This window comes from Armigeres subalbatus, chromosome 2 (assembly GCF_024139115.2).
Source record: "Armigeres subalbatus isolate Guangzhou_Male chromosome 2, GZ_Asu_2, whole genome shotgun sequence".
Classification (NCBI taxonomy): Eukaryota; Metazoa; Arthropoda; class Insecta; order Diptera; family Culicidae; genus Armigeres; species Armigeres subalbatus.
This window is the reverse complement of record NC_085140.1, coordinates 81216288-81360466: the sequence shown is the minus strand read 5'-3', so window position 1 is coordinate 81360466 and position 144179 is coordinate 81216288. Positions and strand designations below refer to the sequence as shown.

Here is a 144179-nt window from a genome sequence, read left to right as displayed (position 1 = left end):
GGATTCTCTTAGTACTCGTCAAGAGCTTTCTTTTCGTGTATTAAGATCCAAAATCGGACCATTTTCCATGAAGTTACACTAGGTACAAAAATATGGTGTCGCGTTACGCGAATCGAATGTGTTTCTGTAATAAGGGATAAAATGCTTTCGGTTTATTAATACAGTATCACAATGGTTTCTTTCAAGTAATTTAGGGCTTGTACATGAATACCGTAACAAAATTGGGGGTGTAACGGGGTGTGTCATTTGGTAACTCCCCATACTACAAAAAATAGGTTACGATACAAAAATGTTTCGGAGTGGTGGGAAATTACAAATGTTTGGTGTTTGGTGACCCCTTTGGGGTCGTCTGTTAATAAGTCACGCGTGAAACTGAGTTTTTTTTTTCGAATAAATTGTGAGGCTTGTTTAATCCTCTCTCTTTTCCACGCATGCCACTCATATGAGTAAACGTAACTAACAGTTTGCTGACGAACACGGTTTCCTTGTACCATGTCACGATCCGTCAAACTTGTTTGTGGATGCCAAGTATGATTATATTTTTTCAATGGTTCGTTTATTTGAAAGGCTCATCTGACGTGAAGCATTACGAAGCCGCAGTTATGTTTTTTAATACAAGTTTTATCTTGATTTTTAAACATATTTTTAGCTTTGAGGAACCGAAAGACTCGTGTTTTCTTTTCTCCATTTAATTTGATGATTTTTAATATTTGAGTTAATTTTCCTTTCGTTCGCTCTCACTAGCTCGGCATTTTTTATTATTTGACCAAGATCGCCGAGTACGTCAGCGCTCAAAGAAGATGCCGTGAACATACGTCAATTTAGTTGATATTTCATCTTAAGAACTTTAGCAGAGATTTTCACAGTCAATATCGGTGAAATAATTTAAGAGTGTTGGTCACCGGTAGTCGAAAATATAATGAATAGCGTCAAGCAAAAAACTTCACCAAACCAATGCAAGAATAAGGGCCTATCGAAAAAGGTTAACAGAGAGTTAACAGAGAGCCGAGTGATAAATTGAAAAAAAATATTTCCATTTTATACGAGCTTAATATATTTTTCCTTCCATTTTATGTTAATCGAGATGAACCAGCATTGGGCTGGTTCGTTAATAAAGACATATTATATCAGGCATCCTAATGAACTTCGCTTTGACCTGAATGAATATACAATAATAAGACAATTATTTTACACCAGGATATAAACACTATTTTCAAAATTGAGTATTTATTTTCTGAGTAGTGTTGATGATAGCGTAAAGATTGAAAATGAAGTTAAAAGTAGTGCACTCAGGGCACGACGCATACGTTCTTGTGATAAACATTGGTTGAGACATGAGACGTATTCCAATCTTTCCGGAAATAAATAAAAAGTTGAAAACAGACAACGTTCCAGTAGAAACGTAGAATAAAAAACGACAGAAATATTCCTCTTCAACATAGCTGAGCTTCTTGAGCCATCATCACCTTTCAAAATGATCAACGTAGAAAAAAGGCAATATAGAACTTTTCAGTGTAAAAAAACTCACTTCTAGGGGGATCGATCGTCTGACCACGTACTCAAAAACCGATCCGGGTCATACTTATTATTATTATTTATTCAGACTAAGGCCGAAGTGGCCTGTGCGGTATATAAGAGTCTTCTCCATTCGGCTCGGTCCATGGCTACACGTCGCCAACCACGCAGTCTATACGGAGGGTCCGCAAGTCATCTTCCACCTGATCGATCCACCTTGCCCGCTGCGCACCTCGCCTTCTTGTGCCCGTCGGATCGTTGTCGAGAACCATTTTCACCGGGTTACTGTCCGACATTCTGGCTACGTGCCCGGCCCATCGCAGTCGTCCGATTTTCGCGGTGTGAACGATGGATGGTTCTCCCAACAGCTGATGCAATTCGTGGTTCATTCGCCTCCTCCACGTACCGTCCGCCATCTGCACCCCACCATAGATGGTACGCAGCACTTTCCTTTCGAAAACTCCAAGTGCGCGTTGGTCCTCCACGAGCATCGTCCAGGTCTCGTGTCCGTAGAGGACTACCGGTCTAATTAGCGTTTTGTAGATTGTCAGTTTAGTACTGCGGCGAACTCTATTCGATCGGAGCGTCTTGCGGAGTCCAAAGTACGTACGATTTCCAGCCACTATGCGTCTCCGAATTTCTCTGCTGGTGTCATTTTCGGCAGTCACCAGTGAGCCCAAGTACACAAATTCTTCTACCACCTCGATTTCGTCACCACCGATGCAAACTCGCGGTGGGTGGCTCACATTGTCTTCTCTTGAACCTCTTCCTATCATGTACTTCGTCTTCGACGTGTTGATGACTAGTCCGATCCGCTTAGCTTCCCTCTTCAGTCTGATGTAGGCTTCCTCCATCTTCTCAAAGTTACGTGCCATAATATCTATGTCGTCGGCGAAGCCAAATAGCTGGACGGACTTATTGAAAATTGTACCATTCGTGTTAATCCCTGTTCTTCGTATTACACCTTCCAAAGCGATGTTGAATAGCAAACACGAAAGACCATCACCTTGCCGTAACCCTCTGCGGGTTTCGAAGGGACTCGAGAATGCCCCTGAAACTCGAACTACGCACATCACCCGATCCATCGTCGCTTTGATCAACCGTGTCAGTTTATCCGGAAAACCGTGTTCGTGCATTAGCTGCCATAGCTGGTCCCGGTCGATTGTATCATATGCGGCTTTGAAGTCGATGAATAGATGATGTGTGGGCACGTTGTATTCGCGGCATTTCTGCAGTACTTGGCGAATGGCAAACACCTGGTCCGTGGTGGAGCGTTCGCCCATAAAACCCGCCTGGTACTGCCCCACGAACTCCCTTGCAGTTGGTGCTAGTCGACGGCATAAAATTTGGGAGAGTACCTTGTAGGCGGCGTTCAGCAATGTGATTGCGCGGTAGTTGCTACAATCCAGCTTATCGCCCTTTTGTAGATGGGACACACGACACCTTCCATCCACTCCTGCGGCAAAACTTCCTCCTCCCAAATCTTGGTAATGACCCAGTTCAGCGCTCTAGCCAGTGCCTCACCACCGTGTTTAAATAGCTCTCCTGGTAGTTGGTCAACCCCAGGGGCTTTGTTGATCTTGAGCCGGCCAATCTCCTCCTGGATTTCCTGGAGATCCGGAGCCGGTAGAATTAAGTCCTGCGCGCGTTCTCCCAGGTCCATCACCATACCGCCATCTTCGTCTGCCACATCGCCATTCAGGTGTTCTTCGTAGTGCTGCCGCCACCTTTGGATCACCTCACGCACGTTCGTAAGAAGGTTTCCGTTTATGTCCTTACACATATCGGGCTGTGGCACGTGGCCCTTACGTGAACGGTTTAACTTCTCATAGAACTTTCGTGTGTTATTAGCGCGGTACAGTTGCTCCGTTTCTTCACGGTCTCGATCTTCCTGCTGGCGCTTTTTCCTCCGGAAAATCGAGTTTTGTCTGTTCCGCGCCTGTTTATATCGTGCCTCGTTCGCCCTCGTGTGGTGTTGCAGCAATCTCGCCCATGCTGCATTCTTCTCTTCCACTAACTGCTCACATTCGCCGTCATACCAGTCGTTTCTCTGATCCGGGGCACCGTGCCAAGTGCAGCGGTTGCGGTGCTACCAATGGCGGATCGAATATCTCTCCAGCCATCTTCAAGAGATGCTGCGCCTAGCTGCTCTTCCGTTGGAAGTGCCACTTCCAGCTGCTGCGCGTATTCTTGGGCTAGTCTACCGTCTTGTAGCCGCCCAATGTTAAGCCGCGGCGTCCGACTTCGACGCGTGTTGTACACCGTCGAGAGTTTTGAGCGCAGGCATACTGCAGCGAGGTAGTGGTCGGATTCAATATTCGCACTGCGGTAAGTGCGGACGTTCGTGATGTCGGAGAAGAATTTACCGTCGATTAGAACGTGGTCGATTTGGTTTTCCGTTTCTTGATTAGGTGGTCTCCATGTGGCCTTGTGGATTATTTTGCGGGGGAAGAAGGTGCTTCGGACTACCATTCCGCGGGAGGCTGCGAAGTTTATGCATCGTTGGCCGTTGTCATTCGATACGGTGTGCAGACTATCCGGTCCGATGACCGGTCTATACATTTCCTCCCTTCCTACCTGTGCGTTCATGTCACCGATGACGATTTTAACGTCCCGCAGTGGGCATCCATCGTATATCTGCTCCAGCTGTGCGTAGAACGCTTCTTTCTCGTCGTCGGGTCTCCCTTCGTGTGGGCAGTGCACGTTGATGATGCTATAGTTGAAGAAACGGCCTTTAATCCTCAGCTTGCACATCCTTGCGTTGATTGGCTGCCACCCAATCACGCGTTGGCGCATCTTACCCAGCACTATGAAGCCGGTTCCCAGCTCGTTGGTGGTGCCACAGCTTTGGTAGAAGGTAGCCGCTCGATGCCCGCTTTTCCACACTTTCTGTCCTGTCCAGCAAATCTCCTGCAGCGCCACGACGTCGAAGTTGCGGGGATGTAATTCATCGTAGATCATCCTGTCGCAACCTGCGAAACCTAGCGACTTGCAATTCCATGTTCCAAGCTTCCAATCGTGATCCTGTATTCGTCGCCTAGGTCTTTGCCGATTATATCGAGTCGCATTATCTCTTATATTGTTCGTAATGATTGGTTTTCTAGGCGGCTTATTGGGCCTGCGCAAACCTCCTGTCTCGTCGGAGGGCCGTCGTGTCAGGGCTGTTTAGCGTCCCACCTAACACCAGGACTTGGGCTTGTGCGCTTTGAGCGGCACACGGTCGCTTTGGTGGAGCCTACTTGCGGATACATGCAGCTTTTTATAGAGGTTTAACAGGGCCCACTGTCAAACCCCACCACATCCTAGGCAAGCCCCACAACTCGCAGATGGCCTGGGGAGGGATCGTCAAGCCCTTGGACATAGTCCATAGCCATAACATACTCAGTTATTAAATTGAATTTCAATACCAAATGCATAACCAATTATTATTTGATTGGTATTGAAATACCTAAGTGTGTTATGCCTAAAGTATTCTGCATATAAATTTTTGGTATTTTACCTCTTATGCAAGGCTAGTTCAAACCAATTTCTGTTAACGAGGTCGTCGCTCCTGCTCGGGTACTCTCATAAAAGTCATGTGGGCAGGCTTTATGAAACAGTTTGAGTCTTGAAAAGGCAAAATACGTGCACAGTACCCGTTATTGTTGAAAATGCTTACAGAATCATTCACAGGTACTCAGATGTCATTCATAATAAACCACAGGCGGTAAAATTTATTTCATGAAAATCGGTGTTGGTTACGGTACTATTAACGAAAATAAAAAGAACGACTAAAATTTTCATTTTTTTTGGGTGCCAAATCGGGTTGAAAACGTGATAAAATCGGGGGTAGACAAAATCAGTGAGTAAAAAAATCGGGTCAATACTACAAAATGTCAAAGTCGTGATTGGCCGAGAAACAACAAATAATGCACAGCTCATTAATTGAACAGTTTCCTCTGGACTTGAAAGTTATTCTCACTGTACATTAGGGTGGCTCAAAAAACACTTTTTCAATTTTTTTGATGGGCCGCCCTCTTATTTGGTTCTATTTGATGCCCTGATGCTCTGGACAAAATTTCAGCCAAATCGGTCAACGTTTGGGCGGTGCTAAACTCGTTGGAACTTTATATGGAAAAATGTATGCAGAAACATCCAAAAACAGTGATTTGCAGTTGGACGGCACAATTTACGATCAAGAACCATGCTACTCATTCAGTTCTTGTAGAATTAAATACAGAATGTTATGCTGAAAACCGCGAGAAGATTAAAGTTTATTAGGCAAAGATATTCTACTTGACTACTAACTGTTGGCATAGTGATGATTTCGAATTCAATTATGTAACTATAGTAATCACTAGCGTGCACAGCGATCATGTGAAGGGGGGGCACGGAATGACAAAGGTGCAGAATAGTTCAAAGTGGTGGCGTGGTGCGAGGTGCGAAAGGTGCATAATGCAATAAAAGGTATCTGGTAATAATAGCTTATCAGATGGTGTAAAATGATCTAACAGAAAAAGGTGCAAGGAGATATTGATGAAAGAAAGAGCTTTTCGAACAAATCACCCCACCGACAGAGTGTTCTGTTTAGTTTTACAATAATATTAAGGTGGTAAACTCAATCAACCTTGCTAAATATGTACAAAACACCTTTGCAAAATACCGCCTGAAACGTGAAGCAGCAAAAGTTGTACGACAGGGCTCGTCTGAGAAACAGCATTACGTTAGACGAGGATATTTTCGAGGTGGTCGATGAATTAGTCTTGAATCTTGGATCCTTCCCAGCCAACACAAAGTCGCATATGCTAGCAAATAAGTGTACAAGGTGGAGCGATATAGGCGCATTCCTCCATTTGACTGCATGCAAAGTGCACTTATATGGCCTCCACTTTGTACACTTCCCAGGTAACCATAAGCATTAAAATAAGCTATACGTGCGACTATAAGGCTTCCACAGAGCTAACAAACTTCATACTGGCTCTATAATAGCCATATATGCCCGAAAAGGCGAAATAAAGTGCTAATGGTTACCTGGGTTATTCGCCATGATATACGATCTTGTGTTTGCTGGGTTATTAACGGCTGATAATAATGTCATTCGTGAAATACGCATTATCTGTGAAAGTCGGGCCTACTATGGGCTTCAGAAGAAACGACGGTCAAAAAATATTCACGTCCATTCTATCGCAAATGTATCATGTATAGAACGCTCATAAGACCGTTCCTCTATGGACATAAGACTTGGTCCATGCTCGAGGAGCACTTGCAAGCACTCGCAGGATTTGAGAAAATGGTGCTTAGGAACATCTTTGGCGGTGTGAAGGACGGTGTGCGGCGGGAAAGTATGAACCACGAGCATGCTCAACTCTACGGCGAACCCAGGGAAGGGTATGATGGGCAGGACATGTTGCAAGAATGTCAGACAGCAACCCTGCAAAGGTGGTGTTTTCGACCAACCCGGCAGGTACTAGAAGGCGTGGAACGCAGCGAGCGAGGTGGGCTGACTAGGTGCAGAACCGTGGCCTCGAACCGTGTATCCAATTCTCCGTGAGCGGTAATGGCCGCAAGCTTGCCTGTGGGCTAGTCTCTGGAGAAACTTACATTTTTTGTATTAGACACTTTTTCTTGCAGTCTTTTGTACATGCTAAGGTTTTTTTTTATAATTGGTTTTGGGTATAGTAGTATCCCCAGTATCATTTCAGTTTTACGCAGGCTTCAAAGCAGTCTTGTAAAGTATTTAGCACTGTTATAAAACTCAAAATGTTACTTGGGTATGACACTGAAATATGACACAACCACTTGTCGAAAATTGTGGTTGTGTTATGGTTATTGGTGAAGGGCCAATTTTTCTTACTCCATAATATGTGTTATTTCTTGAATTGAACATAAAATGTGTTCATTGCTATATTATGGAACTACTGAATATATTATAAGTAAATATACTATGGAAAGATCCACAAGGTACGTCACGCAAAAATTGGCCCTCTACCCCCTCCGTTACACTTTTTTGTATTAAACCTTTCAAATTTTATATAGATCGTCACGCTGCTCGGAACACTAACCCCTTCCCTCCCCCTTAGAAGCGTGACGTACTTTGTGGATGATGCCTATTTCTTTTCTGCAGCTTTATAATCAGACTAGAGCATGCTACACAAATTTTCACGAGGTATGGTTTATAATTTTCACGGCTAATCTTTTTATTTTAATCAGGAAATGCTTTATTGGGATTCTTTTTTTTATTCACACAAGCAAATCCACAATAGTACTTCTTTGACTTTCCAAGGAAAATTATTTTTCATTTTAACGCGATTTTTTTCTGAATTTCCACGAAAATACTTCTGATTCTCTGCACGCAGCACTTTATTACTTGAATTTTCACTGAAAATGAGACTGAAGAAGAGATTCTACTAGAACTCCACAGGATTTTTCTCAAGTTGTCAAGGTAAATTATTACCATTTTCACAGAAAGTTCTAAATTTTAATTAACTTTAACATGAAGTGCATTTAAATTACACAAAATTCTTTAGCATTCCTACAGGAAATTAATCTTAACTACCACGGAAAATATTCTTAATTACCATGAGAAATTCTTATAAATATCGACGAAATATTCTACTAATTCGCCAAATGCCCCATTTGTAGATATTCAGAATGTTTTTCTTTATTTCCATAGGAAATTCTAATCAAATTCGTAAAAAACTTGTTCTGAACTTCTCCGGATGTTCTCCAGGCATTTTTTTAGATATTTTCATGAGCATTTTTTTCGATTTTTCACACGAAACTTCGATTTTTTAATTTGTATTTATTTTGTATTTATTTTCTAGTTTTTGTTTTTAACAATAATTTTACATTATAAGTTGTTGACCACATGGCCCTTGATCTTAAGAATTATTAATTTCTTATTATAATTAATGTTTTCGCACCGGGGAAGTTAATCCTACATAGTAGCCTGAGCAAGGATTTGTTTAATGATAAAAGACTTAAAACTAAATTTGATATTCTAACTACTCTATACGATAAAATTTGATAACCTTATTTGATACGAGCGCCCTAATTGCATCTTGGTCGGAGGAAAAGCAACAGACCCTAAACTTTTCTTTGTGCACACCAAAGCGATCTTGCAATGTTTTAATCTCGGTCAGACGGTGGACCTTAGATGTTCTTTTCCTGGTGAGGTGTTCATTAGAGTGATTCAAATTTTGACTTTTTTGCTCCCCTATGCTTAAACGATGGCATTTGCTATTTTAATAATCGTCCCAAATTTTCAACTAATTTCGATGTAATTTGACTGAGCACAAGCAGTTTGAAGCTTATATGAAAATTACTATGAAAACAGTAACTTTTGTGAAAAACCGTTCCCCATCATTGCCCATTAAGTTGTAAAAATGTATGAATACGTTAGCAACATGGGAAATTTAACAAGGGAAAATATCGTCGTTGTTGCTAAACGATTTGATGCTGGCAACAAAAGTTATTAAGGAAATACTGAAATTTGGAAATTCAATTTAACACGTAAAAGAATAACATCAATATCAATAATGAGCATTTCTGTTTTCTTTATAATTTTGCTAACAAAAGTCAGATTGCTTCGCAACAACAACTGACTTTCAGCTTAGGATCTATTCTATGATAGCGATGTGTTAAATATATTAAAATAGATTCTGGGCTACTTCACGAAACGATTCTTTACATAAGTGGCAATTCTCATAGTAATTTTCATATAACCTTCAAATGGCACGTGCACAATCAAATTACATCCAAATCAGCTAAAAATTTGGGAGGACTATTAAAATAGCAAAAACAATCGTTTAAGCACAGGGGAGCGAAAAAGTCAACATTTGAATCACTCTAGTGTTCATGCAGGGTTGTTAATAGATAAATTATCATCGTTAATTTAACGCCCACTACGACGACGATAACGGTTGTACGACGATGCTTCGTTGGCGATAAAGTGAGCGTTGATTCAACGTTATCGTTATCGAGTATTCGTTGATTTATCTATAATTATCGACATTGGCGTAACTACAGGGGGGCTAGGGGGGGCTATAGCCCCACCTAGGATTAAATTAGCCCCCCCTAGAATTGTGGTCACTTTCCATTACTATTGCTCATATCTAGCTCGCTGGTCACATGAAGGCGTAACTGTAAGGAATGGATTCTCTCCATCATCTATCTACGAGCTAGTTGAATCTATTTTATCAAGTTTTCAAACTTTGAACAATTAAATATTATGTTTTGCGATAAAAATGTTGAAAACGAAAGATAATAGGCTCCTTTGATTATCCAGCACCAGAAATTATGGCCAAAATAAGTGGCCTTAAGGCCACTCCTGACAGAATCCAAGTTTCAAAGTGCTCGCGTTTTCGGGGGCACACCACTCGATACGGAGGCGGCGGACAACTGTAATTTTTGTTGATTCAGCTTTGCTGCGTCGCAGCATGCGTGAAAAAATAAAAATTACAGTTGTGCGTTGCTTCCGTATCGAGTGGTGTGCCCCCGAAAACGCGAGCACTTTGAAACTTGGATTCTGTCAGGAGTGACCTTAAGGAGGTGTATGTAGGAACAGTGATGTTGAGCTGATTCAATGCTGAATGAATAAATAATAGAAGTAACATAGACTGAAAAAAACCTACACCATTTTTGAGATTTTGATTGAATGATAAAAATTCAAGGGAAATACTAAATCTTAATATTTATTTAGACTACTTAATTTTTTTGGCAAATTGTCTTAGATTCAAAGAGACATAGGATGCTTAGATTACCGATTTTATTTAGCAAACTCTGGTTTTCATTGAATTTTTGCAGCAAATGATTAATCCTTTAATATTTTTAAGTTATTTTCAGAATTAATGCTTGGCTGTGGATATACATAACGGAGCGTGTAGTTTTCGGCTGTTACAGTCTTGTAACGCAGCAAAAATAAGTTTATTTTTGCATCTGACGTTTTCGGTCATTTATTTTACCTTTTTCAAGGATGTACAAAAAAAATCTTTCAATCCTAGAAAAAGGTAAAACAAATTATAGAAACCGTCGGATGAAGAATTGAACTCATTTTTGCCACGTTACAAAACTGCAACAGAACTACCACTTTTTTTAGTGTTTTTTACTAACCCGAACGTGTGATCTTTAGCTTTCTGACATGGTCCCAAAAGATGCATGGCCTTTCTAAAAAGATTATCAAGGCATCCCCAGAGTTTTCAAGGAGAGGCCACTGTAGGGATCATGAAGAATTATAAAATGAAATTTAAAAAAAAAAAAAAATATATATATATATATATATATATAATGAAATTATTAAAAAAAATATATAAAATGAATTTGAAGTGCTAATTATTCTTATTAAAAATGTATATATATATATATATATATATATATATATATATATATATATATATATATATATATATATGTAACAAATAATAATAATAATAATAATAATAATAAATAGAGAGGTAGAGTAGAAATAGATAAGTAAGATGAATTCAAATTGCGCAATCAAGTACGTGCGTCGCTCAAAGGAAATTCAAAAAAGCGGATCGCAGTAGGCGCTTCATACAGAGCAACAATTTTGAAATCAGTTTGTTGGTTGAGCTTGGAGAAATAAAAACGTTTAAAAGTTACGGTGTGGAGTTTTGTGTACTACAAAGGAAATGGCTGATCACTACAGCCACTACAATTTAAATGTGGAAGAACTTGTAATTCTTTCAGATGCATTTATTGCTAAGTTCCTTCAAAACGTACCAAAGTTTCCGAGAGTGCTAAGACATCTCTAGATTTTTAAGTCAGCGCTGAACCTCGATGAACATTATTTGTAATGTTCAAATCGTCAATGGATCTGTCGAAATAGCTGAAGGCCAGTTTGCGAACAGTATACATGATTTGGGTCGACTTTTTTTTGTGTTTATAAAATTAGAAAAAAAAAGTTAGCCCCCCCCCTAGAATTTTTCGTTAGTTACGCCAATGATTATCGAGTTAACTGTAACATGTACTACAGTTAAACGTACAAATATTCACAAACTGGTATTGCAATATTTATTTTTAGAATTGCTTCGCCTCAAAATATTCAGTGACATCCTTTAAATCATGGGTTCAAATTGGTAAGAAGAACTTCAAGAGAAATACTTCCGGAAAGAATTTCGGAGCAATATCCACAGGAATTTTCCGAGGAACTACGGATGAATTTCTCGAAGAACTGCCGAAGGAAATTTTAGAGGAATTTCCAAGGAGATTCTCAGATGAACTTCTGGGGGAATTATTAGATGAACCTTTGAAAGAATTCCAAGCAAGGATGTTATCGATCATTTAGTAATGGGCGTTCGATCAGATAGTAGTTTTTCAATAACTCATTCAAGAAGCTGAGTAAGCTGAGTATAACGAACCATTAGGCAGGGTTGTAGAGAAACCTTCGCACTAGAAGTCCACCATACAACACATTTTAAAATTCAGCTTTTGGAATGAGTTATTGACAAACTACTAACTGATCGAACGCAAATTACTAAATGATCGATAACATCGTTGATTCCAAAAGAAAATACGGAGGGATTCCCAGAAGAACTTCCGGAGGAATTTCTAGGGGAACTTTCGTAGAGATTCCCGGGGGAACTTCCGCAGAACTTAAGAACTTCCGGATGAATTTCTGGACGAATTTCCGGAAGCGTTCCCGATTAAATTTGCTGAAGAACTTCTGGAGGCATCTGCTGAGAAACTTCCGGAGGAATTTCCAGAGGAGCATCTTCCGGAGGAAATCTGTTGAAACTTCTAGAAGAATTCCAAAGGAATTCCCGGAGGAGCTTCCGAAGAAATTCTCAAAAGAATTTCCGGAGAAATTTCCGGAAGAACTTCCGTGACATTCTATGACGAACTTCCGGAGGAATTCCCTGAAGAACTTCAAGAGAAATTATAGGGCGAACTTCTGGAGGGATTTCTGAAGAAATTTCCTTAGGCATTTCGAAGAATTTCCGAGAGAATAACCTGAGGAACTTCCGGATGATTTCCCAAAGAAATTTCCGGATGAATTTCGATCTTTCGGAGGGATTTTCGTTGTAATTTCATTAGAAAAATTCCCAGAGAAAGTTTTGTACGAATTTTCAGGGAGGAATTTCTGAAGGAATTCCCAAAGAAACTTCCGGATGAATTTCCAGAGGAACTTTCAAAGGAATTCTAAGAAGAACTTCCAAAGGAATTCCAAGAGAAGTCCGGAACAACTTCCATGGGAATTTCCTGAAGAGCTTCTAGAGAAATTATAGGGGAATTTTACAGATGAATTCACATAAGAATTTTTTGGAGGAATTCCTAAGTGAACTTTCGTAAAACTTCCCAGAGGAACTTCTGGATAATCTTCTGTAGGCATTTGCTTAAGAACTTCCAGAGGAATTTTTGGATGAATTTCCTAAAGTATGTCCGGAAGAATTACCGGAGGAACTTCCAGATGAATTTCTGGAGGAATTTCCTGAAGAGCACCCGATGAAATTTGCTGAAGAACTTCTGGAGTCATTTGTTGAGGAACTTTCGAAGAAATTCCCAGAGGAGCATTTTACGGAGGAATGCTGCTGAAATTTCTGGATGAATTCCCGAAGGAATTCTTGGAGGAACTTCCGAAGGAAGTCCCGGAGGAGCTACCTGAGAAATTTCCAGAATAACTTCCAGAAGAATTGCCGGAATAGCTTCCAAGAAGTTCTAAGACGAACTTCCAGAAGAAAACTTCCGGAGGATTGTCTAGAGGAACTTCCCGAGGAATTCTTGGAGGAACTTCCGAAGGAATTTCAAAAAAAAAACTTCCAGAGGAATTCTAGAGACATTCCCAGAGGAAATTCCGTTGGAATTCCGAGAGGAATTTTCGGAGCAATTCACAGAGGAACTTCAAGAGGAATGCCGGAATGTAAATTCCGGAAGCTTCCAAATGAATTATTATAGAAATTCCTTGAAAAACTTCAAGAAATTTTCGGAGGAATCTCAGGAGCAACTTCCAGAAGATTTTTTGGAAAAACTTCCTACGGATCTACCAAAGGAATTTCTTGAGGAATTTTTGGAGGATTTTTTTTTTAAACTTCCAGAGGAATTCCCGGAGGTATTCTTGAGATAATTCCAAATAAACTTCCGGTGGAATTACCGGAGTAACTTCCATAGGCATTCCCGAAGGAACTTTTGAAAGAGTTTCTGGAGGAATTTCCAGAGGAACTAGTAAAAGAATTTGCGCAGGAATTCCCAGAGAAATGTCCGGAAGAATTCCAAGAGGAATTTCCGGAGAAATTGCTAGCGCAACTTCCGTAGGAATTCCTGGGGGGTCTTCCAGAGGAGCTTGTACCACCAAGCCAATGAACTAAAAAATAACCGGACTTCCGCCAAAAGTGCTTCTAGGGATTTTTTCGGAAGTTCCTCCAGGGTCCAAATCCTACGGAAGTTTCACCCGGAATAGTTTGGAAGGATCCTACAGGAATTCCTCCGGAAGTTCCTCCTGGAATTCCTTCCAAAGTTCTTCAAGGAATTCTTAGGAAGGAAAGTTTCTCACGGAATGTTGGCGCATGTTACTACGGGAATTCCTCCGGATGTTTCTCCAAGCATTTCTTCGGAAGTTTCTCCAGGAATTCCTCCAAAAGATTCCTTCAAAGATTCTACCGAAAGTTCCCCAGAAATTCTTCGTAAGTACTTCCAGAAAATTTTCCGAAAGATCATAAAAAAAACTCTTCTAGAAAATACTTTACGAAATTCTCCGAAATTACTCCAGCAAGTCCTCCGGAAGTTCCACCAGCAATCCCTACAAAAGTTCTCCAAATGTATATCCAGGATTTCCTCAAGGAAATGTTACGCTAGTACTTCCAGGAATTGTTTTGAGGTACCTCCAGAAAATCTTCCGGAAGTTCTTTCAAGAATACCTGAATGTTCCTCCAGGAATTTCTCCGGATGATTCTCCAGGAACTCCTCCAGAAGTTCCTTCAGAATTCCTCTTGAAGTTTCTTCACCCATTCCTTCGAAAAATCCTCCATCAGGGATTCCTCCATGAGTTTCACCGGAAACTGCTCTAGGAGTTCGTCCAGACATTCCTCCGAGAGTTCCTCCCGACATTCCGCCGGAAGTTCCTCCAGGAATTTTTCCGGAATTTCCTCCAGGAATTCCTCTGGAAAATCTTCCAGGAATTCCTTCGGAAGTTCCTCCAGGAATTCCTCGGGAAGTTCATCCAGGAGTTCCTCCGGAAGTTCCACCCGGAATAGTTTGGAAGGATCCTACAGGAACTCCTCCAGAACACTTCCGGAAGTGATTTTTGTGATTTTTACAACGGAGTGAGTATCGAGAGGTCAATATTCTTTGGAATGAACTTTCAAAAGAATTGCTACAGAGACATGGAGATATTCTTGAAGGATATATCAGAGAATTTACCCCAGGTACTGTCGGAAGAATTCCTGGAGGAACTTCCAGAGACATTTCTGGAGGTACTTGCTCCGTCTAGTCTTTTCCGGAGGAATTATTCCAGATTTTTCGGATTAATTCTTGTAGAAATTTATGAGATTTTGATTAGATTAGAAGATTTTCTTAAGAATCTTTCAGAATGTACTTGTGGAGTTATTGCTAGAGGATCATCTAAGATTTCCGGAGAAATTCCTGAGGGAACTTTAACAGAAATTCCTAGAGGTTTTTCATGGAGGAATTCAAGGAGGAATTTCCAGAGGAATTCCTGGAGAATCTCCAAGAGGAATTCATGGGAGAACTTTTGGAAGAGATCCTGGAGAAATTTTTGAAGGAATTTCAGAAGGAACTACTGAATGAATTTCTGGAGGATCTTCCGTAGTAATTCCGGGATTAACATCCGAGGAATTTCCTGATCAATGTTCCGGAGGAATGATTGAGGGAACTTCTGGAGGATTTCCTGGCGCTTCCAAAAGAATTGCTGGAGGTACTTGCGAAACAATTCCTGGAGGAACTTCCGCAAGAATTTCTGGACTAACCTCTGGAGTAATTCCTGGAGTAACTTCCGGAGGAATTCGTGGCGTAATTTCCGGAGGAATTCCTGGAGGAACTTCCGTAGGAATTCTTTAAGTAACTTCCGGAGGCCATTCTAAAGGAACATTCGAAAGACCTTCTGAAGAAACTTCCGTAGGATTTCCGGGAGGATCTTCCAGTGGAATTCCTGGCAGAACTTCCGTGGAATTTTTGAAGGAACTTGCGGAAGAATTTCTGGAGGAACTTCCTGAAGAATTTCTGGAGGAACATCCGGAGGACTTCTTTAAGGAAAATATCGGAGAAATTCTATGGAGAATTCCAGTAGTAACTTTCGGAGGAATTCCTTGAGGAACTGTCCGGAAAAGTCCTGGTGCTATTTCCGAATGAATTCATGGATTTACTTCTGAAACAATACTTGGAGGAACTTTCAGAGGACTTCATGAAGAAGCTTCCGGAGGAACTCCTGGAGCAACTTCCTTTGAAATTCTTCAAAAGAATTTCTGGAGAAACTCATGAAAGAATTCCGGGAGGAAGTTCCGGCGGAATTCCTGGAAAAACTTCCTTGGAACTCCTGGAAATTTCCGGAATAATTTCTGGAGGAACTTCCTGAGCACTTCTTGGGATTCCTTCCGAAAATTCCTCCAGAAATTCCTTCGGAAGTTCCTCCAGAAGTTCGTTCAGGAATACCTCCGGAAATTCCTCCAGGAATTCGTCCGGAAGTTCCTCCAGGAATCGGAATTCCTGGAAATTTCCGGAATAATTCCTCCGGAAGTTCCTCCAGGAATTTCTCCGGAAGTTCCTCCAGGAATTCCTCCGAAAATTACTCCAGGAAGTTCATCCAGGAATTTCTCCGGAAGTTCCTCCAGGAATTCCTCCGAAAGTTACTCCAGGAAATTCCTCCAGGAATTTCTCCCGTAGTTCCTCCAGGAATTCCTCCGGAAGCTCCCCCAGGAATTCCTCCGAAAGTTCCTTCAGGAATTCCTCCGGAAGTTCCTCCAGGAATTCTCCCGGAAGTTCCTTCAGGAAGTTCCTCCAGGAACTCCGCCGGAAGTTCCTCCAGAAATTCCGCCGAAAGTTCCTCCAGGAATTGCTCCGGAAGTTCCTCAGAAATTTTCTTCAGGAATTCCTCCGGAAGTTCCTTCCGACATTCCTCCGGAAGTTCCTCTCGACATTCCTCCGACAGTTCCTTCAAGAATTGATAGAACTTGCGTGTTTCTTGAGAACGGCACAGCTGTTCCATCTTCTCCTCGCTTCTTCCAGGTGGCGTTTCCTCTCCTGAAAAAGGCGGGTCTGCTTTCTCCGCTTTCGTCTATAACGTTCCACGTTCTGCCGGGTACCTTGCTGCAGGGCGACTGCTAGCACTGCTTCCTTCTCCTTCAAATCTGTCTGCACTCTTCGTCGAACCAATCGTTCCGTCGAATTCATCCCATTTATATGACGTTGTTCTCCTCTGCGTCGTTAAATGGCTGCTTTGACTGTATTCCAGCAGTCCTTAAGAGGGGCCTCATCGAGCTCACCCTCTTCCGGCAACGCTGCCTCGAGATCAGCCGCTGGGCGCTGAACTTCCCAATAGGTGGTCTAAACTCCTCCTCTTGGCCAACCTGAGCGTTCAAATCTCCTATGATGATGTTGACATCGTGGCTTGGGCAGCTGTCGTACTCACGTTCCAGCTGCGCGTAGAATGCGTCCTTATCATCATCAGTGCTTCCGGAGTGTGGGCTATGGACGTTGATTATGCTGAAGTTGAAGAACCGGCCTTTGATCCTTAACCTGCACAGTATTTCATTGATCGGCAACCACATGATCAAGGGCCTTTGCATATAGCCCATCACTATGATCACTATGTACTTACGAAAGGCGGAGGCCAGTCTCGGGCTGGAAGTCTCCCTAATAAAGACACACAAAAAAATTCTTACGTATGAATTCGTGCATGAACTTTCGGAAGAATTCCTGGAAGAACTTTCGGGGAAATTCCTGGAAAAAGGAGGATCCTCCTGCACTATCCCGCGGGACTAGTTGACGGAACTTCCGAAAGAATCCTAAAAAAACTTTCGGAGAAATTTTCTTAAAACATCGGAGGAATTTCTGCAGGAACTTCCGGAGGAATTCCTGGAGGAACTTCCGGAGGAATTTTCTTAAAACATCGGAGGAATTTCTGCAGGAACTTCCGGAGGAATTCCTGGAGGAACTTCCGGAGGAATTCCTGGAGGAACTTCCGGAGGAATTCCTGGAGGAACTTCCGGAGGAATTCCTGGAGGAACTTCCGGAGGAATTCCTGGAGGAACTTCCGGAGGAATTACTGGAGGAACTTCGGGACGAATTCAAGGAGGAACTTCCGGAGGAATTCCTGGAGCAGCTTCCGGAGGAATTCCCGGAGGAACTTCCGGAGGAGTTCCTGGAGGAACTTCCGGAGGAATTGCTGGAGGAACTTCCGGAGGAATTCCTGGAAAATTCCTGGAGGAATTCCTGGAAAAATCCTGGAGGAATTCCTGGAGAAATTCCTGGAGGAATTCCTGGAGGAATTCCTGGAGCAATTCCTGGAGCAATTCCTGGAGGAACTTCCGGAGGAATTCCTGGAGGAACTTCCGGAGGAATTCCTGGAGGAACTTCCGGAGGAATTCCTGGAGGAACTTCCGGAGGAATTCCTGGAGGAACTTCCGGAGGAATTCCTGGAGGAACTTCCGGAGGAATTCCTGGAGGACCTTCCGGAGGAATTCCTGGAGGAACTTCCGGAGGAATTCCTGGAGGAACTTCCGGAGGAATTCCTGGAGGAACTTCCGGAGGAATTCCTGGAGGAACTTCCGGAGGAATTCCTGGAGGAACTTCCGGAGGAATTCCTGGAGGAACTTCCGGAGGAATTCCTGGAGGAACTTCCGGAGGAATTCCTGGAGGAACTTCCGGAGGAATTCCTGGAGGAACTTCCGGAGGAATTCCTGGAGGAACTTCCGGAGGAATTCCTGGAGGAACTTCGGAGGAATTCCTGGAGGAACTTCCGGAGGAATTCCTGGAGGAACTTCCGGAGGAATTCCTGGAGGAACTTCCGGAGGAATTCCTGGAGGAACTTCCGGAGGAATTCCTGGAGGAACTTCCGGAGGAATTCCTGGAGGAACTTCCGGAGGAATTCCTGGAGGAACTTCCGGAGGAATTCCTGGAGGAACTTCCGGAGGAATTCCTGGAGGAACTTCCGGAGGAATTCCTGGAGGAACTTCCGGAGGAATTCCTGGAGGAACTTCCGGAGGAATTCCTGGAGGAACTTCCGGAGGAATTCCTGGAGGAACTTCCGGAGGAATTCCTGGAGGAACTTCCGGAGGAATTCCTGGAGGAACTTCCGGAGGAATTCCTGGAGGAACTTCCGGAGGAATTCCTGGAGGAACTTCCGGAGGAACTTCCGGAGGAATTTCTGGAGGAACTTCCGGAGGAATTTCTGGAGGAACTTCCGGAGGAATTTCTGGAGGAACTTCCGGAGGAATTTCTGGAGGAACTTCCGGAGGAATTTCTGGAGGAATTCCTGGAGGAATTTCTGGAGGAACTTCCGGAGGAATTCCTGGAGGAACTTCCGGAGGAATTCCTGGAGGAACTTCCGGAGGAATTCCTGGAGGAACTTCCGGAGGAATTCCTGGAGGAACTTCCGGAGGAATTCCTGGAGGAACTTCCGGAGGAATTCCTGGAGGAACTTCCGGAGGAATTCCTGGAGGAACTTCCGGAGGAATTCCTGGAGGAACTTCCGGAGGAATTCCTGGTGGAACTTTCGGAGGAATTCCTGGTGGAACTTTCGGAGGAATTCCTGGAGGAACTTCCGGAGGAATTCCTGGAGGAACCTCCGGAGGAATTCCTGGAGGAACCTCCGGAGGAATTCCTGGAGGAACTTCTGCAGGAACTTTCGGAGGAATTTTTGGAGGAACTTCCGGAGGAATTTTTAGAGGAACTTCCAAAGGAATTCCTGGAGGAAGTTTCGGAGGAATTCCTGGAGGAAGTTCTGGAGGAATTCCCGGAGCAACTTCCGAAGGAATTCCTGGTGGAACTTCCGGAGGAATTCCTGGAGGAACTTCCGGAGGAATTCCTGGAGGAACTTCCGGAGGAATTCCTGGAGGAACTTCCGGAGGAATTCCTGGAGGAACTTCCGGAGGAATTCCTGGAGGAACTTCCGGAGGAATTCCTGGAGGAACTTCCTGAGGATTTCCTGGAGGAACTTCCTGAGGATTTCCTGGAAGAACTTCCGGAGGATTTCCTGGAAGAACTTCCGGAGGAATTCCTGGAGGAACTTCTTAATCCTAAACATCAGACAATTCTGATTCCTGCAGTGGAACAACAAATGCATTTTTGGAACTAATAAATGGAACTAATAAAAACATTGAAATTACCGCGAGCGGATTCCCCCTCCGACACGCAAATTAACCGAGTCTTTTGGATTGCTTTTTCTGTCTTTCCAAACATAAATCCGTCTAGCCCCTGCACCGGAACACCGAACGCTATCTGGAAACGGTGTCAGGCCATTTGGCCGAATGCTGTCTGGCCGAATGCCGTTTGGCCGAACGCCATTTGGCCGAAAGCCGTTTGGCCGAACGGGTCGTTTGGCCGAATGCCGTTTGGCCGAATAGTTAAAAAATTTACCTCAAATTAAGAGTAGCGAAAATTGAGAAATGAAACGTGGGCTTGTGGCCTATGTGGGCTCCGTGGCCGTGCGGTTAGCGACGTCAATCGTCTAGACGCATGTGCTGTGGAGTGTGGGTTCGATTCCCGCCCCGGTAAGGAAAAAACTTTTCGTAAAAGCGAAAAGTTATCCACTGGTCTACTGGGTGTTGTGTAAATGTCCTGTCCGTTGTCTAATGCTAGATGTTAAGTGTTCAGTCTGTGCGACCTCTGGTCGAAGACGGTGACCCTGTCTTTTTTTTTAGAAACGTGAGTAATGAGAAGTAAGAAGTGAGAAGTGAAATGTGAAAAGTGGGAAGAGAAAAGTGAACAGAGAACTTCTTCCTTCATCTTTCTTCTCTTTCTTCCTTCTTCTTCCTCCTTTTCCCTTCTCCCTTCTCCTTCTTCCTTCTTCTTTCTTCCGTCCTTCTTTTTTCTTTTTCCTTCCTTTTTCTTTCTTCCTTCTTCATTCCCCTTTCTTTCATCCTTATACCTCCTTCTTTCTAATTCCTTTTTCTCTCTTCCTTCTCCCTTTTTTCTTCTTCCTTCTTCATTATTTCTATTCCTTCTCTCTTCTTTCTTCCTTCTTCTTTGTTCCTTGTTCCTTGTTCCTTCTTCCATTTTCCTTTTTTCTTCTTCCTTCTTCCCTCTTTCTTCTTCCTTTTTCCTTCTTTCTTCTTCCTTCTTCCTTCTTCATTCTTCTTTCTTCTTTCTTCCTTCTTCCTTCTTTCTTCTTCCATTTTCCTTCTTCCTTCTTTTTTCTTCCTTCTTCCTTCTTCCTTTTTCCTTCTTCCTTCTTCCTTCTTCTGTCTTCCTTCTTCCTTCTTCCTTCTTCTTTCTTCCTTCTTCCTTCTTCATTCTTCCTTCTTTCTTCTTTCTTCTTTCTTCTTTCTTCTTTCTTCTTCCTTCTTCCTTCTTCCTTCATCCTTCTTCTTTCTTCCTTTTTCCCTCTTCCTTCTTTCTTCTTCCTTCTTCTTTTATCCTTCTTCCTTCTTCCTTCTTCCTCCTTCCTTCTTCCTTCTTCCTTTTTCCTTCTTCCTTCCTTCTTCCTTCTTTCTTCTTCCTTCTTCCGTCTTTCTTCTTCCTTCTTCCTACTTCATTCTTCCTACTTCCTTCTTTCTTATTTCTTCTTTCTTCTTCCTTCTTCCTTCTTCCTTCTTCCTTCTTCTTTCTTATTTCTTCCTTCTTCCTTTTTCCTTCTTCCTTCTTCCTTCTTCTTTTTTCCTTCTTCCTTCTTCCGTCTTCCTTCTTTCTTCTTCCTTCTTCCGTCTTCCTTCTTCCTTCTTCATTCTTCCTTCTTCCTTCTTCCTTCTTACTTTTTCCTTCTTCCGTCTCCCTTTTTTCTTTCTTCTTCTTTCTTCCTTCTTCCGTCTTCTCTTATACTTCTTCCTTAATCCTTCTTCCTTCTCCCTTCTTCCGTCTTCTTTTCTCCTCCTTCTTCCTCCGTCTTCCGGCTTCCTTCTTCCGTCTTACTTCTTCCTTCTTCATTCTTCCTTTTCCTTCTTCCTTCTTCCTTCTTCCTTCTTCCTTCTTCCTTCTTCCTTCTTCCTTCTTACTTCTTCCTTCTTTCTTCTTTTTTCATCCTTCTTCCTACTTCCTTCTTCCTTCTTCCTTCTTCCTTATTCCTTTTCCCTTCTTCCTTCTTCTTTCTTTCTTCTCCCTTCTTCCTCTTTCCTTCTTCCTTCTTCCGTCTTCTATCTTCCTTCTTCCTTTTTTTTTCTTTATTCTTCCTACTTCTTTTCTTTCTCTATTTTCTTCATGATTCTTTCTTCTTCCTTGATTCTTTCTTCTTCTATGGTTCTTTCTTCTTTCTCTTCCCTTCTTCTTCATTTATTCTTCATTCGGAGAATTTCAACTATTCGGCCAAACGGCATTCGGCAAAATGACCCTAAAGGTAGCCTCACACCTCGGGAATTTGGTCCGCGGAATTTTTCCCCATGTATTTTTACATATGCGATGTTTTCGGGATTTGGACACGGAAAATCAAAATCCCGGCCCCCTTAAAGGCTACCTTACACCTCGGGAAAATTTTCCGCCGGAATTTGGTCCCCGTGTATTTTAAAGGGGGCCGGGATTTTGATTTTCCGTGCTCAAATCCCGAAAACATCGCATATGCAAAAATGCATGGGGAAATATACGCGGACCAAATTCCCGAGGTGTGAGGCTACCTTAAAGGCTACCTTACCTCGGGAAAATTTTCCGTCGGATTTTGGTCCCGTGCATTTTAAATGGGCCGAAATTTTGATTTTCCGTGCCCAAATCCCGAAAACATCGCATATGTAAAAACACATGGGGAAAAATTCCGCGGACCAAATTCCCGATGTGTGAGGCTACCTTAAAATGCACAGGGACAAAAATCCGGCGGAAAATTTTCCCGAGGTGTAAGGTGGCCTTAAAGGCTGCCTCACACCTCGGGAAAATTTTCCAGCGGATTTTGAGCCCCGTGTATTTTAAATGGGGCCGGGATTTTGATTTTCCGTGTCCAAATTCCGAAAACATCGCATATGCAAAAATGCATGGGGAAAAAATCCGCGAACCAAATTCCCGAGGTGTGAGGCTACCTTAAACCCTGGAAACCAACATTTTTTTGTAGAAAATGAGGAAAAAATCCCCCCGCTATTTGTAAACAAACTGTTCCACTCGGTGTTCCGGACGGCGTTTCCCGTTATTTTTATAATCGCAAACATCCGGATTGCACCAGGAGAATGTGCGGGTGACCGTCACCCTGCTTCCCACAATCCTAAACATCCGGATTGTCTGGTTCCTGCAACGGAACAACAAATGCATTTTTGGAACTAACAAATTCCTTCTGGAAACATTGAAATTGATGCGAGCGGATTCACCCTCCGTCACGCAAATCAACCGAGTCTTTTGGAGTGTTTTTCCGGTCTTTCGATACACAAATCCATCCAGATCGATCTGCCCCTGCACCGGAACACCGATCGCCTTCTGGAAGTCACAAATTTCTGTCGGAAATGAGGAAAAAATCCCCCCGCGATTTGTAAACAAAGTGTTCCGCTCGGTGTTCCGGCCGGCGTTTCCCGTTGTTTTTATAATCGCAAACATCCGGATTGCACCCGGAGAATGTGCGGGTGACCCTCCCCGTGCTTCTCATAATCCTAAACATCCGGATTGTCTGGTTCCTGCAGCTGAACAACAAATGCATTTTTGGAATTGACAAATTCCTGCTGAAAACATTGAAATTGATGCGAGCGGATTCCCCCTCCGTCACGCAAATTAACCGAGTCTTTTGGAGTGCTTTTCCGGTCTTTCCATACACAAATCCATCCAGATCGATCTGCCCCTGCACCGGAACACCGATCACCTTCTGGAAGTCAGCAAATTTCTGTCGAAAATGAGGAAAAAAATCCCCCCGCGATTTGTAAACAAAGTGTTCCGCTCGGTGTTCCGGCCGGCGTTTCCCGTTGTTTTTATAATCGCAAACATCCGGATTGCACCAGGAGAATGTGCGGGTGACCCTCACCCTGCTTCCCACAATCTTAAACATCCGGATTGTCTGGTTCCTGCAGCGGAACAACAAATGCATTTTTGGAACTAACAAATTCCTGCTGAAAACATTGAAATTGATGCGAGCGGATTCCCCCTCCGTCACGCAAATTAACCGAGTCTTTTGGAGTGCTTTTCCTGTCTTTCCATACACAAATCCATCCAGATCGATCTGCCCCTGCACCGGAACACCGATCGCCTTCTGGAAGTCACAAATTTCTGTCCAAAAATTAGGAAAAAAATCCCCCCGCGATTTGTAAACAAAGTGTTCCGCTCGGTGTTCCGGCCGGCGTTTCCCGTTGTTTTTATAATCGCAAACATCCGGATTGCACCCGGAGAATGTGCGGGTGACCCTCCCCGTGCTTCTCATAATCCTAAACATCCGGATTGTCTGGTTCCTGCAGCTGAACAACAAATGCATTTTTGGAATTGACAAATTCCTGCTGAAAACATTGAAATTGATGCGAGCGGATTCCCCCTCCGTCACGCAAATTAACCGAGTCTTTTGGGGTGCTTTTCCGGTCTTTCCATACACAAATCCATCCAGATCGATCTGCCCCTGCACCGGAACACCGATCACCTTCTGGAAGTCAGCAAATTTCTGTCGAAAATGAGGAAAAAATCCCCCCGCGATTTGTAAACAAAGTGTTCTGCTCGGTGTTCCGGCCGGCGTTTCCCGTTGTTTTTATAATCGCAAACATCCGGATTGCACTTGGAGAATGTGCGGGTGACCCTCCCCGTGCTTCTCATAATCCTAAACATCCGGATTGTCTGGTTCCTGCAGCTGAACAACAAATGCATTTTTGGAATTGACAAATTCCTGCTGAAAACATTGAAATTGATGCGAGCGGATTCCCCCTCCGTCACGCAAATTAACCGAGTCTTTTGGAGTGCTTTTCCGGTCTTTCCATACACAAATCCATCCAGATCGATCTGCCCCTGCACCGGAACACCGATCACCTTCTGGAAGTCAGCAAATTTCTGTCGAAAATGAGAAAAAAAAATCCCCCCGCGATTTGTAAACAAAGTGTTCCGCTCGGTGTTCCGGCCGGCGTTTCCCGTTGTTTTTATAATCGCAAACATCCGGATTGCACTTGGAGAATGTGCGGGTGACCCTCCCCGTGCTTCTCATAATCCTAAACATCCGGATTGTCTGGTTCCTGCAGCGGAACAACAAATGCATTTTTGGAATTGACAAATTCCTGCTGAAAACATTGAAATTGATGCGAGCGGATTCCCCCTCCGTCACGCAAATTAACCGAGTCTTTTGGAGTGCTTTTCCGGTCTTTCCATACACAAATCCATCCAGATCGATCTGCCCCTGCACCGGAACACCGATCACCTTCTGGAAGTCAACAAATTTCTGTCGAAAATGAGGAAAAAATCCCCCCGCGATTTGTAAACAAAGTGTTCCGCTCGGTGTTCCGGACGGCGTTTCCCGTTATTTTTATAATCGCAAACATCCGGATTGTACCCGGAGAATGTGCGGGTAACCCTCCCCGTGCTTCTCATAATCCTAAACATCCGGATTGTCTGGTTCCTGCAGCGGAACAACAAATGCATTTTTGGAATTGACAAATTCCTGCTGAAAACATTGAAATTGATGCGAGCGGATTCCCCTCCGTCACGCAAACTAACCGAGTCTGTCGGATTGCTTCTCCGGTCTTTCCATACACAAACCCACTCATATCGGTATGGCCCTGCACCGGCATTGGATTTTGGAATGAACGAATTTCAGTTGAAAACAATAAAATAAATCACCGGCCAAGCCATGCACCACTTTTTCACCCCATGAACCATCTTGGTGCGATTTGACTATTTCTTGCGTCACCCGGTCAAGCCTTGTGCCACTTTGTCACCCGGGCCAACCGTGCACCATTTTGCAACCCCATTCACCCTGTTGATGAGGTATGCTCGATTTGACCATTTTATGCACCACCCGAGCAAACATGCGCTACTTTTCCACGTTATCAACCATCTTGATACGTTATGCTAGTTTTGGCTGTATCATGCACGCCCCGGTCAAGCCGTACGCCACTTTGCCACCCCTTCCTGCAACTTGGTGCGGTTGCTCCATTTGGCAATTTTATGCATCTCCTGGTCAAACCGTTGACCACTTTGCCCCCCATCTATCATCTTGGTGCAATTTGCCCGATATGGCCGTTTCATGCACCACTCGGCCAAACCGTGCGCCACTTTTCAGTCTCTTCCTCCATCTTGGTGCGGTTTGCTCCATTTGGCCAATTTTTGCACCATCAGGTCAAAATATGGATCATTTTGCCACCTAATCCACCATCATGGTGCGGTTTGCTTCATTTGGCCAATTTATGCACCACCCTGTCAAATCGTGCGCTACTTGCCACCTTATGCACCATATTTGTGTGGTATGTTTGATTTGACCATTTCATGCACCACCCGGCTAAACCATGGACCACTTTGCCACCCCATCCACCATCATGGAGCGGATTACTCGATGCGGCAACTTAATACACCCGCCACCCGAACAAATGGTGCGCTACTTTGCCTTCCTTCCACCGCCTTGGTGCGGTTTGCACCATTTGGCCACTTTACACACCACCCGGAAAAACCGCGGACCACTTTGCCACCCCATCCATCATCATGGTGCGACTTACCCGGTTCGGCCATTTCATGCACCACCTGGTCAAGCCGTGTGCCACTTTGCCACCCCTTCCTCCATCTTGGTGGGGTTTTCTCCATGTCACCACTTTATGCACCACCCGGTCAAGCCGTGCGTCACTTTGCCATCCTTTTCGCCATCTTTGTGCGGTTTACTCCACCACCAGGTCAAACCGCGGACCACTTTGCCACCCCATCCATCATCATGGTGCGATTTGCACGATTCGGCCATTTCATGCACCACCTGGTCAAGCCGTCTTGGTCTTGGTGCGCCTTGCTGTTTGGCCATATCATGCACCTCCTGGTTAGACCGTGCGCCACTTTGCCACTCCATTCACCATTTTCGTGCTGCAAGGTGGCGACCTTTCCATATCATGCACCACCTAGACCGTGCGCCAATTTGCCACACCAGTCACCATCATGGTGCGCCTTGCTCTATTTGGCCATATCATGTACCTCCTGGTTAAACCGCGCACCACTAAGCCACCCTATACACCTTCTTCGTGCTGCATGTGCCACCTTTCCATTTCATGCACCACCTGGTTAGACCGTGGGCCATTTCGCCACCCCATTCACCATCTTCATGTTGCATGCGCCACCTTGCCATTTCATGCACCAACTAGTAAGACTGTGCACCACTTTGCCATCCAATTCACCATCTTAGTGCGCCTTGCTCTGTTTGGCTATATCATGCACCACCTGATCAAACCGTGCACTACTTTGCCATCTCATCCACCATCTCGGTGCTGCATGCGCCACCGTGCAGAACCATGCACCACTTTGCCATCCCATCCACCATCTCGGTGCTGCATGCGCCACCCTGCAGAACCATGCACCATCTGGTCAAACCGTGCACCACTTTGCCATCCCATCCACCATCTTGGTGCAGCATGCGCCACCCTGCAGAACCATGCACCACTTTGCCATCCCATCCACCATCTTGGTGCTGCATGCGCCACCCTGCAGAACCATGCACCATCTGGTCAAACCGTGCACCACTTTGCCATCCCATCCACCATCTTGGTGCTGCATGCGCCACCCTGCAGAACCATGCACCATCTGGTCAAACCGTGCACCACTTTGCCATCCCATCCTCCATCTTGGTGCTGCATGCGCCACCCTGCAGAACCATGCACCATCTGGTCAAACCGTGCACCACTTTGCCATCCCATCCACCATCTTGGTGCAACATGCGCCACCCTGCAGAACCATGCACCATCTGGTCAAACCGTGCACCACTTTGCCATCCCATCCACCATCTTGGTGCTGCATGTGCCACCGTCATCTGGTCAAACCGTGCACCACTTTGCCATCCCATCCACCATCTTGGTTCAACATGCACCACCCTGCAGAACCATGCACCATCTGGTCAAACCGTGCACCACTTTGCCATCCCATCCACCATCTTGGTGCTACATGCGCCACCCTGCAGAACCATGCACCATCTGCACCACTTTGCCATCCCATCCACCATCTTGGTGCTGCATGCGCCACCCTGCAGAACCATGCACCATCTGGTCAAACCGTGCACCACTTTGCCATCCCATCCACCATCTTGGTGCAACATGCGCCACCCTGCAGAACCATGCACCATCTGGTCAAACCGTGCACCACTTTGCCATCCCATCCACCATCTTGGTGCAACATGCGCCACCCTGCAGAACCATGCACCATCTGGTCAAACCGTGCACCACTTTGCCATCCCATCCACCATCTTGGTGCTACATGCGCCACCCTGCAGAACCATGCACCATCTGCACCACTTTGCCATCCCATCCACCATCTTGGTGCTGCATGCGCCACCCTGCAGAACCATGCACCATCTGGTCAAACCGTGCACCACTTTGCCATCCCATCCACCATCTTGGTGCAACATGCGCCACCCTGCAGAACCATGCACCATCTGGTCAAACCGTGCACCACTTTGCCATCCCATCCACCATCTTGGTGCTACATGCGCCACCCTGCAGAACCATGCACCATCTGCACCACTTTGCCATCCCATCCACCATCTTGGTGCTGCATGCGCCACCCTGCAGAACCATGCACCATCTGGTCAAACCGTGCACCACTTTGCCATCCCATCCACCATCTTGGTGCTGCATGTGCCACCGTCATCTGGTCAAACCGTGCACCACTTTGCCATCCCATCCACCATCTCGGTGCTGCATGCGCCACCCTGCAGAACCATGCACCATCTGGTCAAACCGTGCACCACTTTGCCATCCCATCCACCATCTTGGTGCTGCATGCGCCACCCTGCAGAACCATGCACCATCTGGTCAAACCGTGCACCACTTTGCCATCCCATCCACCATCTTGGTGCTGCATGTGCCACCGTCATCTGGTCAAACCGTGCACCACTTTGCCATCCCATCCACCATCTTGGTGCTACATGCGCCACCCTGCAGAACCATGCACCATCTGGTCAAACCGTGCACCACTTTGCCATCCCATCCACCATCTTGGTGCTGCATGTGCCACCGTCATCTGGTCAAACCGTGCACCACTTTGCCATCCCATCCACCATCTCGGTGCTGCATGCGCCACCCTGCAGAACCATGCACCATCTGGTCAAACCGTGCACCACTTTGCCATCCCATCCACCATCTTGGTGCTGCATGCGCCACCCTGCAGAACCATGCACCATCTGGTCAAACCGTGCACCACTTTGCCATCCCATCCACCATCTTGGTGCTGCATGTGCCACCGTCATCTGGTCAAACCGTGCACCACTTTGCCATCCCATCCACCATCTTGGTGCTACATGCGCCACCCTGCAGAACCATGCACCATCTGGTCAAACCGTGCACCACTTTGCCATCCCATCCACCATCTCGGTGCTGCATGCGCCACCCTGCAGAACCATGCACCATCTGGTCAAACCGTGCACCACTTTGCCATCCCATCCACCATCTTGGTGCTACATGCGCCACCCTGCAGAACCATGCACCATCTGCACCACTTTGCCATCCCATCCACCATCTTGGTGCTGCATGTGCCACCGTCATCTGGTCAAACCGTGCACCACTTTGCCATCCCATCCACCATCTTGGTGCTGCATGTGCCACCGTCATCTGGTCAAACCGTGCACCACTTTGCCATCCCATCCACCATCTTGGTGCTGCATGCGCCACCCTGCAGAACCATGCACCATCTGGTCAAACCGTGCACCACTTTGCCATCCCATCCACCATCTTGGTGCTACATGCGCCACCCTGCAGAACCATGCACCATCTGCACCACTTTGCCATCCCATCCACCATCTTGGTGCTGCATGTGCCACCGTCATCTGGTCAAACCGTGCACCACTTTGCCATCCCATCCACCATCTCGGTGCTGCATGCGCCACCCTGCAGAACCATGCACCATCTGGTCAAACCGTGCACCACTTTGCCATCCCATCCACCATCTTGGTGCTGCATGCGCCACCCTGCAGAACCATGCACCATCTGGTCAAACCGTGCACCACTTTGCCATCCCATCCACCATCTTGGTGCTACATGCGCCACCCTGCAGAACCATGCACCATCTGCACCACTTTGCCATCCCATCCACCATCTTGGTGCTGCATGTGCCACCGTCATCTGGTCAAACCGTGCACCACTTTGCCATCCCATCCACCATCTTGGTGCTGCATGCGCCACCCTGCAGAACCATGCACCATCTGGTCAAACCGTGCACCACTTTGCCATCCCATCCACCATCTTGGTGCTACATGCGCCACCCTGCAGAACCATGCACCATCTGCACCACTTTGCCATCCCATCCACCATCTTGGTGCTGCATGTGCCACCGTCATCTGGTCAAACCGTGCACCACTTTGCCATCCCATCCACCATCTCGGTGCTGCATGCGCCACCCTGCAGAACCATGCACCATCTGGTCAAACCGTGCACCACTTTGCCATCCCATCCACCATCTTGGTGCTGCATGCGCCACCGTCATCTGGTCAAACCGTGCACCACTTTGCCATTCCATCCACCATCTCGGTGCTGCATGCGCCACCGTGTTTTTTTTACACATATCTTAAACTAATTTATTATTCCCAATACACTCTTCGGGTAATTTTTTTAAAATATTTTTTTATAGAAGGGGGGGCAAGTGCCCCCCCTTGCCCCCCCCTGTGCACGCCAGTGATAATAATCAGCGATTGTTATTTTTTCACTCAGTTCAGTATTATACCTTTTAATAATAAAGACGCTTGTACTAACTGCAGCTGCGTTCTTTACTTTCCTTCCTGATTGTACTGCTCAACAGGTTATGGGCTCAGGGAAGTAAAAACCAGTTACATTGTACATATACTGTGGTCGTGTAATATGACGGAAAGAACTGAAGAGGAACCGTGGTTCATTGTGATTCATCGGCGGTAGAAGAGAAATGGATATGGAACTGACGACGGGTGCTGTTCGTTTGAATTTTGGTAACTACGACTTGTGGAAAGAAAGGACCAAACAATTACTGGTTCGCGAAGGTTTGTGGCGTGTGATTGACCACCGAAAACAGAAAGGACAGAAGCATGGATCGACAAGGACGAGCGTACAGCCGCCACAATTGGTTACTTGATGGAGAGTAGCCAATTGCAACTCACCAAGAACGCCTCGTCAGCCAGAGAATCGTGGGACATCCTTCATGACTATCACGTGAAGCAAACATCGGCTGGTACAGTAGGATTATTGAAGCGCATGAGTCGGTTAGAGCTGGAAGAGCAAGGTAATGTGGAAGAACATTTGATCCCAATGAACGCGATGTTTGACAAGCTAGCGGAAGTAGGATGTGACATGGCAGATGAGTTGAAAGGTGCTTTCATACTGGCGAGTTTACCAGAGTCATATGATGGTTTTGTGACGGTAATGGAAGGGATAGATGGAGGATATACCATGAAATCATTGAAATCCAAGATTTTGAACGAGTACTATAAGCGTCAGCAGAAAGTTTCGATTAAGGAGGAGAAAGTGATGAAGGTTGTGCACAAAACGGAACGTCAATTCCCAGGACTGAGGAACGACCAGCGAGTGTGCTCTGAATGCGGGAAGACCGGACATATACGGAAGGGATGTTACAAGTATCTAGCAAGATTGGCAGAGGAACAGCAGGTGGAGTCTTGTATGAAAAATGAACGAACCGATGAACAAGCGCAGGCAAGAACATCAAGTGTGAAGATCGCAGTTCAGGAGGAGACTGGTCATAGTCGATCGATCTGTTTCTCTGCAGTCGAATATGAGCATGCAGATCAGAGATGAGTGATAGATTCTGGAGCATCACGTCATATGACATCGGACAGAAAGTTTTTTTTAAGCATTAAACAACGAAGGGACGTTGCGGATGGAAGAGAGTTGATGTCTATCGGAATCGGAGATGGCGTCCTATTCGGCATATGTGATGACGGCAAGGCAACTAAAGTGAAACTAAATAATGTTCTATTTGTTCCCAAATTAAATACTAGTCTCATTTCCGTTATATTGATTACAGAATCGGGAGCTAATGTTAAGTGTGGATCGAAACATTGTTTTATTGATAATAACGGCAAAAATATCTTCACTTGTCTAAGGTAATTTACCTTCCTTTTCCTACTCGTGGGTGAATTTGATGTCTTTATGCACGTTGTTTATCGCTGACACCGATCGAAGAACCACTGAAGAGGGTATCGGACCCCTATGATCAACTCATCACCCACCAGCTACGCCATCGACTGAGGAAATTCGGCATCGATTTAGTATTCTCCAGCAGAAGCAATCAACTTTAGAGTTTGTTGGGCTCCACAAAAGACAGAGTAGAAATGTTAAATAAGTCTCAGGTTTATGAAATTAATTGTTCACATTGTGATAAAGCATATGAAGGTTAATCAAAAAGATCGTTAGATGTAAGGTTCAAAGAACATATTGCAGAAGTAAGTAAGGCTAAGAGGGAAACTGATAAAGGATTAAATTATGAGTTTAGGTCTAAGGTAGCTGAACATGTATATCATACGACATCAAACGACATCAAACATTAAAATTTTAAGAAATGTCTCTTCTCCGTGGAAACTTGATGTTGCCGAGAGCTTGGAAATCTACCGACAGGTACAAACGCGGTTGTTGAGTAAAGATCAAGGAAATGGTAGCTCCTGGGTCTTCAAGTTTACATCTAAGCAATAAACGTAACAAGTGAGTAGAAGTAAGCACTGTAGTAAATGTACCTAGATAAGTAGCTATAATATAATAAAATATTATACCTACGCATAGTATAAATAGTGTAAGCTGCGATCGTTTCTTCAAGTCGAGTCAAGTACGAGACACTGAAGACGGCCTTACTGTTGAGGTCGAAATACGTATCTGTCAAGATACAATTAAGTGGTGGAATTTCAATGGTATTGTACAAACTCGTCTTATGACAAGTTAAGACATTCCACTAAAAAGCTCAAAATAATTTTCTTAAAAAAATATCTTGTGGTACCATGGTAGATGCAATCAATAAGCCTAATGAATTTATGCAATGAAATAGAAACATCAATGAGGAGTGTTGGCATAGTGATGATTTCAATTCAGTATTATACCTTTTAGTAATAAAGACCCTTGTACTAACTGAAGCTGCGTTCTTTACTTTCCTTCCTGATTGTACTGCTCAACACTAACTATTTAACTACTGCACTGCTCAACGCTTGCTCGTGGCTACTCCGAAAAAAAAACACGCACTGAACTGATTAACTTTATTACCGACCGCACTATGCAGAACACAATATTTTGGGTGATCGCGCGATCGTTCTGCTGTTCGTAACATGAAAAAACGCGCACTCCGTTGGTTTGGATATTGCAAAGGCAGTTTGGCACAATGGCAGGGATTGCTTCTAGTAGCTGCAATCTTCCGGGAATGGCAGTCAGAAGGTGGCGCTTAGGGGAGTAGTTTGTTGAAAAAAAACAGGGCATTCGGTCATTTCAGATCTATATTACAGCTTCCGTTTCAACTTACCCCGCATTTCGACTTGCCGCGGTGTAGGGGAACTGGGGGTAGGACGCCCACGTTAAGGAAAATGCCATTTTATCAATGAAAACCACCATTTCAGCCAGTTTTCATCAGCGCATACTGAAGAACAGCATATCTGCGACTGACTACCGATAACAGATATCTAATTGTCCATTTTATTGCACAGAAATTTGATTTTAAAAAGGACCCGAAAAAAATGATTTTGAAACCATGCGGGGTGAGATGCGCCAGTGGATGGGTTAAAACGCGCATGTGCTTATCGTACTGATTTTCATTTTAATTGCCTACATTAAGGCAATTAACCGAATGTTTCAGCTGTTTCGGTCATACGAAATGAGCATGGGCGTAATGCCCCACACCGACCTCAGAAGTTTGAAGGCCCATAAAATCGGTTTAAAACCATTTTGGACGACGATTTCGTGTGGAACATAAAGAACACGAGTAAGCAGCATGGCTCATGGCTCAATTATTAATTTATCAATGTATAACAGCGACAGAAAGACTAAATTCCACCGAGCTAGAATTGCATCAAAACACGCAAAAATCGTTTTTTCGAGTTTTTCATGTATAACTAGAGAAAAATCATGAAATATATGTATCCAATGGCAATATTTTTCATTGCTTTATCGTATAGACTATTGAAAATAATCAAAATGGGGATATTTAACCTTATTCAGGGGTGGCGCGTTTTAACCCCTATGGGCGTGCTACCCCCACTTCCCCTACCTTGTAGGCTGCCGAAAAAACATCTCTTTGCAACAAGCTACACAAACTACTATTTTATGATTCCAAAGTTACTCAAAATATATCTGCAAAGATTCAAAAGAAAAGGAGATTTCAAAAATTAAATCTGTAGGGGAAGAAACTTAGGGCGCACAAATAAATAATTTACCGAAAAACCCTACATATAACCACCCGAGTAATGTTCACTAGTTGGTATTGTCGGCGTAGCACGAACTTAGAATTCGGAAGTCGGGAATTCCGAACCGAACTTTCTTCCGAAGTTTTATCTGTCAAACTAGGGTAATTCGCCAAATGTTGAACGGCTAATTTCTTCGCCTATTGTTGAACGCACGTGCATTTCTTATGGGAGTTCAACAATAGGCGACAAAATTAGCCGTTCAAAATTTGGCGGTTTCCCCTAATTGATGCGTTGTTTAGTGCATTTTTAGGTGAATCCAGCGCACCACTTCCGAAGTTGAGTTATTTGCCTGTATATGGAGAAAAACCCAACTTCGGTATAAAACGCGTTCTAAGTTTAGTCCGGATAGACAATATACCAAATCTGATCAATCGTATCGAATGAATTGATCTTAGTAAATGAGGATAATGGCTGACACGTGTGGCGTTAGTAGATATGAATACATTTTCGTCTTCCATTATAAACAAATTATCTATCATAGTGCAGTCTCCAGTTAGCCTTGCGAGCAAGAGCGAAGGATTGCCAATCCGGAGACGGCGAATTCCATTCTCGGTCTGGCCTAGGATGTTTTCGTGTGGGAAACATACCCAAAAAAAACCCACATTCTCCAGGAATTGCAAAATCATGTAGTTTTTTTTGCGGGTGAATCAATTGACTCTCTGCCACGTTCAGCCATTGATCCCTTCTTACGCAACTCATTTTACACTTGCGAGACAAGTTCATGTCATTCATGCTTCTTTTCCACCATTCATCGAGTTCAAGTGGTGGTGGTGGTGAATAGTGGTGTAAAATGACTCAATTACATGTAAAATAATGGTGAACGCTTCTTCTTCTTCTTCTTCTTCTTATTGGCATTACATCCCCACACTGGGACAGAGCCGCCTCGCAACTTAGTGTTCAATCATCACTTCCACAGTAGTTAACTGTAAGGTTTCTAAGCCAGGTTACCATTTTTGCATTCGTATATCATGAGGCTAACACGATGATACTTTTATGCCCAGGGAAGTCGAGACAATTTCCAATCCGAAAATTGCCTAGACCGGTAACGGGAATCGAACCCAGCCACCCCCTCAGCATGGTCTTGCTTTGTAGCCACGCGTCTTACCTCACGGCTTAGGAGGGCCCCTAAGGAGGGTGAACGGTTGTTTATTTTATTTTAATGGATTGAACGACAATCTTACGGGTGTTACGCAAATCATTAAATTAGAGTGAAATGAAGGGATTTTGCTCATTATTTCCATTGCAGCTCAATAATGAATAACTAATATTGAGTTGTAATGGTAATTTTCGTTCATAAATGTTCAACAACAGGTTATATGAGTGTTTTTATGAGTGAGGTCATTTTGCCCGGTGGGTGCGTTATGCACTGATCTCCCTTAACACAATACCCACTTTCACCTGGAAGTCTGAGCATGTGCCATCAATTTTCCATCTTCCTAAAATATCACCATCAGCATCTTCTTTCCCGGTTAAAAAAAATCAGTCATTTCGACGCTACGTTCCTTCTCTTCCTTACGTGCGAAACGCAATCGTGATAACCGAAGCAAGTAGGGGAAATGACGGCTTTGGCAGGTTTTGTTCTATTATTGTCAGAGGGGTTTTTTTGATCGAAATTTTTCTTGATCGAAATTTTATCCCTTTCGACGTTTTGTCCTTTCGATGTTTTGTCCCTTTCGACCTTTTGTATTTTTCGACCTTTTGTCCTTTCGACCTTCTGTCCCTTTCGACGTTTTGTCTTATCGACCTTTTGTCATTTCAACCTTTTGTCTTTTCGACCTTTTGTCCTTTCGACCTTATGTCGCTCGACCTTTTGTCAATATTCAACGACTGGAATCATCAGAGAATACAAATTTTCATGAACGTTAACACCCAAAAAGCCATTATTTTTTTCATATGGAACTCTACTCAAACTTTCTTCAAAATCAAAGCTATACTAAATACGGTTAAATTGGGGTATTTTCAGATTTTTTAAAGTGCTTATACGCGTTTCCAGGATGTGCTCAAATGCCCCTGGGGAAGCCGTAGGAGAGGACATTTCAGTTTTTAGCACAAAACATGTCATGTGACAGCTCTTCCTTCATGATTTCTCACAAATAATCTTCTGGTACGTCTGAAAAGTCTACAAGACCTCATTGGCCACTTCCAGAACCTCATGGAGTGCCCCGGGGGAACCTGCAGGTATGGACATTTTCATCTGTTGACCCAAACATGTCATGCGACTGCTCTATCTTCATGATTTCTCATGAATAATTTTCTGGTGATTCCATAAAGGCCTATTGGCCACACTGACCACTTCCAGAATATTACGTGGTACCCCGGGAGAACCTGAAGAAGTGGACATTTTCTACTTTAGACCAAACGTATCATGCGACAGCTCTATCTTCATGAAAGTTTACAAATAAAGTTCTGGTAAGGCTGTAAAGTGTAAAACAACTCATTTGTCACTCCTGGAACATAACGGAGTGCCCGGCGGAACCTATAAAAATGGACATTTTCATTTTTGCACTGAAGCATGTCATGCGATAGCTCTTACTTTATGGTTTCTCACGAATAATCATCTGAAGATCTTATAAAGGACAACTAACCTCATCGGCCTCTTCCTGGAACCTGTAGAAGGGGACATTTCTGATTTAAGAGTAAAATGTGTCATGCGACAATTCAATCTTCATGGTTTTTCACAAATATACTTCCGGTAAAGTGTGTAAAATACAGAAAAAACTCATTGGCCACTCCCAGAGCCTCACAAGGTGCCCCGACAGAACCTGTAGAAATGGACATTTTGGTTTTGCGTCAAAACATGTCATGCGATAGCTTTATCTTCAAGATTTCTCACGAATCATTCTCTGATGAATCATCATATAATGGTCTTATAAAGGATCCTGTGAAAGAGGACATTGAGTTTAAATTAGATTGACCGCCCGTAGTCGCTACTCGATTATGAGCAGATCAGCTATTCTTGTTCAGAGAACCAGCAGATTATGTCTTGGGACTAGCTTGGGACTAACAAGTATCCAATGAGATAGGAGAATGGAATTCTAATTGAATGTAGGGAACAAGCTTTTTCGTTAATTTTCAATTCTAGCAGTTACTGCTAGGGAGTTAAGGAACGAGCTTACGTTCATTTCCAACTCTAGTAGTTACTGCTAGAGTCTTTTATAGAATCATCAGATAATAATTCGTAAGAAACATGAAGACTACGGAGTCTTCAAAATTCTGTTAGTGAAAAACTACGAAAAATAAGCTGCCGCACGTAGACACATTTTAGTCTATAGTATATGTTTTCTGGGGGCCCTCCTTAGCCGTGCGGTAAGACGCGCGACTACAAAGCAAGACCATGCTGAGGGTGGCTGGGTTCGATTCCCGGTGCCGGTCTAGGCAATTTTCGGTTTGAAAATTGTCTCGACTTCCCTGGGCATAAAAGTATCATCGTGCTAGCCTCATGATATACGAATGCAAAAATGGTAACCTGGCTAAGAAACCTCGCAGTTAAAAACTGTGGAAGTGCTTAATGAACACTAAGCTGCGAGGCGGCTCTGTCCCAGTGTGGGGATGTAATGCCAAGAAGAAGAAGAAGAAGGTATCATAATTTATCTAGGTACTTATCTAGTTACATTTACTACGGTGCTTACTTCTACTCGCTTGTTGCGCTTAATGCTTAGGTATAAACTTGAAGAGCCAGGAGCTATAATTTCCATGATCTTTATTCAACAACCGCGTTTGTATCTGTCGGTAGATTTTCAAGCTCTCAGCAACATCAAGTTTCCACGGAGAAGAGACATTTATTAAAATTTTAATGTTTGATGTCGTAATTGAATGATTTTCCTGATTTACATGTTCAGCTACCTTAGACCTAAACTCATAATCTAATCCCTTATCAGTTTCCCTCTTGGCCTTACTTACTTCTGCAATATGTTCTTTGAACCTTACATCTAACGATCTTTTTGTTTGACCTTCATATACTTTATCACACTGTGAACAATTAATTTGATAAGCCCCGGCCTTATTTAACATTTCTACTCTATCCTTTGTGGAGCCCAACAGTGTCTTCAGTTGATTGCTTCTGCTGGAGAATACTAAATCGATGCCGAATTTCCTCAGTCGATGGCGTAGCTGGTGGGTAATGTGTCGATCAAAGGGGACCGATACCCTCTTCAGCGGTTCATCGATCGGTGTCAGTGTTGTCAATTCGTTTTTCCGTAGGTTCCTCTGCTTCTTGTTGATGATTGCTTGTATTGTCCTTTCATTGTATCCGTTGATCCTCGCTGTTTCCAAGATGTGTTGTAGCTCCTTCGTTTTTCCTTCTTCGCTCAGGGGAATCGTCTGCATCCTGTGGATCATGTGATGAAAAGCTGCCATTTTATGCTGATACGAATGATTTGATGTGTATGGGATGACTCTCATGGTGTTGGTGGGCTTCCTGTAGATTTCGAAGTCTAATGTTGTATTTGTTCCCTTGATAACCAGTAGATCCAAGAAAGGTAATTTACCTTCCTTTTCCTCCTCGTGGGTGTTTTTTTGTTGTTGTTGAAAAGAAGCGTTGGATACTTGCAAACAAAAGGCGTGTTCACGCCTCAAGAAACGAACACTGAATGGCCTTCATTTATTTTGTTTGTCCCCTACTAACAATCTAGAATTCCCTGTCAGCCTACTGAGATTCAATTTCAAATTTCTTCTTATTAGCTTCTTAGTATGCTGGCATTTCAAATGCCTACTACGATAGAATTTCAAATTCGTTTTATTTTATCTAAATTTTATTTTATTTCTCGGGTACTTATTCAAAAGGACGTATGTGATTTTGTAAACAAAGATTCGAACGTCGATTACCCACCTCTGAAGGCACATCCACGCAAACTATCACCTCCGACATGTGGGGAGGGCTTCAGCTACTGGTTGATGGTGTTGGTTTGTGAGGGAGTACCATCAGATTGGACAAATCGACGTATGAAGCTTTGTTTTCAAAATCACATACGTCCTTTTGAATAAGTACCTGAGATTTATCAATGTAACCGCAAACTGCATATGCTTTTTTCGGGCTCGCTTTATTTCCCACAGATTAGATTTGGAGCACGCTTCTACTAACGAAAATTCTATTGGCAATTAAAAGTGAGGTTAGGTTTCGAAAAATTTCAAAACTGGAATCAAAATTTATGCTCTTTTATCACTTCAATTGTAAGAACCAAAGCAGGGTTTTCATTATCAAAAATTTTCTTCCATTTCAAACACAAGAAACCGTGCATAGAACGCCTCAATCATCAATTTATCGAAACTCACTTTCATCTGCCAATTATATTATCCGTTTTAGCATATTTTTTGCAAGTGAACAAGTTTAGAAAAATGGAAACTGTATTAAAAAGTGCAACTGCATAAAGGTTACATGTTCTAGCCCTCATTTTGTGCCTTCGAACGAATTGCATATGTTAATTATTGGCTGACGCATAATTTTGGATTTTCTGATAGTTGGAACTCCCAGGTGGCAAACATGGCTTCTCTTGCAGTGCGATACTCCCAGAGCCTTTTTTTTTAACATAAACAATGCATTTGGTGGGAATGTTGCATAACGCACTACTAAAGAAAGCCAATTATAAAACTTAATGTAGGCAATTATTAGCTTTTTATTTCGAATAAATAAATAGTAAGAACTCTGCCTGCCATGCAATGATTAGATGCTTGTTTTCGACGCTACATGTAGAGATGTCGTAAAATCCCGATTATTCGGTTAGTAACTAATCGATTACTCTCGACTCTTGTCGATTATTGAATCGATTAAGCGTTGAGTAGTAATTGATTCGAAATTAATTATTTATCACAGCTCTAGTTCTCACAAACTGGCACAATCACAATTTCAATGAAATTCTTTGTTATGTCCAATAGAAACTGTCATCGTATTTAACAACTCCGTATTCAGTGTACAAATCAATTATATTTATGCTTGAAGGAACTATTTCTTCACAACAGCCTACAGTTAAATCTGTTTAAAACTATCAATCGGAATCAGAAGCCTCGAACATGTTCATGGAGCGGCATTTGTTTTGTCTTTTCTTCCAAATTGTCTTATTTTTCGCTGTGGCAATATTCTCATTCCCTGGTTTCTTCAAAGGCTGACTGCCGAGTCCACTCGTTCCTACGTTGGTCAGCAGTTTAAGAGGTTCCTTCAACCCGTCACCGCCTTCCTTGCCCAACGTTTCTCCACTAACCCAACCAAGTTTGGACAGCATCTGGAAACCGCGGTTCTCGCTGCTGATATGTTGTTCCATAGAAGCAGCTGGAACTTTCATGCCATCCTCCTCGACTTCCGCACACGCCTTGTATCGCTCTTGTGCCATCTTCCAGATGTTCATCTTTGCTTCGTCTGGCATCGCAGTTGGATCCGCCAGCGCTTGACTGCCCAGCCCACTGGTGCCAATGTTTGTTTTCAACCGAATCGGTTCCATCGGTCCCTGATCCCGGATACCTAACGAGCGTCCTTCACTCCAACCTAACTTCGATAGCATCTTGAAGCCTTTGTTTTTGCTGTTAATTTGTTCATTCAATGAAGCCATTTCAGTCTTGGCATGTTCATTCGAGCTTCCCTTAACCTTCCTACGGTGAGCCGCCCGATCGTTGTACTCCTCTGGAGCTGGTCCTGATTTTTTCACATATTCTGCAAAATATGAATGGAACATTGATTGCAAAAATCCGCATTCCATGGAAACTTACTCTCATCCTCCAAACCGAAGCGACGCTGCAGCAACTTCTTTCCCTCCTTGTAACTAACCGGTTTGGTGATTCGTTCGTCATCCGACGCGGTTCCCTTTTTGGACGTCTTCATCAACAGACCGGGTTCACAGTTCCCACACGTGTAGTTACCATCATGGATGTGGCAGAGCAGCTTGGTTCGGGTCAGATCGATAACGTCACCGTGCACAATGTCGAAAAGGTCGCTCTCCTGCATGGTCGGTGCCATACGGGTTCCGTTCAGGAAGGTTCCATTACGTGAACCCAGATCCAAAAGCTGATACGCACTTGTACGAGTGTTGTAGCTGAATTTCAGATGGTACTGAAATCGAAATAGAACACAGATATCAGAAAATAACGGAAAAAAATTGCTACCTCGTAATTACCTTCGAAACATTGATATCCGGAATGATGACATCGTGATCACCCTCACGACCGAGCGAGCCTCCGTTGCAAGTGATTATAAATAGAGAACCTTCTTTCAGTGATGCCACGCTGCTCTCCTGGACGATTAGCCTCAATGAAGGGGGATATTTCCTTGAAATATCTGTAAGTGACAAAAATGAAAAGATCGTTGATACGAACGTCGCCAAAACAGCTTTTCATGAATTCGAAGCTAATGATCCACCTCCTTCCTTGAAGTCACCTGAATGTTTATCGGCATATTTATCTAAATCAATCTCAATGCCCGGGTTTTCCTTCTCGGACGCACTTGATTCTATCGTGATAACTTTTCTCTCTTTGTTATCACTTTCATCACTATCGCTGCTGCTATCCAGTTCCCCATCCTCTTTGTTGTCGTCTGAATGCTCTAACTTCGCTTTCCTACGCTTCTCTTTCTTTTTCCGCTTTTTCTCCTCCTTCTCTTTCTTCTTCCTCCGTCGCTTACTATTCTCCCCTTCCCCAGAGCTAGATGAGGAACGACTTGATACCGACTGATTGGATCGCGAGCGGCTGCGACGATTTTTATGCCGTCGACGATGCCGACGATGGCGCTTTGAATCCTTTTCGTGGCTAGGCGATCGACTGCACCGCCGATCTCGACCATGTTTCACCCGTTCGTCGGCTGACATCGAATCCCGCTCGGCTCTCTCGCGCTTCCGTTTCTGGAAAAGCAAGAAGAGAAGAACAGCGGAAGGACCGCTCTTAACATGCGCCTGTCCCAAACAGAAACCTACCTAGAGCGTTCGAACGCATTTGTCCGATCTCCAGGCCAGAAAAAGCTGATACTAGGGAATTTATTGAGTGAGTCTGAGTGGGAGGTGTATAAACCTACAAATCAATGCGAAAAAGATTATTAGCGCATTCATGACATGAAATTCTGAAGCGAATTCATTTTTCGCACCTTTTGATACGTTTTGGGCTTTTCCTTCTCAAGCGTTTCTTCTGGTATCACTTGAGAATAGAAGTCGTATTGGCCGGTTTGCTCATTGTACTTGAGGTAGCATCCTTTCTGCCCATCATAATGCAGTCCGTAAATCTGGAAGTTGAATAAATACCTATTATAGTGAGGTTTATATATTATATATTTATATATTAGTGTAGTTTCACTACACTTAATATTAATACTTATGACTAGCTACTAATTTTTGGCTGGAAGTGTTTGGCAGAAATTGATCTTACCGCATTGTAGTAGTATCCGGTTTCCGGATCGTAATAGAGTCCACTCGTTGGCTCGTAAATATACCGATTCTGATAGTTGAACTCTTGGGCAGTCTTCTTTATGTCGTCAACGAAAGCCTTCACATCCAAAGGTTCACTCGCCTTCAAATCATGAGCCTGTTGTTCCTCGGCTAGCTCAAGCGCCTTCAATACATCGTCCTCTTCGCTCTCCTCTACCACCACTGCTTTGCCATGGCTAGTGTGCTGCTTCCGAAACTTCCTCTGAAAAATAAAATGCATTCAATCTCACACATCCACCAAACACTATACAGTAAAAAAAAGCCTTACCAACTCCGCAATTTTACGCCGGAGACGACGGATCCTGCCATTCTGCTTCCGGATGTGGCTATGGAGACTTCGAACATAAACAAAGAACTGCTTCGCCGTAACATCGTACAGGTTGGTAAGGCGAATCAACCTGCCCTTCAGCAGACCGGACGACGGATGTTTCTTCATTTCTCAGAGACTTTTCATCACACTATTTATTGGACACGACAGCATTTAAAGTTCTTAAAACTGTTGAAAAAACTTTGGAAAAAACATGGAATGTAAAATTGCGTGCAATTTGTTTACGTTTCCTGGTGACAATTTTTTATCAATTTGACGTTTTTAGAGGAAGTGTTGCCAACAAGACAAGACTTTTCATACAAAAATCGATGAAAAACACGCAAATTCACGGTTCGCGCATTACTAAATGGTCCGTGAATGGCTGATGATGCAGTGGTACCTTCAACATAAAATATTATTCTCAGATTTTCTGGATATGATACACTGCGCGGCGTTTGTAATGTTCCCAAATGGGTACTTGCACAAAACATCACGCGGCGAATGACTGTCGAAAGGTATATTGCGAGAAGATAGAAAAATTCGAACGAGGGTCCGACGGTCGACCGTCGGGAAGTGGTTCCGCAAACGTCAAATCACTTGATGCACGGAAAATAATGTTGGTTGATTTTTTCGGTGTGAATGTTGATTAGGGATCGTTCAAAATTACGTCCATCGTTTTTCGGCATTTTCAACCCCTCCCCCTCCTGTCACAAACTGTCACAAATAATTGACCCCCCTCCCCTGTACGTACATGTCTCATTTATATTTTAGCGATTACTGTGGTTTATCTTTTTCGTACACTATTTTCACAATAACATAGTGAGTTATGTCCCTTACTAACAGTTTGAATGTTTTTAAAATGCAAGTTGTTTCTAAAATGCTTTCAGTATTTTTTTCTTGTGAACGGACGTCACATAAGACGAACCCCCTCCCTCCCCCTGTCACAAACTGTCACAAAACTCTGACCCCCTCCCCCTCAAACCTTGGACGTAATTTTTGAACGGCCCCTTATTAAAATCAACGAGAATATGCAACTTTGAACGAGTGTTTCATGCCACTATATTTTTTAAACATGTTTCATGATACTTTAAAGGCATTTTGTCATATATTTATGTGATTTTGAAACATTTTAGATTTCTCGAATCTTCTTGAGATCAAGAAATATCAACACTTTTCGTACAGTGCATGCCATTTTGAAGTTTCCGACACTCAGTCTGCTTCTTCTTCTTTGCTCCGCAAAATTAGAATTTTTCTCTTTTCTCGCAATACGGCCGCGCCAAACGATACACCGCAATGCTATTCACCCATAAGAATCAAGTAAACGGGGTGCAGAAAGCGCGGCGGTACCTTTCATGAAAGGTTCGCCGCGTGCAATTTTGAGAAAATCAGGCAATATTGCCTGATTTTCTCAAAACTGCACGCCCGAATAAAAAATACAAAAACAAAAACAATATAACGTAATGTAACATTACTATTGTAAATCATAAATTCACTATACATTTTAATGTTGACATAACAGTGGAATCACAATACAATGTATTGTAATCAACCATTCAATCAATAGTAATTGAAGTTTTCGAAATAGAATATACGGGTGGTTAAGCATCGTAACAATACAAAATTTGGCATTTTTCCATACATATTTATTCGCAAAACAATAGATTATAATGTTTTTATATTGTGTGAAAAATTTCAGCATGAAAATATATTTCATACATTTTTTCAGTGTAGTATGTGAGGTCGGTAAAGCAGAACTGAAGGAATATTTCGACAAAAATAGTAATTTGACATGTTTACATTTGGTTTTTTTGCATTGATTTCATTTTTCGCGCCTCGAACCGATGATGGTTCGAAGTTTTATTTACCTGTGCCTCAGCTGTCTGGACCAGTCAAGATTATTGAAAAACATTGAGTTCAGAGCAAAGATATGTTTCAGGTAGGTATGTATTAATAAGTTTAGATTGGGCAAATGCAACAACTCAGTTGAATTCGATTAAGTTTCTAGAAGTTGAATGTGTTTAACTTTATTTTTATTCTAGTGAATGGAATGAAGGCCTTCAAATGTGCAACTGAAGTAAATTACTCTACCTATTTGCCCTATCTGAACTTAGCATAAGTATGGGAATTAAAAACCATGTTTGGACCTTGGTTTGGACAATATAGATCATCAATTTCACTATATTCCCCGGCGGCCACTAAATCATAAACCGTCAGGTGATTCGGTGGTTTCAAAAAGTTTCAGTTTAAGGTAAGTTTTTACCTCGTTTTTTACTTTCTGCATTGTAGATAATATAGTATGCACATTTAAGCACTAAGGATTACGACGAAATTTTCCTTCAATTACCGCCATTCGAACATAAACACAATTTTAGTAACATGAAAAAGGATCAACTGTTGCGCTTATGCGAGTTTTCACGATGCAGTTAGTTATAGTTATACAGTATCACAGAGAACAGACGTTCATCTTCATTCGCGTGCTTGTGTAAAAGTTTGTACTGATCATTTTAAAGTATGTCGTTATGCCCCCGTTGCGCGGTGCTAGTGTGCTGATAAATATGGTTAAAATTTGCCGTGTTTTACTTTTTAGCGCTAGTGTTCATTCCGAATTGCTCATAGGCTCGCTCCTAGGTTGCAGCACTATATTGTTTATGAAGTGTATGCCAACGCCATCACTTAGTGGAATTGAGTTTTTATGTCGGGCAGCCAGCGTTGGCGGCGCTGAGGTGCGATTTAAATCTTTACACAAGTTTTTAACGATATTTTGTTCGAGCATCCATGTCTGTTCTCTGTGACAGTATTATAATATTACTTATTTAAAGGGTTGTACCGAAAGTATGATCCTACTGCGAATGCAAATCATTTCCATAATGTAAAGTATAAACTTAACATATGATTGCACGATTGCTACGGATCTGCCGAGTAAGATTTTTTTTTAATATATGAGTCAAAACGATCATGTGGTGTATCCTATACAAATATTTAACTGTACTTCCAGTTGATTCAAAAGTATAAGATTGTTAATGTCACTCACTTCGGTTTTCAACTGGAGCTACAATAAACGTCCGGCAGAACCGTTTTCCAAAGTGTGAGGCTAATTTAATCGTTGTGATGTTTCAGCACAATAATAATATTACTATATGTTTTCGACCGAGAACACAGTAGCCGGTACCGTATATCCAGTTTATTCAGTAACCATCAGTAACACATAATACAATAAATTATCCAGAATGTTGAAAAAATAATGATTATCCACTTTCCAGGGATGATTCGACAATCGACTCTGACGGGGGTCCAAACAAGCAGTGCACAGAAGTTATCCACAGTGCATCTGGATTCTTGAAGATGGAACAAAGGAACAGAACAGCTATGATTCCATCTTCTTTTTCTTCTATGGCTACATTTCAACTGAGACTTGGCCTGCTTTCCAATTTATCTGACGTCGATCGCAGGCCATCCGCTGGAAAAAAAACCTGCCGCTTAATTGTGGCAAAAAGATTCGTCTGAAGTATTTATGTACAAAGAAGGTTTATCCATTCCGCTTGATGTATAGCTGCATGTTTCCAACAAATCAAGCAGACTATGGAAGAGTCCTACGCAATCTGATGGATCCGCCATATTCGCTGCACACCGTACTTTCTTGTACCCGTCGGATCGCTATTTGTACGACGGATGCCACATTTAGTCACTCGACAGCATAGCCAATCTTCAGGTAGCACTGGCTGCTACCAGTATAGAAACATCTACTCCTGTAAATGTCGGCAGCGGCATGAATTATCTACCTGTATATCCATTCACGCCAATAACATGACCGCCGGAAGTGTGAGTGCAAGCGTAACAACTGGGGGCAATACCGCATGTGGAAGTTTTCTAACGGAGTCTAACCACCACACCATAGCGTACGCTGCAGAACCAACTTTCGGCAATAACGGACACGGCCTCGTTCCTCGTCTCAACTTCGACGTCTTTCAAAACCAAAACCATAGAAGCCTTCGGGAACTCCGTTACGCTGGACACTGTCATAGCCGGGACACCAACACGAGTCTAAAATCGAAGTCAAAAGTTGTATCACGGAGGTATGGTACCCACGAATATTCCACCTGCTGCGAATGGTCTCGGCTCTGGAACAGTGTATACGGTATCTGTCCGGAGGTGGAGTTTGAAACAAACACGGGCAATGCGTGTTTCGTTTTAGTACTATTAAAACAGCATTTCGTTGGTCTATGTCAAGCAGAACATCAATGATTTGGCTATAGCTTTGTACGGAAGCCAGATTGCCATTGCATTGTGGAGAACCAGGTGGGTTACAAATCGGTGCAAGAATCGGCGGTGAACATTTGCAGCGTTGGAGTACATGGAACAGGAATGGCAAGAAGATAAGGAAGGGCAATAATGCGGCGCAGTACACGTACAAAATTATCACCTATTTTCATGCACTTGTCCATACCCGATTTGTTCGCAACAAATTGCATTCAATGGCGAAACTTGTTATGAATATACATGAATATGTATTATGGAATATATTTACCTATCAGTGCTATTTTTATCTTTCTCATATTTTTTTTTTCATATGTAAAACATGTGAAAGGTATCAATAGCGATAAGTGTATTTATTAGGCGTTTTCTTATGTATATTAGTCCAATCAGTTGAATTATTTGCTTTCATAGTATTTATCAACCACTACAAATTGAATGTGATTTGTTTAATTGTATTATAATGGTCACCTGTGGTGCAAAATCACCGGAAAAAGGAACAATTTATGCATTTATGCGAAACCTAAAATAACAGCTCCAGCGTAATCTGTGTTAGTGTAAGTATAACACAAATTATAACATAGTAGTAGAGTGAACATTAAACTGTGTTTTTGCACAATGTTATAGTGTGGTAAAAACTGTAAAGTCTGTACAATTGAAATTTTTCGAGTCGATTTTTACACTTACTCCCTTTTTCCACTTCCCCCAGTGTACCTTAAGTCAAATAAGAGAATAAGGACAAATCAGCCAATAAAGACCAATAAGACCACCTAGACAATAAGCCAAATAAGGCAAACAAGACAATTGAGACAAATAAGACAAACGAGATTATAAGGACAATTCAGCCAATAAAGACAAATAAAACAAACAAGACAATTAAGCCAAAGAAGACAAATAAGACAAAAACGTGACAAGTAAGACAACCAAGACAATTAAGCCACTGCAACTCAATTGATTTGGCAAGACAAATAAGGCTACCAAGACAACTCAGCCAAAGCAGACAAACAAGACAATTGAGACAAATAAGACAAACAAGACAATCAAAACAAATAAGCCAAATAAGACAAACGAGACAATCAAGCCAAATAAGACAAACAAGACAATTAATACAAATAAGACAAACGAGACAATGAGGACAATGTAATCCGGCTCATTACTAAGCGGTAAACAGTTCCACAGATTCCACTAGAAGAAAATAAAAAAATAAATCGATGAATTGAAAAATGATTGAAAGTATAACAGATTGAAGAGAACTAAGGAAGAAAACTTTAATGTAATTGTATTTTATTGTTGTTTATTGTCAACAGGTGAAATGGTCACCCCAACGAATGTTAGCTTAAAACTAAATAGGGTATATGTCCCATGTCCATCTCAACTCCTATGTTCGTCTCATTTTGCGACCGTCCAACTTGTTTCCAACAAATCAAGCTGTCCACGGAGGAGTCCTACGCAATATGATGGATCCACCTTAATCGCTGCACACCGCGCTTTCTTGTACCCGTCGGATCGTTATATCGTTATTTGTGCTTATTCTGCGTCCTATAGGTACTATCATAGTACTATCATAATGGTGTCGTCATAAACGTCAGCAACCATTTGAATTTTCCGGTCGTACTAAAGCTGGCCTTCTGGAACAACGCCATTTAAACGAAAGTAGCATCATGAAGTCTTTTTTCATCGAAACAGGAATTACTCTACGACGATGTTCAAACAAATTCGGCTCCCTCAACATATTACTAGAACTACGCAACTACCGGACCCGGAAGAGGCACGAAAGCGATGCAGTACGGAGGAGAAATAGCTATATGTATGGTCGAGACGATGACATCGTTGATAATTTATATCATTAATGATCACATTATATTGCCGCGTAACTTTAAGGGTCATGAACATCCCTGGTGAGTGAAACGGACCCTCAGCTAACGCCAAATTGTTGTACAGTCTTTTATCTGAATGTAGACCGCCATGAACATATACTGCCCACCAGGGATGTTACCCAAGCAACCAGAAGTTCGGATAAGAAGGGCTATTTTGGCTTAATCAGCTCTCATTTTAAGTAATTTTTTGTATGTAACCGAACTTTAAGTGAACTTTAAAGTTCCGTTAAGGATGCTTGGAACTTGATGTGAACCATACACACTTAAACAGAGTTTAAGAGTTCGGTAAATGATTTTACCGAAGCTATCGGTGGTGCAAAAAATCACAGATATTTCGGTGATTTTATTTTTGTTGACATTGCATTATACCGAACTTCGGTGATTGTAGATGAACTGTCACCATATTTACCGAAAATACTGTAAATAATTCGTATCACCGATAGATCGGTAATATTTTACTGGATTTTCGGTACCGTTGAACGTCAAATCTACTTTGCTTCTTTTTTGTTTGTGCTGATGCAAGATCAAAACTGTCTATAATTCCAGTATGTTTCTGCATTTAATCCAAGCTCCAAAACATCGATAAAATTTAGTTATGCGCCTGGCGATACACACTTTAATGAAATTGTCTCAAGCTAACGGTAAGTAATCTGTATCCAAATCAAGCAAATCCTTTTCATGGCGTGTCTCATTGAAAGAAATATTGATGTTCTCCACAGACGAAAGTTCTCACAATGCATCAGCACCAGATTACATAGCAACATTTTTTCATATTATAGAGCATAAGCATGGAAGTAACCCTTCATGGCAGCAGAATATTTCGGAAATTTCGGAGTAAATTTCGATGGATCAAAATTTGTTTCGAAAGGGGGACTTTGGGTAGCAGCATTCGAATTTCAAGATCACAATTTCAAATCGTTTTACACTTGACTCTGCAGCCATTAGCAGAACAAAGCATATGATTAAATACCATTACCAAAATTGATGAAAGTAAAATTTCTTATTATTGTGAAAATCATCATTTCTTCTTTATTGAAAAAAAAAAAAACATTCCGGAATGAATCAGCAGAACATCCTTATTACCGAATATTTCAGTAAACCCAGAATTTTACCGAAATGGTCGGTAAAATTGACATTTCGTGGACAGAACTCAGATTACCGAACGTTCGGTAGTCTATTCGTTTACCGAACTCATTACCGAACGTTCAGCTGTTGAGAATTCGGTAAATAGATTACCGAAGTCGGTGATTTTTGCTAAGTGTGTAGTGAACCAATTAGTTCGGTTAAGAGTAAATTTAAGTAAAATCTTAACTTCTGGTTGCTTGGGTATCGATGCAACCAACAAAACTAATCAACTAACCGCCGACCAACCAATCAAGCAACCAAATAACCAACCACTCAAGCAAGCTACCAATCAACCAAGCAATCAATCAACCATTCAAGCATTGTTATCAAACAACCAACAGACCAACCAAATAACCAATCAGTTAAGCAACCAACCAACAATCAGCCAATCAATCAACAATGAAGCAACCAACGAACCAACTAACCCAGCAATCAATCATTCAAGCAAGCTACCAATCAATCAAATACTTAACCAATTAAGCAAGCCATCAACAATCAAGCAACCAATCATTCCAATCATCAACTAACAAATCAAGCAGCAATCAATCAACCAAATAACTAACCAATCAAACGACTAATCATTCAAGCAAGCTACCAATCAAGCAACCAACCAATCAGCCATACAAGCAATCAACAAAACAACTAATCAGCCAGTCAAGCAACTCATCAACTAAATAACCAATCAATCCAGCAACCAACCAATCAAGTAAGCTACCAATCAAACAACCAACTAATCAATCAATCAAGCAACCAACCAATCAGCCAGCAACCAATTAACAAAATAACCAACCTTTCAACAGTTCTACCAACTAACGAATCAAGCAGCAACCAACCAACCAATCAACCAAATAACCAACCAAATCACCAGCCGATCAACCAATCCAGAAACCCATCAATAAACCAGTCAAACAACCAATCAACTAAATAACCAACCAATCAAGCAACCAACCAACCAAACAACTAAATAACCAACCAAGCAATCAATTAAATAACCAACCAATCAACTAACCAACCAATCAAACAAGCTGCCTATCAACCAACCAACTAATCAACCAATCAATCAACAGTTCTGCCAACTAACAAATCAAGCAGCAACCAACCAAATAACCAACCAATCAATGAACCAACTAATTAACCATTCTATCAACTAACAAATCAAGCAACCAACCAATAATCATGCAAACAAAAAACTAATCAACCAATAAAGCAACCAACCAACTAATTAACCAATCAACAAAACAACTTATCAATTAACCAGCCGACCAACCAATCAACTGAATAACCACAACCAATCAATCAACCAGTAAAGCAACCAATCAACCAAATAAACAACCAATCAAGCAAGCTATAAATCAACCAACTAACTAATCAACCATTCAAGCAACCAACAAAACAACTAATCAAATAACCAATCAATCAATTAAGCAACTAATCTAACCAACTAACCAACTAACAAATCAAGCAACCAGTCAACCAATCAAGTAACCAACCATTCAAGCAACCTACCATACCAATCAATCAATCAAGCAACTTAGCAACCAATTAGGCAATAAACCAATCGATTAATTTGTCGAGCTGAGTCGATTGATGTGTAACAATATGGATCTTCGGGCCTCCCAACAAAAGTTCGTTTTGAAGTGATCTTAAAATATGTATTTGTAATTATTACGGTAATTTATTACATATTACGGTAGTGTAGGCAACAACGGAGTGCGATGAAAGTGAGGCAAGTAGCTTTCGAGAGCTCACTGGAACATCCACTTTGCATCGTTCCAACACTCTCAAATTACGGCCAGTGGTGATCGGACTCGGGGTTACCGGTGGCCTAAAATTGTCCTCTTAGCGAACCTTCTCAAGTTGGTCCAACTTGTGGAACCCATTCTGCAGCTTAAGGGATGTCTTGTACTTGGCTAGTCGTGCGCTCCTGCTCAGCTTGCTTTGGGTTTCGTCTAAAATTAGTTTGCTGACGACGATGCTTGCCTTGCTTCTTTGCTGGTGTGGAGGCTTGCATGATCGGGGTTCGCACGCCTCGCTCGCTGTTTCCCATCTTCAAAAAATCAAACTAACTTTGGTTGGTCTTTACATCAACTTTGACGACGCCGATCCATTTGATAGACCGGGAAACTCGGGTAATCTTCTTATCCGGAGTTCCAGCGGAACCCGATTCATCAGCGGTGGCATTCTTGTTCCGAGTAATCGCACTGAACTCATCCGCCGCAACACGCTTTCTTGTGTTGAAATACGCAGCAACTGTCTGCACATTCTTGCTATTTAAAATCCACTAAACAAACTGCCACACAGGCAAAAGAAATTAATGGAAGTCTTTATCGGAATGTTTTTAATAGACGGAAAACAGAGGAAAACGTAAATAAAACCTATTTCGGGTTGAGGTTAGAGTTCTGTCAAAACTCACAGCAAATAAGTCTACACTTACCAAAACACTTTCAAATAAAATTACCGAAATGTGAGTAAAATACACTAGCGCCTCTGGCGGTGCTGGTCTCGTGAGCTCATCTGGGTTGCACGATTTTTTAATCGGTTCTTCGGGACTCACACGTCCCGGTTATTAGTTCCTGGTGAGACTTTCGTGTCCCCTACTTCTGAGGTGCCGCAGAGGTATTTATCTGCCCCCCACACTCCTGCCAGGCCTCACCAGACTTCAGTCATTCTAACACTACCGACCATGCGTACCATGCGAGACTTACTTGTGTGCTCACCCATACACTCGGTCCCTCACTCTGTGGGGGTATTACGAGTAATACCCCCAACTCCCATTCGCTTGCACCACATGCACACTTACCTCATTTCACCGTATTCGGTAAATTTTACCGAAATCTCAACAGCAGAACTGTTCGGTAATTTGCTTTACAGATTTTTTTGTAATTTTTTCCATTGCTCAACTGTCAAAATCACCGAAAATCAGTTAAATTATTTACCGAACAGTTCTGCTGTTGAGATTTCGGTAAAATTTTACCGAATTCGGCGATTTATTTTAAGTGTGTGCACCACTTGGGGGTGTGTGGGTACCACCCACTGCCACCCGCTTGCCGCCGAAGCAGCCCTCACTCTGTGGAACCTCCACAGGCTCCGTTAACGACCTGGCTAATTGTTTCATCCCCTACACGGTTATATCGGAATACTCATTTTAGGAGTACTTTTTAATCACTTATGAGAATATTGCCTATACGTCAAATTATGCGTACTTTTAGGGAGTACTTTTTACGCTTTTCCTAGTATGTCGATGAAATTGGAAAATGCGTAAAAAGTAGCTTATTTCGAGAAAAGAAAATTTTCATTCTGCTGACATTGCTAAACTTAGCGAGTACGGAAGTTGTTCGTGATTAAATATAAACTTGATTTTTTAACGGAATGTTATTTAATTTTTAAAATGAAGTTCGCTGGTGAGGATATTTAGCTAAACTGGTAAGTATATACTCATCAAAACAAACATCTTATTGTATTCATTTTTTGCTAAATCATATTTTCCTTATAGGTATTTGATTGTTATAAACGGTAATATCAGCTTGCAAGCTCTCTTGTCGCCATGGCCTATTCCTGGCATCAGCGAAAACGAGCTGGTGTTGATCTTAGTTCGAGACTCCCTCGGGAGGATATTCTCCGGAAGATGAAACGGGGTCGAACGCCAAAGAACCATGAGTACGACTCAACTTGTCGAATCAAGCGGATCGAAAACAAGAGAACTGGAGACTGAAAAGACTGCAGAAGATAATGGTAAGCAAAATATTTGTAATTAACAGAATCACATATTCAATACTTTTTTTATGTTCTAGATCGTCAAATCGTAGGATGAATTCGGATTACAGCATGGATTCTACTTAAGGATTATTTGTAATGTAAACTATTATTTAATTATCGATTTTATAAGTGTACTATTTTAGTTTAAAAGAGACAGGACAAAAACAATCTGTGCGATGTAATTATGTAAAGTCGGCAAAAATAAAAAATACCTCGAAATCGAAAACTGTTCTTCTTCAGTGAATAAAATTCATACATTTAAATAATAAATTTAAGGGGTAAAAAGTATACATTTTATTGTTTTTGTCGGAGTAAAATATACGCACTTTTTACTTTACGAAAAAGAGTAAAAAGTATGCCTATTTTGACGTATGGGCAATATACTCATAAATGAGTAAACGAATTATACTCCTTTTAGGCGTAGTTCCACTTTTCTAGGATTATGCGTACTTTATAGTTCAAAAAGAGTATTTTCTGGTTACCGTGTAGGTCATTCATCCCTTCGGCACGGGTCGCCTGACACCTTGGGATTCGGGGTTAGGGGCTTGTATGCTTTAAGCGGCACACGGTCGCTTGATAGGGTTTGCTTGCGGATATGTGGTTTTTGGGAGGGAATTAACAGAGCCCCCTGTTAACCCCACCACCTCCTAGGCAGAACCCCCTGACTCGCAGACAGCTGGGGAGGGGTCGTCAAGCCCTTGGACATGGTCCCTGCTGCCCCCGTCTGGTTCCCTCTGTGCCCCACCATCTATTGCGTTACGTAATATTTGACAGACCCCAAACGGTGTTTGTTGCAACATATGTTTGGCCGATGCGGTTTCACTTATGATCGATTTTCAACCGTCACTTTTCGGCGGCCATTCGTGTTGTTTACATCGAGTGCTCGGTCTTTTGCACTCATCTGTCTCCAATGGGCCTTTTCACGAGACGTTTAAAAACAGCTGATTTCATCGTCAATTGACAATTCTTCTATGAAAGTGACAGCTTCGGACTTGCAGGCCTGTTCAGCGGTTGTAAACAAGTGCAGTCTCGGCAGTGTCACATGAAAAGGCCTATCCAATCCAACAAACGAACACCGGCAACGGGTGAAAAGGAAGCATTTTTTTCTTGATTGTACGTGAAGCTATTTTACAAATCACGCTGCTCAATCTGGTGATTAAAAATATCCTCAAAATAAGTTAGAAAACGACGCGGGAAATGCGAATTTTTTCGTTCCTGCTAGCGCTAGCTGCGCTGGTTGGCACCGGAACGGCCACGAAGTTGAATTACCCGCGCGTTCTGCTGCCAATCTTCGATCACATTTCGGTCAACTTTACGCTCGAAGTGGTGGAGAAAGGCTGCTTCAAATGGTAAGTGCCGGCGAATAAAATCTAACCTCTCTGTGGTCGGGGTGTTAAATTTTGTGTTTTGTTTTCCGGAGTTAGTTCCATCGTAGGAAAGGAATAACTTGCCCTGAGACTTAATTAGCAACGAACTCTGTGACATCATCAGCTAAGAATAGATGCGGTCAAGGTCGTTTACCTTTTAAATCTTGATAATAATTTTTATATGGATGATGTCACGCCAAACAATAATAAAAATCATTTTGGACCCCTGCAAGGAATCTCAATGTCCCAATATAGGATATTATGATATTAATAAAGAAAAAGAACCTATTTGAATCGCTGTTAGATAAGGAAATCACTGAATCATTGGATTTGCTATTTTTTTTACCTTTTTTTCATAGGACTTCTTCACGATTGGATCTGATACAAATTAAACCGGAATATGACGACTCAAACGACGATTGCTCATACCGAGTTCAGGTGACGGTGATCAACAAGGAGAAACGCAGAAACACTGCGATTGTGCTGGCGGAGGATTTGGTAACGGGGGAAGTGTTGAGATGCGATGTAATCCTGGACGTGATTGACCAGCTCGGGGTGTTGACCACGACAAGAGAGCTCTACCTGGAAGAAGCACCGGAAACTTTTGAACTATGGGCCCAGGATGCTCAAGGCAACGCGTTTACAACGTTGGAAGGAATTGAATTCAATTGGCAGTTGGCCTCGCACCGAGCGGTTGATTTCCGTCACGGAGATACGGACAGTGCTTGGAGTCAGGTGTTACGGTTTTTGACTTTCTCCGAAAGTAAGTTCCATGTGGTGCCAAAAGCGATCGAGAAGCTCGAGCAGACGCAGGTTCAGGGTTATATGGTTTTGTTGGAAGGGATCAACACCGGGTCAGCGCGAGTAACGGCGAAGCTGCCGCATCCGGAGTACAGCCACGTGTCACCGGTGGAAGTGAACATCATGGTGCTGGCCAATCTGATTTTGGATCCGAGCGATGTTTACATCATGACCGGAGACACAGTGAATTTCAAGGTGCTGCAACTGAAGCAAGGAAAGCTGCACGAAATATCGCTTAACAACCAATACTATTTGGAAATAGAGAACACAGCCCTGGCCAGCATACACGGAAATGAAGCAAAGGGTCTGAAGCTGGGAAGAACGTTCGTACTGTTGAGAGATCGAAACGTTCCGCACGATCTAACCAGTGATGATCAATCGGCGAAGGCACTACTCCCAAAGGCGTCAATTACGGTGGCCGATCCGAGGAAGTTAATGCTGAATCTTTTACCACATTACAATTGGGTCACGGTGGAAGGTGAGAATCACGAGATTGCGCTGGATCTATTCACGGCGGATGATCATCCGATTACGTTGGGATCAAAGTACCAGATTCAGTCAACATTTGATGAGGGGTTGTTCTATCCTATTCGGAGGACAAACAATGGAAGCCGTATTGCAGGTGAAACGGTGGCTTCCGGGACCAGTCCAGTTACTGGTCAGTTTGATAAGGTAATGCAAAACATTAACATTTTATTTTGACTTAGTTTCAATGGATTCCATCAATACAAACCTATCAAAAACAAACCATTTAATCCAATTTTTTTCTTCCAGCTCACCGCCAAAGCAGACCTGATAGTATACAAACGACTCGCAATTAATCCCCCAGAAGTGATCATCCCATACGACCCGGCCCTTCGGCGCCAGAAGCTCCAGTTCACCGCATCGGGAGGTGATGGATCATACGTCTGGACCAGCTTGGATAGTTCGCTTCTAACAGTCACGCAAACTGGCCTCGCCGAAACTCGTCTGGACAGCGTCAAAGGAGCGGCAATCGTGTCGACTCTTGGCACTGATAGCGAAACTAGTGCCAAGCTTACCCAAGTACGCGTTGCCCTCGCACGGAACACAAAAATATCGGTGTCGGCACAGGTCGTATTTCTGCCACCAATCAAGCTGGAAGTAGTGCGGTACAATTTCGAGACTGTTCTCAAGGATTACGTTGAGGTACATGTGGCTCTTTGGGCCAAACACAACGGGAATATGAAAGCTTTTACGTCGTGTGAAAATTTGAACTTCGAATTGGAGTTTAGTAATCAGATTTTCCTGCTGGACTCGGCGAAGAACAATGCAAAGGATGTTCTAGCGGATAACGCTTGCCGGATTTTGCATTTGAAGGCAACGGCAGTTGGTCAGACGAAGCTGAAGGTCACCTATCGATACTTTGATAATGTGCTTAGCGACCAAGTTGGTTTGAATGTGTTTGAACGGTTGGCCATCCTGAATCCGATTGAGAATGAAGTGGTTCTACCGATCGGAGCGTCGCGGAACTTAATCTATCACAATGGACCGGAACGGATTTATAACTCGGAAGCGGAGCTGCAGAAACGAGTGGTCGTAACTGATCAGAAGAGTTTGGAGGTGGTTCAAGTTGGAAGCGGTTTCTCCAAGGACAAACACATACTGAGGGCTCTGTGTAAGAAGGTTGGCGATTTTGAACTGAAACTGGAAGTCTACAACACGTTGAATGCATTCAACGTGGTTCCGTACGTTACTGAATTCGTGACAAAAGTCTACTGTGTGAAACCCCGCTTCGTAAATCTTTACACGACTGAAAAAGTAAAAACCAGCTGCCCATTGGAACGACGCAACTCGATGATGCACGTTAAAAGCGACAACGATCAGCTACTCGTAGACATTGAAGTCTTAGACGTTCATAACCGAAAACTGGCCAACATCTCTTCCCTTCTACTCGAATGGCAATTCAGCTTGGCCGATCGAGAGCAAGTTCTTGATCAAGTTGCATACGAACAAATGACCGAAACTGACCTCTTCGAAGGAGTTGAAATTCCAAAACGAGACTTCCTTCAAACGACCCTCCCGGAACTGGAAGCCAACTTTAAGATCAAGGCCACCGTGAGCGAATATCGTGCTGATGTCCTCCGTAAGCATTCCATCAAACCGGAAGCTCCCCACTTTGGTATCCAAAAATCCACCGGAGGACCCCTCGTCAAACCGGTCATTGAAAACGAGTTGAACTTCTTGGCCGTGAATAAGACGCTACTCCCATTCGAGCACATAACTCTGTTCCTGTCTCGGAGCAACGTGGAGCGCATCCGCATCGCCCAGGGTAGTGGATTCTACGACATCAAGGCATCGGACGGTGGCATAGTGGCCGTTGAGTACGACGAAGCCACCCGGCAGTTGGTCATCACACCGAAACGGGTCGGGGAAGTGAAGCTGGAAGTGGCCGATCAGTGCTTGAATACGGAATCGAGTTTTCTGTACGTTTCGGTTGTGACTATTGGAAGGATTACGTTGCACGCTCCGGATCGGGTAGAAAAGACCAAGACGATCGAGGCCATTGCAAAGATTTACGATAGCAACGATCGGTTGCTGGAGTTGGTGCAAGGTGGTTTGGACATGTATGAATTGAGCCAGGAAGTTTACAATCCGAATGTGTTGAGCGTGGCGTTAGGTAGTCAATCGCAGCTGGGTTCCGGGGAGATCAGGTTGGTCTCAAGGTTGAATGGCTGGGAGTTCTTGCATTCAATTTGATTTTTTTTCTATTCCAGGTATATTGTGACCGGAACGGAGCTTGGAGAGACCAAGATTGTGGTCAACTCGGGGACAGGAGAGAGACAAATTTCCAGCTCGCCAGCTTCTGTGCAGGTAAAAAACTTTTGTAAAATATGCTATTCTAATCCAACTTTAATTTGATCGTACACAAGTCAAACTAAATCCAAGTCAAGTTCAAAACCAGTCAAAATAAAAAAAAAACAAATCCATTCCGAGTTCGCCATCGGTTGTGTTCGATATCGAACAGCAGTATCAAAAGTGCAAGTACCGTAGTCCAGTACCGCAGTTAAGTTTTTGCTGACAACGGAAAAAGTATTACGTCTATTAAGGCCGGCATATAGAAGGCAACTCAATGCCCCCCACAGGTGGTCCCGATGGGGTCATCGATCCTTTACGGGGAAGCTATCTCTCAGCTTTGAATAAGAAAACAGTGACGGGGAGATTGATGAAACTGAAAAGAACAGTTAAGGGAGAAACCCTTGAAAAAGTTTCCACTGTTATAATCAAAAAAAAACAATGTCATATTCAGTTCAATCAAAGTTAATTGGACATTAATTTACAATGTTCTGAAAACGCAGATGTAAATATGTACATTATGTGGAAAATTTTGATTTGAAAAATATTTTGGAGGTAACCACTTTCCCATCGATGGGACTCGAACCCACGACTTCCAGTTGGTCATATTGATGCGGGAGCAGGGTTCGCTCTCAATAGATAACGAACAACGATAAAAGAGAGGCAAAAACTGTTCCGAATCTTAACAAGCCATGATTACAAATTTATCAAACTTGTATACAATTGCGAAATAACAGAATCGGATAGGCAGCTCCCACAGAAAATTGTGATTTTCGCTTTGTTTTCGCTCCTTTCGTGTTGGTTACTGCACGCACAGCTGTGTAGAACAAGTTGAAATGCCAGTGCCCCCCACATTTGGAGCTTTCTAAAAGGAATTTAGCATGGGGTATAACATCCCGAATCAGTTCTCTATCATGACAGCTTGCGAAAAAAGTTTCTCGCAGTATGCTACATATCGTATATGTATACAGAGATGATAAGTGAGAGACTTGCTCTTTCTCTTTAGGATTCAATCCCTGTGCGGGAGTGAAAGTGGAAAGCATAAGAAGAAACAGAGTTGGCACGTGCCTAATCAAAACGAAAAATGATAAGCAAGCAGATGCACTGCTAAAGCTTTAAAAAGTCGCGAGTGACATAAACGTGAAAGTAATCGAACATGATTCGTTGAATAAGTGTAAAGTCGTATTCTCGTATTATGATACGTATCTTATGGATGATGAAGAAATGCTCCTTTCCTTCCCCTTTCCCTTTCAAACAAAGCAGCAGGAGGAATAATTTGCGCAATAAAAAATGGTATAGACTATTCCGAAATTTTATTGAATACTCAAATGGAAATTACATCATGATAGGAGACATGAATGCACATCACCACCGCTGAGGCAGTGAATTTATAAACAAAAGAGGAAAAAACAAGAAAAAATATTCAACAAAATGGACATCATGGTATAAAATAATGGGGACTATATGTACATTAGAGTGGGGCGTCATGGTCATTTTTTCAAATCAATGGTTTTTCGAAGCCATTCTGGGTCCTGAACAACTGTGCAGAATTTGGGACCGATTAGTTGCTTCCTCGCTTTCCGCATCGCGTTTGAAGTTTGTATGGAAATTAGTATGGGAGAACGTATATTTTTACATTTCTACTACTAGAGGATTCAGTTCATCGTAAGCCAAGTGGCTAATTGCTTTTGGGTTTTAAAGCTCATGGGAACTATCCTGAATCATTTCACAAAGAAAAAAAACGACAAGAAGGAAGATGGGCTTTGCTCTTCGGTAACCATAGGTCGTCCGGTAGTGCTGGCAGAAACATTGATTTCCTGTCTTGCATATGGTTTGAACAATCAATTTTCGAAACATAATAACATTTTTTGTAGACCTTTCAGCTACGTACCTTCTTCGGCAAAGTCTTTCGGCATCTTCCAGACTATATGCTAACGTTTTGAGTCACGTGATTGATGATAAATTGAAGCCGCTAAGAGCAAAAATGTAAAAAAGTACGTTTTCCCATACTAATCTCCATGTAAATTTAAAACGCGATGCGGCATGCGAGGTCGCAACCAATCGAGCCCATATTTTGCATAGTTTATTGGGGTCCCAAAACGATTTAGAAAAACCTTGATCTCACTTGAAATGACGAAGTTTGCGTTTTTCTATACAACTGCGCCCCACTCTAATGTACATACATTAGCAACGCACCCGTCGTAATTTGGCAAAGTGACGTATACGCCATTTTCCGAAAATGGTTTTAACGAGTTGTACTCATCGAGCACTTTAAAACAGAAAAATGGAAAACATGTAGATTTTAAATTAGCACATACGTCACTTTTTCAGATTACGACAGCGTAATGGCCTTGTATCGACATAGCATGCTGCACCGATAGCCTGTCTGGCACTATATACTTCGAAGTTTACCAAGACACCCAGGGAAGCGACCACTTTCCGCTCGTAATTACTTTTCCTACAATGAACTCCATAACGAAATCACAAAAATGGAAAACTGACGAAGCCGATTGGGAACACTATTCGACTATAATTCAATTCCATAACAAAGAAACAGCAGAACAGCAAATAACAGAAATCACAACGCAGATCCTCAAAGCAGCTGAGGCCTCCATACCTAAGTCAAAGACCTCCACCGGCAAGAAGAGCGTACCATGGTGGAATGCCGATGTTGCACAAATCATTAAAGCAAGGCGAAAAGCATTGAGAAAATTGAAAAACAAAAACACACATTGAAGAGAAAGGTTCTTAGCACCAAAAGAATTCCAAAGGCTTAGAAGGAATAACAAAAGCGAGAAAAAAAAATCTTGCAAACTTGCAATTTTGCAAACAGTTTCTTGATGAATATATAGGTATATATAGGTCTCGTGTCCGTAGAGGACTACCGGTCTAATGACCGTTTTGTAGATTGTCAGTTTGGTACGGCGGCGAACTCTATTCGATCGGAGCGTCTTACGGAGTCCAACGTATGTACGATTTCCAGCCAATATGCGTCTCCGAATTTCTCTGCTGGTATCATTTTCGGCGGTCACCAGTGAGCCCAAGTACACAAATTCTTCTACCACCTCGATTTCGTCACCACCTATGCAAACTCGCGGTGGGTGGCTCACATTGTCTTCTCTTGAACCTCTTCCTATCATGTACTTCGTCTTCGACGCAGGGTTGGGAAAAATCAAATTTTCAAAAAATCGAGGATGATCAAACTCACCCGCGATCTTACTTTTAAATTATCAAGTGATAAAAACTCGCCAGCGATTAAGAATCGTTTGAATGATAATGATTCAGCACAACACTGCTTCGACGTGTTAATGACTAGTCCGATCCGCTTGGCTTCCCTCTTCAGACTGATGTAGGCTTCCTCCATCTTCTCAAAGTTACGTGCCATAATATCTATGTCGTCGGCGAAGCCAAATAGCAGGATGGACTTATTGAAAATTGTACCACTCGTGTTAATCCCTGCTCTTCGTATTACCCCTTCCAAAGCAATGTTGAATAGCAGACACGAAACACCATCACCTTGCCGTAACCCTCTGTGTGTTTCGAAGGGACTCGAGAATGCCCCTGAAACTAGAACTACTCACATCACATCGTCGCTTTGATCAACCGTGTCAGCCGATCGATTGTATCATATGCGGCTTTAAAGTCGATGAATAGATGATGTGCGGGCACGTTGTATTCGCGGCATTTCTGCAGTACTTGGCGAATGGCGAACACCTGGTCCGTGGTGAAGCGTTCGCCCATAAAACTCACCTAGTACTGTCCTACAAACTCCCTTGGCAATTGGTGCTAGTCGACGGCATAAAATTTGGGAGAGTACCTTGTAGGCGGCGTTCAGCAATGTGATTGCGCGGTAGTTGCTACAATCCAGCTTATCGCCCTTTTTGTAGATGGGACACACGACACCTTCCATCCACTCCTGCGGCAAAACTTCCTCCTCCCAAATCTTGGTAATGACCCAGTGCAGCGCTCTAACCAGTGCCTCACCACCGTGTTTAAATAGCTCTCTTGGTAGTTGGTCAACCCCAGGGGCTTTGTTGTTCTTCAGCCGGCCAATCTCCTCCTGGGTTTCCTGGAGATCCGGAGCCGGTAGAATTATGTCCTGCGCGCGTTCCCCCAGGTCCATCACCATATCGCCATCTTCGTCTGCCATATCGCCATTCAGGTGCTCTTCGTAGTGCTGCCGCCACCTTTGGATCACATCACGCTCGTTCGTAAGAAGGTTCCCGTTTATGTCCTCACACATATCGGGCTTTGGCACGTGGCCCTTACGTGAACGGTTCAACTTCTCATAGAACTTTTGTGTGTTATTAGCGCGGTACAGTTGCTCCGTCTCTTCACGGTCTCGATCTTCCTTCTGACGCTTTTTCCTCCGGAAAATCGAGTTTTGTCTGTTCCACGCCTGTTTATATCGTGCCTCGTTTGCCCTCGTGCGGTGTTGCAGCAATCTCGCCCATGCTGCATTCTTCTCTTCTACTAACTGCTCACATTCGCCGTCATACCAGTCGTTTCTCTGATCCGGGGGCACCGTGCCAAGTGCAGCGGTTGCGTTGCTACCAATGGCGGATCGAATATCTCTCCAGCCATCTTCAAGAGACGCTGCGCCTAGCTGCTCTTCCGTTGGGAGTGCCACTTCCAGCTGCTGCGCGTATTCTTGGGCTAGTCTACCGTCTTGTAGCCGCCCAATGTTAAGCCGCGGCGTCCAACTTCGACGCGTGTTGTACACCGTCGAGAGTTTTGAGCGCAGGCATACTGCAACGTGCAACGAGGTAGTGATCGGATTCAATATTCGCAATGCGGTAAGTGCGGACGTTCGTGATGTCGGAGAAGAATTTCGATCGATTGATAAGCAAATGTCGAAAATCCATCTATAGATAAAGACGCTATTGGCGTTTGAAATCTATCCTAATTTCGTGACGGTCTCGAATTTGGAAATTTCCGTTTTACACCCTGTATCTGAGTCTTACCCTTAGACGTAGTTTACGTCAAAAATGGTTTTCGTACGGTCGAGTTGCCGAATAATATGCAATTAACAAATATTTCGTTGTAATTGAAAATATACTGAAAGCACTTGTTTTTTATGAGAAAACTAGTCGACCCGGCAGACGTTGTCCTGCATAGTAGGCGAAAATGCGCGTTGTTAACTGCCCATACGAAATACTCATATAAATATTTATTTTAGTTTTTCACGATTTACTCAACTTAACTAATAATTTTTGCATGAGGAAATATTATATAAACCCGTCGGAAACGATAACGAACATATTTACCGAAGGAATGAATAAAATCCATCCAGCCGTTTCCGTGTTATGCGGATACGAACACAGACCATTTCATTTTTATATATAAGATAAATATAAACTCATATGGGACACGTTATGTGAGGGCTTACCCGCATACAAGTCCCATCACTCACTCGTTTGTTTTGCGGTTTGACAATTCGAACTTCGCGATCACAGTGGATAAGCAAATTTTCGTGGTGTGGTGCACTATTTTTTTTTTTTTTTTAACTGATTTTATTTGCTAATTATCTAATACATGCATTCATCTCTTAGACTAGGTGTTCCGTGTTTTCTTAACACTATCATCCTTATTTGCTATGTTATATTTTAGTTATTATTAATACATTTCAATTGCCTCTGGCAGTTAGAATTTTTCCTCTGGTTGAATTGAACCATGTAGGAATTACAATGTTTTCAACTTAAACTAATCTTAACCTATTTTATACTAAGGGTACAAGGAGTTAATCGTTGCAATAGAAGATTGCAACGATTTTTGTCTAAAATTGGAAATTATTTTGTTGGACATTTGTTGCAATGTCTCAATATTAGAAATTCTATGAAGTTCATTGGTACTATACCACGGAGGCAACTTCAGAATCATTTTCAGAATTTTGTTTTGAATCCTCTGAAGTGCCTTCTTTCTGGTATTGCAGCAACTAGTCCATATTGGCACAGCATACAACATGGCAGGTCTAAAAATTTGTTTGTAAATCAAAAGTTTGTTCTTAAGACAAAGTTTTGATTTTCTGTTTATAAGTGGATATAGACACTTAATATATTTGTTACATTTGGCTTGAAGGCCTTCAATGTGATTTTTAAAAGTTAATTTTTGATCTAAATATTTAGCTTCGCTAGACCAATTAATTGGAACCCCATTCATAGTGACAATATGTCTGCTAGAAGGTTTCAAATAAGAAGCTCTCGGCTTATGTGGAAAATTATAAGCTGAGTTTTGGAAGCATTCGAAGCATTTTGCAAGTAAGTGGAGAAAATATCCAAACTTTTTTGCAATCTACTACAAATGACACGAAGGCTACGCCCTTTGGCTGAGAGACCTGTGTCATCTGCAAACAAAGATTTTTGACACCCTGGTGGTAAATCAGGTAAGTCAGAAGTAAAAATGTTATACAAAATGGGCCCCAGTATGCTGCCTTGGGGGACACCAGCCCTTACAGGTAATCTATCAGATTTAGAATTCTGATAGTTTACCTGCAGTGAGCGATCTGATAAATAATTTTGGATCAGTTTAATAATGTACAGATGAAAATTAAAATTCATCAATTTTACAATCAAACCTTCATGCCAAACACTGTCAAATGCTTTCTCTATATCAAGAAGAGCAACTCCAGTCGAATATCCTTCAGATTTGTTGAGCCGAATTAAGTTCGTAACTCTTAATAACTGATGAGTGGTTGAATGCCCATGGCGAAAACCAAATTGCTCATCAGCAAAAATAGAATTGTCATTAATATGAACCATCATTCTATTTAAAATAATCTTTTCAAACAGTTTACTTATTGAAGAAAGCAAACTGATTGGGCGATAACTAGAAGCCTCAGTTGGATTTTTGTCCGGCTTCAAAATTGGAACAACTTTGGCGTTTTTCCATTTATCTGGGAAGTATGCCAATTGAAAACATTTGTTAAATAAATTAACCAAAAGGGATAAAGAGCTCTCAGGAAGTTTTTTGATAAGTATGTAGAAAATACCATCATCACCCGGGGCTTCCATATTTTTAAATTTCCTAGTAATAGATCTCACTTCATCCAAATTAGTTCCCAACGAAGGGTTAAAAACATTATCTTGATCCAGAATGTCTTCGAAGCTCCGTGTAACCTGATCCTCAATTGGACTAGTGAGACCTAGGCTAAAATTATGGGCACTCTCGAACTGCTGAGCAAGTTTTTGAGCCTTTTCGCCATTTGTTATAAAGAATTTTCGTTAATTTCCAAAAGGGTTTCGAACTGGGATCCAACTTCGAGACATTATTCTCAAAGTTGGTATTTCTCAGAATAACGAAACGTTTTTTAATTACATTTTGCAAATCTCGCCAAATAACTTTTAACGCGGGATCGCGAGTTCTTTGGTATTGCCTTCGCCTCACATTTTAAAGCGGATCAGTAGCTGAAGATCGTCGTCAATAATAATGGAGTTGAATTTAATTTCACATTTAGGAATTGCAATGCCTTTGGCTTCGACAATTAAATTTGTCAAAGATACGAGAGCATTATCAATATCACTTTTGGTATCGAGAGGAATATCAACATCAAAATTCCTATCGATATACGTTTTATATAAATCCCAATCAGCCCTATGATAATTGAAAGTAGAGCTGATTGGATTATAAATGGCTTCTTGTGAGATTTCAAATGTCACAGGAAGGTGATCAGAGTCAAAGTCGGCATGAGTTACCAATTGGCCACACAGCTGACTTGAATCCGTTAAAACCAAATCAATTGTCGAAGGATTTCGAGTGGATGAAAAACAAGTTGGTCCATTGGGATATTGAATAGTATAATATCCCACAGAACAATCTTGTAATCTTGTAATCTTGTAATCTTGTAATATCAACGCACCCTCTGACCATAGCCTATCTGCGTTGTATTTAAATACCACTGAGCGATACGTCTACTGGGCAACACGTCCGGTGTGCACTGCACTAAGATCTCCTTAGATGCAACCGGACCGAGATCTTACTTAAGGCTCCCAAGGGTCCGTTTCGTTGTGATATGTTGCCATAAAATAGAAATATATGCACTTGCTTTTCTAATCTACGGGAATATTTAAATTTACTAATGATATTGATTAGTGACAAGTAAATTCATTCATCGATCAGATTAGAACGAGCTCAGTGCAATTAAAATATAAACGCAATACTTATCTGCAATTCACAGAAGATGTTGGGATTGTCCTTGAAGTAATCACGTTGTGAACACAGACTTCCTGTATTGACGGTGGTTGTTATGAATATGAATACCACTGCTGATACCGGAACAATAAGATTTTCTTCATCACTGGTCGTCTGGAAAGAGGTAGATAAAAGAATTGGGCCGCTTTCACTCGCCGGCCCGCAAAACATTAGTAAGTAATTAATCTTACTACAAAGACAAAAATACAGTTCTAATAATTCTGTCTTATTGATGGATATCACACATGCCCATCTGATACTCAACTTGACCAAAAACATATCCTCAATACTTAATAAAATGATAACTGTATATAGTTTCTATTATTGTCCATATATACCTACTATTCAATCTAGGATTCCAAATCGGATAAATTAATTCAGTTGCTAACTAAAAGCTTATCCTCAACGCTTTGGCTGTCAATAGTCTCCACAATATGAACCTTAAAGGTTATAACTTTGTTCAATCCTACATCTGTTTATATTAAAACTCAATCCTAACTGCCCCTGAAACCGCTTTCAACACATAACTGCCCTGACCACACCCACTACATGCGACCCACAGGACCCCAATCGAGGACGGCCTACACTATACCGTTGTGAGCTTACACCCTCTCCTGGGCTGTGCGACGCTGAAAACATGCTCCTAACGTTTGATGCCCAAAAATAAAAATAATTAAACTAATTACACTAAATCTTACACTTTTGATCGAACCCGGCTGACATTCGCGTTAAACAATGTGTTCCATGAGTGCTGATCACTCATGATAACGCCCCGAATCGGCGAATAAAATTCAGTTTAACGCAGAGTTTAAACCCTCTCTTGCGCTAAGTAATGCTGAAAACTTCTAGAAATTTGATTCGTAGAAACAAATTATACTGAAATTGGTGCGTGGCAAAATAAGTTATACTATTAGCTAATTTAGTTAAACCCTGACTACCCCACATTATACTGGCCCGTTTGGAGTCATCCAGTGGCACTTGGTCTTAGCATTCGTTTTCTTTTTAAATTCTATAACAATTCACCACGCTTACCCCCATATTAGTAATATGTAGAACGAATGCTTGACTATTACTATACTAAGTATAGTAAAAGACCGGAAGTAATAATTGGGCCAGCCACCACCTATAATATCCCACAGAACAATCTTCAAATAAAATGTTGCCGTTGGAATTGCTTTGAGCGTTATTCCATGAACGGTGTTTGGCATTGAAGTCACCAATTACGAAGAATTTTGATTTGTTGCGAGTTAGAATTTGAAGATCAGCTTTCAACAAATTCTTTTGCTGCCCATTGCATTGAAAAGGCAAATAGGCTGCAATGAAGGAAAATTGACCAAAATTTGTTTCAACAGAAACTCCCAAGGTTTCAAAAACTTTGGTTTCAAACGAAGAAAATAATTTATGTTTGATACGTCTATTAATGACAATGGCGACCCCACCACAGGCGCTGTCAAGACGATCATTTCTGTAGATAAAATAATTTGGATCTCGTTTAATGGAGAGTCCTGGTTTTAAATAGGTTTCAGTTATAATGGCAATATGCACATTATAAACTGTTAGGAAGTTGAATAATTCATCTTCCTTACCCTTTAGAGAGCGGGCATTCCAATTTGGTGGGGTTTTTGAAATTTCCCCCAGGCCTGCGGAAATGTTCCCATGTAACACGGACATGGGACATAATACAGGCCTTTTCCAAACTTTTCATATTATTTAGATCACTTTTGTTAAAATGAACTAAATAAAATTCTTGAGAAATGCCCTCTGGGAAGTACCAGAGTGGGATTTCTTTTCATCTTAATTACTGGGACTGGTGAACTTGCAAGTAATTGAGAAATTTCAATCTCATCCACTGATTTATTATCACTGGGGACGACTTTGAACAATCGCCCAGTTTTGTCGTGATACGTGGAGAATTTATGCCGCTTCTCAGTTAAATACTGAAGAAGACGTTTGCGATCGTCAAAGGATCCCGGCAAAACGTGGCAGTCACAAATCCTGGCAAAATGAAATGAAACCTTGATCCCCTGAGAATTACTCAAAATCTCATTCTGGAAGCCAGAAAACTTGGCAACAGATACCACAATTCGTGGAATTCTTTGCTTTTCGCATGAATCGAATCACCTGGGCTAGAGGTATATTCGATTTGCTCAATTTCATCATTAATCAAATCGAACTGATTGCTCAGTTCGATTGGAGAAGAATTATTTCCGATATTAGAGTTAGAAGGAATATCTGAATTCTCCAGCTTCCTTCTATTTTTCCGCGCTTTGCAGGACGGTCTTGAAACCTTGTTTCTTTGAAGGAAGTGGAAAATTCAGAGACTCCCCTTCCTCTTGTTTTTATTAATGCTCTATGCTGAGCGTGGAGACGTGACCTTCTAAGAGGTTTTTTCCCAGAACGGTGTCCCTGCAGGATTACCACCGCTTGTCGGAATTTTACTTCCGCAAACGGGTCCAACGTAAAACGAAGGCACGGGTCCTTGCAAAGATCGTAACGGGATCAGTGGGTACAAATAGCGCTAAGAAGCACCGTTGAAATTAAAATAGCTTCGGGTAGTATTAACAACTTCCTTCCGCAAAGAGAGAAAGAACCGCACAGCACGAAAGCACGATGCGGTCTGGTGTACTCTTTATATGATTAACTGTATGGCAGTGACAGCGAAAGTGTTTAAAGTGTTGACATGGAGGAAGATTTTTGTGGATACGAATCGAATAACACGGATCCGAATGAAAGGTGCGAGAAGTTTCCGGAAGGTATCCGCCGCTCATGAGCAATGTTCTTAAATCGACAACATGTGTTAGATGCTACCTCCGGCCAGTTTGATGACGACAAAGCCGCAAATGTTGATAATTTTCCGGCGAGTCCGGAAGTTTCCCGTCCATCACAATCGTGTTTGAATCGATCGAGTGTGGAAAATGAAGATTTCGTTGATCAGCTTGATGGCGGTAAGGTTGATGGTGATTCTCCTCCGGATGATACTGTAAGTATCGCTAGTGATGCTAACCAGAGCGTTAATGAATAAAGCTTCCAGTGAATGATTAAATTTGTTATGATTAAATCATTCAACTCTATGATTAAAGATTATGAATAATGATTTATTCGTTTTTGACAAAGATTAATGATTATGATTAACGATTAAATTAATTTTTGACAATGATTAACGATTATGATTAATGAATAAAACGTTTGGAGTGTGATTAACGATTACCAATCATGATTAAATGTTGACACAATATGTGTATGATTAATGATTATGAATAATCAAATTGAATAATTTGCATAGTGATCAAAAAGCAAGTAACCTTTATTTCAAATTGGGTTATTAAAAGGTATAACAATTATATGGTTATGATTAAATACTAATGAATAAAAGCGATGTATGCAATGATTAAAATTGATGATTAATGAATAAACTCAAAATAATTATGAATATTATTAGTGATTAATGATTAAATGTAAAATTCTATGATTAATGATTAGTGATTAATGATTAAATCGTAGTTTTTGTATGATTATGATTAATGAATAATGATTAAAACACCCATTATTCATTAATCATGATTAAATCTATGATTAATCACTAATGCTCTGATGATAACATTGATTCGGAAGGCAACTATTTTGCCGAGCAACGTAGAAAACTTAAGGACATAGTTGGAAGAGTACCACGATGGCCGCCAATATGGCACCGGACCCTCCACGGGCCAACCCCACACCTCCCGCGCTCCTCTCCTACCAACATTCGAATGCATCGAACAGCATCGAACAAAAGTTTAATATTCAAATTACTAACCTGCTCACAGCATATTTATTCACTTCCCGTGATAATGAACATGTTTATCCAAAGTGTCTTATGCATTTCGGCTCGAATAATATTATAAATCAGCAGTTTCGTGCCAATTTATTAGCCGTTCGCGATTTGGTGGGCTTATCACTGCACTTCACTTCTTCTCAAAGGGCACTGAAAAAATCAAGTTTTCACTCACTTCTCTGCACATGAGGAGCCCGAAATGTTGATGGAATGCAAATTAAACATCACTTTTCGAAATCAGTCACTTGTTTAAACCGAAAACTTAATATAAACTGCTATTTTTGCCCGAAAAAAACGATTAAAAACTGATCGCGGAGCGAATGTAAACAACGGCACCGGCAGCAGCAAACTAATAATTAGGGTGGCTCAAAAAATAATTTTGCTCCGCCACGCTCAGTCGATTGTGATTTATAATTTGTGTGTCATCCGATGGTTTGGGCTGGTTTGAATAGAGGCTTACCGTGCACAAGTCGTTTCGGGTTTGTATGACAGTTTATATGGCGAGGTTGAATGTAACATTATTCTGATTGTGGTGCTTCGTCATTGGACCCTGGCGAGGGGGGAGACCATATGACTGGATGAAATATTCAAGGGCTTCAGCTCCATAGACAATCCATATTGAATGGTCGTTCCAATAGTTGCGAGTCGATTTTAATCGAGTTGGCGAATCTTTAGCATGATAATTAGGCTTCTCAGAAGGCATCAGTGAAACGTGCAATTCAACAAAATACCCAGAATTTGTCTGTGATATCTATCGCACCAGGGGCAGATACTGCTAGTCTAGTCTAGTCTACACTATCGCACCAGTGCAGTGGCAGATGCTTCATACAAAAAGTGTGACATGGGGGTGAGTGGGGTATAAAATGCTATTTTTGCGTATTACGTAATCAATGGATCTTTCCTGCGGTGCGGTTTTCTTTCAGTAAAGTCCCTGGAATGTTGCCTTCAGCTATGTGGGTTCTCTTTTCGCCAGCGTATGGAGGGGAGGCACTGTAGCCAGTGTAATAAAAGGTTTAGTTTCCATACTAGTTTTCATACAAACTTGAACCGGCATGCGCTCAACCACTTTTTGTTCAAATCGGTTTTTGAAGGACACTCGAAGCATGGGACGGAATCGGGACGGTGGTGCTGAGTCGTTTTTTGAACCACCCTAGTAATATTCCTTTTTTTTTAATACGACACCAATACTACTACAGTATATGACAGTTTTTATTGTACAAATACTTTCAAAGCTTTGTTTTGGTACTCAACCCACCTTCACCTTAAACGAACCAAAAAGGAAAACGCAAGGCTGTTGTGGCCAAGAAACGTCGCATTTCCCATCTTCCGAAGCTCGTTGTTTGTAATTGCTGGAAGATCGCAAAATTATTCATGCCATATTCTGGAAGCTTAATATCTGGCCCGGATATCCATAAAAAAGAAAAAGCAAAAACCGTCATGACGTCATGGAACCTCGTAAATTACATTCTTATAATTTTTCGCTTGTGATGGCTGATAAAAGAGTTGTGCAAGTTTGCCGAAAGTTCTTTCTCAACACCTTTTAGGCTATGGTGAAGATTGCGGGTATGTAGTTTCTGATATTGTAAAATTTTCTTCTAATTTTTTTGGTTTGTAGAAATATGGTTTACCGGTGCTTTGAATCTGACGCAGACAACGTATCACGCAAACCTAAAATGCGTGGAAAATATCAGCGAAGCGCTGAGCGTAAGAATGCTGTAAAAGCTCACATTCTGCTATACAACCCCACCATTATCGCCGCGAACATGACCCAAACAGGCTTTATTTGCCCACAAATATAACCAGGAAGCGTATGTTCGACGAGTACCAAACGCCGCACCCTAATTTGAAAGTAAGCGAGACTTTCTTCGGAAGAGTAGTTAAGGAGCTGAATATTTCTATTGTCAAAATCGGCCATGAGCAATGTGAAAAATGTGAGGCGGCCAAACTGCACCAAGAACTTTTGGGACATGAGAATGAAGATGCAAACCAAGGATGCTCTGTGATAGATACAAAGAGCACAAGCGTTCTGCAGATATGTTTCGCGTTGAATATCAACTAAATGGAAGAAAAGTTGAATCGGACGAAATTGTGTTTTCTGTTGATTTACAGAAGGTATGATTTGATGTTCATGAAAAAATAAGTAATACTATAATTCTAATGAAATAATTTATACAGGTAATCCAGCTGCCTCGTCTAGATGGCTTCAAAACTATCGTCTTTTCACAAAGGCTTTTGGCATTTAATGAAACGTTTGCACCTGTCGGGAAATACGCCAATTCCAATGCAGTAATCGCGTGCCTATGGAACGAAGCTATTGCAGGCGGGTCAGCAAAAGACATAATCAGCTGTTTTCAACGGGTCGTTCATCATGTTTCCAACAAATGCAAAGTAACATTCTGGCTCGACATTTGCGCGGCGCAAAATAAAAATTGGGGACTGTTTCTCCATTTGATATTGATGGTTAATTCTCCATCAGTTCAGGTGAAGGAAATAGCCCTAAAATTTTTTGAGTCCGGTCATACCTTCATGGCAGCAGATTCATTTCATGCCGCCGTTGAGAAGGCTATGCGTCTATCTCCGTACATTACTTTCTTGGAGCTCACTGAAGCTGTTTCAAGAGCAAAGCCAAAAGTCGGTGTGCTGGACATGGAGGTAACTAGTTTTACCCAGACTACGACGAACGTCAGCCAATACACCTTGAATAAATGCAAGAAACGCCCGTACATTGATAAGATCAAGCGGATCATTGTACGAAAGGGAAGTTTTGAGTTACACTGAAGGCGAAACTCAAAGTTGTTTCTTATTCTCAAAAAAGCAGCAGCGTCAGCTCACCGGAGAAGGATTCAGCCGCCCTCAGCATGGTCTTGCTTTGTAGCCGCGCGTCTTACCGCACGGCTAAGGAGGGCCCACATTACAAAACCGCAAAAGCGAAAATATCCGATGATTTTCATCAATTTCATAGAAAATAGCAAATGGGACTGATATGCGGGTACTTTTAATATGGGACGCAGATGATTTGGTATTTTTTTCACAAAATAGCATAAAAAACCGTAACATTCAGTGTGATTTATGGAAGTACATTAAATAATAATACTATTCAGAAGGTTAACTCAAAAATGACCAAAAGTCATATGGGACTGTTATGCGAGTGTGGGCAGTTCAGCTCTTGGCTGGTTCACCTATGCGTTGAAAAGGAAACATGCGGGCAGCAGGGACTATGTCCAAGGGTTTGACGATCCCTCCCCAGGCTATCTGCGAGTTGTGGTGCCTGCCTAGGATGTGGTGGGGTTTGACAGTGGACTCTGTTAAACTTAAAAATATAATGCTGTATGTATCCTCAAATAGGCTCCGTCAAATCGACCGTATGCCGTTCATAGCGCACAAGCCCCCCTGATGTTAGGTGGGACGCTAAACAGCCCTGACAGGACGCCCCTTCGACGAGACAGGAGGTTGCGCAGGCCCAATACGCCGCTTTTAAAAACAACCATTTCGAACGACATAGAAGATAATACGACTCGATATAATCAGCAACGACCTAGGCGACGAATAAAAGATCACGATTGGAAGCTTGGAACATGGAATTGCAAGTCGCTAGGCTTCGCAGGTTGCGACAGGATAATCTACGATGAATTACATACCCGCAACTTCGACGTCGTAGCGATGCAGGAAATCTGCTGGACAGGACAGAAAGTGTGGAAAAGCGGGCATTGAGCGGCTACCTTCTACCAAAGCTATGGCACCACCAACGAGCTGGAAACAGGCTTCATTGTACTGGGAAAGATGCACAAACGCGTGATTGGGTGGCAGCCAATCAACGCACTGATGTGCAAACTGAGGATAAAAGGCTGTTTTCAACTTAAATGCCGTCTTCAACTACCGTGCACGCACCATACTTTGCGCAGTTAAGGAAATTCAAAATTTAATCAACTCGCACAACTTACAAAAAGTAGCTATCCGCCTGAAATAGTTTCCATGCTGTTGTATTATTATCATATTAATGTTCGAGACCTAAATTTGGTTCAAAAATTTGTAATAAATAGTAAATTGAACTTCAAAGCAGACCCCTTATTATATGCCTAACTTTGCGCACATAGCTTGGAAAATTTCTAACACGAAGCAAGCGTCCATCATAGAATTTTTCAACCAAATTTTATTTTTTCAACTAATATTACTATTACAAATCATGTTCATTCCATTTGTAGGCATATATGAGCATACTTAAGAAAATGAGGACGCCCGGCATCATTTTCTCATGATTCGACATACTTAGTATGTTTTCACGTATGTTGGTGTATGTACAGCCTCATTTATGTACATTGACCACAGCTAACAAAAGTACTTTTTTGTTCAAACCCTTTTCCGATGAGGTATATCATAAATGTTGAAAATATCGAAGAAATACGAGTTGTGCGCAAAATTAGGTACACTGTATTGAAAAATGGTTTCTAACATTGCGCATAATATATTTTAACGAAAAATATAAATAACAAACCAAATTATCATGAGATGGCTTTAACAATATTATAATTATTATATAATTATTTTATAAGATGTCACCGAATGTAAAAATTTACAAAAAATACAATTTTTCGGGTAGACCGTCATTTGTCCAATTGTGCTAAGAACACGCCATTTTGATCATTTTCACTGTTTTCAGTACAAATTTCAACTATTAAAATAAAAAATCTGTCATTTAACAGGGGCAAAATGCATGCGCTGTTATAATAACATGTATATTGTGCTGACTAGTTGTAATTATATTTCGAAATTCAATTTAAACGCATTCTATAACAAAAATAACCGCAAAATGCGCAAAGTTAGGAGCTGCGCAAAGTTAGGTGCGTGCACGGTATAGCATCATCAACGTGCACTGCCAACACGGAGGGAGACCCGGCGACGAGAAAGAAGCGTTCTACGCACAGCTGGTGGAGCAGACATACGATGGATGCCCACTGCGGGACGTCAAAATCGTCATTGCGGGATCAGTATAAAAGGCCGAATCACAAAAGGCCGAACCATAGAAGGCCGAATCACAAAAGGCCGAAAATGTTCTAGCATACCATAAAAGGCCGAAAACCCATAAGGCCGAATGATACAAAAGGCCGAATCTCAAAGGGCCAAATAACACAAAAGGCCGAATCATTACAAAAGTTTCAATCTTTCAATTAAGAAAACTTGGAATATTCACAAATTTATTTTGCAACTACTAGCAGCGATCTAATCAATCTTATTCAGTTGAGGTATTTAATGTCAGTTCAACGTCGATGCTCAATCTTTCAATTGAAAGAAGTTGTATGACGGTGTTTACAGAGTCAATTTGATTCCTTATATATTGCATAATAGATCAATATTCATTGCAGTAATGAAAGCATGAACATACGTATAACGTATGCCGATTTGCATCAAAGTAGGAGTTGTGCGCTTCATGATGCATGGTTGTGCATTGGGCTAATGCATTACTCATGATCTAATTGCGACATCAGAAGCTAAACAAAATAGACTTTTTTCAATTATTATGCTTTTGACCAAAAGCTGTATAACTTGCGGTAACGCGGTGTTCCTCAATGCATATCATTTTCTCCCAATTTAAGAGAAACTGACTTCACAAGACTTCACTGAGAAATCACAAAATAATCCGAATATTCTAAATTATATTAAGTATTTGAATAAAAAAAAAAGTCTGAATAAAATCCGCAGATTTTATTCGGCCTTTTGTGGTTTCGGCCTTTTGTGATTCGGCCTTATGTGATTTCGGCCTTTTGTGGTTTCGGCCTTTTGTGCATTCGGCCTTTTTTGTTTTCGGCCTTTTGTAATTCGGCCATTCGTAGTAGACCCGTCATTGGCGACATGAACGCACAGGTAGGAAGGGAGGAAATGTATAGACCGGTCATCGGACCGGACCGCACTAACCGCAGTGCGAATATTGCATCCGATCACTACCTCGTTGCAGTATGTCTGCGCTCAAAACTCTCGACGGCGTACAACACGCGTTGGTCCGTCGTCCGTCGCGGCTAAACATTGGGCGGCTACAAGCCAGTAATACTAGCCCAAGACTACGCGCAGCAGCTGGGAGTGGCACTCCCAACGTAAGAGTAGCTAGGCGTAGCGACTCTTGAAGATGGCTGGAGAGATATTCGATCCGCCATTGGAAGCACCGCAACCGGTGCACTAGGCACGATGCCTCCGGATCAGAGAAACGACTGGTATGACGGTGGAAATGTATAGCAGTGAGCAGTTAGTTGAGGAGAAGAATGTAACATGGGCGAGATTGCTGCAACACCGCACGAAGGCGAACGAGGCACGATACAAAAGGTCTCGGAACAGACAAAACTCGATTTTTCGGAGGAAAAGTGCCAGCAGAAGATCGAGACCGTGAAGAGACGGAGCAACTGTAAGGCGCTAACACGGTGGTGAGGCACTGGCTAGAGCGCTGCTCTGAGTAATTACCAAGGTTTGGGGGAATGAGGTTCCGCCGCAGGAGTAGATGGAAGGTGTCGTGTGTCCCATCGACAAAAGGAACATTCTCGAGTCCCTTCGAAACGCGCAGAGGGTTACGGCACATGGTGATGGTCTTTCGTGTCTGCTATTCAGAATCGCTTTGGAGTGAGTAATATGAAGGGCAGGGATTGACACGAGTGGTACGATTTTCACGAAGTCCGTCCAGTTATTTGGTTTTGCCGACGACATTGATATCATGGCACGTAACTTTGAGAGGATGGAGGAACCCTACATCAGACTGAAAAGCGAAGTTAAACGGATTGGTTAAACGGCGTCAGTCATCAACACGTCGAAGACGAAGTACATTATAGGAAGAGGCTCAAGAGAGGTCAATGTAAGCCACCCACCACGAGTTTCTATCGGTGGTGACGAAATTGAGGTGGTTGATGAATTCGTGTACTTGGGCTCACTGGTGACCGCCGATAATGATACCAGCAGAGAAATTCGGAGACGCATTATGGCAGGACAGTAATAGTGTTCTGAAATGGAAATAATTTGATCCACAATTTTCAAATAACTTTTTGAATATGAGGTGTAGACTTTTTTTTGGCTTTTAGTAACCGGTTCCAAAAGCCTCAGAGAAACTAAAATAGTGGGTAAAACTATGACCATACCGTTCGACATGTTTATTTCAGGTAAAAAATCTACTTTGTTTGTTCTAGATTACATAAAATTTGGATTGATCTTTTATACTTCGTAGCCGGTTTAAATTATTCTGTTTTTCATACCGTAATTCTTGATTTCGGCGCCACTGAGGGATAGCGCCTTTGGCGAAGGCCTACTATGGCGCTGCTAACAAGTAAAGTAACGAACGTATGAAAAGTGGAGATAGAAGACCAAAAGGATCTTGTTATAGAGAAACAGGAGATGCACAAAGACGTGCACGAATAGCGATGAAGACGTACTAGCAATGTAGTAATCTAATCTACATTTAATCCAATCAGAATATAATCCTCCGATCCAAATTCAACTGAATGCAAAGTTTAAATGCAATTGAAGCTCATTTTCAACTGCATACCATACTTTTTGCAAATCCAATCTAATAACCACGCCATTCATTTTCTCCATTTAGGTCTTCCCACCGCTAACGCTGTTGCCACGGAACGCCACCATCATCGTCGGCAGTACGCTTCAGGTGTACTCCAAAGGCGGTCCCACCCCGGACACCAACATCGTGTACAGCGTTCAGCACCAGGACATCATCTCCATCGAGTCGGGTCTGGTAGCCGGTTTGAAAATCGGCCATTCGAAAGTGACCGGACGATGCGTTGGCGTAAATCCCAGCACCGGAGCCCAGATAGTGTTCTCCGAGGATACGGTCCACATCCACGTCATTCCGCTGGATGCAATCGAAATCAAGACACCGCTAAGTCGCATCCGTACGGGCGCTGTGATGCCGGCACATGTTTGGGGTGTTCCCGGAATTTCGCCGTTGGTTTTGGGCACGCTCGAATCGGTTAAAATCTACTGGTCCACGGATCACGAGGATGTCCTGGACGTTCGCGGAGTCTTCCAGGATATTGGAGTAGAGTACAAGGAACGGGATGCAATTGGCGTTCGGGTTAGAGCATTGGCCCCTGGTAAAGCCGGACTTTATGTGACGGTCGTGACAGCTGGAGGATTGAAGTTGACGGCGAAAACGCAAGTGACGGTGTTCCGAGTCTTGGAACTTGAATCGCCGAAAGTCATTCGTTATGATTCGATCTTAGTTCCTCCAAGGACCACAATTCAACTGAAGGCCAACTTGGACGATGCCGTTTATCAATTGGAAGAGGGTAGTAACACAGTGGTCAAAGTATCAAAGGACGGATTAGTCAAGAGTGGAGATGCGGTGGGACGAGTTCAGATTGCGGCCTCCTCGTTTGATCAATCGCTGACGATTCCGGTGGAGGTTAAAAACGTCCATTACATTTTGACTTCGTTAGAAGCTTCCAACGTTAAACTACGACAACCCGAGAATGTCATTCCGCAGGGTTTAAACCTTCGACTAAAAGTATCTCTCCACGACAATCTTGGAAATGAGTTCTCCCACGGAATCGAGGAAGTTTCCACGTTAAAGCAAAAGCTGTCGAAGAAGGGCAATGTACTGATCACCACAGGTGCCAACTATTCTGTGGCGCTGCAGCTCATCAGAGAAACGTCCGACATGCTGCTAATATCGTTAAAAGACAAAATTGGCGTCAAACACGGAGAAGATTACCTCAAATTGGTAGTTGGCGAAACGACGGCAATCTTCCCGGAGAAAACGGTTTTCTCGGTAGGCGACATCGTTTGCTTTGAGTCTCCCCTGTTGGGATTGTTTGCAGATTGGTCCAGCTCGGACGAAGGCCTGGTACAGATCAATCCAACATCGGGAGTTGCCAAGATTGTATCTTCGCGGCGTGCAATCTCCGGAGGTGAAGAAAAGGTCCACATCAGTCACGGGGATGCACGTTCGGGAGGATTGCGATTCGCCGTTGATGTTCTTGAAGCGGACCATATCGAATTTTTCAAGTCCTACGATGTGTTCAACGGACAGAAATACCAAGGACACTTGGTGATCAAGAATCATCAACAGCTGGATAAATTCGTTAACGTGATTGCCCAAAACGTTTCCACTTGCGCTGATAACATCGAACGATCGTTTTCAAATCTCTTCAGTTGCAAACTGACCTCGAAACAGAATCCTTCCTCGGGTGTTCTAAAGCACTTCAAGACTATCCCGAGCTTCGACTCATCCATTGGGGCGTACACTTGCGACATCGATCTTGTCACTTCCATAGAGGAGGTCACCAACCTGATCAAAACCAACGAACTAAACATCGAACTGGAAGCACGACTCCTCGGCAGCGGTTTGTCCGATACGTGTACTTTGAAAATCGTGCCCGCAGTGATCGTCGAACCGGAAGCCATTTCCGTTGAACAGGTTGGGACCCAGTTGGTCACGGTGAGCGGTATGGACAAAGTGTTGCAAAAAATAGAGGTGTCTTCGTCGAACCCGTCGCTATTGGAGATCTCCATGGTGCAAAAAGGGCCCGGTTCCATTCAGTATAAACTGCGACTGCTCGGGTCATACTCGCTGGACTCCACCGAAAACCTTTTCGTTAGTGTCAATTCCCCACTCACGGTTCAGAAAGTTAAGGTAGGTTCCCTAAAAAAATATGAAACTGTAGAAACTTTATCTTTATGTTATGATACTATGTTTCAGGTCCCAATTCAGTCTCCCCTTATAATGCGCAAGTGTGCCAGTCAACCGCTGTACAACGTACCGAGTATGTTCCTCAACTATGTCAGTAACTTCGGGTTGGTGATTTCGGCCCTTATCGTGCTGGCTGCCACGGTCTGGGGTAAGTTTTTCAATTTTTCATATCGATGATTTCAAACAATGAATGCTAATGCAACTAATGCTTTTTATTCGACAGTGTTCGTGTTCTGCTTCCCCCAGCGTCAGAAAACGGTTGACCCCAATGCAACGCGTAAGTATTATACTGAAACTGATACTTTTCAACTTAACCGTCATGTTTTTTTATTCTTCGTATGTTTCAGTGGTCATTTCGCCGTTCAAAGTTGACAACAATGTGTCCGGTTACAGCAATGGTGGAGCGCGGCCGAATATAAATCCGTTTGCCAGTCCAGCTCAGCGTGCTAATCAGACGCATGTGGGCTCTCCGTTTGCCGCTTCAGGTTAGTGAACATTATTATTGCAAAGAAAGGAAAGATATCATTTGAGCATTTGATGATTATTTGATGGTTGCCAATGCAGTTCAATTTTGATCACGTTGCAAAGTGGTTGCTAGAGAAAAAGCTGTAAAAAATGCTTCATGGCGAACATTGCATTTGTTTACTGAGCGGATTGATAACTGAGATCAATGTCCCATAATTTCAGTGTTTTTTGCCCAGAAGATCAAATGATGGGATGGTGTGCAATGCCTGTTTCCTATTCAAATCCTTGAAAAAAGTTGTACGAACATTAAGGTGAAACTGTTGAACATAATGGCGTCAAGAAATCAGATCGTAATAGCACAGACAAACAGACGTAACACTTAACATAACGGCATCTTTGCCGTGAAATATGGCTTCCTAATGATTTTGAAACGCTAGCGAACCTAGCGGTGGAAGGCAAGCTTCGCTGAACAACGCGCATAAGACAGAACAACATCGCATGCTTTGCCTTTCCTACCTCTTTCTTTCGCCTTGGATATACGGGAGTGCCGTTCGTCGATTGTTGATACACAAATAGACCACTTTGAAACTTGCAGTTTGTTCTTTGATGCCTATCTGTTTTGTGTTTTGACGCTCGAAATTCCTATCACAGAAAAAAATAAAGTACCTTAACCCTTTTGTTACCGACAGGGTACCCGGGTACCTTTTTCGTTTTCAAGTGAAATTTTTTTGGGGTTCTAAACATCGCAGGAAATTGAAACTCCGTGACATCTTCAAACTCGGCAAAATTAAGGTTTGGGTGCTACGAAAATGAAAATCCAGTAAGGGGAGGCTTGGGGAGGGGCTTCTGAATATTTTTACCCCGTAACGTACCGACAGGGTACCCGGGTACCCACGTTTTGGTATGACCATAACTTCATTAGTTTTCAACCGATTTGGACGATTCCGTTTGCTATGGATTAAGAAATCCATCCTCTATCCGATCGATGTCACATAGGACCAATCCGGATTACCAGGTTACCGGAGTTCCGGATTTGCTAGACCATGTCTCAAAAGTGGAGAAGTTGATCTTATAGAATCCAAATGATGATTTCTTGTATCCTGTGCTACCAGTTTCGCAGAAAATTCGAGGATTATGATTTCCCAACGTATTAGGACCACGTGATCATATGGACTCGGAACAGACATCCTGGAATAGGTTCCCGTGGGCCCTAAAGTGGCCGCAAATTCCTTCCTGGCAATATGGGTATCAAAATTCTTGAAATTGTTTCGGGAGCATGTTATTCATATAGTTGAAACCATAGGATGTATATGAATCGGAACGGTAATTCTGGAACAGGTTCCCGGAGGGCCCTTAGTGGCCAAAAACTCATTTAGAATAAACCCTAGCTATATGGGTATCAAAATTCTTGGAATTGTTCCGGAAACATGTTTTCCATGTAGTTCAGACTTTTCACTTCTCTCTTCTCTCTTCTCATTTCTCTCATTTCACTTTTTATTTTCCACTTCTCACTGCTCACTTCTAGTTCGACCCAAGAATCATTCGGCCTAACAGCCATTTAGCCTTATGACCCAACATCGGTCCCATCTTCTTGGAAAAACATGTTTCCGAAAATATTCTAAGAATTTTGATGCCTGGGTTTCTTCAGAATAAGTTTGTGGCCACTTTAGGCCCCACGGGAATCTATTCCAGGATGACCGGTCCGTTGTCAAACCATCCAATGGTCCAATTACTTATCGGATCATGCTTCCGATACAATTTCATGAATTTTGAAACCCATATTGCCAGGGTTTCTTCAAAATGAGTTTGTGGCCACTTTAGGCCCCACGGGAACCTGTTCCAGGATGACCGATCCGTTGTCAAACCATCCAATGGTCCAATTACTTATCGGATCATGCTTCCGATACAATTTCATGAATTTTGATACCCATATTGCCAGGGTTTCTTCAAAATGAGTTTGTGGCCACTTTAGGCCCCACGGGAACCTGTTCCAGGATGACCGGTCCGTTGTCAAACCATCCTATGGTCCAATTACTTATCGGATCATGCTTCCGATACAATTTCATGAATTTTGATACCCATATTGCCAGGGTTTCTTCAAAATGAGTTTGTGGCCACTTTAGGCCCCACGGGAACCTGTTCCAGGATGACCGATCCGTTGTCAAACCATCCAATGGTCCAATTACTTATCGGATCATGCTTCCGATACAATTTCATGAATTTTGATACCCATATTGCCAAGGTTTCTTCAAAACGAGTTTGTGGCTACTTTAGGCCCCACGGGAACCTGTTCCAGAGTGACCGGTCCGTTGTCAAACCATCCAATGGTCCAATTACTTATCGGATCATGCTTCCGATACAATTTCATGAATTTTGATACCCATATTGCCAAGGTTTCTTCAAAACGAGTTTGTGGCTACTTTAGGCCCCACGGGAACCTGTTCCAGAGTGACCGGTCCGTTGTCAAACCATCCAATGGTCCAATTACTTATCGGATCATGCTTCCGATACAATTTCATGAATTTTGATACCCATATTTCCAAGGTTTCTTCAAAACGAGTTTGTGGCTACTTTAGGCCCCACGGGAACCTGTTCCAGGATGACCGGTCCGTTGTCAAACCATCCTATGGTCCAATTACTTATCGGATCATGCTTCCGATACAATTTCATGAATTTTAATACCCATATTGCCAGGGTTTCTTCAAAATGAGTTTGTGGCCACTTTAGGCCCCACGGGAACCTGTTCCAGGATGACCGGTCCGTTGTCAAACCATCCTATGGTCCAATTACTTATCGGATCATGCTTCCGATACAATTTCATGAATTTTGATACCCATATTGCCAGGGTTTCTTCAAAATGAGTTTGTGGCCACTTTAGGCCCCACGGGAACCTGTTCCAGGATGACCGATCCGTTGTCAAACCATCCAATGGTCCAATTACTTATCGGATCATGCTTCCGATACAATTTCATGAATTTTGATACCCATATTGCCAAGGTTTCTTTAAAACGAGTTTGTGGCTACTTTAGGCCCCACGGGAACCTGTTCCAGAGTGACCGGTCCGTTGTCAAACCATCCAATGGTCCAATTACTTATCGGATCATGCTTCCGATACAATTTCATGAATTTTGATACCCATATTGCCAAGGTTTCTTCAAAACGAGTTTGTGGCTACTTTAGGCCCCACGGGAACCTGTTCCAGAGTGACCGGTCCGTTGTCAAACCATCCAATGGTCCAATTACTTATCGGATCATGCTTCCGATACAATTTCATGAATTTTGATACCCATATTGCCAAGGTTTCTTCAAAACGAGTTTGTGGCTACTTTAGGCCCCACGGGAACCTGTTCCAGGATGACCGGTCCGTTGTCAAACCATCCTATGGTCCAATTACTTATCGGATCATGCTTCCGATACAATTTCATGAATTTTGATACCCATATTGCCAGGGTTTCTTCAAAATGAGTTTGTGGCCACTTTAGGCCCCACGGGAACCTGTTCCAGGATGACCGGTCCGTTGTCAAACCATCCTATGGTCCAATTACTTATCGGATCATGCTTCCGATACAATTTCATGAATTTTGATACCCATATTGCCAGGGTTTCTTCAGAATAAGTTTGTGGCCACTTTAGGCCCGACGGGAACCTGTTTCCGGAACAACCGTTCCGGGATTAATTCATAAGATGGTCCTGTAACGTAGTTAAGTTATATTCTTTAAATTTCCAACGAAGTTTATTAGTCATGACGCAAGAAATCTTCATTTGGTTGAATATATATCTTCAATTTACACATACTTTGGGACTTGGCCCAGTTAATCCGGAATTCCGGTTACCAGGTAATCCGAATCGGTTCTCTGTAACATGTATCGAATAGCGGGTAAGTTCCTGCATCCGTAGCAACCAAAATCGTCAAAATCGGTGAAAAACTGACAATGTTATGATCATTTTAAGTCCGTGGGTACCCGGGTACCCTGTCGGTAACGTAAGGGTGTTTTTTGTCGGTAACAAAAGGGTTAAACAATGTTTAAATGTAACTCAACTTTGAGTACGAAACGAAGTTCAAATTTTTAACTCAATATTGGGTAGTTTTCTCACTCTCTCTGCTCTCTCTCATGAATAGTCCGATTATAAACAAATAGAGCTGCATCGACCCAACGTGTGCTGTTTCGTGGAAGAAGCCAATTTTGAATTGTTTTCATCATAGTCCCCCGGGTGAGTGAAAATAACATTAATTTGAATTGGTGAAACCGCACAGTGTGTGAAAATTCAACATGAGAGTCTTCTTCTTCGTTTTCTTCTACAATGGCTCTACATTCTACAATGGGTATGTATCTTGTGGGGAAAGTACAATGGATGGAACTCGCCATATCCGGATTGGCAATCCTACGCCTTTGCTCACAAGGCTACTGGAGACCCTCATCGGGAGTTCTTCCGGGAATTCCTCCGGAAGTTCCTCCGGGAATTCCTCCGGAAGTTCCTCCGGGAATTCCTCCGGAAGTTCCTCCGGGAATTCCTCCGGAAGTTCCTCCGGGAATTCCTCCGGAAGTTCCTCCGGGAATTCCTCCGGAAGTTCCTCCGGGAATTCCTCCGGAAGTTCCTCCGGGAATTCCTCCGGAAGTTAATCCAGGAATTCCTCCGGAAGTTCCTCCCGGAATTCCTCCGGAAGTTCCATCCGGAATTCCTCCGGAAGTTCCTCCGGGAATTCCTCCGGAAGTTCCTCCGGGAATTCCTCCGGAAGTTCCTCCGGGAATTCCTCCGGAAGTTCCTCCGGGAATTCCTCCGGAAGTTCCTCCGGGAATTCCTCCGGAAGTTCCTCCGGGAATTCCTCCGGAAGTTCCTCCGGGAATTCCTCCGGAAGTTCCTCCGAATTCCTCCGGAAGTTCCTCCGAATTCCTCCGGAAGTTCCTCCGGGAATTCCTCCGGAAGTTCCTCCGGGAATTCCTCCGGAAGTTCCTCCGAATTCCTCCGGAAGTTCCTCCGAATTCCTCCGGAAGTTCCTCCGAATTCCTCCGGAAGTTCCTCCGGGAATTCCTCCGGAAGTTCCTCCGGGAATTCCTCCGGAAGTTCCTCCGAATTCCTCCGAAGTTCCTCCGGGAATTCCTCCGGAAGTTCCTCCGAATTCCTCCGAAGTTCCTCCGGGAATTCCTCCGAAGCTCCTCCGAATTACTCCGGAAGTTCCTCCGGGAATTCCTCCGGAAGTTCCTCCGGGAATTCCTCCGGAAGTTCCTCCAAGAATTCCTCCGGAAGTTCCTCCGGGAATTCCTCCGGAAGTTCCTCCGGGAATTCCTCCGGAAGTTCCTGCGGAAGTTCCTCCGGAAGTTCCTGCGGAAGTTCCTCCGGAAGTTCCTCCGGAAGTTCCTCCTGGAATTCCTCCGGAAGTTCCTCCGGGAATTCCTCCGGAAGTTCCTCCGGGAATTCCTCCGGAAGTTCCTCCGGGAATTCCTCCGGAAGTTCCTCCGGGAATTCCTCCGGAAGTTCCTCCGGGAATTCCTCCGGAAGTTCCTCCAGAATTCCTCCGGAAGTTCCTCCGGGAATTCCTGCCGAAGTTCCACCCGGAATTCCTCCCGAAGTGCCTCCGGGAATTCCTCCGGAAGTTCCTCCGGGAATTCCTCCGGAAGTTCCTCCAGAATTCCTCCGGAAGTTCTCCCGGGAATTCCTCCGGAAGTTCCTCCGGGAATTCCTCCGGAAGTTCCTCCGGAAGTTCCTCTGGGAATTCCTCCGGGAATTCCTCCGGAAGTTCCTCCGGAAGTTCCTCTGGGAATTCCTCCGGAAGTTCCTCCGGAAGTTCCTCCGGGAATTCCTCCAGAAATTCCTCCGGAAGTTCCTCCGGAAGTTCCTCCGGGAATTCCTCCGGAAGTTCCTCCGGGAATTTCCCCGGAAGTTCTTCCGGGAATTTCTCTGGAAGTTCTTCCGGGAATTCCTCCGGAAGTTCCTCCGGGAATTCCTCCGGAAGTTCCTCCGGGAATTCCTCCGGAAGTCCCTCCGGGAATTCCTCCGGAAGTTCCTCCGGGAATTCCTCCGGAAGTTCCTCCGGGAATTCCTCCTGAAGTTCCTCCAGGAATTCCTCCGGAAGTTCCTCCGGGAATTCCTCCGGAAGTTCCTCCGGGAATTCCTCCGGAAGTTCCTCCGGGAATTCCTCCGGAAGTTTCTCCGGGAATTCCTCCGGAAGTTCCTCCGAGAACTCCTCCGGAAGTTCCTCCGAGAACTCCTCCGGAAGTTCCTCCGGGAACTCCTCCGGAAGTTCCTCCGAATTCCTCCGGAAGTTCCTCCGGGAATTCCTCGGAAGTTCCTCCGGGAATTCCTCCGGAAGTTCCTCCGGGAATTCCTCCGGAAGTTCCTCCGGGAATTCCTCCGGAAGTTCCTCCGGGAATTCCTCCGGAAGTTCCTCCTGGAATTCCTCCGGAAGTTCCTCCGGGAATTCCTCCGGAAGTTCCTCCGAATTCCTCCGGAAGTTCCTCCGAATTCCTCCGGAAGTTCCTCCGAATTCCTCCGGAAGTTCCTCCAGAATTCCTCCGGAAGTTCCTCCGGGAATTCCTCCGGAAGTTCCTCCGGGAATTCCTCCGGAAGTTCCTCCAATTCCTCCGGAAGTTCCTCCAGGAATTCCTCCGGAAGTTCCTCCGGGAATTCCTCCGGAAGTTCCTCCGGGAATTCCTCCGGAAGTTCCTCCGAATTCCTCCGGAAGTTCCTCCAGGAATTCCTCCGAAGTTCCTCCGGGAATTCCTCCGGAAGTTCCACCAGGAATTCCTCCGGAAGTTCCTCCAGGAATTCCTCCGGAAGTTCCTCCAGCAATTCCTCCTGAAGTTCCTCCGGGAATTCCTCCGGAAGTTCCTCCGGGAATTCCTCCGGAAGTTCCTCCGGGAATTCCTCCGGAAGTTCCTCCGGGAATTCCTCCGGAAGTTCCTCCGGAGATTCCTCCGGACGGTCCTCGCGGTATTCCTCCGGAAGTTCCTCCGGGAATTCCTCCGGAAGTTCCTCCGGGAATTCCTCCGGAAGTTCCTCCGGGAATTCCTCCGGAGGTTCCTCCGGTAATTCATCCGGATGTTCCTCCTCGAATTCCTCCGGAAGTTCCTCCGGGAATTCCTCCGGAAGTTCCTCCGGGAATTCCTCCGGAAGTTCCTCCGGGAATTCCTCCGGAAGTTCCTCCGGGAATTCCTCCGGAAGTTCCTCCGGGAATTCCTCCGGAAGTTCCTCCGGGAATTCCTCCGAAAGTTCCTCCGGGAATTCCTCCGGAAGTTCCTCCGGGAATTCCTCCGGAAGTTCCTCCGGAAGTTCCTCCGGGAATTCCTCCGGAAGTTCCTCCGGGAATTCCTCCGGAAGTTCCTCCGGGAATTCTTCCGGAAGTTTCTCCGGGAATTCCTCCGGAAGTTCCTCCGGGAATTCCTCCGGAAGTTCCTCCGGCAATTCCTCCGGAAGTTCCTCCGGGAATTCTTCCGGAAGTTTCTCCGGGAATTCCTCCGGAAGTTTCTCCGGGAATTCCTCCGGAAGTTCCTCTGGGAATTCCTCCGGAAGTTCCTCCGAAAGTTCCTCCGATAGTTTCTCCGAAAGTTCCTCCGATATTTGCTTACATTATAATCCCTTTCTTGTTGCAAAAACAATTTCCTTATTTTCAATACAGAACTAGAACTGGGGGTTATGAGTAATAGCATCATGTAGTTGTCAGAAGTCCGAAATATATTGAATTTGAAAATGATTAAAACCTTAGGATGTCCATATTGCCCCTTGTTCCCCTAAATAAATCAATGAACACATCATGGGAATAAAATATGCTGAAACATTCATTCCGAATCTAACAAAAATCTCTTCGATGAGCGAATAATTTTCCAAAAAAAAACGAATCACAAAAAGCCTCCATTTCCACAATCGAAAAATGCTTGGTTGAGTAAAAGAAATAGGGGGAAAGACGACTTTGGCAGGTTTTGTTCTATTATTGGCAGGGGGGTTTTTGTCGACCAAATTTTATGAAATTTGGCCACAATATTCTTTGATATGCAAAGAATGTTTATGCCAAATTTGAGCATAATCAGTCATAAAAAACCCCTCTGCCAATAATAGAACAAAACCTGCCAAAGCCGTCATTCCCCCTAGAACTTTTGTGAAGCCCTTTTTGCTTTCATTTCTGTAAATTCCACTTAAGTAGGTCCTGGGATCGACCGGAAGCTGTCCTAATAGAACTCCTGAAAACAGAGAACAGTACCGAAAGGAAACGCGAATGTAGCAAAAAGAATAAACGTACCTTCATCCACTAACGTTACAATACAATATAGTGGAAGGTCAAAAATAATAATAATAAATGTTGTAGATCAACTTTCATGTAGTCAGTTGTTTCAAATTATTGTTTTGGTGCACCACACCTCCAAATTTAGAGAATTGCCAGACGTGAGCCCACGTCTTCTTTAATAAAGAAACAAAAAAAAAACAATTAATATGGGGAAAAAATATTTTAGGCTCTTTTTAGTGGAATGTCTAAGACGAGTTTAGTACTCTCCATTTAATTCCACCAATTATTTTGATATCTTTGCAGATACGTATTTCGACCACAACTGTGTGGTCGTCTTCAGTGTCTCGTACTTGACTCGACTTAGTCTTTTGCCGAGAGATAAATGCGACTGGTAGTTTCTTTTTCATTCTGCGGTCTATCTTCCATTTTGAAATCTTCCAAATTTGAAATTTAATGCTTTTTATACGTCATGACCAACAGCATGAGACAGAACACGAATTGACAAAATTTTTAATTAATCTAACCTCGAGTCATCAAGAGTACGTTGGCTTCTATTACTCTCTTACCAAATAATTAATATGATTATATTGATTGTACATATATCAATGAATCGTGGCTCCGTAAAATGTTATACACGCCTGAGCCTACAAATAAACGAATTTGATTTTTTTTAAATTGACTTATGAGTGACTGATTGATTTTTTTAAATCTGTGTTTCTAGCAGTGTTCGAACATCTGAATCGTACCTAAAAGAATTATTATACATATTTGTATCAATAAGCTCCAAGAAGTAGAAGAAACAGATACCGTCGTCGGAGGTGACAATGGGTCAAATGGGGGTGAGAATGGGTCAAGTAGTTGAAACAGTGACCCATTCTCACCCCCAAGACCCATTGTCACCCCCGATGGCGGTATACAATTTTCAATATTGTGTGTTTGAAATAAATTTATAATTGAGTACACGCTCGTTGTTGTAATGATTTTGTCGTTTTGTTTATGTTTCGTACTGCAATAAATAGTAGCAATTATGTGGTTATTTAAGCACGTGTTGTACTTTTTGTACAAGTCTACTTGTTAAAAAGTGTTTTGGAACTTCATGACAATTATCTGAATATCTATGATTAAAATGCTAAGATCTTCAGAAACTATTACATATACGTTTTGGAATATAAAATATTTCTCATACCTAGATCGAATGCTTAAACCTCGAACATATACCATGAGCTCATGTGGTACTTTTTAATGTAGAATACTAAGAAACCGTATTACTAATTCATTAGATTCATTGCAAACGATAGAAAACATTGCCGACTAGTATGTTCAAGGCAATCCACAAGGATAGACTACTATCTTATCCGAAAAGAAGAGAAAATAAACTATCTATCAGAAAAGAAAAAAAATCCTGCAAACAACTGAAAACCAATGGCCCTCATCGGAATTCAATCAATCAATTCCCAACGACCCTCGACATCATCGTCGTCATCCTTTGCCTGAATGGATTTGAAAATTAAGGCTTTCCGCGTGGTCCCTTTCGGCAAGAGCCGCACTTTCTCTTCGCACAAGAATGGAATTCCTCTGCCTTGGTTTCTTTTGCTGCTCGCGTTTGATCGGCGGCGGTGGCAGCGTCATACATCAACATTTTTCCGCAGTCCAGAACAGCGATTTTCCATCATTTCCTGTCCGGAAGTGGAGAAGGACGCATACCTACATTTTTCCTATGTGGGAAAAACGACTTCTTTTGGGATTTCCTCCCTATTTTCATAAGTGCTGCTGAAAGCCATCGTCTGCGAACGAACTAGTTTTCGAAAGCAGTGCGATGGGAGTCACGTTTTATGACGCGCGAGATAAGTTCCCTTTCGTCTGCACACGTCCGCTACGTCAGTAGGGAATATGAAGCAATCAATCGTTTGCGCTAGACAAAAAAACGGATGGTCGATGCCATTTTCTATGTCTATTGCCTTCATACATCAAGCCTTGTATTTTTTGCGCTTGGAGGTTATCTTTTGGTTTGCTTCTACGCATGATTGTCCCATAACATAGTACATAAAAATTCTACAGTGAATTTAGACCTTAGAAGTTGCTTATAATCTAATTAAGACTAATTCCAATACTATCGGAAACTGTGGGAATTCTGATATTTTTTTCATTGGGATGTGAAGTTATGTCATCAGCTCATGTCAATGTTTAAAAGTACCGATTTACAAGATCCAATTAGAAGTTTTCATTCATGCAAAAAAAAAAACACATTGGACACTAACACGTTTACCGGCAGGCAAGCCGTGCTATTGATGACGACCACGCTCTTTGAGTTTTCTTTATTGAATGCGTATTTAATGATAGCTGTGTTGAATAGTGGACATATTTTAGGATCCTTGTTTGCTATTGATGGAATTTCTTTTGGATAGTGTTTATCCTGACGACAAAACGAATGGCAGTCTTAAATTTATAAATATTTCTTTGAATTTACAGAACAAGAGATATAATCAGTTTGCGGCTTTGATACTAAAAGTTTGTTTGATGCGTTTAAAAGTGAGATTGAGGATAAGCAAAGCTTCTAATTGTTGTTTGGACTGTCCTGTTCTCTGCCAGTACTATTCCTTCAGTCTTCCGTTTACAAGGCACGAAAGCTTCTTTCGCTGCTCTGCGAACTACATCAATGATGTCGATGTCATTCGCAAAACCAAGGGTCATGTAAAACTTGTTGATGTATCCGTTTCTTTGCACACCATATTTTCGAAATGTACCTTCTAGAGCTATGTTGCTTTAATCCATATAACGTCTCGAACGAAATAGACGTATCGCCAGATATTCGGACGCTCGATTTGGTCGTAGAAATGGGCGATTTTTTATTGGTGCTCGGTGAGAATTGACAGAACCCCGACAATTTGTCACCTTTTTTCTACTTACTCCATATTACAATTTTATGCAATCAAATCACAAATTTTAATGTTTTTCTCAATACCGTAAATACCGGTTCTCATTGATGATCAGTATGATTCTTCAGCTCTATGATCTTCTGTCAGTTCTAAAAATAAAAAAGTATTCGTCTAGCTGCATATCTTTTAGTAAAATATAAAACCTAGGCGTGATAGAAGCGATATCATAAAACTTTCTTCTAAATGTGATAGAAAACTTATCAGTACATGATTATCATTCAAAAACAAATTGAAATTTATTACTTTTGTTGTCATGTAGAAAACATCAAAATTCCATTAATTTCGCTCGCTTAAAAAATATTCGTCTATTTAAGAAGAAGTCGCGTGAAACACGAGTATAATAGTTTTATTCGCATGTAGTGATAGCAGTACTGGTAGTTTTCGTGACTGTCATGTGAAAGCGAAAACATTGCATTTTCATTTTCAAGAGACCAAATGAAAATGTAGCCGTCTCCCGGTCACCTGTCACATTACAAGCAGTCATGATGGGAATGTTAGTTTGTTTTGAAATCTAAATTTCCAAATAGTTCTAATAGATCTGTGCAAATAACGATGAGTAGTCGATAAAATGATTGTATTGTTTTTGATTTTCGAGTTAGAAGTAACATTATTCAAGAAGAAACAGCTTGTTTACAATAGTTTGATGCGCTTTCATGAAATAAAAATCCGTGAAAATATAGCAAAATTCCTTTCATTGTTTATATTTTCTTTGAAAGCGGGAGAGAATAAAATGTAAATATCGCGTGACCTCTCTCAATGAAAATGAAAATCTCAGTACTGAGTGATAGTAGCACACTCTGGTGGTGTCTAGCAACATTTTTTTTTCAATACTCAATGACATATTAAACAATGTTATTGTTTTGATTGATCTTGGCGTTGCAAATAAAGGCACCATGGGTCGAAAAGGTAAAGAGATGAGTCCCAATGAAAGAAAACTCATCCTAGGCCTACATAATTAGTGCAAGTTGACTTACGAGTTTGCAAGAATTGTGGGTAGACCCCATTCGACCATTTAATTGGCGATTGATCGCAATAGCGCCACAAAAACCTTTCAAAACAAATAACGGAGTGGTCGTCCGCAAGGGTAAACTGATCACGATGAGCGATTTATTATGCGAAATGTCAAAATAAAAACTTTAAAACGAGTGCACCCATGTAGGCAAGTGAGTTGGAGAGAATAAGTGCTAAGATATGAATTAATACAAATAGAAATACCTGCGGAAAGTATGGGTATAATGGGCGAGTATCATTGAAGAAATTCAAAGTGAGCCATCAAATAATCAAAAACGGCTCGATTTCACCAAAAACATATCGCTGGAAGAAGGAGTACTTTCGGAATCCGAAATGGTCCGAAATTATATCTGACGAAAGCAAGTACAGCACATTTGGATCAAATTGCCGATGTATGATATGGCGGAAAATGAATACTGAGATGCAGCACAAGAACCTCTTTTCAGCAGTAAAGCATGGTGGGGGCTCCGTAATGATCTGCGAGGTGCATGAGCGCAACAGGTGTGAGAAAATTTCATATTATTGAAGGAATTATGGATCACAAAATGTTCATCCGCATTTTGAAGGAAAATGTGAACGCCAGAGCTGAGAAATTAGGCTTACAAGGAGCATAAATCGTTCGGCATGATAATTATCCCAAGCACACAGCCCAAAATACCATGCTGTAGCTACTCTATAATACCCCAATCAATTCAAAACGCCTCCACAGAGCCCATATATGAAACCAATTGAGCACCTTTGACAGGTGCTGAACGACAAAATTCGTAAAACTCACATTACCAACAACAACGAATTGAAAATAGCATTGAAAGAAGGATGGGAGAAAATCCCGTCCCCCGTCACGGCTAATTTGGTCAGGTCCATGTCACAAAGACTACAAACCGTCAGAGATACACAGAGGAATCCAACTAAATATTGAATTCTATTCTACAACTCTTGTTTCCGTTTGAAAAGTGCGAAAACCCTGAGTAGACGAATACTTTTTGAGCCCACATTTCATGAATTGTTATGTTTTGTTACACTTATTTTTGTTAACGTTTTGTTTTTCCGTTGGATTTTTAATAATAAAGATGAATTGATTAATCTGCTACACAATGTAATCGCTAGTTTATTTTTTTTGAGCTTACTAGATTCTATCTTTGACATTTTCTAGAAAACACACTGCTAGACGAATACTGTTTTGGACTCACTGTATGCTATATTGCTCTATTATTGCTGTACAACAGCTGATTTAACTCTTAAGGAGGTTTATTGAACACCTTAAGCCAACCTCAGGTTGTATAAAATCACCACAATTAGATGTATCCAGTTTTCCGCAAGCTGTAATGGCCGTCAGCTTGCCAGTGGGCCAGTCTCTGATTTGACGTTTGTGGAGGTCAACTGCACCCACCATTCGGAGCATTTTGATCAATGTGATAAATAAGAAGGCGTGAGTCCACATCATCAGCACCTTCTTATTTACCATATTGGTTAGAATGCTCGGAACGGTGGGTACAGTTGACCTTCACAAACATCAAATCAGAGACCGCATTACCGCTCGCGGAAAACTGGATAAGAGCTGAGCAAACGTCTTCAGTTCTATTGTATAACATTTATTTAAACGAAGGTTAAATAAAATTAGTTGAATAAATGGTTACTCAGCAATAATTTGTTACTTGAGGAATTTCCGAAGGAATCTCTAGAGGCGTATTCGTGGACAATTCCTTAACCCTTTCAGGACGGATGGGTCATATATGCCCAGCGTTTTAGATTCGGTGTGTAAAATCACAGAAAAGAGATAGGTCCCCAGTTTCTTTGGCAAAACTGTTCACCAGGATGTTGGCTTTGCATGAAAAATATCAGAGGTCAACTTTGACTATACCCTAAAGACCCAGATATTAGAAACCTTGGGAAGATTTCGCTTCTGAGAGCATGCAAATACATCTTGTTTGACAGTTCTGAATACTCAGACAAGTTGAGCCACCCTGAACGTTATGTCTGTGATTAATTTTCAGGAGTACGAGATGCTCAAGGTACTTCAAAACGGTCTCGAGCTCAGCCCATGGTACCTACCGGAGCAATTAAGGCCTTGGCAATGTCCTCGTCGTCGGTATACACCCAATCTGATTTAATAAGCATATAGGCATCAGGCAAATAATTTTTTCTTGAATACGAGATGCTCAAGGTACTCCAAAACGTTCTGGAGTTCAGCCCACGGTATCTACCGGACCAACCAAGGTTTTTGCAATGTCCTTATCGCCGGTATACACCCAATCCGGTTCAATAGGCATATACGCATCATGCAAATCCAATTTTCTTGAATACGGGATGCTCAAGGTACTCCAAAACGTTCTGGAGTTCAGCCCACGGTATCCATCAGATCAATCAAGGCTTTTGTATCCTCCAGATCAGTCAAGACTTTCGCGATATCCTCATCATCGGTATTTACTCAATCCGGTGTAATATTTTTTTTTATTTTTTTATTAATTTCCGGTGTAATAAGCATATGATCTTAATTTCCTTGAACATGAGATCCAATATCCAAGGTGCTCCAAAATAATCATGAGTCAAGATGCACAATGACAATGAGGTTAACCTGCGATTTGTTCTGCGTACACGTAGTCGGATGATCAAGTAGTTCAATCGTTACGGTTTCCAGGACGTTTTGGTGAACCTAAAAGGTCTGAGTAGCTTGTATGAAAAATGGCTGAAGTCATATCAACTCTATGAACCTATTGGGATATCATATCCTACCCCATTCATAAGTTTGTTTATTGAATAGATCACATGATCCGAGCTCTAAAAAGAGTCTATAATACAGCCGATCCTCTATGAGTCGCCAATGAAAGGACCACTGACTCAAGTATGCATCGAGATGTGGATTAGAAGTTTTTTGGATTTTTTTTTTCCGAAAGAACCATCAGAGTAATCGAGAAAATAATAAAACGGATACATCGTTCAGGACTTAGTTGATCGGGTAGATCGCACGTTCTGAACCCTAGGCCGGTTTGATAAGGCCTGTAGTTGCTAGTAAAAGTGTTGAGTGAAATCCAATGGACACATTAGACCTGCTGGGATATTTAGCGATGCACGAATACATGGTTGATCGGAAAGATTGCATGTTTTAAACTGCCGGACGTTTTTGAGAACCTAAAAGGTCTGTAGTAGCTAGTCAACATAATACGCGAAATTCTATCGGCTCAATGGACCTGCTGGGATGATTAGTGAACGAGTTCGTGGGAAGTTATCAAGCCGGCTTCGTTGACGTTGACGACAACGGACCAGATCTTTACTGTACGGCAAATCCTTCAAAAATGCCGTGAATACCAGGTCCCAACGCACCATCTGTTCGTTGATTTCAAGGCGGCATACGACAGTATAGACCGCGTAGAGCTATGGAAAATTATGGACGAGAACAGCTTCCCTAGGAAGCTTACCAGAGTGATCAAAGCAACGGTGGATGGTGTGCAAAACTGTGTGAAGATTTCGGGCGAACACTCCAGTTCGTTCGAATCGCGCCGGGGACTAAGACAAGGTGATGGACTTTCGTGCCTGTTGTTCAACATTGCGCTAGAAGGTGTCATGCGGAGAGCCGGGTGTAACAGCCGGGGTACGATTTTCAACAGATCCAGTCAATTTATTTGCTTCGCGGATGACATGGACATTGTCGGCCGAACATTTGCAAAGGTGGCAGAACTTTACACCCGCCTGAAACGTGAAGCAACAAAAGTTGGACTTGTGGTGAATGCGTCAAAGACAAAGTACATGCTTGTGGGCGGAACCGAGCGTGACAGGGCCCACCTGGGAAGCAGTGTTACGATAGACGGGGATACCTTCGAGGTGGTCGAGGAATTCGTCTACCTCGGATCCTTGCTAACGGCTGACAACAACGTTAGTCGTGAAATACGAAGGCGCATCATCAGTGGAAGTCGGGCCTACTACGGGCTCCAGAAGAAACTGCGGTCGAAAAAGATTCGCCACCGCACCAAATGTGTCATGTACAAGACGCTTATAAGACCGGTTGTCCTCTACGGACATGAAACATGGACAATGCTCGAGGAGGACTTGCAAGCACTCGGAGTATTCGAGAGACGGGTGCTTAGGACCATCTTTGGTGGTGTGCAAGAAGACGGTGTGTGGCGGCGAAGACTGAACCATGAGCTCGCCCAACTCTACGGCGAACCCAGTATCCAGAAGGTAGCTAAAGCCGGAAGGGTACGATGGGCAGGACATGTTGCAAGAATGCCGGACAGCAACCCTGCAAAGATGGTGCTCGCTTCCGATCCGGCAGGTACGAGACGGCGTGGAGCGCAGCGAGCGAGATGGGCAGACCAGGTGCAGAACGACTTGGCGAGCGTGGGGCGTATCCGAGGATGGAGAGATGCGGCCTCGAACCGTGTATTGTGGTGTCAAATTGTTGATTCAGTGTTATCTGTTTAGATGTTAACTAAATAAATAATAATAATAACCTGCTGGGATGTTTTGGGATGCACGGATTCATCGTTCAGGGCTTGGTTGATTAGATACATCGCATGTTTTGAACTCCTTGACGTTTTGGAGAACCAAAAATGCCTGTATTAGTTTGCAAAAGGAATGAGTGAAATCGGCCCGATGGACCTGCTGGGATATTTAGCGCTGCACGAATACATCGTTCAGAGCTTGGTTGATCGGGTAGATCGTATGTACTGAACATCAGGCTGTTTTGGAGAGCCTGAAATAGGTTATTCAAATCTCGATAATTTCATGTCTTATGATCACATAGATATTTTTGGACTCTCAGTCTTGGACATCCTTTTTAGAGATATTTTCTGATGCATTCAAGGGTATGCACTTGCTTCAGAACAGTTTGGACAGCCTAGAACATTCGAAAAAAATATTTCACACCTCTTTTAGTTCTTTCTATACTAGTTTTGTAAGGATCGAGCGGAAAAACTCAAATCTGTACGATAAATCAATGTAAAAAAAGTCGTCCTGAAAGGGTTAAGGTGTTTTGAAAAGTTTTTCTAAAGAAATATTCGAATGAGTTCCTAAAAAAATCCCCAGGATTTTCTGAAGCATTTTTCGAAAGCATTTCCAGTAGAAACAGAAGTACTTGAACGCAGATGGCGCTGTAACCATTGGTCATTTGTTGTCCTTTGAAGAAATTTCCAAACAAATTTCCGGAACAATTCCTAAAAAAGTTAGAATAGTTTTCTGAGGATATTACTGAAATAAAATCCAAAAGATATTATAAAAAATATCTGAAAGGATTTTTCAACAAGTTTCCAAAGAAATTCCTGAAATAAATTTCAACGAAATTTTAAAAGAATTTCTGAAGAATTCTTCAAAGTATTTTCGAAAGGAATTTATAAAGAAATTTTCAAAGAAATTGCCAAAGGAATTTCCGAATGAAATACCGGAGGAAGTTCCGAACAAATTCTTTAGGGAAATTCCGAAGCAATTCCTAGAATTTCCTCTTTGAAGAAACTTCTGAATTCATTTCCGGAGGATTTTTCGAAAAAATCCCTGGAAGAACTTTTTAAGGAATTCCTGAAGGATTTTTTTATAAAATGGCTGATGCATTTTCTGGATGAACTTACGAAGGAATTCCTGGAAATGTTTCTTAATATTTACTTGATTGAATTGATTATTTAGCTGCAAAATCTAAATATGATAGGGGGAATGACGGCTTTGGCAGGTTTTGTTCTATTATTGTCAGGGTTTTTTTATGACTGATTATGCTCAAATTTGGCCTAAACATTCTTTGCATATCAATTTCATAAAATTTGGTCGACAAAACCCCCCTGACAATAAGGACTGTATCGAAAATAAGTTATCCACTTTCAAAGTGCTACTACTCTGAAGCTCACGAAGGTATTGGTTTGTTTTACCCTGCAATCGATGTATTCATATGTTAAGTTTCAAATAACATTTTGTTTGTTTGTTGAAAATTTGTTGTTTCCGATGTATCGCAAATTGAAAGTGATATTGAAATTCGAGTTTTGGACACATGGCTCCGGAAGAAAGGCATCAAGGTGGATAATTTGACCAAGCGTTTCGCTATCCACCCCAAAGGTAAAAATTCATGGTCAACAAGCTTGGGGAATACTACACGTTTGCTAACCTGTCGGAAAAGGAAGAAAATCGAAATCAAATGACCGGAATTTGAGTCAGAAAGTAATCATGTTAAAATACGAGGCAATTTTATGTCGATTTGTGACCAGGAATAAAAATGCTCGAATAAATGTTGGAAGAGTGCAATATTCGTTCAGTATTATATTTTTTTCATAAAACTTAACAAACAGAATAAACATATATTGCTAGACAAATTGTAACAAATTTTCAAAATTCATACGATTTTATTCGAATAAAATGATGTGGATAACTTATTTTCGATACAGTCCTTAATAGAACAAAACCTGCCAAAGCCGTATTTTCCCCTACGTTTGTTTTACCTGGCAAAAACCTGAAAAAAATCAGGGATTTTGGTTATTACAGATGAGTAGACATCCTTGTGACTCTAAAAGTAGCCTCACACCTCGGGAATCTTGCCCAATGATGTTGTTTCCATGTGCTCCCAGTAAAATAGCGGAACTCATGCAATTTCGTCGCGAAAAGTGAAAAAAAAATCCTGGCCGTCGTCATATTCTGGCTTACAGCTCGGATTGTATTTTAAATTTGTATTTAAAATTATTTGGAATTGTTCCGCCGGATTATATTTTAAATCGGCCCAATTTCTTTTTTTTTATAACGGAAGTCCACACACAAGGGAGCGAAATTTGCAGACAAGCTCCTGATGTGTAAACTAGCCTTAAAGTACGCGAGGACCTTGTATCTAACCTTTAATCCGACCAAATTTTCACCTCGATTTGTGAAACTGCCTTAAACTCGATTTTGTTCATTAGCATTAGCATTGAGCAATTCGCACAAATTCGTAGGTGGTACAAGGCTGAACTATTGTATGAGAGAGAGGCATCACTTATGTCCCTTACCATATATATTGATTTGGGACTAATCACTTTCTCTTAGATAGAGGCAATGCGCTCTCCAATTGTCGAGATCTGTCTTGGACATGTCTCTTTGCGAATGCGAAGGAAGAGGAAGGATGGTTAGTTGGACACCTACTTAAGAAAGATGCAGAGAGCTCTACGACCTTCCATAGGTGCCACGGGAGGCTTTTTGGAATTGTTAGTGTGGAAGGTTTTAACGGTAGGAATAGTTTTGGTAGAACGTAAAACACAGAAAGAACTAAGATAGAATATAAAGTAGGAAAGGGACAAGCCTGGAATTGAACCCACGACCTCCTGCTTATGAGGCAGAATTGGTATCCGCTAGACCACCAAGCTCGTCTGCCTTAAACTAGATTTCATTCAGTTGCTTTTTACAGTGGATGCTTTCGGAATATTCAGAATTATTCAGAAAGGCTTTGAATAATTCTTGATGTTTTGAAAAGAATGATTGGAAAAATGTGGTACAGCAGATTTAAAAAAAAATGAATTACCTACTTCGGAAGATTAAAAAAATAATTGAAAATGAACTTCATCTGGAAATTAGAATGTCTGTCCCTGCGCTTCATTATATTGCCGTTGAGGCGTGACCTGATTTTCAGGAAATACTTGCCTACTAAGTTACTAATTTCGTTTAACCCACTGATGAAATTAGCCGAATTTTCTGCTTAAAATTAGAGGTGTGCGCCGGTCCAATATTCGTCGGCGGCGGCGTTTGTCAGAATTTTGGTCGGCGGCGGCGGCGGCGTTTTCGGCGTCACGACGAATGTCATTTTACCCGGCAGCGGCGACGGCGTGAATCAGCGTGGTGATATTTTCATTACGTTTTTCAAAGATTTTTTTTTTCAAATTTTTTCGGGATATTTTCGAGACAATAAAAGAAGATTTTTTTTTATTTTCACATGAAAAATTTAATGAACTTCTCCAGAAAAATCTGGAGAATTCCCAATTAAACTTGTTTGAAATTTCAGCAAAAAAATTGTCGCGATTAACATGAGAAATTTCAGAATTTTCACAAAAAAATGTTCCTAACTTTTACAGGAAAAACTTCGGAAATTTATGAAAAGTTCTTATTGAGTTTCTGTAGGGTATTCTTACAAATTTTCACAGAACATTATTGATAATTGTAGTAGAGTGCTGCTGGTTGAATGGGTGTTTTACCGTTGACTTTCTCAGTCTAGAACAGTGTTGTAAAATGTCATTTGCATTCGTTTGTATAATTTTCTCAGAACTTTTTTCAGAAGTTAGCTATCACTTCCTGAGGTATGGCGAACTTATAGCGCTTAAATGTGCCTACAACTTTGTCTAACAAGACATTGCTGTAAATATGTAATCTAGGGCGTGGGAGGCAAAATGTCATTCAAATGACATTATGTCAAATGACACGTGACATTTTGGAGAGTTTTCACTTTCCAGCCGCATATGTTATATTTAGAGTAATGTACCCTTGGACAAAAATATAGCCCTACTCATGCGTTAATTTTGCTCCTTAAGAAAGTTATGAACAAATTAGTCAAATGACATGCAGATGACATTTTACAAGCCTGGTCTAGAATAATAAAGACGGCTAGTTTGGCATGGCCAACGCTAAAACAGTCAATTCTTAAGAATTTCCGCGGGAGCCTTTAAGGAGTTTTCCAGAAAAATTCTCTATCTACTTACTGAGCAGAAACACGACAAAACAGGCACTGACGGCCGCGCAATGCAGAACACAATATTTCGGCCAATCGCGCGATCGTTCTGCTGTCCGAAACAAGAGCCAACACGCACTGAACTGATTAACTTTATTACCGGCCGCGCAATCGTTTAACCGAATAGATCATTTGACTGAAAATTCCGTTTGGTAGGAATGGTAATTTGGCCCGAAAATGTCCTTTCTGGCCGAACGGCATTATCTGCCAAATGACCTATTCGGATGAACGTCTTTTTTGGCAAAATGATCAATTCAGCCGAACGACACTTTTTAAAGAAGGTTGCAGAAAGGACATTTAAGGGCCAAATGGCTCTTTCTGCCAAATGCCATTTTTACCAAACGGCATTTTTGGTCAAATGATGATGATGTATATTCGGTCAAACGACTTTTTCACCCGAACGCCATTTCTGACCATACTACCCATTCAGTACGAGGTTCAGTTATTGAAATTTGGCCGTATGACCCTGTTAGTCCACATGACATTTTTGGCCAAATTGCCCATTCTGTCAAAAAACTATTTCTGCTAAATTGGCATTTCTAGGCAAGGATTGAACTTATCATTTCATTATCATTTAGTATTTAGCCAATAACTCATTCCAGAGGCGGAATTCCGGAAAGTGTTGTATATCAGACTTCTAGCGCTATTTCCCCTCTACAACTTTGTCTAAGGGTACATTGCTCTATGTCTAATATTTACAGCGTGAAACGCTAGTATCACTTAATATACTAAACAACGATGGTTTCGGCCAGACGACCTGTTAGGGCAAACGGCGTTTTCGGTCAAATTACCAGCTTGGCCGTCTGTCATTTTCGGTCTTATTGGAATGGAATGGAACTTACCAAGAATTTTTAATCAAAAATAGATAAAATTTTCTGAAGAAATCCAAAAACAATCCTCAAAAATTTCGAGCATTTTTCCGATGTTTTGAAGTTAGCCGTTTAATGATGAACTTCTCACTGCGAAAAAATGAAGGATAAAAAACTAACCGTCTTGATTAATTTAGATTGGGAAAGTCAACGTTAAAGCATCTCTTTCACTAGTCACAATTTTCTGTGTGAATTTTAAAGAATACTCAACAGAGACTCAATAGGAACTTTCCGTGAATATCCCGAATACTTTCCTGTAGAAATTTGGAACAACTTCCCGTAAAATCTATGAAGAGATTCTCATGTAAATCCCAAACAATTTTCCTTGGTAATTCCAAAGAGTTCTCGAAACTAGAAAGTAGTTCCCGTGGAAAATCTGAAAATAATTTTTAAATGAATATTCTGGAAAAACTAGAAGAATTTCTGGGGAAGTTTATCAATTTTTTGAGGCGAAATTCAAAAGATACTCCCGTCGTTGTCGTGAAAATATCCAAAATGACTAATTCAGTCGAACGACATTTTCGACCGAATGTCCTTTTGACCAAATTGCCCTTTCGACCAAACGACTATTTCGGCCGAAGGACAAGTTCACGATTTTTTCAGCCAAAGGAACTGTTCGACCAAATGACATTCTCGGCCAAATATTTTAAGGCTAGATATCCTACCAAAGTCTGAAACCATAATGAGAGCATATAGAATATTTTGATTGTGACATCAAGTTGATTCATAATTAGTTTTCAAATATGTATAAATCATCATAACTGATTAGATATTTTGATCTCATGTTGCTGTAGATTACTAAATTGAATGATATGACATCAAACTGTGTACTTATTTTGCTATCGGAAATCAATATCAAATTTAGTTTTCGAATTGCTCTTATCGACAGCAGAAATAGTTTTTGATTTGATGTCACAGTAAGATAATTCTGCAATACGTTTTGTTATTTTAACCGTTAAAACGACCAAAAAGATATCAAATAAAGTAAACATAATCGATGATTTTCACAACATTAAATCAAGTTATCAATTTGCTCTTAAGCTTTGCTCGGGTAGGCTGCTACTAAATAGTCTTTTCAGTTAAACGATTCGGCCTAAGAACTTTCAGCCTTGTGACTTTCTGCTCAAAATGTTCACGCTTGGTTTTTACGGAGAGGTCTTCGAAGTGTTAGCAAGATATTATATGGATTTTTCATGGAAATAATTGATATCTTCACGAAAAATTCTCTGGAGTTTCAACGTAATGTTAATCAGGAAATTATACGGCAAATCCAATGAATCTTAGGAGTTTTTACTGAAAATTTTAATCGGCCTGAAAAATTATAGATCTACGGCGTGACAAATTTTAAACGGCGGCGCGCCGATGCAAAAATGTCGGCGGCGGCGTGACGCGGCGGCGCACACCTCTACCTAAAATATTGAATTTATTTGAATAATATTTTGGAGCTCTTTGGAAGAATCAATGAAAAAACGGGACAAGGTCTAAAAACGGGACAGTCCCGTTAATACGGTATTGATATGAAATTGAAATTGAAATTTGAAAAAGTCTACGTAGACTTCATAGAACATCCCCTAATTAATTATTTTACTAATACTTGAAAACTCAATTTGTGCATTTGCACATGTGAAAGAATTATTTCGAAACATGTTTTGGAGGTAACCACTTCTTTAGGCTGATGAGCCCAAATTATCAACACTAAGAACATAGTTCAACAATCGCAACCCATTTTCCAGTCACCAAATTATTTTTTCCGACGTATTGTTTGTGCACATGCAAACCACCCCGTAACGCTGGGTAGACACCTTTGCGTGGTGTGTTACGGTGTAAGATCTACCACGGTCACATTGTCAGCTACAGGCAAATCCTGACCCAACGAATACCTTCCCCAATATCCAACTCCGTGGTACTTATGAGGGTGTCGCTGAGTCGGGGGCCTCTTGTTAAGTAAGTACTACATCAACACTTCCTTCCCCTCCCAAGTTACGGTGAAGATGGGCGTGGTCAGGAGTAGTAATCCTCATGCTTTTGTGATTTTTATCCTAGATTGGAATCAAGGACTACACCCACCTTGATTTCTGATAGCAATCTGAATAAGGATTTCAAAAGAAAAACATGAGTATCACTAGTGTCCAATCTACGAAGTACACCGTAACTATGCTATGCTATGCTATGCTATGCGTATTGTTTGTGCACATGCAAACCAAGTTGGGTTGGATGTGCATTATTGTCTGATACCTATACACACACACTTCAACAAGAATTGTGCTCCAGATCATGGTTTTGTTTCAAAAGAAAAAAAATTATGCGACTTGAAACAGATCACTGTCGAGACATTCTAATTGAAGCGAAATTCACCTTTTTGTTCTTTTTTATTTCTGTTTCCTTCCTATCGACTACTAACAATCCTTATTGTCCTGTCCTACAAAGTTAGTTGATTATGTCATTCATCTCATGATGATTGATGGTTGAAGGATTGGCAATAAATTTGCATCCCATGAGGGGGGCATTTACAAAACCGTAGATACCCTTCCTTTCGATTACTGTGTCGTGGTTGTTTTCCATTTCGATTGGGCGCTTTGTGTATTGTCCGCTTCTCAACTCGTCGCATCGGCTTGAGATAAATATGTATAGGTATATAAATTTGTTATGGGCGGAACGTCGTCCACCCTTGTGATTAGCGGAAAATGATTGGAAATTGAGGCTGCGCCTCGGGTTCTCCCAGCATGCAGTGATTGGGGAAGCGTCGGTCGTGACCTGTTATTTCCTCTAAATGCTCAGAGGAAAAGTCAATCAAAGTCTCGTGGGACGGAAGCAATTTATAATCATCAAATTTGTATTGATTTTTTTTCCTTTTTTCCGAGTGGTGAAAAACAAGCTGACTTTGATTCTCTTGAGCTTGACTCAACCAGTGACCAACCATGCGTCCCCATTAATTCGTACACCTACAAAGCTGTGGAACAACGGAATGAATGTGATTTTTTTCGATCTTGTTTTCTTTTCAGGCAATCTAAGTCAAAGCACAACCCCCCTGTCATCGTCAGATTTTAGCAATAACGCCAGCGGTAGTTCACCGGGGTCGCCAATCTACGGTGACAGTACGCTAATGTCCCCGCAGAAGCGATTCCATCGACGACAGCTGTAAGGCATCTAATGGGGTTTGGGCCGGATGCTGGTAAGTTCAGGGGATTTTTTTGCTGCCATGCGTTCTGGTGTCGATAAGTGAGCTTCGATGACGAGTGTATCAATGTGTGCGCGATGGGTTTGAATTTTATGAGATATGAACGCTATTGATATTTCCTATTCTTATGATTGAAATAGTCGCTGACGAAAAAAGAGTGAATGCAAATGGTTGCATAGTTTATAAGGTTAGAAACATAACTTCCATTAACATTGATAGTTTTACCAGAAACAAAAAGCAAGAATATGTTTGAAATACAATGACTCCTACTAGTAGATGTCCAAGCTGCCATTTAGTTACTTATTAGTTAATCATAATAAACTGCAAATATACCTCAATGACAATACATTGATCATCAACCAATAAACCAATGAAAATGATATTTTAATGTACATTGGTTAGAACATAACAAAGCAGAAATATAAGTTCTCTATTCGTCGAATCACTACATACTATAAAACAAAATCGTGAGGTTTTGTACAACATCTAGTAATTTCGCATATGCAAAATTCTTATACAAATTGTAAGAAAATTTAATATCCGCCGGTTTGGTGCATTTTTTAAACTTCCTTTCTCACTTCATCGCGTTTTTGTTTTTTTTGTATATGTTGTTGTAAATGAAGTTCGTTTTATTAAGCTTTACCACCGCCCATCGTATCACGTAGAATCGCAAACTACATACAATTAAAACGGAACGGACAAACGACTGTTGTCTCTTCTGAATGCTCTTCCAAGATGGTATCGCTATGTACTGCTTACAGATTTCATGTTTTCCACTATTGTTCCTTTGTTGATACCACTGGAGCTCCTTCTGTTGCCAGTTGCAGGTTTGTCACCGCAAACCAATAATTGAGCTTCCTTCTTTTTTTCACTGTGTTGGATGTCTTCCTCATCTGTGACTGATAATTCAGTTCAACAGCACAATGATAAATTAGAGGATTAGAAGCTAAGAGTGTAGAAACTTACTTTTGAACAATCGTTCTGTAACATTTTTTCATTTTTTATTGTTTTGTTTCATACATATTGTGTTAAAGACTACTAAAGCACCAAGTAAGTATTTGCGAATCATCACCATTATTCGGATTATTCAAGAAATTATTACTCAAAGAAATTATAATTGGCAAATTTTAAACCCATTGAGAAAAATATTCTACTTAATACAAAATCCACCAAAATGTTGATTACCTCAAAATTTTCATCTATACCTAATTTGTTGCAGCTTGGACAGAGTGTGGCTGAATTTCCTATTAATTAAGTTTTCCTTTTGTGCGTTTTCCTTAGTTTATTTACTTTTTCATCGGATGTGTTCTTAATTTCCTATTTAACTTTATGAAATACTGAATCGGGTAAGGTAGCTGCGCAATGTACTGTTTGTAAATAAAGAACCATTAAACAAGAACAAATAATATATAACCGTTATCATCTGGGAACAAGAAAAGAACTCCTCATACCAATATACGAAGTGTGCCCTCGCATTTTGTTCCGGTTGTAGCCCGCAATTGAGTCGTTTGAGCACGACTGGCGAGCTACCACTGAATAAGGAAAATACTCAATGAAACTAAACGAGGGACTACCGTACGAACCATATATGGTGGGGTGCAGATAACGGACGGTATAGTGAAGAGGCGAATGAACTACGAGTTGTGTTGCATGAGCTGTTCACTCTGTGAAAATCGGACAGCTGCGGTGGGTCGGGCACGTAGTCAAAATGTCGGACAATAACCCGGAGAAAATGGTTCTCGACAACGCTGAGCATAAGAAGGCGAGGTGCGCAGCGAGTAAGGTGGATCTATCAGGTGGAAGACGATTCGCGGACTCTTCACAGACTGCGTGGTACTATGGTAGGCGATGTGCAACCGAGCTGAATGGAGACGAATTTTATGTACTGCAAAGGCCACTCTGGCCTTAGTGTTCTAGTAAATAATAATATTTGAAGAGGAGTGATGAAGATTATAGTAGCTTGCAATTAAATATTCAATCATTGTAATCAAGTTAATGTGTATCAGAGTAAGGCGTCATGGTATTTTTTTTTTCAAATCAATGGTTTTCCGAAGCCATTCTGGGTCCCAAACAAATGTGCAGAATTTAGGCCTGATTGGTTTCTTCCTCGCTTTCCGCATCGCGTTTGAACTTTATGTGGAAATTAGTATGGGAAAACGTAAATGTTTGCATTTTTCTACTTCTAGAGGTTTCAGTACATCGTAAACCAAGTGGTACATTGCGTTAAAGTATAACGCCTCGAAGAATGAGTGTTCAAACCATATGCTAAAAATCGTTTATTCTACCAGCACTGCTGAACTACGTGGACCAATAATTTAATTGAATGTTACGTATTTCAAAGTTACTGATCTTATAGGGCTTTCAAGCTAACGGGAGTTATTCGGAATGACTTCACGAAGTAAAAATTTTGACAAGAGGAAGATTGGTTTTGCCCTCCGATAAGGGAACGTCCATAAATTACGTAACGCTTAGAGGAGGAGGGAGGTTGAGTGAAGTGTGACGATCCATACATAATATTCAGATGCTTCATATAAAAAGTGTGACTTAGGGGAGGGTTGGAAATGTTCAATTTTTGAGATACGTAATTAATGGATCTTCCCTAACCGAAAGGTTTTCCGGTAGTGCTGGCAGAAACATTGATTTCTTGCATATGGTTTGAACAATCAATTTTCAAAGCGTCATAACTTTTTCTGTAGACCTTCTTTCGGCATCTTTGAACTAATAATGCTAACGTATTGAGTCACGTGATTGACGATAACTTGAAGCCACTAATAGCAAAAATATAAAACAAATAAGTTTTCCTATACTAATCTCCATAAAAATTTAAAATGGGATGCGGAAAGCGAGGACGCAACCAATCGAACCCATATTTTGCACAGTTAAGTGGGGTCCCTAAATGTTTCAGAAAAACCTTGATCGCATTTCGTTGGATGAAGTTTGCGTTTTTCCATGCAACTGCGCTCCACTATAATGTGTATGCCGGTGGACTCATATGTGTCCTAGCAATACAGATCATTCGCTTACCGGCAGTATACTGGCCCTTTTCGCATAACATCCCCATATCGAAAAACTACGAACGGAGAAAATGGCCATTCCAATTATTGGAACACTTTTTGGTGTATTTTTTTGCATTTGCATTTTTTTTAGTTTTACATGTTTACGGGCCCTCCTTAGCCATGCAGTTAGACGCGCGGCTACAAAGCAAGACCATGCTGAGGGTGGCCGGGTTCGATTCCCGGTGCCGGTCTAGGCAATTTTCGGATTGGAAATTGTCTCGACTTCCCTGGGCATAAAAGTATCATCGTGCTAGCCTCATGATATACGAATGCAGAAATGGTAACCTGGCTTAGAAACCTCGCAGTTAATAATTGTGAAAGTGCTTAATGAACACTAAGCTGCGAGGCGGCTCTGTCTCAATACTGTGGGACTGATATGCGAATATATTTGGTTTCGTGAACATATTTCACACACTATTTAGTCTCACGGTGTTTCAAATGTTTTTGTTTGAAAGTCCCTATTACGGTTTTGTAACGTAAGAAATAATTGGAAAAGTGTGTTTTCCGAGTACTTGGTATGTCAGCGTTGCAATTATTACAAGTCATCAATCCGCTCAGCTTTCGAGACAAGCAGACGTGTTTTCGATTGCGCTCTCCGACGGTCAAGCATATTAAATCCAATGGTTTATTTTTCATCCGTCCGTGCCGAGTCGCGCGCTTTTAGTGTATCGCGATGAGGCGAAAAAATACTTCTCGTATAGATTACTCGCGCTTCCCGGTGAAGCCGTCTTTCGAGAAGATGCATGGCTTTTGGCGCAGGACTGAAGAAAGAAGAAGTTGTAAGACTCCAGTGCCACCGCGGTGAACAATGTGCGTTCGTCAAGGTCAACGATCTGACGCTCGCACAAAAAATCGTGGACGAACGCGATGAAAAACATGAAGTGGATATTGCGGGGAAGAAGCACAAGTTGCGAATAATGATGGAAGATGGAAGTGTTGAAGTGAAGGTGCCCGATTTGCACGTTTCCGAAAAGAAGAACGTCGAGTTCCTCAGTGCGTTCGGGGAAGTGATCTCGCTGCGCGAATTGGCGTGGGGTGAAGGTTTCGAGTTCGGTGGAATTCCACTCGGTATTTGGTCGGCTCGTATGCTGGACAAACGAAATATCGATTCGTGGGTCACGATTGATGGCCAGTAAGCGTACATCCACTACAAGGGTCAGATACAGGGCCTCCTACAAACAATGCAAAGAGCAGGCACACACTGGCATTTCTTGTGTACAAAACAAGAAACTGTTGGTCCAAAAAAGTTACGCCACTTTGACGAAGCAAACTGAGCCCCAATAAGCGCTGAAGAAGACGAACGGAGCGAAACCCCCGATTGCCAAACCAGTTGGTCAGGGCTATTACGCTCCACCTCCAGCATCGCTGGAGGCATTTTCCGAGCTACCGAAGCCGGTGAGTCGACGTCTTGGCACGAACGGTGTCGCTCATCCCGCTGCAAAAGTAGAACGCGCCCTGCTCATCGTCGTCGTCGTTACGCACTCGTTTGCTGAGCCAAACCGCCGGCTTCGAGACGGGCGGACGTCCACGACAAGCGGACGAAGCCGAGGACGTCCGCACGGCAAGAAGCGATGGTGACGACGAGCAGGACATGGATTCTTTTCCATAAATGGCTCTCACGTCGTACAATCTCGCCTCTATAAACATCGGAACCTTCTCGAACCCCACGTGAGTTTCGCGCTCCGTACCTTCATCAGTAGCCAAAGCCTGGACATAGTGTGTCTGCAAGAAGTCGAGAACGAACAGCTTTCCTTGCCTGGATTTGTCGTTTTCGCCAATGTAGACCACACGAGGAGAGGCACATCTGTTGCGGTGAAGGAGCACATCCAGGTCACTCACGTAGAAAAGAGTCTGAATAGCCGGTTAATCGCGCTGCGGGTGTACGACACGACTATCTGCAACGTCTACGCTCCCTCCGGTACTGCGCATCGAGCGGCCAGAGAAGATTCTTTCATTGGCACGCTGGCGTACTACCTTCGCCACCACACCCCAAACGTCATATTCGCTGGCAATTTTAACTGCGTACTCGACTCGTCCATGCATGCGACTCGTCCAGTCCGAATACAAGCCAGTCTCTAAAAGCAGCCGTCCAACAGCTGCAGCTGCATGATGTGTAAGAAAAGCTGTATCCGCGTGATCCCGGTTTCACATACGTCAATCGAAACGCTCATTCTCGACTTGATCGTATCAACCTACAGTCCGCATACACGCACGTCTGTTGCTTCATGGATAACAAGGCGCTGACGATAAGACTCTGTCTCCCCCCACTGGGACATGAACCCGGGCGCGGATTCTGGGCCCTACGGCTCCATCTTTTGACGAAAGACAACGTTGCCGAGTCCCATTATAAGTGGCAATAATGGACTCGGCAGCACAGAAACTATGCGTCGTGGATGGAATGGTGGCTGTCGTACGCTAAGCCAAAAATTAAATAATTTTTCATGTGGAAATCTCGAGCCGGTTTCGAGGAATTTAGCGATGCGCACAAGGGGGTGATTCAAATATGACGTCTACTATTTTTTCATGTTTCTAGACCCCCCTCCTCCCTCTGTCACGCTTTTTTGTATACCTAGTATATGTACTGTCCCAAAATCTTAGACCCCCCTAAAACCTGTGACATCGTTATTGAACGACCCCTCAGCGTCTCTATTCGCAACTACGGATAGCGTACGACGAATATTTTCAACATCCCGAAATGTTGATCATCATAAACCGTCTTAAAGGTGAAATGATGGCGCTGCAAAGAAACTTTTCCCATGCGTTCATGCGTATAAATGGAACGCACCTGTCGGGAGAGCCCATGTATTCATTCCAGCTGGGGGAAAGAAGACGAAAAAAACACACATTACGTAGCTACAAACGGCTGAAAACGAGATTGAAAATGACTCACAAGCAATCAAAGCAAATCTGTTTTCTTTTGTCTCCAGCCTCTACTCGGAAGAAGCAGTAGAACACAACGAGGACGGTGTCAGGCCATTTGGCCGAAGGTCATTAGGCCGAACGGTCATTAGGCCGAATTAACAAAAAGAAGCAAAAAATTAAAAATGAAAACTTCTTTCTTCACCTTACCCCTTCTTCCTTCTCTCTTCTTGCATCTTCCTACTTCTATCGTCTTCTTTCTTCTATATTCTTTCTTACTTCTTCTTTGTTTCATATTTCTTCTTCCTTCTTCCTCCTTTATCCTTTTTTCTTCTTCCATTCTACTTCTTCCTCACTTCGCACTACTCACTTCTCACTCCTCAGTTCTTATTCGGCCTAATGGCCATTCGGCCTAATGACCATTCGGCCTAATGGCCTTCGGCCTAATGACCCAGCATCAACGAGGACGGGTTTGTATGCGAAAGAGTCATCCCACCAGACGACCCTCTGAACGAGCGATACATCGAAGTGATAAAGACGGCAGAAATATTATCTGCTATCAGAGCGAGTGCGCCAAAAAGATCGCCCGGTTCCGATGGGATCCCACGAGAGTTCTACGTCCCGTTCAACGTCATCCACCGAGAGTTGAACTAGCTTCTCAAGTAAGCACTCAACGGCAACCTTCTCCATGCCTTCGTTGAGAGCATCATCGTGCTGGTGAAGAAGAAAGGTGTATCCTGCATAATGAAAAACCGACTAGAGAGCGTCATGCAAGCCCATCGTCTTTTGAGCGACGGACATTTTCCAAGCCATTCTTGCCAAGCCAACGAAGAACCCATCGCTCTTCATCGCTCCGGCTGGCAAGGTCCACATCAGGATGCTTTTATTGTGGGGTGGTCTCACTTGCCAATGTCCCCAAGTCAGCCATCTTGAATTTTGTATGGAATTTATGCTCATTTGTTCACGTTTTGCACTGAAAATTAATGCCCCCCACCACCCTTCGCGTTGGTTATTCCCATCTACTGACGAAGTCGTTTAACCTATACATACGAAAGGGCATTGGTCTGGATGTTGACCTGCTCGTCAATGGGTGTCTTTTTTGTTCGTTCAAGATTTCTCGTTCGGTGCGGCAAGGGGACTCGTTGTCCATGCACCTTTTCGTCATCTACCTTCATCCCCTAGTGGGTCGGCTCGGGCAAGTGTGTGGGTAAGATTTGCTTGTTGCCTACGCCGACGACATCAGCGTGATCCAAATAATCTTCAGGATCAAATAATGTTTTATTTCTGAATTTCATTCAGAACCCTGCTCAAGACCTGATTCGTCTGATTCAGAGTCCTCTTCAATAATATGTTCAAAGCGCAACTTGAAATTCAGAATTTATCTCAAAAATATTTTTTTTTTCAGCATCCATCTCAGATTAGAATCGGAACCCAACGCAGGATACTGCCTCAGAATACCATTTCATAGCTCTATTCGAAATCCTTTTCAGGATTCTGTTGAGAATCCATCTCAGAATTCTGTTCCTAGTCCATCTCAGGAAACCACTTAGAAGCCATCTCAGAATTATGTTCCGAATCCACCTCATGATGCTGTTCAAAATCCATCCCAGAATTCTGTTCCGAATCTATCTCAGTATTCTGGTCACAATCCATCTCAGGATTCTGTTTAGTATCAGAGTTCTGAATCTAAAGATTTTGTTCAGAATCCATCTCCAAATTCCGTACAGAATTCATCTCTAGATTCCGCTCAGAATCCATCTCAGGGTTCTAAACAGAATCCTATTATGGATTGTGAACATAATTCTGAGAAGGATTCGGAACAGAATTCTGAAACGAATTCTGAATATATTCCTTAGAAGGGACAGAGTTCAAAGCAGCATATTGCGCAATCTAGAGTAAGATTCTGAACAGAACCCAGAAAAAGAAAAATCTGAACAAAATCCGAAGGATTCTGGATATAATCTGGAATAGGATCCGAAATAGTATTATGTTTGGGATTCCTAATCTAATCCGAAGTAGAATTCAGAACATAATTCGTAATACAGTGAACTCACCTAAATCGATGTTCTGTAACTCGATATTTTCCCTTACTCGATGAAATTCAAAGTCCCTTGAATATTTCGCATATTTCGTTCCCTCCGTAAGTCGATATCTCCCTTACTCGATATTCTCCAAGTCGAAGAAATTTTCCAATGGATTTTCACCTTGTTAACTCGATGTTGTCTGAAACAGTTACATGCACGACATTGTTAGAAATTAGAAGTGAAAAGTAATGAGCGAGAAGTAAGAAACAAGAAAAGAAAAACGAGAAGTGACAAATGAGAAATAAGGAGTTAGAAGTGAGAAAGGAGAAGTAAGAAGTGAAAAATTAGATGTCAGATATGAGAAAATCGAAGTGAGACGAGAAAAGGTTTTAAGTGAGAAATGAGAAGTGAGAAGTTCGATGAGAAATGCGAAGTACGAAGTGAGTAGTAAGAAGTGAAAAGTTAGAAGTTAGATGTGAAAAATTAAAAGTGAGAAATGATAAATCAGAAGTGAGATATAAGAAGTTATAAGTGAGCAATGAGAAGTGAAAAGTGCGAAATAAGAAGTGAGGTGAGGTATGTTTTGCAGATGTAAGGAATTAAGTTGATAGGAATATTATTTTGAGCTTTTAGTGGAATGTCTTTACTTGTCATAAGACGAGTTTGTAAAATTCCAACGTGAGTCGAGTCAAGTACGAGACAATGGAGACGGCTTTGAGGTCGAAATACGTATGTGCCAAAGGTATAATCAAGTGGTGGAATTAAATGGAATTGTACAAACTGGTCTTATAACAAGGAATTACTTGATACTTGATGGGCTACAGCTCTTCGATGAACCTACGCAGAATGGAGTATCCTTCTCCACTGGACTCGATCCTGGGCCAATCGCTTCCAGTCGCCCTGAACGTTGAGTGCCCTCAGGTCCTCTTCAACTGCAGAAAGCCTTCCACGAAGAGTGCGGCCTCTTCCGGGTTCTCTACTAAATATTATCTTCGCTTGACGTTCTTCCGGCATACGAACAACTTGACCAGCCCACCGTAGTCTGCCGTCTTGAAAAAGCTTAATAATATCCAGCCCTTTATACACCTGGTACAACTCGTGATTCATGCGACGCCGCCAGATACCGTTCTCCTGTTTACCGCCGAGTATTGTCCGCAGCACCTTACGCTTAAACCTTCCGAAAGCTCTCCGATCAGCCTCCTTTAACGTCCATGTTTCATGGCCGTATAAAGCCACCGGAAGAATCAGAGTAGTATACAGCGCGAGTTTTGTTTTCGTTTGCAGACTACGGGACTTAAGCTGGTTACGAAGTCCGTAATAAGCCCTATTTGCAGCTGCAATACGCCTTTTCACCTCGCGGGTAACATCATTATCGCACGTCACTAATGTTCCAAGATACACAAATTCTTCTACCACTTCCAATTTTTCACCATCTAGCACCATTTCGCTACCACTTCCACTAATGAACCACTGGGGCCCTCCTTAGCCGTGTGGTAAGACACGCGGATATAAAGCAAGACCATGCTGAGGGTGGCTGGGTTCGATTCCCGGCGCCGGTCTAGGCAATATTCGGTTTGAAAATTGTCTCGACTTCCCTGGGCATAAAAGTATCATCGTGTTAGCCTCATGATATACGAATGCAAAAATAGTAACTTGGCTTAGAAACCTCGCAGTTAATAACTGTGGAAGTGCTTAATGAACACTTAGCTGAGACCTGCGAGGCGGCTTTGTCCCAGTTAGGGATGTAATAAGAAGAAGAAGAAGAACCACTAATGAACCCACGTTGATTGCCAGCGCCAATGTACTTCGTTTTGCTGGAATTGATCGTGAGTCCAATCCTCGCTGTCTCCCTCTTAAAAGGCACAAAAGCTTCTTCCACGGCACGGCGATTGATCCCGATAATGTCGATATCGTCCCCAAATTCCAGGATCATATGCGATCTTGTGATAATGGTACCGCTTCTTTGCACACCAGCTCTCCTAATCGCTCCCTCGAGCGCTATATTGAACAGTAGATTCGGGAGTGCATCACCCTGCTTTAATCCATCTAAGGTAACAAATGATGTCGATATTTCATCCGCAACCCTTACACTTGATTTCGATCCGTTCAACGTTATACGAATCAGCCGTATCAGTTTCGCCGGAAAACCATGTTCAAGCATAATTTGCCATAATTAATTTCTTTTCACTGAATCGTACGCCGCCTTTAAGTCAATAAACAGATGATGTGTCTGCAAGTTGTACTCCCGGAATTTATCAAGGATTTGTCTCTGGGTAAACATTTAATTCGTCGTTGATCGGCCCTCACGAAAACCTGCTTGGTATTCGCGGAAGAAGGACTCTTCAAGCGGTCTCAATCTGTTGAATAGAATACGGGACACAATTTTGTACACCGAATTAAGGAGGGTTATTCCTCGGTAACTGGCGCACTCCAGTCTGTGCCCTTTCTTAAAGAGATGGCAAATGAGGCCGTCCAACCAGCTAGCAGGCATTTCCTCGTCTTCCCACATTTTCGACATAATATGGTGCAGAACTTCATAACAAGGAATTAAGTCTTTTATTTTACCAGTTTTTTTTTAGACTTTATACCAAATTAAACCGTTTCTAAAAAGAAAACAGCTTTTCGCCAAAAATCGACATGGGACTGTTATGCGAATAGCGGCAGTATAGATGTCAGACAATTAAAATGCATTTCATTGTTCATAATAAGTTGGTTCACGCATTTTCCTCTTACTCGATATACACTTTATCATCTCGTTTATACACATTCATTTCATTTATTTAGTTTACATCTAAACAGATAACACTGAATCAACAATTTGAAGCCACAATACACGGTTCGAGGACGCATCTCTCCATCCTCGGATACGCCCCACGCTCGCCAAGTCGTTTTGCACCTGGTCTACCCATCTCGCTCGCTGCGCTCCACGCCGTCTCGTACCTGCTGGATCGGAAGCGAACACCATCTTTGCAGGGTTGCTGTCCGGCATTCTTGCAACATGTCCTGCCCATCGTACCCTTCCGGCTTTAGCTACCTTCTGGATACTGGGTTCGCCGTAGAGTTGGGCGAGCTCATGGTTCATTCTTCGCCGCCACACACCGTCTTCTTGCACACCGCCAAAGATGGTCCTAAGCACCCGTCTCTCGAATACTCCGAGTGCTTGCAAGTCCTCCTCGAGCATTGTCCATGATTCATGTCCGTAGAGGACAACCGGTCTTATAAGCGTCTTGTACATGACACATTTGGTGCGGTGGTGAATTTTTTTCGACCGCAGTTTCTTCTGGAGCCCGTAAAAGGGCCGACTTCCACAGATGATGCGCCTTCGTATTTCACGGCTAACGTTGTTGTCAGCCGTTAGCAAGGATCCGAGGTAGACGAATTCCTCGACCACCTCGAAGGTATCCCCGTCTATCGTAACACTGTTTCCCAGGCGGGCCCTGTCGCGCTCGGTTCCGCCCACAAGCATGTACTTTGTCTTTGACGCATTCACCACCAGTCCAACTTTTGTTGCTTCACGTTTCAGGTGGGTGTACAGTTCTGCCACCTTTGCAAATGTTCGGCCGACAATGTCCATGTCATCCGCGAAGCAAATAAATTGACTGAATCTGTTGAAAATCGTACCCCGAGTGTTACACCCGGCTCTCCGCATGACACCTTCTAGCGCAATGTTGAACAACAGGCACGAAAGTCCATCACCTTGTCTTAGTCCCCGGCGTGATTCGAACGAACTGGAGTGTTCGCCCGAAATCTTCACACAGTTTTGCACACCATCCACTTGGCTTTGATCAGTCTGGTAAGCTTCCCAGGGAAGCTGTTCTCGTCCATAATTTTCCATAGCTCTACGCGGTCTATACTGTCGTATGCCGCCTTGAAATCAACGAACAGATGGTGCGTTGGGACCTGGTATTCACGGCATTTTTGAAGGATTTGCCGTACAGTAAAGATCTGGTCCGTTGTCGAGCGGCCGTCAACGAAGCCGGCTTGATAACTTCCCACGAACTTGTTCACTAATGGTGACAGACGACGGAAGATGATCTGGGATATCACTTTGTAGGCGGCATTAAGGATGGTGATTGCTCGATAGTTCTCACACTCCAGCTTGTCGCCTTTCTTGTAGATGGGGCATATAACCCCTTCCTTCCACTCCTCCGGTAGCTGTTCGGTTTCCCAGATTCTAACTATCAGTTTGTGCAGGCAAGTGGCCAGCTTTTCCGGGGCCATCTTGATGAGCTCAGCTCCGATACCATCCTTACCAGCTGCTCGTTTATACACATATACACTTTAAATCGATATACACTTTACAGATCCGGCTTAGAAAATTTTACCAGCATTTCACTCTTTTAGCTTCAATCAAAAATTATTATTTTTCACAAATATGTCTCACATTTTTTTCGAGTGCAAAAAAAATAGTTGTTAACATTTATAATGATGCTTTTAAATGTATCTTTCATATATCAAAACAGCAAATATCATAGTTATTCATCTATTTTGTAACGGATGTATTTTGTATCTAAGTCGAATAGTATATAACACTTTATGCTATGAGCTTTCGTTCAATGAATGATTGCCGTTCGGTACGTACAACTTAACAAAAAAAACTTAAAAGATCTAATCGGAACTTGAAAAATTTGACCGCACTAAGAAATGGGACACAGCCCGCAGCACTGCTCGTCCGGTTCCGGTATTGGTACGCCATAGATGCACGCTCGAACGGCTTCCTCTATTGCAAGTTTGACGTTTATGTCATTTTTGGCCGAGCATTCCACAAAACAATTGGCGTTGATCTTACGTGCGAGTTTTGCACCCTCCTCGGTGCTGACCTCAGTGTCAATATATCTGCGAAGATCTACTTTTGTGGCTGCAAGTAGAATTTTTCATCATCGATACTGGCGTACTAGTCATGAACGCTATTATATACAAAGCTTACCGATTAGAACGATGGGAACTTTATTGCCCGTTGCCGATAGCTCTGGAATCCATTTTGCCTTGATGTTTTCGAATGTGACACGATTATCAATGCTGTAGCAAAGAAGGAAGCACTGTGCCTGAAATAGAAACGGAATCATTAAGGATTTAAATATCTTCAATTATCCTGCCCAGTAATCTGATAGTTAGACTAACCTAAAGCAAATACCGTATACAATAAACATCTTCCTAGTAAATAACCAAACATTCATAATAGATCGAGTCGGTCCCCTACGCATCTCGTTCTTGTTTTTATCGCACTCACCTTCTTGTAAAACTGTTGCCGGATGCGGTCATAATCTTCCTGCCCGGCTGTGTCGTGGAGAGTAATCGTATGCCTCACTCCGTCCAAAACCATTTCAATCGATTCTTTGTCATATCTGGAGGAGATGATAACGAACAATTATAGCAATCCCCATTTTAAGATAGCACCGGCACCAAATTGAAGCCCAGCATTGAATAGTGAATCAATGTTATGCTGTTAGTTCAGGGGGAATTTCTCGATGTTCCTACTTACATTGTCGGTGTATAGAAGTTTGTGAATGATTCATCCGTGTAGGCATGCAATAGGCATGTTTTGCCGACGGTACCATCTCCCACTACAACGATATTGAGAACGTCGTGGGACATTTTGTACACCTTTCTCAGACGACGTAATAATTAGATTAAAGGATCCGAATTTGGCCGGTTTCTGTTCCTGTTGTGTTGAATACAAATAATATTAGTTACTTCTAGCTGAAGCTTGATTTCTTGACCATTGCTCAAGCCCGGAAGCTGCCGGGTGGTTCGCTAATATTGGCACTCGGTACACATCTAATCACTTCATAACCACATAAGTGCTGATTTGTGTGAGCTAGTTAGAAGTAAACAGTTTCCCACAAAGGAAGAACATTGAACAAACGGAATTGGAGCGACTCTCTTACCTGGGCAGCAGGTACTGGGTTAGCAGTACATCGAGCTTCCAATGTGTTGCAGTCAGGAGCTTAATCACCACATACGGCGGCCCACACAAATACGTACACGGGATGCACTTCCACAACCTCTGGGAAAGCTTTGCTGGGGTCTGCTTAGCCACAACAATGTCCAGGATATCACTACAGCACAGAAGCAGCAGCTTAACACACCGGTTCCACTAGTAAAATGCGTTCGCAATCGTCCATACCCGGTCGTTACTAAATAGACGACAAGTGTGATTGTGGCTTATCTTATCTAATCGTTAGTCACTGCGTGGTGGAGTGCATTGGCAATGTTGGTTCACTTGACCGCAATCAAGTGTGAGATTCGGAATTTATCTGTAGTAGGCAGAAATAATTTCCGAGAATTTTCGGCAGGTAGCTTCTTCATCATCAATGACTTCAAATATCAACTGAGAATTGGCCTGCTCCCCAACTTAGTGGTCTATAAACATTTTCATAGTTATTAATTGAAAGCTTTTCTGTGCTTGCCATTGAGTAAATGTGTATCTTGTGTGGCAAGCACAATGGATACACTATGCTCAGGGAACCGGGAATGTTTCCGAATCGAATTCGCCATCTTCGGATTGCCTTGCAAAGTTAATAGAAAAGCCAAATCAGCTAATTAGTTGTAGGATATTAATTAAATTAATTAAAGCATAGAGCTTTCAATCAAGCTTAAAAATACAATCTAGTCTAGTCTATTAGAAACAAAACAGCCTACTCGTGGAAAAAATGATAGATTCGACTATTACTTTTCTTGTCTATTACTTTTCTTGTCAATATTTATGTTGATTGATGGTTGGCTACATCTACATTCAGTAATCAGTGGTGGTAGGATCATCAATTGGCCACTTTTATATGAACGTAAATTGAACAATACCTAACACCAACCAAATTTAACTTCTAATAGAACTTTCTTGTGACATTGAAGCGGGACAATTGCTCCGCCTTTTCACGGTCTCGATTCACCTGCTGACGCTTTTTATTCCGGATAATCAAGTTTTGTCTATTCTGCACACAGGAAAAAAGTCTATTCCCAGAAATGGGAACATAGCTCATGATTCCAGGAATCCAGCAAGTTTTCATGGTATGAAAATGCACCATGAACTTTTTTCGTGTTTTCATTAGACCTTTAATCACAAACTTCTTTGGACAATCCTTCAGTTTTTTTTAAAGAAATATGCTCAGGAAATCCTTTGTAAACTCCTTTTGGAATAATTTCAGAAATTCTTCAATGTTCTTTCAAAAAATTCTTTTAGTAAAGTTATATAATAATTCCTTTGGCTATCGCCTTAGAATAACACCGTCGATTCCTTTGAGAATTCTTCCAGAAATTTCTGCTGGAATTTATTTTGACATTATTTCAGGAATTCCTGAAGGAAATTGCCCCAGCCCCAGTTTATTTGAAAATTTCTTCAAACATTCCTTTTTCTTCAGAAAATCGAAAATCTATCCAGAAATTCTTTAGCAAATTTCTTCGGGAACTCCCCTGAGAAATTCTTCAATATTTATTCAGAATTTGAAAATTCCTCTAGAAAGTCTTTCGAAAACACTTTTAGGAATTGTTTCGTAAATTTCTTCACATTTTTGTCTTTCCCATACACTGTGCTTGTTTTTCTTTCTTTTTTAGAGGGATGAAGGCAAATTTGCAAACAGACACCTACCTGGAATTATCAGGGAGTGAGGTTGATGGAAGGCTAATCTACTAAACATACCCTTATGCACTTACTGGTTGTTAATTCTTCGGAGGATGGCTGTGCTCATGTAATGCGCTGCATTATTCTCATCTCTTCCCGAAGTATTTATTTTTTCACCTTGCACGACTCCAAATATTCGACGATCACTGTCTCTCTTTCTCGTGCCATTCAGCACCACTACATTTTAGAGCCATTCAGCCAAATATAATATACCGTCGTCGGGGGTGATAATGGGTCAAATGTGGACGAGAATGGATCACTGTTTCAACTACTTAGAATGCTTGTAGAATGGATTGAATGTATCTGAGGGCAAGAAGACTAAAATATAAGAGACCTTTTTGAACGATTTTGTTCTACGACCTCCAGATTGCCGGTGAGAGCGATGACCCATTGTCACCCCCGATGGCGGTAATAACAATATAGTCCACTCTGATTATTAGAGACAACGCAGTATCGCCGCGGTGTCACCAAAGGAGACATCCCGAGGGGTGCTTAAACGTATGATTCAATATTAGGGTGGCTCAAAAAACACTTTTTCAAATTTTTTGATGGGCCTCCCTCCTTTTTTTCCAGTAGGGTGGGAATCTGCATCCAGACACCGGTGGGCTACCGGCGAACGGGGTTTAGCTATTGCCGACCCGCTAAAACCACCTTGTTCGCAGACCCTGAGTCTCCCCGGAACAGTCTTTTCGGCATTACTTCTGGGAGGGGTCCGTGCTACTACGCACGCCCACATATTAGCTACCTCATAACTAGCTACCCACTAGTTCCACTACTACTTAATCAACTACCCGCTGGTACCTCACCCTCAAGACTAGCTACCCACTAGTCGGCGCTATCCGACTGCTGCTCGGCGCGCCAATTGCGCTGCAGGATGCTGGCAATCTGAGTGGTAGCGGCCGAAACCGCGTTCCACTTATCAACCTCTTGACACATCCTCTGGATAAGATTATCCGGAGTAGTGTCCCTCCCGCACACCTCTAGCATTCCGCTCCTAACATCGACGAAACGAGGACATACGAATAGTACGTGCTCGGCAGTTTCGTCGACCCCTGGGCAGTCCGGGCAGACGGGAGAGTCCGTATGCCCAAACCTATGTAGGTACCACCTAAAGCAGCCATGGCCTGACAGGAACTGTGTCAGATGGAAGTGAACTTCCCCATGCCTCCTATTAACCCATCTTGATATGCTAGGTATCAGCCGATGGGTCCACCTACCCTTAGAAGAGTTATCCCAGTCCCGTTGCCACTTGATAGTCGAAGTGACTCTAATGGCTTTACGGGCTCCTCTGGTTCCGCGCATGTCGAAACTCTCCTCGTCTTCCCGTATGACTAGTCCAATGGGTAACATACACGCAATCACACAAGCGGCATCCCGTGATACCGTGCGGTAGGCACTTATCACTCTGAGACACGCTTGCCTGTGTACACTCTCCAGCTTCTGCAGGTTACGTTCGACGCCAAGCGCCGAGGCCCAAGCTGGACCGCCGTATCTAAGGATAGATATTGCAACCCCAGCTAATAACCTGCGTCTGCTGGAGCGCACTCCCGAGCTATTGGACATCATCCTGGATAATGCCGCAATAGCTGTAGAAGCTCTCCTGCAGGCGTAATCTACGTGACTGCCGTAGTTCAGTCTATCGTCGATCAGCACCCCGAGGAGCTTCACCTCCCGCTTGGAAATGATCTCACAGTCGCCCACGTGAGCCACTGCCTCCTGTACCGACAACCAACTCTGTTTTGTGACGAGCTAGCCCCAGCTGCCTTGAGCTCATCCATTCCTCTACTATAGCGATCGCGTGGGCCGCCGTAAGTTCCACCTAGGGACGTTCCGATACTTCCGATATATCGGAATATCGATATTTTTGTTTCGATATCCGATATTTTTGTATCGATATTTTGCTTTCAATATATCGGTCATATCGATATTATTGCTTTCGATATCGATATATTGAATCAGATCAAAGTAACACAAGAATAATAATAACATTGTATTTTTTGAAAGAAAATACTTCAAAATGGATCTGAAATGCGGTATTTTTAATGTTTTAGAGGATTTTTTCCGGTGGCTTGGATGGTGTGAAGTGTGTGCTGCCATCACAAATAGTTTTGAGTATTCGACACTGCATTAACGCGCCTTTGTGCAACATCTGTCATGCCGCTGGTCCTTGAATCCATATGCGAATTTAATTACATAGTTGACGTGCCTATAGGATAAATAAACTTTATAAATTAGGACGAGATTTGTGGAAATGAAGATTTGGAAAACATATGAAAATTTCCTTTAAAATAATGCTTTTTTTTCGGATGGCATTTTTGCGTAAATTTTGAAGAATGCCCGATAAAATTGAAGTGAATTTCTTGTCAAAGTTCGGGAAAATTTTATTTGAAGCGAAAAGACAATTTATCGTGAAGTTTTTAGTTAAACATATTTGTATGGAATGGATTTTCTGAAAGTTCCGACTTTTCTTTGATAATTGAATTTATACTTTAAAAAACTTCCTTGGAATTTCTGAAGAGAGAACTTTATTTTGTCAAGAATCAGAATAATCCGAGGAGAAATACAGAAAAAAATTCATTGGAATTTGAGCAAATTTCTCGAAACTTCAGTTGAGCGAATGGAAAATAGTAAGGTTGGTATCATGCTGAAAACGCCGTTACTACCGGTTAAAACTACGACGAAAGCCGCTGCCGATGATTGTTGGACTGGCACATTATACAGTCGCCTCTCCACATCTCGATATTGAAGGGACCATCGAGATAGGGAGAGATCGAGGAATGGAAGGAAATTGAATTGGGTACTAGATCCAAAAAAGCTCGTTGCTATGAAAAACAACAACAAAACAAACGTCGTTTCCTGTTGTTGATATGTTTGTTATTGTCCAAAGATGGTCTAGTAGCCTAAAAATTAGAGCATATCGACATAGGAAGAGTAAATGCTTAACAAAATATGTTCAGAACACATCGAGATTAAGAGATATCGAGTTAGGGAGGTTAACGAGATGTAGAATGCCCAAATGTATGTAGATTGAAGGGACTGAGAAAACCATCGACATAGGGAGAGATATCGAGATATAGAACATCGAGATATAGAGAGTCGACTGTATAAGCAAATTGGATTAAGAAATAGAAAAAAAATCTAATAATTATTGTGATGGGGTAATACGGTAATGGGTCTACAGTAGGATTGTCAATCCGGAGATGGCGTGTTCGATTCTCGGTCCGGTCTAGGATGTTTTCGGGTTGGAATCGGGTTGGAAACTTTCTCGACACCCTGGGCATAGTGTATCCTTGTACTTGCCACACAAAATGCATACTCATGCAATGGCGGGCATAGAAAAGCTTTCAATTAATAACTGAGGAAATGCTAATAGAATACTAATTTGAAAAGCAGGCCAAGTTCCAGTTGGAATGTAGAGCCATTGAAGAACAAGAAAAAGAATACGGTAATACTATAGTAATTGGATAAATAGAACAAATATATTCTAAACTAGTTGACCCGGCAGACGTTGTCCTGCATAGTAGGCGAGAATGTGCGTTCCGAACTGCCCATGCAAAGTTCGCATAGGAATCACAATTTTAGTTTTTCACGATTTGCTCAACTTTATTCGTAATTTTTGCATTAGGAAATATCATATAAACCCGTCGGAAACTATAACGAATGTTTCTGCTGAAGAAATGAAAAAAATCCATCCAGCCGTTCTCGAGTTATGCGGATACGAACACAGACCATTTCATTTTTATATATAAGATATGTTCATTTTTGTAATATCATATGATTTTCCGATATATCGATATTTTCATTTCAATATATCGGTAATATCGATACTTTGATTCGATTATCGTATCGAATCAAATATCGATATTTTGAAGTATCGGAACGTCCCTACACTTCCTCAATCGACTCTCCGTAAACCTCCAGCGTTATGTCGTCGGCGAAGCCAACGATCTTAACACCTGGAGGGAACTTCAGTCTTAAAACACTATCGTACATAGTGTTCCATAGCACCGGGCCCAGGATAGATCCCTGAGGGACTCCTGCGGTGATAGAAGCACTACCCTCCCTTTCATCGGTCTCGTATAAGAGTACGCGATTCTGGAAATAGCTTTCCAAATTTTGCACAGGCCCACCGGAATGCCCAACCGGAGTAACGAGAGCGCGATGGCATCCCAGCTTGCGCTGTTGAATGCGTTCTTGACGTCGAGCGTCACTATCGCACAGAATCGAGTTCCCCTCCGCTTGCGTTGTATCGCTACTTCAGCAGTTTTCACAACCGAGTTGATAGCATCCACCGTGGACCTACCCTTACGAAACCCAAACTGATTGCTTGACGGGCCGTTCGTACCTTCGGTGTACGGGGTAAGCCTGTTGAGGAAAATCCTCTCAAGCAACTTCCCTGTGGTGTCCAGTAGGCAGATTGGTCTGTACGCCGATGGGTCACCTGGTGGTTTCGGGCTTCGGCAACAGCACAAGCTTCTGTCTCTTCCACCTATCGGGGAAACTGCGCTCGTCCAGGCATCTATGCATGGCTGTCCTGAACATGTACGAGTTAGCCATGATCGCTGCCATCAGAGCGAGGCTTGGAACTCCGTCGGGCCCCGGAGCTTTGTTCGTGTCAAGGGTTCGGGCCACCGCAAGCAACTCTTCATTCGTCACCGTTGCCACTTCAGCCACTTCAGCACTCGCGTTCTGTGGTACTGGGTGGCCAAGGGCTTGTGGCATGGGACGGGAAGAGAACCTCGATAATGCGATTCAACCTTTCCGGCGACCGTTCGGGAGGCGCCAGCCCCCCTCTGGTCTTCGCCATTACTATCCTGTAGGCATCGCCCCAAGGATTAGCATTGGCGCTCAGGCATAGGTTGTCAAAACACTTCCTCTTACTGCTACTGATGGCCTTGTTAAGGGCCAACTTCGCAGCTTTGAACGTCAAGCGGCGTTCATCCCTCAACTGCTCAGAGCGAGCTCTCTGCATCCTTCGCCTAGCCCTAAGGCAGGTTGACCGAAGGTCTGCGATTGCTGCACTCCACCAGTATGCTGGAGGTCTACCGTTCCTCGGTGGTGCCCTCCTCTGCATACTAGCATCGCATGCACGTGACAGGACAGCTGTCAGTGCGTCCCCTGTAAGGCTGTCGGTGTTACCCTCCAGTCCCAGCGCCGCGGTGAAAACTTCGCTGTCGAAGCTTTGGGCCTTCCACCCACGGACCTGACGGGGGTTTCTCAACCTCGACTGCTGCACACCACAGCTGATCACGTAGCGGATGGCTAGGTGGTCGCTATGGGTGTAGCCTTCGTCGACCCTCCAGTTCAGTCCCCCGGCTAGGCCGGGGCTACAGAACGTAACGTCAATGAACGACTCCACCCCATTCCTACGGAACGTGCTGGTTGAGCCGTCATTGGCTAACACGACCTCCAACTTTGCTAGAGCCTCTAGCAAAGCTTGACCTCTCTGATTGGTGCAGCGGCTTCCCCACTCCACCGCCCAAGCATTTAAGTCACCCGCTATGACAATCGGCTTCCGACCTACGAGGTCGGACGATAGCCTATCGACCATCCGGGTGAGTTGCTCTATTGGCCACCGTGGTGGGGCATAGCAGCTACAATAGAACACCTCGTTGATCTTAGCTATGGCACACATTCGACAGGTGTGTGTACGACCTCTTGGACCGGGAACCAGCCCGTTGTGCAGATCGCCGCCATCTTGGAGTCGTCCGCGACCCAGTTTCCGTTTTTGGCAGGGACACGGTACGGATCTGCAAGAATAGCGACGTCGGTCTCTGACTCAGAGACCGACTGCCACAGCAGCTGCTGGGCAGTAGCACAATGGTTAAGATTCAGCTGTGCTACCCGCACGGCGATTTCTTATTGCCACCACCGAAGGGACAAGTAGATCCACCCATAACATGGTTACGGGCTTGCTTCCTACTAGCGCAGATAAGGCACCTTGGTGCTTTATCGCAGGCCTGCGCAAAATGTCCATCCTCTCCACAACGACGACACAGGTTACTTCGGTCCTGCCCCTTGCACTCCCATGACTTGTGACCAGATTCGAAGCACCTAAAACACTTTTCGACTAAAGGTGGCTGGAATATGCTTACTGGGCATTTTGACCATCCAACCTTCAGTTTCCCGACCGCCAGGACCTTTTTGGCGTCCGCTACCGGTAACTTGAACCAAGCTACCTGCGTGCCAAAGGGTCCACCTCTAAGACGAATAGAAGACCGCTCGACTTCTATATCGCACTGTAACTTTAAAGACGAAATGAGGTCCTCTGCCTCGGTGACTTCTGTCCAGCTGTTTACACCGGAGGGTCACCTCGGTGCCCAGAGACCTCACTTCCACTCCCTCACCCAGGACCTCCTGGGCCAACCTCTTATAGCCGCCCTCCTATTCGGTTCTATTTGATGCCCTGATGCTTTGGACAAAGTTTCAGCCAAATCGGTCAACGTTGGAAGTTTATATGGAAAAATGTATGCAGAAACATGCAAAAACAGTGATTTGCAGTTGGACGGCACAATTTACGATCAAGAACCATGATACTCATTCAGTTCTTGTAGAATTAAATACAGAATTTTATGCTGAAAACCGCGAGAAGATTAGAGTTTATTACGCAAAGATATTAGCATTTTACTGGAGTGTTGTAGGGGTGAATTTATTTCTTTTCAATGGTAGAAGAAACGAAATTTGCTCAAACCCCACTTCAGAGAAATGCTAATAACTTAGCTGGGCAAACTCTAATCTTCTCGCGGTTTTCTGCATAACATTCTGTATTAAATTCTCCAAGATCTGAATAAGTATCATAGTTCTTCGTCGTAAGTTGTGTAGTCCAGCTGCAATTTACTGTTTTTGGTTGTTTCTGCATACATTTTTGCATATAAAATTCCAACAAGTTTAGCACCGCCCAAACGTTGACCGATTTGGCTGAAATTTTGTCTAGAGCGTCAGGGCATCAAATAGAACCGAATAGAATGGCGGCTCATCAAAAAAATTGAAAAAGTTATTCCCATACTAATTTGAGCCACCCTATTCAATATCCAGTATAACATGTCGAAATAATATGCTAAAAATTATCCCACAATCCTATTTTGATATCTGGGTTTGAAAAAAAAAGTAGTTCAAATTTTAGAAAATTGTAAAATTATAGTAATTTTTGCAACTAACGCATCCCTTTCGTTTTCAGGCATTAGTTACCTTTTGTAACGTAATATGGTGTAAATGTGTTGTCTCTTGCATAATAAATGGGAATTCACGAAGTGGACCATATTGGTAATAGAGTATATTTGCATTCAGCTCTTGAGGTGGTCGAAACCTGCTTAGACAGTATCCCAAAGACCCGTATCCGTGAAAGTTTGTTACGTAACGAACACCTATCTCTCGCGTAGATCAACGAGCAAGGCCGAGGTACTTTCTCACTTTAACGGGAAACCAGTTGAGTGCCGAATTCGGTCCGGTGGAGCATAGCGACCGGTTCAATGACGCTTGGACTATTCAAAACCGATTATTCAACGCGTATCGATCTACTCGGCCTAGTCCCCGGCGGTCGATCTGGCCTTCTCCGACTCTTAACATCTCTTTGGTGTTTTCCATATCGGCGCAGATATGGAGCCCTTTCTTACTTCAGCGAGTGGTCGAGTGCCGAAGTCCGTCCAGATATTTCGGGTGGATCATATTGTTCGGTTCAATGGTTACACGTTATGATAGAATCACACGCTAAAATGAACTACTCAAAATTAAATCGAATCCGACTAATTTTCATTAAAAACGGGACATCTCAAAATTTGGGTAAAAGATACTAATTCAATAAAATGATTATTTCCTGATAGTTAAGCATGACCTTCCATCATTTTTTGATACGACAGATTGGAAACAAGTTAATCTATCTAACAGAGTGCATTTTACAGCAACCAGAGTCCTAGTTTAAGTGCATCATCTAGTATCTTTTACTCAATTTTTGAGTTGTTCCGTTTTTAATGAAAATGAGTCGAATTCGACTTAATTTTGAGTAGTTCATTTTTAGCGTGCAGATCATGTTTTTGCTACAGCGGCAACATGATCTGCCTTACCGCTCTGCCCACCTCGTTCCACGTATTCTCGTTCTTGCATATTTCTTGTACGATGTTGTCGGGGCTTATATTACGAGCGCTGAGCTCCCACTTCGTCTGTCCCCAATTGTGGACAGTCGAAAATCACGTGTTCCGGTGTCTCCTTGTAGTTCGGACAGGTCGGGCAACAACGAGGGTACTCTGCGTATCCGAGTCTGTGCAGATACTTCCTGAAGCGTCCATAGCTCGACAGGAATTTGGTCAGGAAGAAGTTTTTTTTGTATCTTTATCAGGGAGGCTTTCGGAAGAAGTTGATTGCACCGTGCTTTCTGTTCACTCACACGGGACAAGGACCGGTTCGGAAGGAGCCGATAGGTCCATCTTCCTTTCGTACTACTGTTCCAAGCCAGTTGCCACTTCATCATCGAATCGTCTCTCGCAATCATGCGAGCACCAATCGTTCCACGTAGTCTATAGCACTCACGGTCTCCAATAGAATTTTTATGGGATTAATTCCTACTATGACACATTCACCGATATGGCACGATAAGCACTTGCTACTCTCATGTCCATCAGCCTATAGGTGCTATTGGGTGATGAGAAAAAAAGCCTCTTTGAATGTGAAAATGTTCTCGACAACGATCCGACGGTAACAAGAAGGCGAGGTGCACAGCGGGCAAGGTGGATTGATCAGGTGGAGGACGATTTGCGGACCCTCCGCAGACTGCGTGGTTGGCGACGTGCAGTCATGGACCGAGCTGAATGGAGAGGACCTTTGTATACAGTAGAGGCCACTCCGGCCTTAGTCTGGTAATTCATAAATAAATCGGGATAAGGAAAGCTCGAGTATTGGTTGTCTTAGGTTGAAATTAAAACTTAGATATCCACTTTGATTTTTGATAGCAATCTGAATAAAGAATTCGATAGAAATATGAGTATCAATGTCCCATCTACGAGGTAACACTGTAACGAATATAATAACGCGTAACATAGAGTTCTTGTTTTATATTCATTAACTATTCAATACGATGTTCAGTCAGACTATGGCTCTGTCTCATTTGGAAAATTAAACTGAAATTAATCTTAAAAGTGACATTTCAATAATTATCGAATAACCCTGCTCGCAGATATTGATAGATATCGAATCATTTAACCTCGATGTCTTATTGGAATTGCTAAGTAGCACCAGCAATTCTTATGACCGGGTTATTTGTTAATTTTCGAATTGTCACTTTTAAGTTTAATTCTCCAAATGAGACAGACCCTATGAAGTAGTAGCATGTCAATATTGAGGCATTCCACGGAGGCATGCCAGTCGATCCTGAGCGACCATTTCGAAAATATCTGAAACTTTGCACAGTTTTTCAATTTCATCTAAATCGTCATTTTTCGATATCAAATCTTCATATTGAGTCACGGCTAACTTTTCAAAAGGGTGTATGTGAAAATGGTTCAAAAATATTTAAAAAGCTGCACAGCAAAAACGGAATGTTCGATTGTTATGATTTTTTCAGCAAAGTTAGACAACTAAACGGTGATTCTTAAAAAAATGTACACCGTAAAAAAAATTTTTGTTTTGCTTTAGAAAATATCATTTTTGTCACAAAAACTCAAATATCTCAAAACCCTATCTTTTTACGAACGTAATTTATATTATCCGGTTCATTATATTAGCTATCTACCATACAAATTTGGTGATGGTAAACTAATAAACAAAAAAGTTATGACATTTCAAACATTAAACAATTTTCACATTTAGTAAAAATTTTTTTTTCGTTTAAGTTATTTCGAGAATTGTAGTTTGATGCAGATTTTATTGTTAAGGGCTTTGCGTGATTTAAACAAGTTGTTTTCATGATATTTTGATTTCATTATTCATAGCATCTATAAGAAATTTAGACACGATCCAATGTTGTGATCAAAAGTATTGATAATGTCATAAGCACCATAGATAAACTGAAAGCGACTGGTTATGCTCTAATGCCCACATTGAATACAAATTTACGCATTTGCACGTCCTGTCGTCTAAACGTTGACAAAAGAGCAATCTGTATATCATCGGTTGAGCAGAGCGCAGGAAGTTCGAAAACGACAACAACTGAGGAATTGCCAGATGTACCGACAACAACTGAGGAATTACCAGAAGTATCAAGTGCTGAGAGCCTTGCCAGCGAAATCTGTTTCAACAAATCAATCGGAAGATGAGTGTATCCAAAAGGTCAACATCGAACGCTTTATCGAGGGCATAGCTGGGATAAAAGTGACTCCGATTAAATGGAGTAAGATGGACTACGTTTATTACCCGGAGAAAAATACCGTGAAATAAACGAAGCTGTACGAAGAAACCTCTTCAAATTAGGACCTGATGATGTGGAAAATACAGACTACGATGAGGTAATTATAAATATGAAGGAAAGGTTCTCGAATGCAGCCACGACAAGGAAAGAAAAATTATTGATTTTGTCGATGCTGCCAAGTTCGTGGTCTATTCAGGATGCCATTGATGAGTTCAAAACCAATAGAAATACAGTAAAAGAGGCAAAACAATTGAAGAATAACTGTCTTTCAACCAAAAATACTAGGTCTAGTACTGCATTAACAGATGAGACAAAAGAAATAGTAGTTCAATATTTTGAAGATGATGAAGTAAGTCGAGCTATGCCTGGTCAAAAAGATTATGTATCAGTAAAAAAAGATGGAAAGCGTCAAGCAATTCAAAAACGATTAATGATGACGACTTTGAAAGAAGCGTACACACGTTTCAAAGAAATTCACGATAATATTAAAGTAGGTTTTTCCTCATTTGCAAGCTTCTTCGCCAAGGCAATGCAAGCTTCTTTCCAATTCAGGAACACATAATGTGTGTGTGTGCACAACCCATGAGAATATTAATATTATTTTACATAGTTTGAAAAGAATCAATTTAACAAAGGATAATAAAATGTTAACTGGTAGTCTTTTGTGTGAAAATACAACTTCAAATTGCTATCTACTCTACGATCTTGTTCGGATTGTCCAGGTTCTTCATCATTGGAAAATACTTTATTCGCTGAGTTTGAAGAAAAATATATTGATCAGTTATCATTTGAGCAATGGGTGACCACGGATAGGTGTGACCTAGAAACTATTGTAAAACCTGTTGATGAGTTTGTGTCATACTTATTTTTGCTTGAAATTAGAAAGTTTAATCCCTCACGATTTCATTAAAACAGAACAATCCAGCCTTTTAAAAAATACGATAAATACATTACAAAATGGTGAATTTTAGTCATTTGTGATTTTTCTGAAAATTACAGCTTTGTATTGCAAGATGAAGTGCAGTCCCATCACTGGAACGTACAACAAGCTACAATTCATCCATTCGTTATTTATTTTAATGAAGTACGCAAATTGAACACTTAAGTTTTATTATAATTTCCGAAGATTTAAAACACGATTCAGTATCCGTAAACTAGTTCATTGAAAAAATGATTAACTTTTTACGCGTTGATAAGAATAAAGTAGTCGAAAAGATATATTTCATGTCTGATGGAGCAGCGTCGCAGTACAAAAATCGTAAAATCGATGCAGTTGCTTGGAATAGCTCATGTGTGAAAATTGTGAAATGTTTGAAATGTCATAACTTTTTTGTTTATTAGTTTACCATCACCAAATTATCATGGTAGATAGCTAATATATTGGACCGTTTTCCCTAAAAAAAATTACGTTCGTAAAAAGATAGGGTTTTGAGATATTTGAGTTTTTGTGTCAAAAATGATATTTCCTAAAGCAAAAAAAAATTTTGTTTTACGGTGTACATTTTTTTAAGAATCGCCATTTAGTTGTCTAACTTTGCTGAAAAACTCATAACAATCGAACATTCCGTTTTTGCTGTGCAGCTCTTTGAATATTTTTGAACCATTTTCACATACACCCTTTTGAAAAGTTAGTCGTGACTCAATAAAAAGATTTGATATCGAAAAATGACGATTTAGATGAAATTGAAAAACTGTGCAACTGTTTCAACTCAATAGAAAATCATGAATTAAAAATTTTGTTAAATTTTGATGCAGTTGCTTGGAATCGCTCTATTCGAGTTATACTTTTTTGACATTTCATCTATCGCTATGTTCGTTCAATTTTTTGAAGATCCACCATTGAGACGCTCAGATTGAGTTTGCCTCGTTAAAGTTACAAAGTCAAACCCTCCAACAAACGACCATGCGCCATTTCCAGAGGCACACTCCATCCAACCGATATGCGACCCTCTCCGCTGTTGGTAATAATAAGTGTGGCATGACATTCATTTGGCGTGTCCATTTATCCTGACTTGCCCGCGCTTCAACAAAACTCTATCATTATGCTCCCTCAACGGTGCAGCAGGCTAGCAGCAAGCCGAGATAAAGTATATTATACAACACTCGGTACAAAGGAACTTGCAGCAACAAATAGCTGGTACCTATCGCTAGCTGGAAGTTGTGCAGCCAGTACTTCTGGTGAGTATGAAAAATGCATTGTTTCTACAGCGATGAGAAAAAAAATGCAAATAAGTACAGTCGCGAACTCATTTGCATGGTTTTGATCCTAAAGACGTGCAGACTGCACTTAAAGTTGGGCATATCACGTTAGGCATAAGTAGCTAGGCATAAATACGTTAGACATAATGGGCGTTTCAAATAAAGTTTAATAAAGAACAGTCCATGACATAAATAAGACAGAATTATGCCCAACATCAGATTTGTCTAACGTATTTATTATTATTTTCAGGCTAAGGCCAGAGTGACCTGGGCGCAGTGCATAATAGTCTGCGCCGTTCAGCTCAATCCATGGCTGCACGTCGCCAACCACGCAGTCCTCGGAGGGTCCGAAAATCGTCCTCCACTTGATTCCCGTCGAATCGTTGTCGAGAACCATTTTCACCGGGTTACTGTCCGACATTATGGCTACGTGCCCTGCCCACCGCAGTCGTCCGATTTTTACGCTGTGAACGATGGATGGTACTTCCAACAGCTGATGCAACTCGTGGTCCATTCGCTTCCTCCGCGTACCATCCGCCATCTGCACCCCACCATAGGTGGTACGCAGCACTTTCGAGAACTCCCAGAGGGCGTTGATCCTCTATGAGCATCTGGTGACTTATATTGTCCTCTCTTGGACCTCTTCCTATCTTGTACTTCGTATTCGACGTGTTGATGATTCAGTCTGATGTAGGCTTCCTCCATAATTGAAGCTCGTTTTATCCAACCGTTGATATTAAATCAGTTTCTTCTGTAGGTATAAGATGCTAGTATTACAGTGAACTCTCCCTTGCTTAATATTGAAAGGACCATCGAGTTAGGGAGGTATCGAGATAGGGAACACATTTATATTTGGTCGAATGCCGTTTGGCCGAATAGTTTAAAATTGTTTCCTTATTGAAGTGAAGTGAGAAGTGAGATGTTCGATATGAATAGTAGTGAGAAAACAGTACTAAAACGGAGGAAGTGAGTACTGAGTAGAGAGATGTGTGCAGTAACATGTGAGTAGTGGAAAGCGAGAAATGAGAAATGAGTTGTGAAAAGCGAGATGTGATATTTGCGAAGTGAGAAGAAGGATGTGAGTAGTGAGATAAACAAAAGCAAGAAGCGGAGGGAGTAAGAAGCGAGATGTTGAGTAGTGAGATTTGAGACAGAAAGAAGAAAGAAAAAAAAGAAGGAAAGAGAGAAAATCTCGTTTCTTACTTGTCATTCCTCGGTTCTCACTTTTTACTACTCTTTTCTCACAACTCACTTCTCACTACTCATTTCTCACTTCTCATTATTCACTTCTTACTTCTATCTTCGCACATCTCGCTGCGCACCTCCCTCTTCCTACTATCACTTCTCACTTCCGCATTTCTCACTATTCATTTATCACATCGCACATCTTCCTTCTTACTTCGCACTTTTCATTTTTCACTTCTCAGAAGTTATAATCTTATGTCTCGCTTCTGACTTTCCATTTATCACTTATCACTTTTCACTTCTGATTTTTTTTATTTCCCACTATTCACTTCTCATTCCTTCTTATTTTTCACTTTTCACTTCTCGCTTATAATAAGAAGATATATCTTACTTCTGACTTCTTATTTCTCACTTGTGACTTCTCACTTCTCACTTCAAACTTTTCACTTCTCACTTCTTAATTCTAACTTTTCACTTCTCTCTGTTATTTCGCACTAAAAATTTCACATTTCTTGCTTCTCACTTCTCATTCATCACTTCCCACTAATCACTTCTCACTTCTTACTTCAAATGTCTCACTTCTCACTTTTAACTTTACACTTCTCAATAATAATTTCTCACTTCTCATTTTTCACTTTTCACTCCTCACTTATAATTTCCTATACCTCACTTCTGACTTCTCCCTTCTCCCTTATAACTTATCTAACTTTTCACTTTTCACTTCTTACTTTTTATTTTTTACATTTATTTTACGGCTACGCAGTCTTTAGTTTTAGAAACGAGTTTATTCGTTGCCCAACCCCCTGAGGAAGACACAATCCCCGTGTCGAAACGTTGGGCAACGAATAAACTCGTTTCTAAAACTAAAGACTGCGTAGCCGTAAATAAATATAAAAGTTACAGTCGATCCCGCATCAATAATTATTTATTTTTTACTATTCACTTCGAACTTCAAATTTTTCACTTCTAACTACTCCCAAGCAACCAGAAGTTCGGATAAGAAGGGCTATTTTGGCTTAATCAGCTCTCATTTTAAGTAATTTTCTATATGGTGGGAGCGTAAAAGTGAACTTTAAAGTTCCGTTAAGGATGCTTGGAACTTGATGTGAACCATAGTGAACCAATTAGTTCGGTTAAGAGTAAATTTAAGTAAAATCTGAACTTCTGGTTGCTTGGGCTCTCTTCTCATTCCTCACTTTCCAGACTTTGCTTCTTCAATTATCTCGAATATGCTAACCCTAGTCTAGGAAATCCAACTGTATTGTTGTGTGTACACCGCGTACACATCAGACCCGATGCTGGTCGAGTTAACCGGAAAGAAAAGAAAGCATACCGCCATCTCCGGCAAGCTCTTTGTTCACATTTTGTCGTTGATTATGACCTACGCTATGATGGTGCAGTTGGGACTTATATTTTTTTTTCTCCCTCCCTGTGCATAAAAGATTGAGCTGAATGAAGATGGCATAACATAAATGTAGATTTTAAGGCGAAATCCGGCAAACTTAACCGCGGGATTCCGTGGTTTGAATATCTGCATAAACACGAAATCTTATTAGTGTTCTTGGTAAAATGTCTTCGTCAGCCGTAAGCAATTTGTAGATGGAAATATTCATATTGAATATTAATAAGCTGTATGTCATGTTATTGCTTTCGAGCAATAATGGATAATAATACATATTTATAGAATTTTATCAGTTTTAGAATTATTTACAATACGTCCAATCGATAACGCATCATTCATAGACAATATTAGAAGATAAGTTTTTGACACATTCGGTGAATTTGAGCAAGATTAAATTTGGTTGATAGTCTGCTGCCGCCGCCCGGGCTGGACGTTTGTTTGAAGGGATCAATGCACAGTGGCGAAAAGCGATTTTTTAGCAGGTTTTTTCAATAGTACTTTTATTATGCGATTTAGCGTAATGCTGTCTTCCAGACATTTTATCAGTGAGCTCATGCGCTTATTTGGTGGTATTCACTATTTAGTCTAATGATCGATCGAAGACGCCAAGTTCGTTATTTAATCTTTTGGAGATTTATTACTTTTAATGACAACAAATTTTGAATAGACATATACACTACCCGTTAAAAGTATTCTATACAAATAAGTATTGCAACCATTGAAATATCGAGATGTGGAACACAATATCCTTGGAAATCTGTAACCCAGTAACCCAGAAATATTTTTTTATTATGGCATAATTTGCTTCCATGAGTCGATATCGAGTTATAGAACATCGACACATGGAGGTTTGACTGTACATTTTTTATCACTTTCTTTATTTGATAGGCACTCTGTGTTACTTAACCGCTACTGTGCCGAGATCTACTGTGTTACTCCGCTGTACAGAATCCACACAGAATCTCCATTTAGATTTTTCCATTGTTGTCGTTGCCAGTCCATTTCATCGTGAGTCCATTGTGTCCATTTGTCCGTGTTGTGTATCCAATGATCGTTGCGCATTGTTCGATTGCCATTTATCCGGGTACGTTGGAGGAATGCCTCCGAGAAGAACAAGTTGTCAGTCGTCATCAGACAGTCGTAACGGTAAGGGCGTTCCCCAATACGCCACCGTTTAGGCTGCGCATCCGACGACTGACGAAGGTTTGGTGGAGGGGCTGGGAATCGAACCCATGACCATTCGCTTGTAAGGCGAACGTGTAGCCAACTACGCTACGGGACCCCCCAATTTGACTGTACATATAACAAAAGCTTAAAAGCTTTCTAGATTTTCTCTAACATTGTTATAAAAAACGGTTTCGAGAAAGTCACTGTTTTCTGGGACGAATTACTGAAATTAATTACTTCACTGGATCTGGATGTGGATCTCGGAGTTCCAGGGGTCAAAGAGCAGTGTTTGCATTGTTTTTTTTTTCTGGCATTGCTACAACTATCGCAGCTTTCTGCAATAAATTACTGAAATTGACCACTTCACCGGATATTCCGGGACTGTTATGGGACCTATAGGTGACCACCAGGCGTCAATGAGTGATTCTTGCATTGATTTTGCTCTATGGCATTGCTACAACAAACGGATTGGAAAACTTCGCAGCTGTGATAAATTACTAAAATTGACCACTTCACGAGATGTTCCGGAACCACCGCAGGACCAGTAGGTGGCCACAAGGATCAATGAGTGGTGTTTGCATTGATTTTGCTCTGGCATTGCAACAATAAACGGTTAAAAAAAAAGTCGCAGCTTTCTCGGACGAACTACTGAAATTGACCACTTCTCACTTCTATTCAAAGCAGGTGTTGCAATACTTATTTTTGCGCTTCCATACTTTTGGCGGGTAGTCTATACACAGACATAAGGAGACGCAATGGTTCATTGTGTCACCATCTTGTGCCTAAAGTTTTGTGCAAAAATTAAAGTTATAGTATTCTGCATAGCAGTGAGAGCATATTTGCATCAAGTTATGATCAAAAATAAGGCTTGAGGTTAAGGCCTACTTGAAGTAATGGCAAAATAAGGAAGATTGTTTTCTGCTTTGAACAGCAGGAAATGTTTTTTTTATTAAACACATCTTACATTCGCTTACAACTCGACTGTCTACCAAAATTTGCCCCTTTTCAAGTTGCAGTTATACCAAATATTTATTTAAATATTTATTTATTTATTATGATATAATTCTTAATGAATAACGTGAAAAAATACTAATCTAAATGTAATCTTCTTATTCTATTAACAAATTGAAATGTGGTCAACCCAAAATCGAACACTGATTCAACCGATTTGAGGGCTCGTATCATCGCGCAAATGGTTATGTCCATAACGAGTTCGGTAAGATCCATATTGCGCAAAGTGCGTTGTCTTAAAAATCTACCGGACGCCCAAAAATCCAGATAAAATAAGTGAGGGCAGTCGACGTCTAAGTTCGATAATTTGACGATGACCGCTGCTTGCTGAATCTTGCGCCACCGATCGAGAGTTTCAAGACCAAGTAGTATTGGGATAAGCTGGCAGGTTCAATGGATCACGCCATGGTCGATTCATTGAGTACTATTGATGTTATAGGTAATAACAAATAATTGGATTTGTCAAACGATGAAAAGTATGGGGGGTCCCGTAGCGTAGTTGGCTACACGTTTGCCTTATAAGCGAATGGTCATGGGCTCGATTCCCCCAGCCCCTCCATCAAACCCTCGCCAGTCGCCGTATTGGGAGACGCGCCTTATCGTCACGGCTGCCTGATGACGACTGACAACTTTTTCTTCTCCGAAGCATTCCTCCAACGTATCCGGATATAATGGCAACCGAACAATAATGCAACGATCATTGGATGCACGACATGGACAAACGGACACAATGGACTCACGATGAGATGGACTGGCAGCGACAACAATAATGGTAATGGAAATCTAAAAGTAGATTCTGTGTGGATTCTCTACAGCAGAATACCACAGTAGATCTCGGCACAGTAGCGGTTAAGTAACACAGAGTGCCTAAACAAATAAAGAAAGGAATATTATCAATTTCCCACCTTATCGGCCGCGATGATTCGAAATCGTCGCAAAGCAAATCGTCGTCGAAATCGTCGCCAGCAAAAATGGCCATAAGATCTATCAGATCAACTCAGAACAAAATTGTTTGATTTCAATAATCACATTATTTCCCGAAATTTAGTACTATTTTTCATGCATATTTTCATAATTTGGCTTTGAACTACCAAGATAGAAAATAATGATATTGGCGATGATTTTAAAGGTGCTTAAAAAGTGATCGGCGCGTTTTGTTACCAGCGAAACTGACAATAATAAAAATAAACGATGAAAAGTCATAACTTCACTGCACATTAACCGACGTTGATTATAAGCTTATTCCTGCTAAACAGGTTGACAAACACGTCGAGGATGATAACAATCCTCGATGGAACGCACTGCTACAAACATTGAAAAATATTACGAACAATAAGGATGCCAGATGATTACCTTGGGGTACACCCGAAGAACTTTTAAACGGAAACGAAATACAGGTTCCATAAAATCTGCAAAGTGCAAGTGGCTTGACCGAGCTAAAATGCAGCCTCCCAGCTCAAAGTTACTCAATCTTTGAATAAATTCAAATTAATTTTAAGCATTTTGATTCCTGAAGCCTGTTTCAGTTAGAATAATTATAAATCCACGCCACTTGTATAACGCTCTAGAAACAAGAGCTGAGAAGGAGCTGTACACTTATTACGAAAGAAAAAACCGAAACTGGATTGCTAATTAAACATTCATTCGAAACATTCTAATTCGAATACATAAAATTGGTTGGTATTGGTATTGTGTGGCATTGGACAGGCCTATTATCAGGACGACCGCAAGAAGAATAGTGTTATTGTGGATCGGAATGATCACAATTCTCCGAGGTAGGACGCCCGCATTCAAGTGTTTCTTCCTCTGCGTTGGTGGGATGCCCGCAAGAAGAACGGTGTTATTGTGGATCGGAGTGATCACAGTTCATCCAAGAGTCTCTTGCTCAGCGATGGTCAATGGTCTACAAGTAGTTTGGTGTTGTGGATCCGAAAGGTCACAGGTACACAAGAGTTTTGATTTAACTGAGAATAGATATTCGTCCATAATTTGGCCAAAATTTGGAGTTTCCACGTTTCCGGTCGAAACAAAAATCCATATGAAAGTTTTCGGAAATTCCACAGAAAACTGTTGAAAAAGAGGAAGGATTGTTTGGCCGGAAGTCATTCGGCAGAAAGCCATTTAGCCGGATGCCACATGGCCAAATAACACGTCGGTCATTTGGCCGGAAGCAATATACAACGGAAATTAAACACATCGTTTGGCCGAAATGGTCGTTTAGCCGCATAGGTCTAACGGCCAAAGATGTTGTATGGCCAAACTGGTCTTTTTGTCGAAGAGTCATTTTGGCGAAAATATCGTTTGCTCACTGCGTCCAAAACTATCCGTCATCAACAATGTTCGGTACCGACGACCGCCGCGGTACGACCTAGAGCGACTGAAGCAACCTGATGTCGCCACTGCATACGCAGCATCTCGAGGCAGCGTTGCCGGAAGAGGAAGTGAGCTCGATGGGGCCCCTCTCGAGGACTGCTGGAATACAGTCAAAACAGCCATTAACGACGCAGCGGAGAACAACGTCCGGTATATGGGTCGAAGTCGACGGAACGATTGGTTCGACGAAGAGTGCAGACAGATTCTGGAGGAGAAGGACGCAGCGTGGGCGGTCGCTGCTGCAGCAAGGTACTCCGGCAGAAACGTGGAACGTTATAGACGGGAAGCGGGAGACAACAGACCCGCCTTTTCCAGGAGAAGAAACGCCGCCTGGAAGAAGCGGAGTGCAAGGAGATGGAACAGCTGTGCCGAATTTCTCAAAGATACGCGCAAGTTCTATCAGAAGCTCAACGCATCCCGCAAAGGAAACTTCGTGTGCAGGAGCCGAAATGTGCCGGGATAAGGTGATGGGAGCATCTTGACCCGGACGAACGTGTGGTGATCGAAAGGTGGAAGCAGCACTACGAGGAACATCTGAATGGCGCTGAGGTACAGACGAAGTGAAAGTCAAAGGCAGCGGAGAGAGATGAGCAACGTCAGTTCAGCGGACGATGGAAGCCAACCAGCCCCCCACCTTGGAGGGAAGTTAAGGATGCCATTCAACAAGCTAAAGACCAATAAAGCAGCTGGTAAGGATGGTATCGGGAGCTGGAGAAGCTCATCAAGATGGGCCCAGAAAGAAGCTGGAATACCGCTTGCCTGCACAAACTGATAGTCAGGGAAATCTGGGGAAACCTGAACAGCTACCCGGAGGAGTGGAAGGAAGAGGGTTATATGCCCCATCCACAAGAAAGGCGGACAAACTGGAGTGTGAGAACTTTCGAGCGATCACCATCCCCTTAATGCCGCCTAAGCAAAAGTGATATCCCAGAATCATCTTCCGTCGTCTGGCTCACCATTAAGTGAACGAAAGTTCGTGGGAAGTTATCAAGTCCGGCTTTCGTTGACGGCAATGCTCGACAACGTGACCAGATCTTTACTGTACGACAAATCCCCCGTTCAAAATGCCGTGAATACCAGGTCCCAACGCACCATCTGTTTCGTTGATTTCTAAGAGCTGGCATACGACAGTATAGACCGCGTAGAGCTATGGAAAATTATGGACGAGGGTAACAGCTTCCTGCGAAGCTTACCAGACTGATCAAAGCAACGGTGGATGGTGCTACCCAAAACTGTGGTGAAGATTTCCGGGCGAACACTCCAGTTCGTTCGAATCGCGCCGAGGACTAAAGACAAGGTGATGGACTTTTCAAAGTGCCTGTTGTTCAACATTGCGCTAGAAGGTGTCATGCGAGAGAGCCGGGTGCTTAACAGCCGGGTACGATTTTCAACTAGATCCAGTCAATTTATTTGCTTCATGGATGACTTGGACATTGTCGGCCAGGAACATTTTGCAAAGTTGTGGCGAAAAGAACTAGTACACCCGCCTGGAAACGTGAAGCAACAAAAGAAGTTGGATCTGGTGGTGAATGCGTCAAAAGACAAAGTATTACATGGCTTGTGGGCGGAACCGAGCGCGACAGGGCCCCCACCCTGGGAAGCAGCATGTTACGATAGACGAGGATACCTTTCAGAGGTGGCTTGAGGAATTCGTCTACCTCGGATCCTTGCTAACCGGCTGACAACAACGTTAGTCGTGAAATACGAAGGCGCATCATCTGTGGGAAGTCGGGCCTACTACGGGCTCCAGGAAGAAACTGCGGATCGAAAAGATTCGCCACCGCACCAAATGTCATGTACAAGACGCTTTATAAGACCGGTTGTCCTCTACGGACATGAAACATGGACAATGCTCGAGGAGGACTTGCAAGCACCTCTCCGGAGTATTCCGAGAGACCGGAGGTGCTTAGGACCATCTTTGGCGGTGTGCAAAGAAGACATGGTGTGGCGGCGAAGAATGAACCATGAGCTCGCCCAACTCTACGGCGAACCCAGTATCCAGAAGGTGAAGCTAATGCCGGGAAGGGTACGATGGGCAGGGACAGTATGTTGCAAGAATGCCGGACAGCAACCCTGCAGAGATGGTGTTCAGCTTCCCGATCCGGCAGGTACGAGACGGCGTGTTAAAGCGCAGCGAGCAGAGATGGGCAGACCAGGTGCAGAACGACTTGGCGAGCACGTGGCGGGCGTATCCGAGGATGGAGAGATGCGGCCTCGAACCGTGTATTGTGGCGTCAAATTGTTGATTAAGTGTTATCTGTTTAGATGTTAACTAAATAAATGAAATGAAATCGTTTGCTCAACTGGTATTATGGCCAAAAATGTTGACGCGTTCGGCCAAATAATCCTTTTCGCGAAACGATCATTTCGGTCAAGAGACTTTTCCGGCCAAAGCACCAGTTAACAAGAACGACATTTTCGACCGTACGGCTTTTTCGATCAAACAACTTTCGACTTTGTGACCTTCAGCCAAACAGTCATTCGGTGGAAAGCCCTTTGTTCGAACGTCTTCTTCTTCTTCTATGGCTCTACATTCCAACTGGAACTTGGGCTGCTTTTCAACTTAGTATTCTATTAGATTTTTCTCAGTTATTAATTGAAATCTTTTCTATGCCCGCCATTGCATGAGTATGTATCTTGTGTGGCAAGTACAATGAATACATTATGCCCAGGGAGTCGAGAATATTTTCCACCCGAAAACATCCCAGACCGGACCGAGAATCGAACTCGCCATCTCCGGATTGGTAATCCTATGGTAATCCGACTTAGCGACACCCTCATAAGGACCACGGGGTTGGATAATGAGGAAGGTAATCGTTGGGTCAGGATTTACCTGTAGCTGGCAATGTAACCGTGGTAGATCTTACCCCGTAACACACCACGTAAAGGTTTCTACCCAGCATTACGGTTCGAGGAATAGACTGTCGCGTCCCACACCCACTAAGTAGAGCATCATTGATGATGTTTCACATTCAATTTAATCGAAGTTTAGTGCCAAAACTTTTAATTAAAATGCAGTTCATTAATCTGCAGTCTTTTTTATGTGACCACCACCGTTCCCATGAATGCTCATTTAGTGCAGAGTTCTTCACTCTGAAAACCGGCCATGAGTTTAATTTAGCAGTCAAAAATCAATAACTAGCGCACAAAACTTTTTCATC

General features: G+C 42.3%; 3 protein-coding genes across 5 annotated transcripts; 1 reads left to right on the top strand and 2 right to left on the bottom strand.

Annotated features, from left to right (window-relative positions):
• Positions 1-39987: 39987 nt before the first annotated feature.
• On the bottom strand, positions 39988-43070 carry LOC134214606 (angiogenic factor with G patch and FHA domains 1). Of its 3 annotated transcripts, none has more exons than XM_062693941.1 (7): positions 42752-43070; positions 42425-42685; positions 42147-42281; positions 41980-42073; positions 41188-41348; positions 40784-41123; positions 39988-40727 (listed from the first exon to the last, which is right to left on the bottom strand). In XM_062693941.1, the coding sequence occupies exons 1-7, from the start codon at positions 42917-42919 to the stop codon at positions 40069-40071; spliced, it is 1818 nt and encodes a 605-aa protein (XP_062549925.1). In that variant the 5' UTR covers positions 42920-43070; the 3' UTR covers positions 39988-40068. The 3 variants fall into 3 exon arrangements, with proteins under 3 accessions (XP_062549925.1, XP_062549923.1, XP_062549924.1); XM_062693939.1 differs by lacking the exon at positions 41980-42073 and adding an exon at positions 41430-41907; XM_062693940.1 differs by lacking the exon at positions 41980-42073 and adding an exon at positions 41448-41907.
• An 11781-nt stretch (positions 43071-54851) lies between these two features.
• On the top strand, positions 54852-106253 carry LOC134209477 (nuclear pore membrane glycoprotein 210). Its single transcript, XM_062685459.1, has 9 exons — positions 54852-55148; positions 55526-56639; positions 56742-58639; positions 58703-58799; positions 78350-80398; positions 80465-80603; positions 80679-80732; positions 80803-80940; positions 105613-106253. The coding sequence occupies exons 1-9, from the start codon at positions 54997-54999 to the stop codon at positions 105750-105752; spliced, it is 5781 nt and encodes a 1926-aa protein (XP_062541443.1). The 5' UTR covers positions 54852-54996; the 3' UTR covers positions 105753-106253.
• Positions 106254-118192: 11939 nt separating this feature from the next.
• LOC134214605 (ras-like GTP-binding protein RhoL) lies at positions 118193-119847 on the bottom strand. The gene is made up of 5 exons (XM_062693938.1): positions 119616-119847; positions 119210-119389; positions 118958-119072; positions 118655-118772; positions 118193-118585 (listed from the first exon to the last, which is right to left on the bottom strand). Exons 2-5 carry the CDS (start codon positions 119320-119322, stop codon positions 118365-118367), a joined length of 567 nt encoding a protein of 188 aa, XP_062549922.1. The 5' UTR covers positions 119323-119389; positions 119616-119847; the 3' UTR covers positions 118193-118364.
• Positions 119848-144179: the final 24332 nt, after the last annotated feature.

Bases quoted from the DNA above. Each gene is read 5' to 3' on its own strand.
- LOC134214606 (XM_062693939.1), bottom strand. From the start codon at position 42,919: ATGAAGAAACATCCGTCGTCCGGTCTGCTGAAGGGCAGGTTGATTCGC. The intron at 41,349-41,429 runs GTGGATCATTAG...TGTCACTTACAG, and splicing joins AGGTGACTTCAAGGAAGGAG to ATATTTCAAGGAAATATCCC. The intron at 40,728-40,783 runs GTAAGTTTCCAT...CATATTTTGCAG, and splicing joins CTTCGGTTTGGAGGATGAGA to AATATGTGAAAAAATCAGGA.
- LOC134209477 (XM_062685459.1), top strand. From the start codon at position 54,997: ATGCGAATTTTTTCGTTCCTGCTAGCGCTAGCTGCGCTGGTTGGCACC. The intron at 55,149-55,525 runs GTAAGTGCCGGC...TTTTTTTCATAG, and splicing joins GAGAAAGGCTGCTTCAAATG to GACTTCTTCACGATTGGATC. The intron at 80,733-80,802 runs GTAAGTATTATA...CGTATGTTTCAG, and splicing joins GGTTGACCCCAATGCAACGC to TGGTCATTTCGCCGTTCAAA.
- LOC134214605 (XM_062693938.1), bottom strand. From the start codon at position 119,322: ATGTCCCACGACGTTCTCAATATCGTTGTAGTGGGAGATGGTACCGTC. The intron at 118,773-118,957 runs GTGAGTGCGATA...TTTCTATTTCAG, and splicing joins GGCAACAGTTTTACAAGAAG to GCACAGTGCTTCCTTCTTTG. The intron at 118,586-118,654 runs GTAAGCTTTGTA...TTCTACTTGCAG, and splicing joins AGTTCCCATCGTTCTAATCG to CCACAAAAGTAGATCTTCGC.